Source organism: Gossypium hirsutum, chromosome A12 (assembly GCF_007990345.1).
Source record: "Gossypium hirsutum isolate 1008001.06 chromosome A12, Gossypium_hirsutum_v2.1, whole genome shotgun sequence".
Taxonomy (NCBI): Eukaryota; Viridiplantae; Streptophyta; class Magnoliopsida; order Malvales; family Malvaceae; genus Gossypium; species Gossypium hirsutum.
Window position 1 is genome coordinate 95,413,368 of NC_053435.1, and position 144,179 is coordinate 95,557,546.

Sequence of the window (144,179 nt, forward strand, 5' to 3'; positions counted from 1 at the left end):
AATCGAACCGCATCTTCCCATTGGTACCTCAGCATTCCCGGTGGCACATTGTGCAATTTTTCTTCGAGGCTTATGGGTTTTTAAAATATTCTTTTTTCAAACTGCTTTTATGGTCTCTCTATTTTTTACCCAATGCCTTCTTGATATAGGCATCAGAGACCTCTAAAGCAAACCTCTCCTAAAAAACACAAGTTTAGGAATTAAATATAAATGAAACTTAAACCAAAGTATTATAAATTACATTAACGTTTTGTTACCTTAATATTAGAGAGAGCTTGATTTTTATTGCTATCAGGCATGTTATGCCATGATTCGTAGTTGATGGGCAACATATTGGCATTTCGTGCTATAATGCCCAAATAGCCTGCTAAAAGTCGAGCTTCTTGTCCAACAGGCTGACCATGGCTGTTTCTAGTTACTTTGACACGCTCGACAGAATTTAAGTTATATAAATCTGTTAGGAGCGTACGTCCTCGACCTTTGTGCGTCCCACCATTTTCAGCTGAAAAATAATATATTATTACTATATTGAAATTTAAAAATAAATCAGTAATAAAATTTAATACAATTTGTAAAATAAACTTAACATTACTTTGAAATTCCACAGACTCGTCAAGTGTCTCCGGCACGCTTGAAGATCCAACAACTGTCTGCTGTTTAGTACTTACTTCTTCCGAATTTGTAGTATTCTGTACAATACTAAGATCTCTTAATCTTCTTCTAGGCATTTTTCCTGCAACACATAAAATAATTAAAATTTTAGTAAGAAATAACAACAATAGTAAATATAAAATAGTTAAATTATATAACATAACCAATGTTAAAATTATAACATTACATATAAAAAAAATCATAAAATCTTACTACATCATAAATCGTAAATATCTTCGTCCACATCCTAACGAACCCATTGAAATTGTGTACTAGTACTAGGGATATTTTCATTTAAGTTTTGTTCTGGAAAAGGCAAAGTTTTTGATCTTTCAACGATGTCATCTCTACTTCCATTCCCCATGTCAAACAAGTCTCTAGGGGTGTTTTGGAGTACAACGTACCAACCCTCATCAATTGGATCTTTCAAGTAAAAAACTTGTTTAACTTGAGAAGAAAATACATACAACTCGTCTATCAAATGTTCTCCAGTGTGAATTAATCGAGAGAAATTCACCATTGTAAAACCAAACTGATTATTTTTAATTCTGCGAGCAGTATTAGCATCAGCCCAATCACATTGAAATAAGACAACTTTCCATTTTCCATAGTAATCCAACTCAATAATGTCGGTTAGAAGCCCGTAATACTCCACATTTCCCTCGACAGGATTACTGTCCCTAGCACTAGCGTAACTTGTAATTAAAGAATTAACAACTACTCCACAATTTTGAGTTCTCCTCAATCTCTCGCGATATTTGGTATGAAATCTGAATCCATTCATGGTGAAGCCACTATATCTTTTTACTACTCGATTCGGACCTTGGGAAAGCCATTTAACTTCGTCATTAACGACATTCCCACTCCAAACCTATTGAATCAAAAGTAAATTGAGTAATTGTAAATGTTATGAGAAAACATTATTATTTGTCAATAAAATGTTGAGTTGCATACCGTTTGGCTTAACCATTCATGAAAAGATTCTGCGAATAACCTATTAATCTCGCGATGTTGTAATCTTCGTGAGCGTGAACAAGATCTTAAGACTTGTTTGTACTCACTATGTTAAAAACATGTTTAATTCGTTAAAAAATAAACAAATAAAAAAAAGATGAATATTTATCATATTCTAGAACTTACTTGCGTAATTGTTCAAGTGCATCGTGGTGGAAAAAAACATATCTATGTGCTTGTACCCAAGGTCGGTCATCTAATTCTGCAATTTCAACTTTGCCGATTGGTTCTCCACAACTTTGAAATAATAAGTTTCGGCCAAGCTAGGATCATTGAATCCGACATTTCTACTTGGTCTATTCAATCTTGTTTCAACATCTTCTAAATATCTAGAACAGAATGTCATACACTCCTCTGTCAAGTAGCCTTCAGCAATCGATCCTTCAGGATAACGCTTGTTACGGCAATAAGACTTCAATTTGCTTAGGAACCTAAACACCATATGCAACATGTAACGCCCCAAAAATTGGGCCTAGAAGAGTTGGATTTTGAGTGTGGGATTCGAATAGAAGGAAACCTGAATATTGAGGAGTTTTAAATATTACCAGTGTTTAAAAATATATATATATTGATAAAATATTTATGTTATTACTAATATTTTAATTTTTATGAAAATTATTATCATTATAATTATTAGATACAAATATATTTATAAAATTATTGTTGTTAATTTAGTGTTTAAATTAACATATTATTAGAAATTTTACTGTATCTATTTTTATTGATTTATGGAAATTATAATTATTATTATTAGGAAAAAATATATATTATCGTATTTGAAATTTTCATTATTATGGTTATTATTATTATTATTTTAGTTTTTAAATAAATTTAAAAGTATTTAAAGTGTGGGAAAGATTCGGTCCAAGACTCTAGCAAAAATTATTATTTTTGTTTCTTTAGGGGATCTGGGCAGTAAGGTTTATTAATAAGTTGGGCTAAAATTGGACATAAGGAGGAGCCTGACCTTGTGGTTAGGCTTGTTAAGCAGTAGGAAGGGAGCAGGGGTTCGATTCCCTGCGTGTGCAAATGTGGGTTTTTATTTTAGAAAAACCAAGGGCTGTCGCAGGTAGGCCTTATTAACTGTTCAGGCTAATTCATGTCAGAAGCAAGCATCTGGCCTAGTGGCTAAGCCTCTAGGAGGGCGGAGGAGGAGTTGGGTTCAAGGCGTGGCGTGCGCAACTTGGGGAGTTTTTCGGCTAGTCTCTTGGATTTGAGTAAATTAGCCATTGCTGATTTTTGTTCCCTTTGATTGTTTTTTTTTCTTCAGTATATATTTGAGGTATTTTAGAATATTTCCTTTGGGTTTTGATATTTTCTCTTCTTCCATTCCCTTTCCTTCTTCTTTTCTTTTCTTTTTCTCTCCATTTACTTTCTCCTCTTCTTTTTCTTTTTTCCTCTATAGCTGAATCTTCCTATCATCCTGTACATATCCATCTTTTATCAGTCGTTTCTAAACCTTCATAACCATTTGTCATAAAAAGTCGAAATCCCAAAAGCCTATATTTTCTTCTGTGCCTATTTTTCCTAGCCAAATCTTTTTACTTCTCTTCATCATTCTTGATCGATACTCTAGTCCTCTAAACCCCAAGTTTCTGTCAACAAAGCCATTACAAAATCCTTATCTTTTCTTCATTGTTACAAAAAGCTGAAAACGCATAGCCATAGGGACACAGCCGAATTTTAAGATCACTGAAGGCTCGAATTTTGTTATCATTTGAGGGCTTAGAACTGCATCAGAATCGAGTAGGAATTAAATGGAATCGTTGACTGAAGGAATCGGTGGTAAGTCCTTCCAACCTAATCTTTATTTCGTATTTTAGAAAAAACCGAAACCCCTAAAGGTCAGGGAGGCTGTCGATTTGGGTTTATAGCCTTAAGGGGTTGTGATAACTGTTTTATCTTAATGATAATGTGATCTAGAGGCTGCTGATTAAGGGCTTGGACAAGGGGAACAAGTGGATCTAAATCTAGTCGCTAACTTCGACAAAGGTAAGATTGCTAGTGCCTAAGGTGTTATTGGCCGAATAAGGTAAGGGATTAATATTTAGTTCGTTTCGGTAGTTAGATTAACGTGGTAGTAATATAATTGTAGGCAGTTCGTGCGTGGATCTCGTCAATGAATCGTCATAAAACAGGTGTGTAAACGACACCCACTCATAGACTAGATCGGCAAAAGCCGAAAAGCCGAAAAGTCGGCATTTGTGAACTTGCGAGCGTGCGAGCGCTTGTGAGGTGGTTTGGTTGTTAATTTTGGTAATCGCAAGCAGTATGATTGCAGAGTGCGCAATTTCGTGCACTTCGGTATATTTGGGCTTAATGGGCCGAAAACAGGTTAGTGGGCCAACGGGCCCAATTCGGTAAAAACGCTCGGTAAGTGCTTCTGTTAATGTGTTAATGGTTAGAATATGTATGTAAACCCTAAAATATTTAAATTACTAGAATACACTTAAGTAGGAAAATTATCGTTTTACCCTTAGGTGCAAAATGACCGTCATACCCCTGGGATTAATTTTGACTGAAATGCATGATATTCTGATTATGTTTGTTGTATGCCATGACATGTATATCTGTTGTATAGGGTTGGGCTTTGTTATGGAGGAAGAACCCGTTCTGGTGGCTGTGCCACATATTCCGATATAAGCAGTTTTGCTGCGGATTATAGTTAGTGCCGCAACCGGTGCTAACACTGTAAGTGTAGGGATGGCATGGGTGATTTATTCCCCACAGGAAGTGTAGGGATGGACGGAGGGAAGTGCAGGGTTGGATGGGGTTATCATGCATTAATCATATGAGACTGTTTTATTATGGGCCAACTGTATTAAAATGGGCCTAACTATGTTAATATGAGCAAGACCCAATATATCTCGACTTGTAATAGGGCTACGGCCCAGACTGATACTGATATGGGCTAGGCCCAGTATGCTTTGATATTGTAATAGGGTTTTGGCCCAGATTAATACTGATATGGGCTAAGGCCCAGTTAACTCTGATTTCTGAATAGGGCTTAGGCCCAGTAAAGCTTGAACTGATTTGGGCTCTGGTTTTGATACTTTACACACTGAGTTTTCCAAACTCACCCCTTTTCTCTTCCATCCTTGCAGGGGAGACCTAGTTGGTGGACTTGGAGCTGGGCGGGGTTCAGAGTGGCCACGAAGATTAAGTTTCTGTTTTCTTTAAAATAAGTTTCGCATTTATTATTTTGATTATTTTTTTTATTCTGGTTTAAGTTGTAATAAGGCCGTTCTCTTTATTATTTTTAATATTTTGGGTTATTAAATTGGTTAGCTCTAGGGCGCGTTTTATTAAAGTAACTTATTTTCAAAATATCACGATTACCGAGCAAAGCTTTCGCAACGTAAATGTTTTCAAAGAAAATAAATATTTTAAATGGATTTAAACTTAATTTGTTGTTCGTGGACGAGTAATATGCTTTAAGTGTGGCAATGGATGTGTGCATGTCTAGGATTGGATCCATGAAGAGCTTGGTACTTAAGCAGTCCAATAGACTCACCTCTTCTTTTCTGGCTTCCTACCTGGTGCACAGCTTCCATTCACTTTAATCTATAACGAAAATATTCTTTTCAAAGATTTTTAATTAAAACATGAGTTTTACAATAACGCTCCAATGAGTTTTACATCAAGAAGGGTTTTCAATGAAAACATGGTTTTTAAAAAACACTTCAATGTGACACGCCGAATTCGGCCGTAACATCTGGGCCGGGTTTGGGGTGTTACACAACATTTTGACTTTTCGTTTTTATTCAACTAGCAAGTTAACTAAACGTTCCCACCCAGAAAAACCACCAAAGCTAAACCGCTAAAGATTTTAAAATGGCAAACTAGCATGTGCATTGAGAGCCTATAGCTTTGGACATGGATACTTCAAGGAAAATGAATAGTAGAGATCGGAGTAACATACTAGCATGTGCATTGAGAATAATAAATGTGATGAACACTGTCAGATCATCAGTTCTATATAGCTATATCATGAATGCAGAGTAGATAATGCTTTTGCCCACAGATGGAAGTTTCATTTGCAAAATCAGAATAACCACTGCTTAGTGAAATATACAGCAACGAGGCTTAATAAATTAATAGTATAAGGCCACTTTCTTTAAAGATTAAAATTTTTAGATCCTTGTTCTCTATTAAAAGATATTTGTATGAACAGAAAAGGTAAAATGCAAGAGCAACCTTCATGTCGAGCTTCAATTTTAATGACTTTTACTCTAAAGAACACGAAGAGGTTTTGGGTGTATAAATTTGACCTGCATACTTGATGTAATGAAAGAAGCCCAAAGGAAACATTGGTTAATGAAACCAAATCATAGCTCCCATCAAACTGAAACTGAACTTTAGGTAACAAGTGATGGCCTTATAAATTTATGCAAAGATAAAAAGTTAAACCAGTGAATAAATGGCAAATAAAAAAAAGGAAATAATGTAATGATAAGTTTTGCTGCAGACCTTGTATGCTCGATTAAAAGTCTCTTACCCCATCACCAATGGTGAACAAGCGGATTGCTCTGTAGTTCCTCAGGCTCCGTTTCACCAAAAGGGCATATATATCAACAAATGCAAGAGACAAGCTCCACAAACTTTGCAAGCCAACAACAAGAACATGGTAGCTGATGCATTGGAATCATCAAATATTCATGTTACAAATAAGACTAAAAATCATGAAATTATCATCTCAACTAAAAGAGACAACAGTTTCTATGAAACTATCTTGTAATCTCAGATTGTAAACCAAAAAAATAGCTTAGTTTTGTCACTAACTTAGGCATGGTACTAATCCATCACATTTTCGCTAACCTAACATACACTTTAAAAAAAGCTTAATATACACCCATGAAAGCAAGTAACTAACAGATGGAAACAAAGTCCAGAATTTATATGGCCAAAGAGACGAAAGCTATCTGTGTTTTATAGGGAAACAAACATATAATCGTTTAACCTGCGAAAAGAAAGAATGCTAAACTATAGCATCTTTTTACTAGTATCAAGCATCAAAGTAAAATCCGAAACTTCTTTGAAGAAAGCCTGTGGAAAATACCTAAATGATATACATTCAGCTCTAAATTGCCAATTTCTACCTCAACATCTTATACAATTATGTGCTCATAAAAGTTTGATTTAATCCTAAAAGTAAGGGTATTCTTGATCCACAACTACACTGATCATCAAAGTCTTAACATTAGTTCAAATGTGTTACATACATCAGGTCAAAATATGTCATCAATCCCCATACTTGAATGAAGTTTGAGATTTAGTTCATGTACTTAAAAAGTTTAATGCTCTTAATATTTTTATTTGAAAATCTCAGTCCAACAGCTGACATTATTGGCACTTTTTTTCAAACTTTACCATCAAAGATACAATCATACCAGCTTTAAAAGCAAATCATTATTCATCTACGTCACCACTCTACTATTCTATCTAAATTTAACATTTTGACTTAACAAAAAATTTTCATATCTTTTAAGTTTGATTCACATCTTATCGTCTTCATCTGCCACAAATGTGTCAATTAGATATAACATTAATCACTCAATTTTTAAAAAATAATATCGAAAACAATTAGCATTATTCATGTGAGTTATAAAAGGATTGGACTTTATATTCTAATTATCTTTTAAGTTTCCAACTTTGATAACCTTAATTATCGAAAAAAGAAAAAAGTATTCAGAATTATTAAGCTTGACAATGAAGGTTAAATTATGAAAGCTTAAATTTATATCAACACCCATTTCCATTGTCTTCAACCATGCCCTCTTCAATACGAAAGAAATTAATATATATCAAAGTTAGACGGAGATATAATATATTGCATAAACAAAACTATTTATGTATATATATGTTTTTTCATAAAGTGACCTATACAAATATTGCGTCAGGGAAATAGCAGAAAATATTATACATATCAGACAAAACCAACCAGGTTACAGTTCCATGATTCACATTAGCCAAAAAGGATACGGAAGTTCAGCAGAGGGGTTACGATGGAAAATACTTACCGATTGGTTGCGGTAGATGACGGCGACGCAGCAGAGGGGAGACTCGATGGCTATGCAGCAGATGCACGGGGCGAAGGAGATGGAGGCCGAGATGGGTTACGATGAACGGTACGAAGGCGATGGAGGGGATGGTTTGCGATGTACGGGGAGAAGGCGATGGAGGAGATGGGTTGCAATGCACAGGGAGATTTGGGGGAAAACTTGCCGATTTGGGGAATTTGGGGATTTCTGAATTTAGGGAAATTGGGATTCAGAATCGGGGCAAACAAGAGGAAAATGTGTAAGTTTAATTTGTTTGTAATGAAACGACGTCATTAAAATCGATTTGGGGCAACTTTGTGGCGTTTATATTACAAACGCCACTAAAACTTTTATTGAAACGCAGTCGTAGAAGGCTAACGGCTATTGAACTTTTGAGGTGTTTTATAAAAACACCACTAAAACTTAATTCACCGACGCGAAACGGCATCGCCCTAGGCAAATTGGTATTGAAAATTTGTGGCGTTTCTAAAGCGCCACAAAAAAATTTATACCTTGTTTTGAAACACCGTCATTTAAGCCTAATGGTAATGTGTTTTTGCGGCGTTTTTTGAAAGCGCCACTAAATGTTTAATAGTATAAATTGAAAGTGCATCGTTTTGGTCGAATTAAAACAAATTAGCGGCGTTTTTAGGCTAAGCGCCACTAATTTTTTTTACTCAAACGGTGCCGTTTCTCCAAATTTTAATACATTTTAGTGCATTTCTTTGTTTATCAATTTTTTTAAAAATCTAATATTTTAATATATCAAATGGTTTATATTAAATATTTTTAAATATAAAAGCATTAGTTTATATATATAAATTAATTAAATAAAAAATGATGTTAATTGTATCAATAATTGCGTTAATATTTTACAAGATTTAGATCAAAATATAGTTCATGTACACAATTGCACACTAAACCACTTTTCATGTATCCTTTTGAGATTTAACCCATTTTTATATATATATTCTTTTAAAATAATAATTTATATATATTTATCTTATTTATATTTATCTTCTAAATTAAAATCTAAAATTATAGCCTAAACCCAAAACCCTAAACCTACAATCGTAAATACTAAACCACGAGCACCAAACACCAAACCCTAAATCTCAAACTTGAAACCCCAAAATCATATATACACTGTAACCCCTAAACCAACCATAAATCCTAGACCACCATAAAGCCCAAACTATAAACTCTAAAAACTATTAACCCTAAACCATAATGCTAAACATAGTTTTGGGAATTCGTGTGGCCAATGTAAGTGTAGTACAAAACATATATTTTATATTCTTATATTAAATAATATGGGTATAGTACAAAATGGCATGAATCTCAGTAAAATCCAAATGTTCTTCAGTTCTAATAGTATCCTTTCCTTGAACCCTACATCTAGACTTACACTGCCTAAATAGAATCTTAATACATATTACAAGTTCTAATATATAGGGACAAAAGTAATTAAAATAGAATCTTAATGCTTACCAAAATCCTAAAATAAATTAATTTCTTATCATTAATCATAACCCCTAATCCCTAATAGCCTAACCCCTAAAACCATGAACATTAATATTAAAACCTTAAACCCTAAAACCCTAATAAACCCCAAAATTCAAACTCTAAAACATAAACCCAAACCCCAAAATATATATCATAAACTCTAAAACACTAAATTAAACGTAGACATTAAACCTAAAATTCATAACCCTAAACTTTAAAATAACATAATTTTTTACGGCATTTTTACAAAAAATGCCGCTAATTATGATAAATAGCGGCGTTTACATAAAACGCCACTAATACCTATATATAGCTCAACAAAAGACGACGTCGTTTTCCTCAACAATTTTGCGGCGCTTTGAAATAAACGCCGCTAACTCTTATATATTGCAGCGTTTTTAGTAGAACGCCACTAATGGCTCTATAGATACGTTGTCGTCTCTCTGTTTGCTTTTGCAGCGTTTTTATAAAAGCGCCGCTAATTCTGATATATGGCGGTGTTTTAAGTAAAACGCCACTAATGTTTGATTATTTGCGGCGTTTTTTCATAAGCGCCGCTAAAAGTTATCTTTTGCGGCGTTTTTTTAACAAACGCCACTATATCTCTAACTTTTAGCGGCGTTTTCTTTGAAGCGCCACTAACATATAATTGTAGCGGCGCTTTTTATCCAACCGCCGCTAAAAACACCGCTAAAAGTCTGTTTTCTTGTAGTGGAAGTCGACAAGTTCGGGTACCATTTTTATGTTTAATCCTTTTAGATTCAAATGAAGTTTATTTTTTTAATTGATTTTTATAAATTTTAGATAAAACCATAAAATAATAAAACAATAATATGTGTTACTTTATAAAAAGTTTTTAATTATTTTTTTACTGAATAATATTCGGTTAACTTGTGACACAAACTCAGTCAAATATTTAAATATGGTGTTTGATACATGCACGGATGGGGTGAAGCTTATTAATTTCGTTCACTTAAGCTGTCAATTTTTAAGTTCGGAAAACCAATAGGCTTGCAACAACTCTTTGGATGGGATCCACTCATTTTTAGGTTTAGATGTCTTCATAGTGTTTGGAGATCTGTCTCTTGGATTTGAAACACACTTTGAATCACTCAATTTTGAGTTCGGGATCTCAAGTCATGATCGTTTTAATGAAGACTGCGTGAGCAAAATTTCTGGATAGGATTATGATGAGAATTACGAGTTTTGGGCTTTTAATTCGAGTTTAAATCCAATTAGATTTGAATTTTAAGCTTAATTTTTATTATATATGAGCCAAATATTGTTTTTATTGTTTATTTGTCCCAAAATTTGGATATTGTTTAAGTATTTTAAGTTATTTTGGAGTTTTATGTTTCTTAGTCAAATAATATAGTTTAGATTAAAACTACTTATTGTTTGATTAATTAGAGTTTCAGTATAGTTTTATTTGGATGTACTTAACTAGCCTATATAAAGGCTTATTCATTGCTTATTAGAGACAATTTATTTTCATTAATAAAGTTTTCAACTTTAGAAGTTTGTTTTCTTTGTGCAAGATTTCTTTATTTTGATTTTTAGAAGTAGTTTTCTTCTCAATTTTCTTGAATGAATAGTGGGAATTCATTTTTCAACCTCCACTTTGTCAAGGATTATTTCTTGGAGGTTTGATTAAAGCAATTAATTGAGCTTCTTGGGATTTACATCTCAAATGGTTAAATTAGACATTTATCTTTTTGTCCATCCTATCCATTGGTATGAAATATTTATAAAACTAAAAGAAAAAGATATTTTTATAAGATTGTGTTTGGAAAGCTACCTAGTAAATGGATTTTGGTGTAATTATTTGTACTTACACAAGAGTGACATGTCTAAATAATCATTGTAGTTACCAAATCCTATGACTTTCCAAAGACACATAATTTAAATTTAAGAAAATAATTTTATAAAGTTTATAAAAGTTATTTTTATATAATAAAATATTTTAATTTTAGGAAGTTTATTTAAAAGTTATATTATAAATTCTATATTATTTTTACCTAATTTCCGTGAAATAATAGTAATCAAAACGTTATTATAAAAGGATTGTAAAGTAGGTTTGCTATTATAATCGAAGAATTACAAAGTTGGTTTGTGGCTCAAATTTTAGAAAGCTAAGAAATATTGTTTGGGAGAGATCCCAAAATAGGTTAAAAATTGCATTTGGTTATGGACAAAGTTAGATACAAATAATTTTCCTACACCATATCGTGGAATATGATTTTATACGAGAGAATAGAGCTAGACACAAGTACTAAAGATGGCTTGCAAAATATTTGAATTGAGACATTAAAAAATTTGAAATGTGGTTAAAAAGACGTTTGTTACTCTAAAAAAATGATTTTTCATATAAAAAACCCCACCTCAATATAATCTAAAGAAAAGTTGGATATTGTTGGAGAAGAAACAACTCAACAAATATGAATTATTAGAGCAATTAAATGAAATTGCATATACTACTTACTTTTAGCTATTTTTATTTGTAATTGTACTATTGACTATTTTTTTGGACTAACATATTACGTACAGTAATTTGATTTAATTTTATGAATTTTCTTCTCAAATATTATTAATAAATTTTATTATAATTAATATTTTTAAGATTTTATAATTTTTGTAAATATAATTTACATTATCAAACATAATATATTTACACCGGATCAAGCAAACACATCTAGAAGGTGAATTTGATCGAAATCGCCTTTGATCCCACACAAAAAATTTAAATAAAAGACAAGGTAGTGCATAAAATAATGATGAATAAAAATGGAGATAATAGAATAGAATAATGATATGAAGCCAAGAAGTGGGCGTAGCCATCGGGAGCAATTGATTGAGGAGGGTGTTAGGCCATCTGCCTCGTTTTTCTTTCTTTTTCTAAAACCCTCTTCTACTTTCACATTTATTTATTTTCTTCTCACAAAGTGGCTTTGAATTTTGATGCTACATTCTACACGTTTTCTACGAAAAAAGATTAAAAAAAAAGAAAGAAAGAAAGAAAGAGGAAAGGGAGAGAATTAACATGATTGTTTTGCATTTTTAAGTCAATGGTTCATATTACCTATAATTAAATACATTCAAACCATGAAATATGTAGGAATTGATTTTATTGAAACCAACAAATTGTGCATTTTTAAATCCTCTTTTCAACAATGAATTTGGGTATTAATTACACACCCACCATACTTGTCCTCTACACTTGGAAAAAGTTATTATTATTCATTGCATTTTTATGGAGAATTGTATGTTCGAAGTTTGAAAATAATATTATTGAAAGAGACAATCACAAATTTTAAACATATAAAGAATATGAAAATTTTCTGTAACGAAAAATTATTTTATAGGCTCCTTCCACCATATCATCCATGGTTCCGTGACATATCATATTTTTTTCTACATGTACATTTGGACTAAACTTCCAATGTTTTTTTTTTATTTTTAAAATTAGATGAAACCATGGATGATGTGGTTAAAAAAAGTTTATAAAATAATTTCTCCAAACTTAAATTACATAATAGATATAATGACTCTAAAAAGAAGATGGAAGAAATAGAAAAAAGTAGTTGACAGGAGTATAATGTTATTTGCATCCATAACCTTAAAATTGTATGATAAGAAAATCAAGACTTGTACATTTAAATTTTTTGTGATCTTTTTCTATCCTTTTAAATTTTGCTAAAGAAAACTGATAAAAGTTTGTATCAACCAAAATACACGTTTGGTATAGCATTCAGACCAAACAATTATTTTACAAAATCGGTTATTTTTTTTATTAAGAATAAATTATTATGAAAACAAATGGTTTATTGTTTTCAAATAATAAATTAAAATTGATGGTGTTGAAACACACACTTAATCATAATAAAGGTGAAGGAAATAAAATTTGCCAAAAAAGAGAGAAAGAAGAGGGAGAGGAAAATGGGTAGAAATTGGTTTCAGATTAGGAAATTTCTTGATTCAAAAAATAAACACAATTGATGGGCCCAATTTCAAATCAATACCTTATCTTTGGTGGCTGTTTTTAATTTTTCCACCCATTTCCTTCAAAGTTAAGCATATAATAATGCTGGGGAAAAATGTGATATTCATGTATGCCCCCAACTCTTCCCACTTCAACATGTCTTTTTTAATGTCAATGTTTTAAAGTAATCATGTTGGGAAAAAAACAATTCTGTATGTCCATAAAGATTTGTTCCCCTGTTTATTGGATTGGAATATTTTATAAAGAAAAAAAAATGCTAGTTTGAAAGCTGTATAATGATTTCAACCAATGTCTTTGTCGAATTTTCAAGTATTCAAATTCCATCCTTTTATAAGGATAATGTTTTTAATTTTTAAACAAGCTATTTATTTATTTAACAAAATTGAATTTTTATACAGAAATAAAAGGTTAGAAGCAAGTCGGTCCATGGTTTCATGTGCCTTTTTCTTTTTTGCTTTTGGGAAAGAATAAATCAAAGTTTCTAGATACACTTTTTTTCCTGTTTTGCGTAAATCGCAGCAATTCAATCTTATAATGACCTCCATTTTATTAAAATGTTTGATTTGGAACAAACAAAAACCAGGTTTAAGGTTTGAATGAAACCCTTAAATAGTGTAGTGTGTGATTTCAATGGTGGAGAGAAGTTAGCATTATAAAAATAAAAAAAAAACAATGTCAACCAATCATGAGACACATCTATATAAAATCAAAGATGAGATTTTGGTATATTAAAATTTTTTTCTTTTAACTTTTAAAATATTATTTTAAATATTTATTATACCCTCATTCTGTTAATAATATCTTAAATAAATTTATCCAAATTAAATTATTAACTTTTGAGTGATATTTAAATAAGAATAAATCAAAAGTTAATGATTTGTTTGGTATTGTAAGAAGTGATTAGCATCAAAATTAAAACTAAGAAAAAGGTTTTTCTTTTTCACTTTTGCTTTCTAATTATTTGTTTAAATGTAGCTTTAGATTTCATAAATAAATTTATGATAGCGATAAGTGTTTAATAAAATATATAAAATACATGATAATTTTTTTTAATTCAGCTCATTATAATTGTGTTAATATTAATTCTAGTTCTTAAAATTTAATTTATTTAAAATAAAATTAAAATAATGTTGGAAGAAATCAAATCCGGGTTACTCAAAGATTTAAGTTACAAATAAAGATGACTAAGTTTTCCAATAATCATTCAATTCAAACTTTTGAATATCATCCCCATTCACTTTAAATCACCATTTTAATAACATATAACCCTTAAAACTTTAAATAATTAATACTTCACATCATATTTAATATCTACTTTGTGTGTTTTATGAACATTATTTATTAACGTGACATATAAAAATATGAAGACTGTGTTATCATAACAACATCATTAAAATCATTTGTGTTTTAGTCACTAGTTTTAGTTATAAAAAGGAAAATAATAAAGTCAAGATTGTTTATAAAATCTAAATATTGATTGCTAAATTTATTGTTATGCACTTGAAAAATGATATACTTATTTCCAACAAATTGTTTTTTTTTTCATTGTGTTTCATATTGGTTTAATTTTATGTTGTAATTACTTAACGATATATTTGTATTTTTGTATTTATATTGTACTTTGTTTATGTATTCTAGTTAAAACAATAAACCTTTCAAAAAATAATATGATGATTTGTTTGAATAGGGTATGAATATAATATAAAATTATTGTTTTATCCTTGTGTCAAGTATGCACATAATAAGCCCAAACATTACTCTTTCAATTAGCCTATTCTCTTATCTTTGCTTCGACTTTCGACCTTTGTAGGTGAACTGACTTTCCTTTTGACATTTTACATCAACAAATAATATAAATATATAAAATAGAAATTATTGGCATATTAAAATTTATATATGTATAAATATTTTTGAAAAATATTAGATGAGGTGTTGAATCTAGGTGGGGCACCTAAATATTTATATTTTGGAGTTGATGATTATGCATAACTTTTAGAAAACAAAGTAGGAATAAATATTGAAATAATAAAATAAAAGCATATGAATGTCGCATTTAACCATTTCATTTGAACAAGTAAAACTAGATTTTCATCAGTTGGCCGAGCTATGGCCGACCTCCCACATCCATTTTCTTTCTTTATTTCTATTTATGTCTGCTTCTATTATTTAAATAATAATTTAATTTCTTGTGTTTTCTGTAGTTTATGTTTCTCAAATCCAGAATCTGAAGGCTGGCTTAGATACTTACTTAATTTCTACTTCTTCTTCTTATTTTTTTAATATATATTTTAAAATAAATATGTATAAATTAATGAGATATTTATATGTTACAGATAAATAATTATAAGCTAATTCGTTTTTATCATTGCTGACAAAATCAATGAAATAAAATAATAAAATGGAAGTTGTACAAGATAATGGAAAAACAAACGCTTTTCATAATCTTAAATAAATCCAAATTAAAAGAAAATTTAATCATTTTAATTTTTCATGTAACTTTTTTTTGTTTCTTTTAACCTTTATATTTATTTTATCTGTTAAATCATTTCAAAATGATTAAAAAATTAATCTTAATTTTACACGTGATATGTATATGCCATATAAACAAATAAATAATTCTAAATATTTTATTTTTTTTAATTTTAATTATGTTTAATATTTAAATAAAAATAAACAAATTTATTGATATGACAATTCATGTGTATGTTACGTTAATTTTAAAATAACTTAACAAACTATGCAAAATTATAAATTAAAAGAAAAAAAATAAATAGGTTATTAAAAATTATTTCTTTCATAAAGTTATGTAAAAAGAAACTACAAAATGTTAAAAGTAATTGAATTTTAGAAAATATAAAAGAGATTGTTAAATTTAGAGTATGATACTCACAAATTGGATAAATTTATTAGTAAAGAATTTATATTGAAAAATACGAGGTTTTAACGTTTTAAGTTCACATCTTATTGTAAATGATTTTTTTTTTGTATAAACATACGAAATGATAAACGCATTTTTTTTTCTTGAATTTGAATTAATGTTTATATACTTTATATAAAAATATAAAAAAAGTAAAGTCAAAATATGTTTTTGTCCTCTTTCTATATTTATAAATTATTGTTTCAATGTTTTTAAATTTTAAAATCTAGATTCAATGTTTAATATCATTAAAATATGAAAAAGTATAATAATTAAGAGAGTACATTAACTTGAAACATATTTTAACCATAATAAAAATATCTTTATACAAATATGTTATTTAAAGAAATAATGATTTTTTTTATAAAAATTCTTTAAAAATTTTACTATTACAAATATTATAGTATAAGTATAATGTATAATCAAACTAGTACAAAGCATGACAGATTAAGAATCAGACAAAATCCACATATGATATATGCACATAGTAAAACCAAAAACTCACACATCACAATTACTTATAATGAAACTTAAACTTGAACGCTCAAACAAAAACATTATTTTGAATAACAATGTTAAAACCTCATTTTATTTTTTAAATAAATTGTTTATTGATTAACTTGTTACACCAATTTAATACAACACATGTTAATAGTACAAGATTAATTCAAACCTATACCATAAACGGAAAATATATATATGTATAATAAATATATTTATAAATATTTAATGTGACCCTTAGATCAAAATTGTAAAATTAATGTGTTAAATATTATTACACTTTAGATTCAAATATTATTGTGTGTATTTTTTAAATTTTATATGAAATAAAAAATTATTTTATAATAATATTGATAATTTTTCAAGAGTAGACACTTATCACACTAACTTAATAATCCATAGACTTATTTTTTTAAAATTTTATATAAAAATAAAAAATACAAAGTTGTTATTTAGCAAAAATAAATTCTTGATTTCTTTAAAAAATAATATTTAATTAAAATTTAATTAATGAATTCACATAAAAGTTAATTAATTATTTAAATAATAGTAGTAGAGATAAACACAGAAAATTAGACAATAGTCACTGACAGACACCACATGCGACAGAAAACTAGTGTGCCTGAAAAAAAGTTCTCGGTTCCATCAACCCACCGTTTCCTATCATCTCGGCCGTTGATTTTGTTAGATATAGATATCAAACGTACATGAGGCATAATTCTCATTTAAGTCCATCTAACAATAACCAGCTTGTTGGATCCTTTTTTCCAATGTACAACGGGCCTTTCGTGATATTCAAAGTTTTATATTCTTATCCGGAGGTGAAAGATCTTGGCCGTACGACTTGCTTCAATTGCAGATTACAAGGTGGATCGTACAGTGTAACAATGGTTCTCCACCGTATGATTAATTGTTGAAGTATCACATTAGAAAAAAGATGTGAAACTCAAATATCAAATAATATATTAAACCTAAATTCAAATATATAATATTATATATTTAAAATAAACTTCAACAAGAAAATGATTGAATAAGTAAGACAAATAGTATATAAAAATAAATTGGAGAATAAATAAGATTTTAAAATTAAACGAAAAAACAAAAAATTGTGTTGGTAAAAAAGAAAAAAAGAAATTTATTTACATGGATTTATATTGAAGTAAAAAAGGAAAGTTAAGGAGTGAAATTGAAATGAGAAAATATCTTAGATTTTCCAAAATGAAAGCATAGGAAAATGGCCTCGTCCACACTCTTCCTCCACTTTCCCACCAAAACAACAAAATCCACAGCCAAGTCACGCCAAGCATTCCAAAGCTAACCTAAAAAAAGAAAGGTAAATCCCAAAGGGCCGTGATTGACTAGGATTGTGGGTCCCATCTGACCGGATCTCAAGCATGGAATTCAAATCCATTTAATAAAATCCAAATTGGAAACTGGTCTCAGGTAATTTGTAAACCCCCCCCCAAAAAAAAAATTTTTTAAAAAGCAAAAAGCAAGATCCCGTGATGACCTAAGAATTTGCTTACCCACGCGCTTGCGTCTCCATCATCCCTCACTCTCCCTGCCTTTTTCTCTCTACTTTGGTCTCACTATATAACCTACTGTCCCCCACCCCTCTCTCTCCACCTCAATCTCCCTCCTTCGCGTTTCTTTATTCCTAACTCTCTTTACCACCTAAACCTCCTTCCATTCATTTTTACGTTTTAATGGATGAGTTAAACAGCAAGAAGCGGGCTAGGGACGACTCCAACGAGTCGGGTCTGGACTCGCCCGACGTGAAGAGACTCAGAGATGATTTATTTCTTGATGATTCAGATTCCTTGCCTCTTAATCAAGACCTTGCATCCGTAATGAAGAGTTTTGAAGAGGAGATATCAGCCGTCCCATCGACTTCGACGGAATCTATGCCGGTTGTGGATCTCACTTCGGATTCTGGTGACTCACAACCGGATCTTGGTTACCTTCTCGAGGCTTCCGATGATGAACTTGGTCTGCCTCCCCCTACGGCTTCCACAACTGATGCTGAGGGAAGGTCCGAAGCGACTGATTTGGTGCGAGCTGACTCAAACTCCTCGGGAATCCATGATTTGTGGGGGTTCGAGGAACAAAACCCCAACTACGATTCTTTCGAGTTTGGATTCGTTGATAATTTCAATGATGGCACCGTTGCATATGATGGACTGTTCGAGTATTCCGATGTCTATTACGATTCCTCCGATATTTCTGGTCAGCTATGGCGGCCGGAAACTTTGTCGGCGAAGTAAAAATCCAAACTTAAAATCCAAAAAAAAGAAAAAAAAGAGAGAAGAAAGATAGCAAACCAAGCTAAACACAAAGGCAGTCATAGCCGATCTGTAAATTGTTTTTTTCAGCTCGTGTTGGGGTTTGTGTTAGAAATTTTTTTATTAAAGGAAGTTATAACATACAATGTGAAGTAGAAATTTGAAATGAAAGATGCTTGTGAGCCTAGACCAAAAACAGTATAAATCAATTTATTTTGTTGATATAGTGGGGATAGTGATGAAAAATGATTTTTTTTTTCTTATATTGCACGAATTTGGTCTCATGAGTGCTGTAAAAAACGAGTTGCAGTGGAGATAGACGCAAATCTTACATTTTGGAGCTAGTGAAAGATTAAAAACGGGAGTATAATTATGTGGTAATCAGGGCAAGGGCCTGTGCGTTGGGTGGTGCCGTGCCGGATCTCTCTTCTGAAGGGGTAAATTGTAATATCTGATCTTACTTAAATTTGGATTTGAACAATGTGAGATGCCTTTGCTTCGATTAAGGAACTCAGTAACGTACCAATTTTTTATCTGTATTGCTAGTTTTTTTAATGGACACAGGTACATATTAGGTTTGTCAATTTGTAGAAAAATTAATACAAATATTCTAAAAATCTTTACATTCATTAAATAATTTTTTAATATAAAATACTTATTTATTATCAATATGTTATATAAACATTTTATTTATTATCGATTTATATTTTTTAAGTCTAAAACTGTAAAGTATGTTACGCTGTTTTTTTAACATTTTTAATATATATAATTTTCATGTCATATACTAATTAAAAAAATTATTAACCCAAACCATTGACTTAACTAGGACCGAGTTTCGAATTGAGTTAAAAAATTTTGATTTGACGAATTTTATTTTAATAACCGAACTCAATTTGAATTTTTTCGAATTGAGTCGAATCAAGTCAAAAAATTTCGAATCAAGTCAAATTAACAAATCTTATTATTTATACTCAAATGTGCCGTTTACGATTATTTTATTAGTAGATGAAGTATAAACTTTTGGATTAATTTTGAATAAAAGAAAAAAAAGGAAAGAGGGGCAATTCGGGAAGAAAAATAGGTAAACATTTATCAAAAGATAAAAATGTAAATATTTATTAAAATGACGTAGTTTTGTCTTTTTTTTATTTAGATTTTCAAGTAACTCGAATTAGGGGTGAGCATTCGATCAAATAGAGTGAAACTGTCTGAGTGAAATTAGAAAAATTAATAATGTTAAATTAAAATCTTGTACAATATAACTATTTCCAATTAAAACACATGAATTTGAAACAATATATATTTGAAATTTTTTTAAAGAAAAATAATAAAAAATAAAATATTTTAGTATGATAAACTTGAATCATTAATCCCTTATTTTGATTTTATTATTATTATTTTGTTAAATTTTTATATATTTTTTAGATTTTTTTAAATTTATAATTTTTTAAAAATAAAATTTTTTAAATTTTTAAATTTTTTATAAATTATTTTCAAATTTTGAAAATTACTTTGACTTTTTGTTAAAAGAGACCAATTTGCTTATTTTCAAAATTGACAAGGATCAAAACGGTATTTATATTAATCTGTTATCTGAATTAATCGAGTTATTCTAATTGTAAAAATTTAACTCCACTCGAACTCAAAATTCAAAATTTCTTATTCGAGTTGACTCGAATAATTCGAATAACTCGAATAAATATATTTATAAATATTTAATGTAAGCCTTAGATCAAAATTGTAAAATTAATGTGTTAAATAGTATTGCATTTTAGATTCAAATATTATTGTGTGTATTTTTTAAATTTTATATGAAATAAAAAATTATTTTATAATAATATTGATAATTCAAGAGTAGACACTTATTACACTAACTTAATAATCCATAGACTTATTTTTTAAAATTTTATATAAAATAAAAAATACAATAGTTGTTATTTTGTAAAAATAAAATCTTGATTTCTTTAAAAAATATTATTTAATTAAAATTTAATTAATGAATTCACATAAAAGTTAATTAGTTATTTAAATAATAGTAATAGAGATAAACATAGAAAATTAGACAATAGTCACTGACAGACACCACATGCGACAGAAAATTAGCGCGTGTAAAAAAAATTCTCGGTTCCATCAAACCACCGTTTCCTATCATCTCGGCCGTTGATTTTGTTAGATATAAATATCAACCGTACATGAGAATAATTCTCATTTAAATCCATCTAACAATAACCACTTGTTGGATCCTTTTTTCAACGTACAACAGGCTTTTCGTGATGTTCAAAGCTTTATTTTCTTATCCGGAGGTGAAAGATTTTGGCCGTATGATTTGCTTCAATTGCGGATTACAAGGTGGATCGTACAGTGTCACAATGGTTCTCCACCGTATGATTGATTGTTGAAATATCACGACAATGACATAACAAACAGACCCATCCTTCTTTTTAATTTTTTGGTACCATGTGATTTCTTCTTTTATTTTTAAATCCCCACCACCTGCAAAACAGGGGGCCCACTTTCGAAAAACGTATCTATCTTTTCTAAATACGTATACAGCCATACTTTTTTTATTATTATAAAAAAGAAAAAAAAAGAGGAAGATCCAGAAAGGGACACGTGGATAAAACGTGCAAGGAAGGGCAAGTTGAGAGAAAGGTTTGAAAATTCCAGGAGGGACATAAAAGAAACAAGCAACAGCTGACACGGCGGCCAACTTGAGCGTGAAACCAGCGGCAAAAGCTGACGTTTCTTTGAGGATATCTATATATTCGTTTAACTGCTTCTGGAAACGTGTCGGCTTAGTCTCGCCCAAAAATCAAAGCTGGCTCCACTAATGAAATTTCCAAATGATAATTTATTTATTAGCCGACGGTGGATATTGGAAGGACCACGGAATTCATCTGAGTGTCGCCGAAGTTGGCTATACGTTTTCTCATTTTTGTGGTGTTTATCTATGTGTGTCCAAAAAGAAAAAAAATCTATTTTATTAAAGATAATAAATAGGGAGGGTTTAGGGTCGGGTTGGGAAGTGCCTTGCGGGAAGGGGATAAGAAGTGGATAGGGTAGGGAGTGCAAATTTTGATGGAAGAGGACTCTTAGGTTTCACCAATCTTTCACTGATGGTTGTTTCATGGAAACGTGAAAAGAAGTTGGTTGTGGGGTTTTAATAGATGTGATGTGATCTTCATTCTACTATGGTATCAATCATGATTTACTAACTAAAGATTATGATAACCTATAAAAACTTAATCTACTCATAAATAATATATACATCAAATATTACAAGATTTAACATCTCAACTGATGTATATCTATAATGTTGATACATGGATTTTCACTTACTAAACTCTTATTTTTTTAAATAAATTATTTCACTAAATTCGAATCAAAATATTAAAATATTTTGGTCACGTAAAATTATCATCTACAGTTATAAATAGACTAATCACATAAAATGAAATATATATATTATTTAATGAATTAAAAAAATAAAAATAAATAGATAAGCCTCCGTTAAATGCATGTAAGATTAAAAGTTAATATATGAAAAATAAGAAAAGTTTTGTGTAATTGATTAATGCGTTTAAGTTCCAATATTGAAATTACAATACTTCAGTTCAATTCTTTTAACTTTAAATTGCAAAGTTTATTTAAAATATAAATCAAAGCAAGTTCTTTTTTCTATAAAATAATTTCTAATGTTAGTTGATTTTATGCATTTAATTTTTTAATTAATTTAAATAATATATTTGAAATTATTGTAATTAATTTCTTAACTCATTATTTTAATTGTTAAAGATGATTAAAATATAATAACTTAGTTTACAATTCAAATATAATAAAATGCCATATTAAAATATGGATAAATGATTTTTTTAAGTGAAAAATAGATTGACTATAATAATTTGTAAATAATATATACTTAATATTTATCAAGTGAAAAATGTTAAAAAAAAAACTCTTTTAAATTATTGTAATTGTAAAAACATCAACTTTTTCTTTAATTATGATTATTTTAACTAAACTGTAATACTCGTTAAAAACATTATAATCAAGTAGCATGTAAACAAAATTATATAAAAAGGGATATAGCATTAAAGCAATGAGTTTTGAAATCATATTTGAACAATAATGAGAGTAGAGAGAGATATAATATTATTGTAATTGATGATAAGAAAATTTAATATTATACTAAGTTATTTGTTATAATTTGCAAAGCAACCAATCTTTAATCTCTTTATTTGTTTTGTGTAAGTAAACAACATTTTGAAAAGAAATTCAAATTTCAATGAAAATATTTTTATTTACTTCCCAATTATTATTTTTAAAATTAAGGTCACTTTTAATATAAATTAAACTAACCATTATTTAATTAGTAGAAATATGTCTTTTTAAAATCATAAAATATTTTACTTAATAAATTAAAAATGTATAAAATCATGTGCAGGAGCCTGATATTATTACAAATTGAGGAGGAGACAATAATAATATAGTTAAAACCTTAATCTTTGAGATGCTAACAATGTATTTAACTATTGCTTCGCTACGCATTTGGTTCTCTTATTTGATATCTATTTTCTTTTTATGATTATTCTAGTGTTGTTTTAGGTTTTACTTCGTAGAGACGAAAGTAAAGCCTTAAAGGTCAAAAAAAAAAAAAATTCGTTAATAAGAAAATAAAAAATGTAATTAAGCCATTAGGACAAAAATGTTCTTCCTATTCAGCCCTTAATTAGTTATCCCTCAAAAAACAAATTAAGCCCTTTTATTAACGAAAAATATTAGTTGATTCGTTTGACCGGTAACTTTGACAACATGGCAAACGATGTTGACGTGCCCAAATTTTAAAGATTATGTGCGTTGATGTGGTGCTCTACGTCAACACAAATAAAGAAAAAAATGGTGAAAAATATATAACATCGAAAATGAACCTGGACAACTATTTGTCCATATTTAAATGAATCTGGGTAACCATTGAACCAAATTCATTGAATATGAGTGCAAAATTATAATTTTTTAAAAAGGTATATAAAATTTATTAAAAATTACTAAAAATTAAAATTTAATAATTATTTTATTTATATATACTTTATATTTTCGTTTTTCTTTTTCTTTCTATTATCTTTCTTTTACATCTCTTTATAAGGAAGATTGCATGACACTCTATTCATTTTGAATTATATCAAAAGCTTTTATAGTTCTGAACTCTTTCATGGCACTCTCTATCGTTCTTTTATTAATTTTTTAATATTTTTTTATAAATTATTAATTAAATTTGAATTTTTCATAATTTTATATTTTTATAACATTTTATAATTCTAGGACTTTTAATAATTTTTTTTAAAGTTATAGCTTTGTACTCATATTGAATGAATTTGAACAAATGATTATCTAAGTTCATACTAGATGTATATATATTTATTAATTTTAAAATATTTTTTATAATTTTTTTTTTGTTAATGTTGTATGCCATGTTAGTGCACATAAAATTTTCGTTAACAATCAAATCGGTTAACCAATAGTTTTCGTTAATAGAAGAGCCTAATTGATTTTTTTTTTTTGGAAGGGGAGGGGCACTAAAGACTCAATAGGATGAACTTTTTTCCTAAGGGTTTGAATGCAATTTTTTTTCTGCTAAGGCTTTTTTGCCCCTTAAGTTGAAAGAAAATTAGAAACATGAGAAATTGAAGGAGTAGAAAAAATAGAAAGACGAAAAATATCATTTTTCTTACCATGAATGTGCTTGGCAGGAAAGATGGAAAAATTAAAAGAAAAATGTAATTTTTTTCCGCCCATTGCTTAGTGAAAGGAAAGAAAATTAAATATTTGAAAAAAATGCATACCTTTGAACTAATATACAACTCTCTTTTGTTTTTTTGCCCTCTTTATCATTCTAATTCGAGGGATCAACTTTTATGCATTAGGGTAGAAAATGATCATATTTATTATTTTCACTCCTCACACTTTTCTCCTCTATTGAGCACACTTAAAATCTATTTTTTCTCAACTCATTTATTTAATCATTCAATTTATTTTCCACCTAACCAAACATACCTTTAGTTTATAAATACTATTGACTTTAACGCCCAAAAATTATGGTTAGTTTCACATTACTTTTGATAAGTTTAGTTGAAGATTTAATTTTTGGTATCACTAGCAAAAAATGCTTTTAATAAGATAAAATGTCAATTTTAGACATGATGTTGTACAATAAACAATAAAAATTTAGACGATATTTAAATTTGTTAATATTATGATATTTCAATCAAAAAATAAAATAAAAATTGGCTTCGCCCCTGATTAAGTCAACCCCAAACTCAAATTTAACATTAAAAAGTTAACACTAATACTTTTGAGCACTATAATGTACAACATTTATGAAAGACAATACCAAACTGGATAAAAGAATAACACAAGTATCACATTAGAAAAAAGATGTCAGACTCAAATATCAAATAATATATTAAACCTAAATTCAAATATATAATATTATATATTTAAAATAAACTTCAGCAAGAAAATGATTGAATAATTAAGACAAATAGTATATAAAAATAAATTGGAGAATAAATAAGATTTTAAAATTAAACGAAAAAACCCAATTTGAAGGGTAGAAATGTAAATACAAGAAAATTGAAGGGCCAAAAGAGAAAATAACCCAATTTCTTATGACATGAAATTGGTGTGTAGTACCAAATTGAATAAGTAGAAAATACGAAGGACTAAACCATTATTTTACCAAACATGAAGTGATTCAAGAATAGAATTTTGTAGAAACATGAAGGGTAAAATGGTTATTACCTAAAATAGATATTTATATGGTGTAATAATTAAAGAAGAAAAATATTGAAATATGATTAGTTGAATGTTTTATTATTATTTTATTATAAGATGTTTTATATTAAATTGTAATATTTTATTATGAGATATTTGCATTGAAACATGAAGAAAAGTCTTCATCCTTCGAACGTCACTGATATATATGTACAAGGGGATTTTCATTTCTTTACAATTTGACCCATTACTATGAGATCCCATTTTTTCTCTCAAATTTCTTGAAACTTCCCATTGTTACCCAAAAGGAGAAGTCAAGTATATATACTAGAGAGTTAGAATATCATCTTGAAAGAAAGGAATTGGAAGCGAAAGTGAAGAAAGTTTTGGGAAAATTGAAAAGATTAAAGAGACAATGTGTCACACCCCTAAAGCGGCAAATCCAAAAAAGGTGAGTAAGGTATATATGTAAACTGTTTTGGCACACTATAGTAGTATAATCCGCCACATTGACTTGCCAACGAATTAGAGTATTGGCCTATACTAGCGTTTAAGTACTTGCTCGTTAGCGATATCTAAGATTTAATTATAGAGTATGTTCAAGTGAAGAAAGAATATGCCCTAGATTTTTTGGCTGAACACGAAGAGTCTACCAAGTGAATGAGCAAGCTGTAAGAGACTTAACCATATTTAAGACCATGCTTTATATGAGTCACCGCCAATGTGTAGTACGCTCGATTTGTATAAGCACTATTCAGGTTGGTTTTGGTAACGGGATTAGTTGGAAGTCAATTGGATTGGTTTGACCCACTCCATTACTAGTCAAATAGTAATGTAAATCTTCGTTTGATTTTCTTTTACCTATCTTCGAATTTTGAATAGAAATCAATGGGACTTGAAGTATATAAAGTGAAAGGGATGAGGACATTCTAGATAATTTTTCTTTCTGCTAGATGTTTTGGTCTTTCTTTCTAACCTAAATGTTCTCTTCTTCTTCTTTAAGTTAGAGTTAAGATTTCGTTTTCTCACTGGATGTTTCAACTTTCTAGTAAGTCTTGTAGCTTTGAATGTTACTACTGTTGAGAAGGAAGGATGTTAAAAGATATTAGAATAGTAGGGTGTAAGAGGAATGCTCCGTATGAGGGTCGCATATAGTTGAAACAATAGTAGACTATCTATAATAGGGATTTTAATCAAGTGTACAGTTTTGCTAAAATTATGTAAATAGTAAATTTTAATTAATGTTGCATATAAGCATACAATACTAAAAGTCATAAATTCTCAAATAATTATAAGCACATAAAAGATGAGGAATGGAGTGGTAAAGGAGAAAAAATAGTACAAGAGTGGGATGCTAAAAAATTATTATAAGTGATAGAATTAATAATACATAAGAATAGTTTAAGTGAATTGTTAACACATTAAATGAATAATTGTAATATGACGTATTGATGGATTTATTTATAAAACTTTGATAGTTGTTTTAATCTTGTAAATGTCATCTAGAAACATATAGTATAAAAATTGGAAATAGTTACATGTGAATGATATGTAGAGTGAAATTGGTAGAACTCTGGTATATATATTTGATTGTAAGCGATAAGAAATGATAGAATGGAAATCAATTGGACACAAAATCGAAGTTGCAATGACAGGTTCACCATGTCGCGACGAGTGAATACAGTGAGTGACGTTGCAATGGGAACTCCTAACTTTGCGACGATGGCTCGAGGTTTTGCATACTTTGTAATTTAGTCGTTAATCAATTACAAATTGTTCTAAGAGATTTCAGATGCTTAAATTGAATTTAGATAAGTTTTTAAATTGAGTTATAAATGCTAATTAATCTTAATAGTGAAATTAAAATAACAAATGAATTGAATTTAACAATATTTGCTTTAGCAATGAACGTAACACCTTAGTACCTTGACTCGGCAATCAGGTTGGGTATGATGGTGTTACAATTATAGCCAAACCTCAAGTCTAAAATAAAAGGTAATTAAACTCAATATCTAAATACAATTTGTAAAAGTTAAAATTCAATTCAAAATATAATTTAATAATAAAAAGAAAAACAAAATGAAAAACAAAGACATAAATATGACTGGAACTGTCCTAGTATGGTTTGGCTTTCCATGTTGCCCACTTTAGAGTGTCATTTTCTTCGTTAGACCATCTCGTGTATTGTATTAATTCTCTCAATGTGTTAATATCGTCTAACAATGGTTTGTGCGACCAATGAATTGAACAGGTTTTCCCTACATTGATATGTCCTAATAACCTGTCCTTAATCTTTAAAATGTAGCAGGAGATACCTTTTTTGACGATTATGATCAGGACAATCCTTAACACTAACAAATTCTTTACTAGATTATTATCTTGTTAAATTCTTCCTTCATACGACTTGAGAGATATTCCATTTGGTTCCTTAATATGAAAAACCATGCAAGTACTTCAGTATACCTATAGCACCCTATTGTGATGCGCTTAAGAGTAAGTATTTGTTGTCCCACTCCTCATGCCTTCAATGCTTTTTATTTCTGAATTGCATGAAATACATTCCCTTTAAGCTTTCCTCATTATTTTAATATATTCCACTTTCTTGATGACCGTTATCGAATTTGAGTTTATACATTCAAAGATAACATTGTTTCTATGGCCCAAAAATTTCTATAATGGGATGAGCAACTCCATAATCTCCTTTTTCAAGGCTTGGTCCCACTCTCTAGCCATTTGTATAATCCAAACTTTGACAAAAAATAAATTGGTGTTTAGGATACTAAGTCCAAATCTCGATGCAAACCACATTACTCTAGGCAAATCACACTTCCAGGATATATTTTTTTTGTCCTCCTTTTCTCCTTGGCATAGAGCACACCTCGGGTTAATAACATTAAATTTCCTTTTTTTTTACTTAGTTCCAAAAGGAAGGGCATTATTGAGGGGTTTTTAAAGAAAGATAATCACTTTGAAATGGACTTTTAATATTTATGTAACGCCCTAACAATTGGGTCTAGAAGAGTTGGGTTTTGAATCTGGGATTCGGATAGAAGAAAACTTGAATAATTAAAAAATTTTAAATATTATCGTTTAAGAAAAAATTTTGAATTAAATTACTACTAGAAAATTTTTACTATATTTATTATTACGGATATTTTAAATTTTTATGAAATTTTAATTAGTATTAAGAGATAAAAAATATATATATTATCGTATTTGAAATTTTCATTATTATGGTTATTATTATTATTATTGCTTTTAAATAAATTTAGAAGTATTTAAAGTGTGGGAAAAATTCGATCCAAGACTCTAGCAAAAATTATTATTTTTACTTCTTTAGGGGATCTGGGCATTAAGGTTTATTACTAAGTTGGGCTAAAATTGGACATAAGGAGGAGTCTGACCTAGTGGTTAGGCGTTTTAAGCAGTAGGAAGGGAGCAAGGGTTCGATTCCCTGCATGCGCAAATGTGGGTTTTTATTTTAGAAAAACCAAGGGCTGTCGCAGGTAGGCCTTATTAATTATTCAGGCTAATACATGTCACAAGCAGACATCTGGCCCAGTGGCTAACGACGTTAGGAGGGCGCTAGGGAGGTGCCTGGGTTCAAGGCGTGGCGTGCGCAATTTAGGAGTTTCTTTTAATATGCAGGTCGCAACTAGAATAAGGATTAAGAGAAGTTGTGAGTATAATTTAACACAGAAAGAGCTTATGGCGCAGTGACAGTAGGGTGTGTGAAGTTTCACAAGGGTATGGGTTTGAGTCCAGGCGAAGGTATGTTTAATGTTATATTTTTAAAATGTACGGTACTTCAGCAGGTAACTTTTAAGACAAAATGTGACGATATATGATTGAAAACAAATGCGCGTCCCAGTGGCCAACAACGTGTTGGGCAACCTGGAGGTCCTAGGTTTGAGCACCGTTACGCGCAGGAGGGTGCCTCTTTTTGGTGTACGTGCGTGGGAAGGGTCGTACGGGATTGAAACGCTACCAGCAACAGGAGTCGGCTGAGCGGTGGACTGCTGCTCAGCAGTGGAGAGTTTGAATTAAATTCAAACTTTGAATTTGGCCATGAATTAAGGAGATAAGGAAGGAATTAAAGTTGGAAAAGGATTTTATTTTATTCTAATCTTATCTTATTTCTTTTGCTCATATTCTTTTTTATTTTTTCTCAAAAGTTGAACAATTCTTTCCTTTTCTATTTTCTTTCCTCGAAGCCAAATTATTTTTAAAACAATTTTTTCTTCTCAAATATTGGTTGCCGATTACTCCTTTGGTTGAAACCATATCTCCTTTCCTTTTAATCTTTAAAAAGACCGAACCTCTAATCTTACATCTCTTCCTCTACTGATTGTCTCTTCGAAGGTGAACTTATCGTCACCTCTTTTTTTCTTTTAGATCGCAATGCCATATTCTAGGATAGATCCAAAAGCCGAAAAGCCTTATATTTTAGTGATTCGGGAATTAATATCTAGTTCTATTCTTTACTCGCATTCTAAGATTGGATTCACTGTGGATCTAAGATTGGGGAAGTGTTTGAAACGCTCTTGACAAGTACATCATTGGTGGTAAGTACTCAGAATCTTATTTTCATTCTTTATTTCGGGATTTAAAGAAAAGCCGAAAACCCCTATATGCAAAGGGTGCCTGTCGACTAAACTAAAAGGGTTTAGTGGTGTTATTTGATTTGTTTTGCTCTAGTTTGGATTAAAGGCTACTAATCGAGGGCTTGGATATTTGGAACGACCAGAATTAGATCTAGTCCATTTTTTCGGCAAAGGTAAGAACTTTAGTGCCTAAGGTGTTAGGGCCAAATATGGTAAGGGTTTTGTAACGCCCCTTACCCGAGACCGTTGCCGGAGTCGAGCACAAGGCACTACTAAACTTATTTGAGCACTTAACCAAATTTAGATAATTTATATCATACTTTTCAGACAAGCTGTCCAACTGCGTCATAGTTTCTAAATAATTCATATCTCAAGTTATAAAACTCGAAACCCAAATCCGTAAATTTTCCCCGAATTTATACTCATATATCTACTTACCAATTTTTTTTTTATAATTTTTGGTTGGTCCAATTAGTACAGTTTATTAGTTAAATCCTCCCATGTTTCAGGGTTTGGCTACTTTGACCCCTGTGCACTACGAACCAAATTTCTCTCTGTACAAAATTAAAATAACCATACCGTTTGTTTCTCTTAAAAATAGACCCAATGAGGAATCCATACATATACAGTATGACTCATAATTATTTTTGTGAAATTTTTAATGATTTTCTAAAATCAGAACAGGGGAACTCGAAGTCATTCAGACTCTATCTCACCACAATTTAAATATCTCATAACATAAAATCCAATTGCATGCACCGTTTCCTCTATATGAAACTAGACTCATTAGGCTTTAATCTCATTTTTTTCCAGCCCTTAACTCAATTTCCACAATTTATGGTGAGTTTTCAAAGTCAAACTACTGCTACTTACCAAAAAATGTTTTAGTACAAATATTGTTAACTAGTTCATAACATCTTTACTTCAATTCATTCAAACTCTATACATGCCATATAAAACTTTAAACATAAAACAAAAACTACCAGAATTGATCTGAATAGTGTGCCCTGTTGTGTTGATCCGATCTACCCACTTCACTTCAAGTCAATCTACATAAAAATATTAAACACACACAAGTAAGCTTATTGAAGCTTAGTAAGCTCATAGGCATATAAACACAAATCATATCAAATATCGTACACAATCTTATATCTATTAGTTTAACTATTTCATCCTCCAAATCACAATTTCATTAATAACTCATTCGAATAATTTCCATATGGCTACTCACAATTTAACTCCCTTAGGCCCATTTCTCATTTACTTCATTGTCAATTTAAGGGACAATAAGGGAATTGAGTGCTTCATTATCACATTGCCATAGTAAACTATGGACTTTCACATTGTTACGCATCACACACCGAAGCCATAGCCTTGCCATGGTCTTACACGGTTCACATATCATACCGAAGCCATATCCCAGACATGGTCTTATACGGAATCACATTATCACATTATACCGATGCCATAGCCCAGCTATGGTCTTATACGGAGTCACATTATCACATTGCACCGATGCCATAGCCCAGCTATGGTCTTAAACGGGCACACTTATCACATATTTTTCGTCAATTCATCAGGGTCACAGAATAGAAGCACTCAAAGCTATTGTTCCTACTAATTTGTACTTTTAGTTACACATTATTCATTAGTTAATGCAAATTGATAGTATTCATCAACAATAAAATACTTTAACAATCATAAGATTTTCATATCAAAACATTGAACTTTGCCATATGAACTTACCTGGACTAATTTGCAAAAGTCGTAGAAATTCAGGGACTATTCTTGAATTTTCTCCTTTCCACGATTCAGTTCGTTTTCTTGATATGATGTAAAAATATGAAAAACCAGCTTTCTCCAGACCTTCTATGGCGTTTTGGCTGAGAAAATATGAAGAAATGTCTAGATTTTTCAATTACATCATTATTTAACTATTAACTTTTATGCTATTTCCAATTTTGCCCATTGTTCACATTGTTTTCTTGCTTATTTCATACCCAAACCGTCCAGCCATTAACCTTTGGGTCTAATTGCTCTTTAAATCCATCTTTTTAAATACTTAAGCTATTTACTCACAATTTAACAAATTTTGCACTATTTTCAATTTAGTCCTTTTTAATTAGTTAGCCATCCAAACGTTAAAATTTTCTAACGAAACTTTAATACTAACTCAATGACACTCCATAAATATTTATAAAAATATTTATAGCTCAATTTTCAACTTTGAGGTCTCGATACCTCATTTTTGACCTGTTTGACCTAATAAATTCTTTTAATTCACTAATTTCACCATTTAACAAATTCTTCTAAATTCTTACTTGACTCATAAATATTAAATTACTATCTTGTACAATCTTATTTGTCGAATTTAGTGATCTCAAATCACCATTTCCGACACCACTAAAAATTAGGCCGTTACAACTCTCCCCCCTTTAAAAATTTCGTCCTCGAAATTTGTTACCTAAAAACAGATTTGGATATTGTGATCTCATTGACTCCTCTGTTTCCCAGGTTGCCTCCTCCAATCCATGCCGATGCCATAACACTTTTACTAACGGTACTCGTTTATTCCGTAGTTCTTTAACTTCCCGAGCTAATATTTTCACTGGTTCCTCCGAATAAGTCATATCTGATTGTAGCTCTATCTCAGTATGAGGAATCACATGTGAAGGGTCTGATCTATATCATCTCAACATAGATACATGAAATACATTATGGATCTTCTCAAGTTCTGGAGGCAAGGCCAATCTATAAGCTACCGGACCGATCCTCTCAATGATTTCGTATGGTCCGATAAATCGTGGACTAAGCTTTCCTTTTCTACCAAACCGTAAAACTTTCTTCCACGGAGAAACTTTCAAGAACACACGATCACCCACATTGAACTCTATATCTCTTCTTTTCAAATCTGCATACGACTTTTGACGATCGGAAGCAGCTTTCAAACTTTCCCGAATAATCTGAACTTTCTCTTCAGTTTCCCGAATTAAATCCACTCCGACTAATTTCGATTCACTTAATTCTAACCAATACAACGGGGTTCTGCACTTCCTTCCATACAGAGCTTCAAACGGTGCCATTTTGATACTAGCTTAATAACTGTTATTATAAGCAAATTCAGCTAAAGGTAAGTACCTTTCCCAGCTGCCACTGAACTCGAGTATACAACACAACATATCTTCCAAAATCTGAATCACTCGCTCTGATTGTCCATCTGTCTGAGGGTGAAAAGCTGTACTAAATTTTAACTTAGTACCTAATGCTTCCTGTAGTTTATTCCAAAATCTCGAAGTAAACCTCGGATCTCAATCAGAAATAATTGATGTCGGCACCTCATGTAATCTCACAATTTCTGACACATATAATTCTGCTAACTTATCAAGTAAAAAACCTGTTCTGACTGGAATAAAATGCCCTGATTTAGTGAATCTGTCTACTATCACCCAAATCGAATCTTTTTTCTTCGGAGTCACTGGCAATCCAGATACAAAATCCATCGTCACATGTTCCCACTTCCATTCTGGAATCATTACGGGTTGTAACAAACCTGTAGGCACTTGATGTTCAGCTTTTACCTGTTGACAGATTAAACATTTTGCCACAAATTCACAAATTTCCCGTTTCATACCAGGCCACCAATACATTTTTTTCAAATCACAATACATCTTCGTACTACCCGGATGAATCGAGTACATACTACTATGAGCCTCTGATAAGATATCCTTCTTCAATTCTAGATTATTCGGGACACAAATTCTATTACGATGGTATAACATACCACTATTATCAATAGAGTAATCTAAGTTCAAATTATCCCGAACCATTTGTTGTTTCAACACCAACTTCGGATCTTCATCTTGCAATTCTCGAATTCGTTGAAAGAATACTGGTTTTGTCTTTAATTTAGCTAATATAGAACCATTTTCATTAACAGACAAATGAGCATTTAACGCCCGAAGAGCAAATAATGATGATTTCCGACTAAGTGCATCTGCCACTACATTTGCCTTACCCGGATGATAATCAATGATAAGATCGTAATCTTTCAACAGCTCTAACCATCGCCTCTGTCTCAAATTCAGCTCTTTCTGCGACATTAAATATTTCAAACTTTTATGGTCTGTATACACATAACATTTCTCTCCATATAGGTAGTGTCTCCAAATTTTTAAAGCAAATACTATGGCAGCTAATTCAAGATCATGTGTAGGGTAGTTCCTCTCATGTGGTTTCAACTGTCGAGAAGCATATGCTACAACTTTTCCTGACTGCATCAATACACAACCTAAACCATTCAGAGACGCATCACTATATACTACATATGGCACACCTGATTCAGGCTGAGTTAACACCGGAGCCTCTGTCAACATTTTCTTTAATTGATCAAAACTTTGTTGGCACTCATCAGACCATACAAACTCAACATTCTTCTGTAATAATTTAGTTATCGGTGAAGCAATCAGTGAAAAATCTTTCACAAATCGACGATAGTAACCAGCTAATCCAAGGAAACTTCGCACTTCCGTAACATTCTTTGGAGTTTTCCAATTAATCACCGCTGACACCTTACTCGGATCTACCCGTATACCATCAACTGACACAATGTGACCCAATAATCCCACTTCATGAAGCCAAAATTCACATTTACTAAATTTTGCATATAACTGTTTTTCCCTTAATATCTGTAGTACAATTCTCAAGTGCTGAGCATGCTCGGATTCTGTCTTTGAATAGATCAGTATATCGTCAATAAACACAACCACAAATCTATCCAGGTAAGACTGGAAAATTTGATTCATTAAATCCATAAAAGCAGCAGGAGCATTTGTCAAACCGAATGGCATAACTAAGAACTCATAATGACCATACCGAGTTCTAAAAGCTGTTTTCGGTACATCACATTCCTTTACCTTTAACTGATAATACCCAGATCTGAGATCTATTTTTGAAAACACTGTAGCATCCTTAAGCTAATCGAATAAATCATCAATACGAGGCAAAGGATATTTATTTTTAATTGTTACCTTATTCAGCTGCCTGTAATCTATGCACAGCCTCAATGAACCATCCTTCTTTTTCACAAATAAGACAGGTGCACCCCATGGTGACATACTCGGTCTGATAAACCCTTTGTCTAACAGTTCTTGCAACTGCGCTTTTAACTCTCTTAATTCTGCTGGAGCCATTCTATACGGTGTCACTGATATGGGAGCTGTTCCTGGAAGCACATCTATCACGAACTCAACTTCTCTATCGGGTGGTAAACCTGGTAATACTTCAAGAAATACATCCATGAATTCATTTACAACAGATAGTTGCTCTAACTTTGATTTAGAACTTCGAGTATCAAGAATATAGGCTAAATAAGCCTCATTTCCTTTACGCAACAATTTATGAGCAGACATAAAGGAAATCATTCTAACCATGTCATCCAAATTCCCAGACTCAACCAAAACAATATCTCCTGTTTGACATTTCAAGCTAATTCGTTTTTCTCGACAATTCACTACCACGTCATGTTTCATTAACCAGTCCATGCCCAAGATAATATCAAATTCACGAAAGGGTAGCAGCATCAAATCACCGGGGAAATCACAGCCCTTAACTTTCAATGGACAGCTATGACATATTAAATTAACTACCACACTTTAACTTAATGGATTTGTAACTTGTACATCATAATCAGTAGGCTCAACAAATAAGTTCTTTTCAGATGCTAACATAGTGCAAATATATGAATGAGTAGACCCAGGGTCTATTAAAGCATACACAGGAACATCATAAAGATAGAAAGTACCAGCAATTACATCTGGAGCTGTTGCTTCTTCTCTCGCTCGAATGGCATAAGTACGAGTAGGAGCCCTAACTTCTGATCGGCTAGCAGTATCTTTCATACCCGAACGAGTAGCCCCTGTAGCACTGCTCTGACCAGAGCGTCTTCATTTTTGAGGAAGAATTTTCTGTTTCTCCCTCTGTTCCACTTCTTCTACTTGTAATTGGGGACAATCACGAATAAAGTGATCAGTGGCCCCACATTTATAACAAGCCCCTAACTTACTTCTACATTCACCGGGGTGACTTCTTCCATAATGTTGACACTTAGGCTTTCGGGTATTTTGTACACTACCCACACTAACAGCAGGTCTGTCAGATGCTTTGTAATCAGATTGTTTTGACCTACTTTTTCCTGATCTTTCCGGTACTGAAGTGGCTCGACTGAATTCCTCTTTAGATTTCTTCACTGGTAAAGCCGAAAATGACTTAGATGCACTTCTTTTGAAAGATTCTTTACTTCTTCTATCTCGTTGCATCTTTTTATTATATACTTCTTCAAGCTTCTGAGCACGATCTGATAGAACAACAAATTCTCGTATCTCAATGCCCCCTATCATCATTTTAATCTCATCATTAAGCCCTTCTTCAAATCTGATACACATTTCTTCTTCTGTGGGTATTATATCTCGAGCATATTTGCTCAGATAAACAAATTCTCTTTCATATTCAGCCACTGACTTGTTTCCCTGTCGCAAGTCGAGAAATTCTCTTTTCTTCTTATCCAGATATCTTCTACCGACATATTTCTTCTTAAATTCATTTTGAAAAAATTCCCAAGTGATCTTCTCAGCCGGTACAACAGCTTCTATTGTTTCCCACCAGTTATAAGCTTCTTCTTTCAATAATGACACGGCACATATTAAGTAATCATCTGGTGAGCACGCCATTTGCTTAAAAACCCTCATTATACTTTGTAACCAATATTCAACTTTAACGGGGTCATCATCTGTTCTTCCCCGAAATTCTTCAGCCCCATGTTTTCTGAGCTTTTCAAATGGAGAACGTTTGCCAGATTCAGTTGTCGGAGGAGGTGGAGGAGTAACCGGGGGTACTACAGATGTTGAGATAGGGGGAGGAGGTTGTGTAGTCTGATTTCTTTCTCGCACATTCTCATTATACCACTGATTCATGAATCCATAAATCATATTTTTGAGTTCTTGTTCTCGCATCAATGAAATCGGAGCTTCACTACTTGTTCCTTGTTCAGAGGTTTGTACTCTGCTATTAACTTCTTCTTGCTCAGTTTGTTCTGGTCTATCTGACATCTTTTCAAATCGAAGATAATCTATAATAAAAACAAGGATTAGATCGGATCATACACAGCACACTATCACAGATTTATATGGCATGTAATTCTAGACACTTTTCACATCATACATATTCCGAGAATCGGCTAAACCGAAGCTCTGATACCAATAAATGTAACGCTCCTTACACGAGACCGTTGCCGGAGTCGAGCACAAGGCACTACTAAACTTATTTGAGCACTTAACCAAATTTAGATAATTTATATCATACTTTTCAGACAAGCTGTCCAACTGCGTCATAGTTGCTAAATAATTCATATCTCGAGTTATAAAACTCAAAACCCAAATCCGTAAATTTTTCCCGAATTTATACTCATATATCTACTTACCAATTTTTTTTATAATTTTTGGTTGGTCCAATTAGTACAGTTTATTAGTTAAATCCTCCCATGTTTCAGGGTTTGGCTACTTTGACCCCTGTGCACTACGAACCAAATTTCTCTCTGTACAAAATTCAAATAACCATGTCGTTTGTTTCTCTTAAAAATAGACCCAATGAGGAATCCATACATATACAGTATGACTCATAATTATTTTTGTGCAATTTTTAATGATTTTCTAAAATCAGAACAGGGGAACTCGAAGTCATTCAGACTCTGTCTCACCACAATTTAAATATCTCATAACATAAAATCAAATTGCATGCATCGTTTCCTCTATATGAAACTAGACTCATTAGGCTTTAATCTCATTTTTTTTCCAGCCCTTAACTCAATTTCCACAATTTATGGTGAGTTTTCAAAGTCAAACTACTGCTACTTACCAAAAACTGTTTTAGTACAAATATTGTTAACTAGTTCATAACATCTTTACTTCAATTCATTCAAACTCTATACATGCCATATAAATCTTTAAACATAAAACAAAAACTACCAGAATTGATCTGAATAGTGTGCCCTGTTGTGTTGATCCGATCTACCCACTTCACTTCAAGTCAATCTACATAAAAATATTAAACACACACAAGTAAGCTTATTGAAGCTTAGTAAGCTCATAGGCATATAAACACAAATCATATCAAATATCGTACACAATCTTATATCTATTAGTTTAACTATTTCATCCTCCAAATCAAAATTTCATTAATAACTCATTCGAATAATTTCCATATGGCTACTCACAATTTAACTCCCTTAGGCCCATTTCTCATTTACTTCATTGTCAATTTAAGGAACAATAAGGGAATTGAGTGCTTCATTATCACATTGCCATAGTAAACTATGGACTTTCATATTGTTACGCATCACACACCGAAGCCATAGCCTTGCCATGGTCTTACACGGTTCACATATCATACCAAAGCCATATCCCAGACATAGTCTTATACGGAATCACATTATCACATTGTACCGATGCCATAGCCCAGCTATGGTCTTATACGGAGTCACATTATCACATTGCACCGATGCCATAGCCCAGCTATGGTCTTAAACGGGCACACTTATCACATATTTTTCGTCAATTCATCAGGGTCACAGAATAGAAGCACTCAAATCCATTGTTCCTACTAATTTGTACTTTTAGTTACACATTATTCATTAGTTAATGCAAATTGATAGTATTCATCAACAATAAAATACTTTAACAATCATAAGATTTTCATATCAAAACATTGAACTTTGCCAAATGAACTTACCTGGACTAATTTGCAAAAGTCGTAGAAATTCAAGGACTATTCTTGAATTTTCTCCTTTCCACGATTCAGTTCATTTTCTTGATATGATGTAAAAATATGAAAAACCAGCTTTCTCCAGACCTTCTATGGCGTTTTGGCTAAGAAAATATGAAGAAATGTCTAGATTTTTCAATTACATCATTATTTAACTATTAACTTTTATGCTATTTCCAATTTTGCCCATTGTTTACATTGTTTTCTTGCTTATTTCATACCCAAACCGTCTAGCCATTAACCTTTAGGTCTAATTGCTCTTTAAATCCATCTTTTTAAATACTTAAGCTATTTACTCACAATTTAACAAATTTTGCGCTATTTTCAATTTAGTCCTTTTTAATTAATTAGCCATCCAAACGTTAAAATTTTCTAACGAAACTTTAATACTAACTCAATGACACTCCATAAATATTTATAAAAATATTTATAGCTCAATTTTCAACTTTGAGGTCTCGATACCTCATTTTTTACCCGTTTGACCTAATAAATTCTTTTAATTCACTAATTTCACCATTTCACAAATTCTTCTAAATTCTTACTTGACTCATAAATATTAAATTACTATCTTGTTCAATCTTATTTGTCGAATTTAGTGATCTCAAATCACCATTTCCGACACCACTGAAAATTAGGCCGTTACAGGTTTGATGTGTTAAGTTGTTATGGATTCATAGTTTAACGTGTTAGTAACTGATTGTAGGCAAATCGTGTGTGGAACTCGTCAACGGTTCGTCGAAAAACAGGTGTGTAAATGACACCCACTCATAGACTAGATCGGTAAAAGCCGAAAAACCGAAAAGCCGAAAAGCCGGCATGTGTGAACTTACGAGCGTGCGAGCGCTTGTGAGGTGGTTTGGTTGTTAATTTTGGTAATCACAAGCAGTATGATTGCAGAGTGCGCAATTTCGTGCACTTCGGTATATTTGGGCTTAATGGGCCGAAAAAGGGTTAATGGGCCAACGGGCCCCATTCGGTAAAACGCTCGGTAAGTGCTTCTGTTAATGTGTTAATTGTTAGAATATGTATTTAAACTCTAGAATAGTAAATTTTATTAAACTACCCCTAAGTATGAAAATTACCGTTTTACCCCTAGGTGCAAAATGACCGTTATACCCCTAAGGTTAATTTTGACTGAAATACATGATATTCTGATTATGTTTGTTGTATGCCATGACATGTATATCTATTGCATGGGGTTGGGTTTTGTTATGGAGGAAGAACCCGTTCTGGTGGTTGTGCCACGTATTCTGATATAAGTAGCTTTGCTGCGGATTAAAGTTAGTGCCGCAACCAGTGCTAACACTGTAAGTGTAGGGATGGCGTGGGTGATTTATTCCCCACAGGAAGTGTAGGGATGGACAGAGGCAAGTGCAGGGTTGGATGGGGTTATCATGCATTGATCATATGAGACTGTTTTGTTATGGGCCAATTGTATTGAAATGGGCCCAACTGTGTTAATATGGGCAAAGCCCAATGTATCTCGACTTGTAATAGGGCTACGACCCAGATTGATACTGATATGGGCTAGGCCCAATATACTCTGATACTGTAAGGGGCTATGGCCCAGATTAATATTGATATGGGCTAAGGCCCAGTTAACTTTGATTTTTGAATGGGGCTTGGGCCTAGTAAAGCTTGAACTGATTTGGGCTCTGGTTGGGATACTTTACACACTGAGTTTTCCAAACTCACCCCCCTTTTCCCATCTTTGCCCACTTGGAGCTGGGCGGGATTCAGAGTGGCCACGAAGATTAAATTTCTGGTTTTTAAATAAGTTTTAATTAGCTTCCTTTTAAATTTCGCCTTTATTTTTTATTATTTTTATTCTGGTTTAAGTTGTAATAAGGCCGCTCTTTTTATTATTTTTAATATTTTAGGTTATTAAATTGGTTAGCTCTAGGGCGCGTTTTATAAAAGTTACTTATTTTCAAAATATCACGATTACCGAGCAAAGCTTCCGCAACGTAAATGTTTTCAAAGGAAATAAATATTTTAAATGGACTTAAACTTAATTTGTTGTTCGTGGACAAGTAATATGCTTTAAGTGTGGCAATGGATGTGTGCATGTCTAGGATTGGATCCATGAAGCGCTTGGTACTTAAGCAGTCCAATAGACTCACCTCCCATTTTCTGGCTTCCTACCTGATGCACAGCTTCCATTCACTTTAATTTATAACGAAAATATTATTTTCAAAGATTTTTAATTAAAACATGAGCTTTACAATAACACTCCAATGAGTTTTACATCAAGAAGGGTTTTCAATAAAAACACGGTTTTCAAAAAACACTTCAATGTGACACGCCGAATTCAGCCGTAACGTCTGGGCCGGGTTTGATGTGTTACAATTTATATAAAGTTCCATGTTTTCTTTGAAATGTTGAGACCATGTATCCTCGATTTCTCAAAGTGCATGTTATTCATAATCAATGAATAAGTTGACCTTACCATGAAATTCCCATGCCATGTGTGTGACCATTTAGGTTTCATCGGATCTTGAAACAAAGAATTACCATTGTTCAAGTCTTGATCACTTAATTCACTTATTCTATCTTTGATAATATAAAGAACATGCAGCTCAAAATTTTTTTGTAAACCTCATATGTACTCTATTTGCCAAGTGATATTATTTTCAATCTCTTTCTTATCTATCAAAATGCTCTTTTAGGTCCATGAATTCCTTTTCTTTGACGGGCATTGGGAAATACTATCTTCGTTGTAATACTTTTTTATAAAGGTTTCTTTTAGAAGCCAACTTCTTTCATTGACTAATCTTCACGCCTGTTTAGCTAATAGTTTTTCATTCATTGTTCATCTTTCCGATGCCAAATCCTCTTGAGGGTTTGCTCAAACATATTTGATCCCAACTAACAAGATGCATTTTTATTTCAGTCTTATTCTCTCCCCCTTCCAAAACTTTCTCTTCAGTTGATCCATCTTATCAGACACACATTATGACACTTGGGAACAAGGAAATTATTAAATGGTTAAGGTTGCCAACACTGATTTAATTAGTGTAAGCCGACCTCTTTGTCCTAAAAATTTTGCCTTCCAAAAGGAAAGTTTGGATTCGAATTTATTTAATATGGGTTGGAAAAACTTAACTCTCTTGTTTTAGGTGACCAAGTTCCATCCCTAGATATTTACAATTTTTGCCATTGATCCTTATCTGCAAAGTTCTTCTAAACATTCTTTTGAATTTAGGTGATAATATTTATGTAACACCCCTAACCCGTATCCGCTGCCAGAACAGGGTTTCAGAGCATTACTACCATTTACAGATCATTAAAAAAAATTTAAATACTTACTGATTCAATGCATCATATAAATAAATATATTACCATTCAATCAACAGTTTTGACACTTGTATAAGCATCAAACAGCAGCATTGTTAGTATACTTGCACATATCTGATATAAATTCAACATTGATATATCTATTTTCTCGACATATCGCACTTGAGTTTAATAATAGTCTCAACTTACATAATTTCCTTGTATCAACATATCAAAGATAATCATATATGTACATGTCATGAAACATATCATGCTCTTACCGTTTCTTCATAAGCATATATCATTCATTTCATTATATCAATATTTCATGCTCTATCATTTCCATATATTTTATGTATATTTATTCCGGTAATAGTTTATATCAAACTTAACATAAATTATATTCCATGTACTTATACTTATTTCGTTTATCTATCTTTATAATTATTTCATATAACCATTCGTCATCTGATACATATTACCTGAATATCAATTGTTCAACAGATGTCATAGCGTCTCCCATCCACGGTCTTATTTATCTTTGACATGATGCCATAATGTCTTTCAACTATGGTCTTACTCATTTTTTTGTCATGTTGCCATGGTATCTTTCAACCATGGTCTTATTCATTTCATGTCACGCTGCCATGGTATCTTTCAACCATGGTCTTATTTATTTCCCGTCATGTTGCCATGGTATCTTTCAACCATGGTCTTACACATTTCATATCAGGCTGCCATGGTATATTTCAACCATGGTCTTACACGTTTCATATCAGGCCGCCATGGTATCTTTCAACCATGGTCTTATCTTTCAACCATGGTCTTACACATTTCATATCAGGTTGCCATGGTATCTTTCAACCATGGTCTTACACATTTCATATCAGAGAGCACACTCCCGCGAACCTCATCCTTACAGTGGGATTACCAGTCCAGGCTAAATCCCCTGCAACGACAATTACTCTAATGAGCTTGGATCTGAATTACCAGTCCAGGCTAAATTCAGACCCTAATTCGGATTACCCGTCCGGGCTAAATCCATTTACACGTATTCTTCGGGAGGGCTATATCAGGATAGGATCACCCGTCCGGGCTAGATCCTTTTTATCGTCAATTCCTTTTCAGAGATCCATCGAATTTTCCTTTCATTCAACCGGGATTTCTTCCTCTTTTATCAAATATGTCAATGTTTCATAAAATTTCATATAATGAGCATTCAAATCATATTCATATCAAAAACATGCATTTCAAGCATTTAAGAATATAATTCAAGTTACATGAACTTACCTCATTGCTTGTTTGTGTTTATAATTTCAGTAATCCGATATCTTTTCTTTTCCACGATCAAGTCTCATATTTGAGTCGTCCGGATCTTTATAAATAAATTTGATCATCATTTTCATTCATTTCATATTCTAATGCATTTAATTAATGCTCTAGGTAAAATTATCATTTTGCCCTTAACTTTTAATTAATGACGATTTCGCCCTTAGGGTCACGAAAATAAAATTCTTGCAATTTAATCCTTATTTCCAGCTATTATTCTCATATATATATTGATAACAGTCCATGAATTCTATAAAATATCAGAATTTTCTATAATTTCAACACTTTTCAATTTAATCCCTAAAACATGTTTTCCCCCGATCTTGAACTAAATTAATAATTTCATTCAATTTTGTAATTTAAATAATAAAATAATCCATTTCATACAATTTGGTCATTTCTGAAATTTTTACAAAATTACCCATAAAGTTTTATTTTTATTCAATTTAGTCCCTGAGCCTAAAATATGCAAATTAGCCATGCTAGATGAATATTCATACATATTTTTCCTCCTCCTCCTCTCTATTCCACATCCTTAATGTAGATAACACACTTGTAAGTAACATTATCCATAATTTTTATTATTTACTTTTATGAATATTCAAGCTGTCCATCTATGTCATAGTCACTAAATTATTTATATCTGGAGCTCTAGAACTCTAAATTAAGATCCGATAATTTTCCCTGAAACTAGACTCATATATCTTATTACCATAAAATTTTCAGAATTTTTGGTTTATTCAATAAGTACAGTTTATTCTTTAAAGTTACCCCTATTCTGCTGTCTGACAGTTGTGACCCTTCTTCACTAAAAATAAATTATCTCTTTATACAGAATTCAAATGATGTTCTTGTTTGTTTCTATTAAAAATAGACTCATTCCAAATTCTATACATATAAATTTAAGTCCCTAATTATTTTTATTCAATTTTTTTATAATTTTTCAAAGTCAGAACAGGGGAACCCGAATTCATTCTGACCTTGTCTCACAAAATTCATTATATCTCAAAATTTACAAATCTATTGCTTACACCGTTTCTTCTATGAGAAACTAGACTCAATGATATTTAATTTAATATTTTTTTCATCTTCTAATTCGATTTATACAATTTATGGTGATTTTTCAAAGTTAGTCTACTGCTGCTGTCCAATACTGTTTTAGTACAAGATATTAATTACCATGTTATAAAATCCTTATTTTCTTTTTCTACACCATTTCTCATCACTTTCTCTTATTTTCTCTTCACTAACATATCAAGAACATAAGATCTTATGTAAGAAAACTCTACTATAACATCATTTCCATGTTTTATCAATAATAACAAACTTAAAAACATATTGAAATCTTGATATACTTACCTTGTTCTATTGATACTAATCTTTAACTTGATTTTCTCTCTCCTCCAGCTTCTATTTCTTGAATCCAACTTGATATTCTAACTCCCCATGGCCTCCTTAACATTTCTCTCTCTTAGTAGCAATGGAAATTCTTTTGATTTCTAGGTGGAAATGGTGAATTTTTGGTGGAAGGACCAAATTGTAAAGAAAAGAAAATTTCTTTCTTTTCCTTCTCTTCTAAAGTTGGCTGCATGCATGGAAAGATGATGAAAATTCTTCATCTTTCCTTCCTTTTATACTAAATAATTAATAATAAAATATCTCATTAAAATAATATATATCTAATTAAATAATCATAAAATATCATCAACATCATCATTACTTTCTAGATTTCTCTCTCTTCCAATTGACCATTTTGCCCTTTATTATCTTTTAAAATTCCATCCTTGAGTCATCATTTAATTTTGGTAAAATTACAATTTAGTCCCTCATAGTTCTTCACCTATTCAATTTGGTCCTAATTCATCCATTTTCCTTAGTTTCTAGATCATTCCACTCTTAAAATATTTACACTATTGGTCCTTTAACTTTTTCATATTTACACTTTAACCCCTTAAATTTTGAGTATTTACTCTTGTGCAACAAAACTTTTCTCACTTTTACAATTTAGTCCTTTCTTGAATTAATATATCATAATATACTTCTTAATATTGACATAACTCAAAATTTCCCTTTATGTCACTTTATTTCCTTATTTTACTATATCAAGGATAATACCTTACTGTAAAAATTTTCAAGGTATTACAATTTACTGATTCTAAACTCTAACTTATTGTAATTAATATGTAGTCCTAATAAGCCAAAAAGCTGATCCAAAATCTTTTGAATAGTGTGGCATGAGTCTTTGTCAATATTGTAATGGGCTAAATTTACCCGACCCATAAAGAACAAAAAACAAGAATAAAATAAAACCCAAAACAAAGATAAACAGTCCATTTACAAGAAAATCTAATTCAGGCACAAGCCCAACATTACAACGCCCAATTGGCTCAAAAATTAAACACTATCAGCTAAACTAAGAAACCTTAGTGTTCTGGATACGCCGCTACTTACGCCAGGTCAGCACCTCGTCCCGAGGCTTCTCGTTCCGAGGATCTGACATCCCTCTGCCGTCGTTTCACCAAAACAGTAAGAAGGTCACCTGCTCCCTCCGTTGACCTCCCCAGCGCCTGCAAACAAACGAAAAGAGGAAAGCAAAGACAAAGCACAATAGCATGCACAGCAACAAAGAAATGACACGGAAACAGTAGCAAACAGAAAACAAATAGTAGTAATATATTTTGTAATTGGCTATAAAAAGCCCCAACATTACCAATGTTTTACACAGAGAAAAAAATACAAAAAAATCAATAAAAAACAAAAGATTTCTAAAGGTGATAAATTTTTATTTTTGCTCTTAAGTTTTTGCTGTTATATTTTCTTTTATTTATTTATTTTTCTTCTTTTTTTACTTTTCTTCTTTCCAAAAAAATATATAAAAATAATAAAAAGAAAGGATTCTCACCTCCGTCGGTCTCCTTGGCGCCGGAAAGTCCCTCTCGAGCAACGTCTGCCACTGGCCCACGACGGCGGTGCGACAGACACTAGGGAAGCCCCATCGTCGGACATGAGAGTGAAGGGAGGGAGTTGAGAGGATTTCATCTTTTTTTACAAAGAATGCTGAAATATAAAAAAAAATCAAAATTTGGCTTAAATAAGCTGAGTAAAACGATGGCGTTTTACTCCCCTCCCCACACGTATCAAAACGGCGTCTTTTGGGGAAGGAACCCGCAACCTGATCCGTGCCTGCAGAGGATCGGCGCGTTTTTTACCTAACAGTCTATTTGCGCATTGGATCCCTCCGCTTCTGTAGCGTGCTTCAATGGGGTCCCATATTACCTTTTTTTATTTTGATTTTTGCCCTCAGGATTTTTACCTTTGTCTTAGTTTGGTCCTCGGACCATTTGAAGAGACTGGCCTTTAAAATGCTGCACATAGAGGGTTAGGAATATTGTCCCAATAAATCCCTCATTCTTTGAGCGCATTGAATTTTGGTCCTTGGTGGCCCTTTTCTTTTCGTTATTTATGATTTATACCCCATAGTTTTATTTTGATTTCAATTCAATCATTACCTGTTCCATTATATATTGTTTTAAATTATTTTACATATTATTTGTTTTAAGTTTTTATATACATCATCTATTTTAAATTTTCATATATTATATATTTTGAACTTACATACATTATGTAGTTTAACCTACTGTATATATTATCTATTTTAAACTTTTTATATTAGTTATTTTAAACTATTTGCACATTTTCATTTAAAATATTTTTATGTTATTTATTTCTAACTATTTTTAATTCCTTCTATGACATTTAGTATACGATTTCACATGTAAATTGTTTTAAATCCTTTTATTATTGTAAATCTTTGGATTATTATATATTTTAAGGTTAATTGTTTTAAATCCTTTTATTATTGTAAATCTTTGGATTATTATATATTTTAAGGTTTCATATATTATTTGTTTTGTATATATTTATATATATATATATTTCATTTTAAATTTATTTTTTATATACCTTAAGCTTCATATGGTATTTTAAATTATTTTACAAACTATTTATTTTAAGTTGTCCTATACATTATTTTATTGTTTTATATATTGAAGATTTTAGATTGCTTTGTACTATTCATTTTAAATTGTGTTTTATAATATTTATTTTAAACTCATTTTTTATATATTATTCATTTAAAATTGTCTCATCATTCATTTTTAATTCTTCGTATTATTTATTTCATTTTTCTTTAATTATTGATATTGGTATTCAAATAATATACATCGTGTGAATATTGCCATTACATGTTCTTGAAATTATTATTTACTTCTCCATATTGTCAACATTCATCAACATTGTATCTATTTATGCTTCATTGTTCCATGCACTATGTTATATTCTTGTTTTATCTAGTTCAAATCATACCGTATATCACACCATAACGTAATTGCTTTACTAAAAAAAAAACGAACATTCATCATCAAGTGCTATACTTATTATCATTCAAAAATAAAAATTTCAAGATAAGACTGTTTTTTGCGTTTTGGGGATTCAAAAAATCGTACCCTAACTTACGGGGTTTCGATTTTCTTGTTAAACCTAAAAAGCCAAATATCCTTTTAGATTTCAAAATACACAAATTTTCAATAAAGATTAAAGGCAAACTTGTTCCTGAAGATTTAAACGTCGCGTCCTAACTTACGGGATGTGACACCTTATTATCTCGGAACGAGTAAGCCTTTGGTGCTCGTTTCAATGTAATTCAAGTGTTTTAGAATCAACATTCAGAAAGACGGATCATATCTTAAAATTTATTTTAAAATATTTTCAACTTTCGACATTAAGACGTTAATTAATCGATTAGGTACCAATTTTGGGCGTGACGAGGGTGCTAATCCTTTCTCGCACGTAACCGACTCCCGAACTCGTTTTCTCAATTTTCATAGACCAAAATCATTTATTTTAATAAATCGAAATACTTTATTAAAACGACTAAATTTTTAGGTGATCCGATCTCACCTAAATAAAAAAGATTGGTGGCGACTCAATTTTCGTTTATAATTAAGTCGACCCGTTTTTTTTTAAATGGTTTCGACAAATATTAAAGAACAAGAAACTATTATCTACAAAAATTAAATAAGTTATAAGAATGATTCTTTTTTAAACTTTGAGACACTGTAATTTTGTTCCCTTTTCATCCTTGTTGATCATTAAGGACGATATATTTTTGCAAAGGAAAAAATATAAGAAAAAAAATGATCACATTGTTTGAATCCTCTAATAGGATTGGTTTTATTTTTTGGAGCACCATTTAGGAAAATTTGAAAGAGACACTTCATATACATTACATAATGAGATTAATCAACTGCTCATCAAAACCACTTATTTTTAGGAATGGATAAAGTTCCAACTCAATCAGTCAAAAGCCTTATTCATATCCAGCTTCAAGGCTCTTAAAGAACATTTTCCTTAGGAGCTCTTATCAATAAGGCTAATGAGTTCCACAACCGAGATCACATTGTTCCCCATTTGTCTTCCTCCAATGAAAGCATTATAAAAAGGGGAGATGATTTCATTAAATTTAATCTTTGGATGAGTTTTTTGGAGATTAAATTATATACCACATTACTTAGACTAATTGGATGATATTGATTAGCCATAATGTAGGTTTGTTCAGGTCTTTTAGCAATCTCCCTATGTTGAGAAAGTTAAGACAAGCATCGGTTACCAAAGGTCCCACAACTTCCCAATTTTCCTTAAAGAAAATAGTTGAGGGTAGCCATCTTATCCTAAAGCCTTGAGAGGTCTTATCTCGAATATTGCTTTTTGAACTTCGTCCTTCGAAAAGGGTGTATGCAACAAATAGATTAGATTTTTTTTTAGGATCTCTAACCCATTTAAGAAGTGTTCAATATCCTGCACAAAGGTAAGATCTTACTCCAAAAAATGCCTTTAAGATAATCTTCAAAGCATTTTTCAATATTAACTTAAATATTTCAAATTTTGTCTTTTTTATCTTTAATTCTATAGAGAGTGCGAAAATAAAATAAAATAAAGAACACACAAATTTTACGTGAAAACCCTTTTGGAAAAAAACCACAGGTAGATGAGAAGAAAATTCACTATGTCGAATTCGAATTCATTACAAGAGGAATAGACTATGTCTATTTATAGGCTTGTAAAGCCATATTCTAGTAAGACTAAAACACCTTATTCTAATCAATATCAAATAGATGGAATTTAATAAGGTTTAAAAAACCTTATTTTAAAATAAAAAAAGTGTAATTCTATATGGATTCTTCTTTTATTTATTTTACTACTGTATTTTATTTAAATAAGGATTCAGGTCACTTAATTCTAACAATCTCCACCTTGACACGAATTCTTAATGAACAAGTTCTTCATCGCAAACTCTCAACGAACAAGTTCTCCACCTCTTCCATAAAACCCTTTAAGGGTTTAACTTCAACAACGAACACCAACCAAGTCTAAGCAATGCTCAAACTTTGTTATAGGAAGTGACTTAGTCATCATATCTGCAGGATTTTCATGAGTACTAATTTTGCTTACAACAATATCACCACGAGTAATAATATCACGAACAAAATGATACCGAACATCAATGTGTTTTGTTCTCTCATGAAACATTTGATGTTTTGTAAGAAAGATGGCACTCTGACTGTCACAAAATACTGTGTTGATTTGAAGGTCTTCATTGAGTTCATTAAAGAGTCCATTTAACCAAATAACTTCTTTACAAGCCTCAGTAATCGCCATGTACTCAACTTAAGTGGTAGACAAAACGACTGTAGATTGTAAAGTTGCTTTCCAACTGATTGCACAACCTCCGATTGTAAAGACATAACCTATGAGAGATCTTCTTCTATCAAGGTCTCCAGCAAAATCAGCATCAACATACCCAATGACTCCATCTCTAGTTCTTCCAAACTGTAAGCAAACATTAGTAGTACCTCGTAAGTATCTTAAAATCCACTGAACTACTTTCTAATGTTCTTTACCGGGATTCGTCATATATCTGCTAACTGCACTAACTGCATATGATAAATCTGGACGTGAACAAACCATAGCATACATGAAAGATCCCACTGCACTAGAGTATAGAACATGTGACATGTTCTCAATCTCATCATATGATTGGGAGACAAAGCTGGTGAAAGTCTGAAATGGGCTGCTAAAGGAGTACTAACAGACTTAGCACTCTGCATATTGAACTTACAAAAAACTTTCTCAATGTACCCCTTCTGACTTAGGTACAATTTACTTACTTTTCTATCTCTGAGAATCTCCATACCAAGTATCTTCTTTGCTGGTCCTAAATCTTTCATCCCAAATCTTCACTTAGTTGGGTTTTGACCTTTCTTATCTCTCCTTTATCTTTTGCTGCTATCAACATGTCATCAACATAAAGAAGTAGATACACAAAAGAACCATCATTGTTTTTCTTAAAGTAAACACAACTGTCAAAACTACTTCTTTTGAAATTATGAGAAGTCATAAAGGAATCAAACCTCTTGTACCACTGTCTTGGTGACTGTTTCAAACCGTAAAGGGACTTTTTCAGCAAGCAAACATAGTCCTCTTTTTCTGAGACTGTAAAACCCTCTGGTTGTTGCATGTAAATATCCTCCTCAAGTTCTCCATGTAAAAATGCAGTTTTTACATCTAACATATCAACCTCCAAGTCATGCATGGCCACAATACCAAGTAAAGCTTGAATCGAACTATGCTTAACAACTGGGGAGAACACATCTGTGAAGTCCACTCCTGGAATTTGACTGTAACCCTTTGCAACAATCCTTGTTTTATATCTGGGTTCTTCAGCTCCTGGAGTCCCTTCTTTCTTTTTAAACACCCATTTACAACGAACAGCCTTTTTACCTTTAGGAAGTTTTACAAGATCCCATGTTCTGTTTTTGTGGAGTGATTCCATCTTCTCTTGCATAGCAAACATCCACTTTTCTGAGTCTTCACAACTAATCGCCTCAGAATAATTAGATGGTTCTTGATTTGCATCTATATCTTCAGCCACATTTAAAACATAAGCGACTAGATCAACGTCAGCATACTTCTTTGGAGGTTTAATTCCTCTTCTAGTTCTTTTTTTGGCAATAGACTATTGTAGTGAAGAAGCAACTCTATTCTCAATTTTTGTATTGGCTTGAGTAGTCGACTTTGTATTAATCTGATGCTCCACCTGCTTTTGATTTTCTTTATTGGAAGAGTCTTTAAGAGATAAGTTAGGTAGCATAGCAGTTTCATCAAAAATAACATCTCTTCTAATCACAGCTTTTCTATTTTCAGGACACCATAACTTATACCCTTTTACACCAGCTTTATAACCAAGAAAAACACATTTAATGGATCTCGGTTCCAATTTTCCATTATTAACATGAGCATAGGCAGGACATCCAAAGATCTTTAAATCAGAATAATTAGCAGGATTACCAGACCATACCTCTTGTGGAGTCTTTTTCTCAATGGCAACGGATAGAGATCGGTTGATCAAAAAACATGTAGTAGAGGTTGCTTCTGCCAAAAACGACTTCGATAAGTTGGCATTTGACAACATACATCGAACCTTCTCTATGATCGTTTTGTTCATTCGTTCTGCAACATCGTTTTACTGTAGAGTATGACGAACTGTCAAGTGTTTCACGATCCTTTCTGACTTGCACAATCTATTAAACTCATCAGAAAAGAACTCTAAGCAATTGTTTGTGTGGAGGTATTTTATTTGTTTTCGCGTCTATTTTTCAATCATAATTTTCCAAGACTTAAATGCGGAAAACACATCGCTTTTCTACTTCAGGAAGAACGCCTAAACTTTTCTGAAAAAATCATCAATAAAGGTTAGTATATAATTAGCTCCACCTCTCGAAGGCACTCTGGATGGCCCCCACAGATCAGAATGAATATACTCTAACGTTCCCTTCGTGTTATGGATTCCTCTGGTGAGTCGAACTCTCTTTTGCTTCCCAAAAACACAGTGCTCACAGAAATTTAGTTTGCAAATTCCTTACCCATTAAGAAGTCCTCTTTTGCTCAATTCTACCATGCCATTCTCACTCATATGCCCTAGGCGCATATGCCAAAGTTTTGTAATATCATCATCTGACAAAGAAGAGGAAACGACAGCTGCATCACCAAAAACAGTAGAACCCTGCAAAACATATCACATGGCAGTCTTTCTTTGCCCTTTCATCACAACAAAGGAACCTTTGAAAATCTTTAAAACCCCACTTTCAGCTGTGTATCTATACCCTTTTGAATCAAGAGTACTCAACGAAATTAAATTTCTCTTCAATTCTGGAACATGGCTCACGTCTCTAAGTGTTCTGAAAACTCCATCAAACATTTTAATTTTAATTGTTCCAACACCTGCAATTTTACACGAAGTATTATTTCCCATCAAAACAACACCTTCAGACACTGTTTCGTAAGTTGTAAACCAATCCCGATTGGGACTCATGTGGAAGGTGCAGCGTGAATCAAATATCCATTCCTCCCTCACTTTAGAATTGTTGACGGAAGTGACTAGAAGTTCACCATCGCTGTAGTCTTCTACAACATCAACTTCACCGAAATTTTCTGGTTGTTTTCCCTTTTGATTCGCAGCCTCCCTCTTAATCTTGTTCTGTAGCTTATAGCACTCAGATTTAATGTGCCCTTTCTTCTTGCAGAAGTTACAAGTTTTACCTCTGTTTGAAGACTTTAATCTACCCTTAGATTTACTGCTAGGATTCCGTTCCTATGTCCTTCCACAATTATCATCAGCATTCCGATCTTGTCTGCCACGAGCAATGAGACCCTCTCCTTGAGAGTCGGGTTTAAGCACAAGATGTTTCATCTTATCATACGAGGTCAAAGAATCATAAACCTCATCAACTGTGAGAGACTCACGGCTATATAAAATCGTGTCTCTAAAGGTTGAATAAGACGGGGGCAACTAACAAAGTAGAATCAACCCTAGATCTTCCTCATCATACTGAACCTCCATCGCCTCTAAGTTTGAGAGAATTTCTTTAAACACTGTTAAGTGTTTGCGTACGGACGCACCTTCCCCCAAACGACGAGCATAAAGACGATGCTTCATATGCAACTTGCTTGTTAGAGTCTTGGACATACATATTTGTTCTAGCCTCTTCCATAATACAGCGGCGGTCTTCTCTTTCATCACATCCTGCAAAATTTCTTTGGACAAATGCACATGTAATTGTGTTAACGCCTTTCGATCATTACGCTTCTTCTTTTCATCTGTTAAAGTCGAAGGCATCTTATCTATCCCTAGCAGGGCATCCTCCAGATCCATCTGCGCAATAACTGCTTGCATCTTAATCTGCCACAACGCAAATCTAGTGTTGCGATCCAACAGCGAAATTTCATACTTCAAAGACGCCATTACCGTGATCGAGATGAACAACTCGGAAGCTCGGATACCAATTTGTGAAAATAAAATAAAATAAAGAACATACAAATTTTACGTGGAAACCCTTTCGGAAAAAACCACGGGCAGAGGAGAAAAAAATTCACTATGTCGAATTTGAATTCATTACAAGAGGAATAGACTATGCCTATTTATAGGCTTGTAAAGTCATATTCTAGTAAGACTAAAACACCTTATTCTAATCAATATCAAATAGATGGAATTTAATAAGGTTTAAAAAACCTTATTCTAAAATAAAAGAAGTGTAATTCTATATGGATTCTTTTTTTATTTATTTTACCATTGTATTTTATTTAAATAAGGATTCGGGTCACTTAATTCTAATAGAGAGAAATTTCAACTCTCCTTTTATTCGCCATTGATGAAAGTACCTCATATTTTTTTCACCTCAGATAATCCAATTTATTCTCGATTTCTGTTGCGACGTGATATTCTATCTTCTAAAACTTTTTATATATTCTCTCTTAAAAACCTTACTTTATCCATGGACGAGGTATCTAAAATGTTATTTTGTGCCTCCTCGAGATCCTCCATGAGAGTTTACTTCTTCTGTTGAAAGTTGCTAAAGGACTCCTTATTCCAAACCTTCAAATTTTCCCTTGTAATTTTCAGTTTGGAAATTAACCTATACAATAGGAATCCATCCACACTCTACTCCCAAGCTTCCTTTATTATTGACTTACTAGTTATAGATATGTATTATAATGTATTGAATTACACATGATTGTTGATATGATAATGTGCATTAATATATTATATAATACTATATTGTCATACTATAATTTGTTATATATGTATTGTTAATAATTAATAAAATGTAGTCATTATATCAACTGTTAAATAAATATAAATGAAGATTGTATTTTCGATCAATATTATAAGCATACCAAATTAATTTGAAACTTATCTTCATAACAAGTATAATTATATTGATAAATTTATTGGCTAAATTGTTAAAATATTAATTATAGGGAGAGTTATATAGACATTATGTAATAGTAAATCATCTATTAATGTTAGCGATTAAAACTGGCTTAACTAACCAATCTAGCCAAATCGATCAAATCTGTCAATAAATTTGATCTTGATTTTGGAGCAATTAATAGTTATTATATGTATTAATAATTTTAAAATATATTATTACATTATGTTATACTACATCACATATTATAATAGTAATACATAATATATTAATTATAATATATTATTTTTATTATTATCTTGATTGAAATATATTATAAGTCCCTATACTCTTCAAACATTTGAAAGTTAGCCCTCCTAATATATTATATATGCTATATTATATGATATAATAATTTATATATACATTAATTATTAAACATTATTATAGTATATATATGTATTAATAGCTTTAGTAATAGATATATACTATATGATTATATTATGTAATAATATATCATTTATTATAGTTAGTGATTAAACCGACTTAAACAATCAAATTGAGCCAATTCAATCAAATTAGTTTGTAAATTCATTTTTTTGGACTCATATCTGATGATTTCAATTTAAGGTCAAGTTAGGTAGGTGTCGTTTTGGTTTTAGTTTTGAGATTCAAAACCGTTTATATCAAATTAGCTGTTACACCTATTAAATATAATATACATTTAAACTTAAAACCAAATCTAAGCTCAATTTAAACTTTATTCAAAACTCAACCTAAACAAAAGTAAACCTAATCCAAATTAAAAATTAATATAAAAATAATATTACAGGTTGAAATTTGGATGTTGCTCAAATTTAGAATTTGGGAATTGACAAGGGTGACTTAGTTTTATGCTATTGTATTAAAACTCATATTTATACATTTGTATGACTTTATGTATTTCAGAATATCTCTTTTTATTAATATATTCATTGTGTATATTTATTTTTTCCTTTAATCTTTAAACAACTTTTAAATTTTCTAATTTATATTGTTATAGATAATTTTTTTAAAAACATGGTTTAAAATTAAATTATTTGTAATGTTATTAGTATTGCATAATAAATCATATTTAATCATTTGTGATAAATATAACTCTAGTTTTCGTATTATTTATTAATATATTATTCCATTATATATTTTATATAATCATTAAATTTAATTTTTATGCATTTTAATAATTGTTAATTCATATATAATTATAGTATTCAAAATATTTTATATTCAATTAATGTTTTAAGAATTTTACTTCACTTTATAATATAATATAAAAATTTATTATTAATTACTTTTTCTATTAATAAAATTTTAATATAAATATGTAATGCTTATTAATAAATTTCATTTATTTATGTTTTGTTTTTATTAAAATAAATATGTAATTGTTATGAATAGGGTAAATTATACAATTAGTTACTAAATTATAGATAAATTTTCATTTTGATAAATTAATTTAAAAAAGTTACAATTTGGTCATTAAACTATTCAAAAAAATTTATTTAAGTCATTAATTTATTAAAATTATTATTATATGGCTCTCTCTGTTATTCACCAATCAAAAAGCTCCTTTTTCCCTTTTATTCTACAATTTATTTTTTTAATAAAATAACTTTGACTATGGTGTAATCTTTAACAATTTTATTTTATAATTTAACATAATAAATACGAAAGGGGGGAGGGGGGAATAAACCACAGTAGCATTCGTATATTTGAATGTAATTCGCATTAATCAATGGAACCATACATTCTCTGCTTGCCGAATGAAAGATGGTTTTCAATACGAAGGAAGCAATTGCGTAGCTTTGCCTTGCAGCCTACGCAAGCCGTTGAAATAAGATTTAAGAATACAGCAAATGCCTCCTTTTAAAGGGTTTTTAGAATTTAGTCCTTTTGATTTAAAAAATAAAATCCAAATGATAATACTATTAATTAACTTCCTCTAAATGACTGGTTTAAAAATCCAAGTCTAATTGATAACCTTTATTAAAATTTAACTGAAATCATTTCATCTTGTTACCAATTGGAATTAAATTAGACTAGATTTCAGAAGATTAAAGATAAAGGGATGGAGAGCAACATTTTAACATTTTTTTCATAAGCCCATTTGGCGGACACCTAAAGCCCAAAGGCCCTTTTCTACTGAGAGGACAACACTTGAGATGTGAATGCCTCGCGAGATGATCTAACAATGAATATAACTCAGCCTGCATTGTGGAACAAAAATTACTACATCTACTGCGTGTTCATGTTTCAATCAATTCAATGAGATACTTCACACTTAATTGATTCTTATCAGTAAATCAAATAACTTTAATAAAGAAAAATATGTATCTTTCAAGCATGCATATGCTAACTTTGTGAAGTAAAAAAGTAGTGGTAAGAACCTGGTCATCTGCATGATGTGCCAGTGCAACACTTATCTGGTTTGGCATAAAAACTTCTTAAAATATTTCTGGTTGAGTTTTACAAGTTATATGATCTACCTGTTTCTGTTTCTTTCTTATGAGTTATGATAAAATTTTACTACCAATCAATCCATTTGTCATTGATGAACAAAAAGTTTGGACCAACAGAGACAAGTCTAATGGAAAAAACGCAGCAACTTGAATGGGAATGAAGACGTCTAGGTACAGAGTGGAAACATGGAAACGATTCGGATAGAAATGCTGCCGAGCTGAGTAGCCGATTAGTTGTTGATGATGACCAAGAAAAGGTGGGATTAAAGTAAGTAATGCGACTCCAATTTCACGCCATTGTTTGGGATTTTTTGAATGATTCCAACGTTCAAACTGCACTAATGAATACTTAAATCCAATCTACTGTTAAGGCTTTAGAGCTGTAGAAAAATGGCCTGATGGATTTCAATATTAACATGGAAGCTGGAATCTATATTTCCTAATTAATGTATATGGCCGCCATTCTGTCTTAGGAATGATTTTGTTTAGTTTAAGTATGTGAAGGTTTCTCTACCTTTCGAAATTTAGTTAAATTGATTCTTTGTATTTTTTATTTAAAACATTTTTTGTTCATTCATTTTAAAACTATGCAACTTTTCTAAAAAAAATCAAAACTTATTTATTTTCTTATTTTAAACATAAAACATAAAAATTTTTTGGGTTAAATATAAATTTAATATCTAAACTTGTCCAATTTTCCAGATTGATACTCCCAAATTAGTACCCGAATTTTGTTTTCCATCAATTAAATCAGTACTTAAACCAAAGGTAGCTAAATTTAAGACACATGGCAAAATAAGATTGTAGCACGTAAGATAAATGAAACCATGACGATGTCATAATCTAAATTAAATAAATAAATAAACTTTTTTTTTCTTTTGACTTCTCTCCAATTTTTTGTCGTTTCTTTTTTATTCTTTTTCCTTCTTTTTCTAAGTAGCACCGGAGTTGAGCTTTCCATTCACTCATTTGAAATTAAAATTTTCGATCAATAATCCACAGACAATGAAGAAATCAAATACAATTGAGCATCCAAACACAATAATAATAGCAGGAAAAAATTAAAATCAACTTTCCATTTTGTGAACCGTCGAAAGTAATGTCCCAAGATTCAATTTTTAGTTTTATCATTTGATTCTTCCTGGCAACAAGACAAAACAAAATATATTCCATATCAATTTTGATTTGAGAAGGAACTATAACTAAAAAAAAAAAAACGAATAAAGTTATGCAAACCTATTAATTTGATCAAGAAATTAAAGAGCCATCATATTCTTTCCCTCCCTCAACTGAAACTAAGCCTCCAATAATCAATCATCTCAATACCACCATAGTGACACCCTCCATCACTTCACCACTCGGGCACCACCATCATTACCCCATTCATCATCACCTCTTCTCAACATCTCAAATCCAGCAAAACCAAATAATTAAAAGTAGTAACTAGAACCAAATGACCCAAAAAAACAATAAATAAATAAAAAGAGAAGCAAAAATAGAAAGAAACGTCAAAGGACTTATCTGTTCAAGATCGGGTTTGGAACTCCAGATCTTCGTTCGGCGATTCCAACGATGGTAAGGCGAATCATGACATGATGTACCACATATCAAAGAATCTGACGGTGTAAAAGGGAGATCGAAGATAGAAAGAGATCAAAGCTTTGACCTTTGTTTCATCAAACTTGGGTCGGATTCTTGGAAAACTAATCGACGATTTGAAGAGAAGTGGCGGAAAGGAGTGTTTTGATGGTGCTTGATTGGAGCTAAGATGGCGGCAACTAGGGTTCATTAAAGGAAGAAGAAAAAATAAAAGTAAGGAGGCCAACCGCCGACGGTGATAGAGGCAACAACTTCGGTTGAGAGAAGATGATGAAGAAGAAGAAACAAAATTGGGGATTAAGATTTGGGATTTTTTTGGATATTGGTTTTTGGCTATTGGAAAATAAAAATTGATTTTTAGTTGAAAACGGCAGAAGAGAGCGGAAACGGGAGAGAAAAGTCAAAAAGAAAAAAAATTATTTCTTTTAGATTATGATATCAACATGATGTAATTTATATTACATGTCATAATCTTACATTAGACTCAAATATTAATTTAATTGATGGAAAAAAAATTTAAGTACCAATCTGAAAAAAATAGATAAATTTGAGTACTAAAATTAGATTTAACCCAATTTTTAAAAAAATGAAAAGAAAATTTAACACTCTTAAAAATTAAAAAAATTAAAGTATTTTTAAAATATAAAAAAATCAAATTTATCTTAATCGGATCAAACCAATTGAATTAATAATCAACTAAGGTATCGATCTAGTGAGAGGTAAAAAACTGGTTGATCCACAAGCTGGTTTGGGTTGGTTGAATTTGGCTAAAAAACTTGTTAAATTGGTAGTTGAAAATATTTTTATATTTTTAACATTTTTTTTCTCTTAACCAGTCAGATAGATCATTTTGGGAATCAATTGGTCAAATTAGTTTGAAATTTGTTCAATTGTCGGTTCAACCAATTTATATCAATTCATGGCTGAACTGATTTTTTACCTCTCGGTTTGATACCCTAGTTGGTTCATTGTTTAATTGGTTGGTTCAATCTAATTTAGACTACATTGAATTTTGGGAAAAATTTATATTTTAAAATCATTTATATTTTTTATTTTTCTGAAATTTAAAGAGTTTTTAATTATTTTTATTTTTATTTAAAATTTTAAAAAAGATTAAAAAAATTTATATTAAAAAAAATTAAAATTTTATGTGATCTTAAAGGGGTCAAAATTATAAATGTTGGAGGTTGAAAAGTTAATTTAGTAGCTTCAAGATTTTTGAATAAAAAATATTTTAAAATTAAAATATAAATAGTAAATGTTAAATTTGGAAAGAGTAGATGATGTTTAGAATCTGAATTTGGGGTTTGGAATTGGATGACGTTGATACATTTGGTCCAAACCAGAAGAGTTGAAAAATATGTTGGAATTTTCCTATATTTATTACTAACTTCATTTCCGTAGGCAAATCGTGTTTCTAGTGTGATCTTTTGACTTCCCCAGAACACCTGTGTTTATTTCACAGCATCAGCACGCAACACGATTCTTGTTTCCATGCCGAAACTTCAAAGCCTTGGACGGTTTTCAAACGAACACGGCTTTTTAATTAAAAGATAAATAAAAGATGCATGACCCCATTCGCAGCAGATGAATGATTTTGGCAATTCTCTAGGGAAGACATTAAAAATGGCGACCAAAACTCCATTGTTTACAATAGCGCAGGCGTTTGAAGAGTTATCGCAGTGTGGAACCAAGGATGAAGGGCTTCCGTTGGATAAATTCTGCGATGCTTGTTCTTTGGTTTCTGTTCTTTTTAACTCCCTCGGTCTCGCCTTCAAATTCGCGGAGATGGAGTATGTCGCCAAGGTTTATTTGATTTCCCCCCTCTCTATTTGGAACCTATCACTGAAACTTTAATTTATTAATTGATGATGGATGGATGGTTTAAATCAGGTAGGTAATCTTGTGGAAGCATCAAAGAGGTTTGCCACTCTAGAAAATATAGTTGATGCAGATGTAGGTAATGGGACAGTGAAAAAACAGAAAAGCCCTTCACGAGATCTGCGTCGTGTTAGACAGGGTCTTGACCTCGTACGAGCTTTATTTGAACAATTTTTGTCATCCAAGTACGTTATATGCGCTTCCATCTTTTAACTCTTTATTTTTCTCTCGAGAGAATCCTGGTATTATCCTTGAATGTGAGCATCTCTAAGTGCTTGTTGCTTGAATTTACCTTTTCTTTTTGTTGTTGTTGTTGTAGGGATTACTCATTGAGAAACGCAGCTTCAACGGCTTATGCTCAAGTATGTGCACCGTATCACACATGGGCGGTAAGGACTGCTGTTTCTGCCGGAATGCATACACTTCCATCAAGGGAACAACTTTTGCTGAAACTCAACGAAACAGATCATTCAGCAAAGAAGAAAATGAGAAGGTACATCAAAGCTTCACGCCCACTGATTGATTACATCGATAAGCTTTATATTTCTAGAAAGATCAGCTTGGACTGGTGAATTAGTTATCAATTTGGGGGTCTTTCTTTCGACCTGCAAAAATCTAAATCATGAACAACCTTGTTTGTTCCCACATGGAAGCATCTTCAAAGTCTAATGACACAATCCTGGGTTTCAATTCATACAAGGAAAGAAGTTCAGGTTATTTGTTTGTTTATAATAAAACCAACTGATTCCATGGAAAACAATATTGTTCTATCTTCAAGAAAGGAATCTTTGGTTTATTTTTACATTAAAAAAAGCTGAGAGCTGACAGAAAACAAGAGAATTTGCCTTACTACACTTAAAAGTTTTTCTTTATGGATATTGTAAAGTCAGTCCTAAACACACTCTGATTTACTTTGACAAAAATCCAGCAGCAAATCCATGCCTTTATATTTTTTTTTATTGTACAAGATAAGTCCCAATTTTTTTATGCTTGCCGGCAAGAAAATCACTAGCTTACCCAAATTTAAAAAGATTTGAGTTCAGCTAAGTTCAATATGTTATTTTTTATATATTATATAATTTATCATACATAAAATTTAAATTTATAATAATATATAATATTTTAATATAAATATTAAAAAATTTCTAAAGATGATATATTAAATTTTAATAAATAATATATAATTATTAAATATTAAATCTATATATTTATATTTATATATAAAAGTAGTGCCCCATGTTGTTGTCCATTTGCAGTGTTTTTGTCTTTTTACATTTAAAAAAATTAATTTTTAATTTTAATATCTTTATTATGCCTAATTTTTATACTTTAATTTCTAATATAATTTGGTCTCTGAATTTTTATGATATTATTAATTAGTTCAAATAGTTAATATTGTTAACTTTTCGATTAAAATATTATATTATACATAATTTGAATGTCTTAATTTTTTAGAGACTGACACATTACTTTCCATTTCTTTTAAGTTTTTGTTGCTTATTTTATTTTATTTTATAATATAACAGTTTAATTTTAATTTTGGCTCTTAGATTATTCTGAAATTCATGATTTAATCTATATGTATTATTATTTTTTATATAAGTTGATCCCTCTATTTTATAATGTCATTAATTAGTCTAAATAGTTACTATTATTAGCTATTTCATTCAAAATATTGATCTCAATTTTTTTTAAGGACACTATTCCAACATAAAAGAAAATATTTTATCATGACAAATTCGAATGGATATTTTTAAGAAAAAATTCCTAATCAATATTTCCAACATTGAAAAAAATTCTTAATCAATATTTCCAACGTTATTTTTGTTACTACATGATAGCAATTTTTATTTTTTCTTAATTTCAAAATATGACACCAAAGAATTTCATAGAAGAGTTTTAATTATGGTAACAATTGGACATAAATTTTTTAATTAAAAAATTAAATGGCCTAAATTCTTGAAAATAAATTAGGGGATTGCATTTCAAATGTACGAAGTATAAAGGAACTTAATCATTAGGTTTTTACTTTTTAATTTGACACAAACAAACAATTAACCCAACATGAAGCATGATCCAAGAACCTTACTAGTTAAAAATAATATGGGCAAAGCCTAAAATAGGGTTCAATTAGTCATTTATAAATATAAACAGATTTAGATAAATTTTTAAATCTATATTTTAGGTCAAGTCAGGCTTGAATAAGTACAAAATGTTTAATATCATGTTTAAGCCTAAACCTAGCCCGACCCAAATTATGAACATTTCTATTCACATTTATGTATTGTGAGATTTAAACATGAATGTTAAGATCCCAGACTAAATTACCAATAAGTTGGAAGCATTTTCTGTCACATCAGCACTAAAAGTGATTGCACCAATATTTTTTTTATTTTCTAGTGCCACCTATTAATATGAAAATAAAACTTACAAAACAAGTTTTTATATAGTCTCCAAGTCACATTTTCTTAAGCAATATGAGATATGAGTATATATAGACTCATAATCCATTTGCACATTATTCCTAAACAATGTGAGATTGCTTAATCTTTCAAGTAACAACATAAGATTAAAGATTACACTTAATTTATCTCTATTTAGAACTCTAAACTAAATAGAAATAAATTTAATCTATATTAAATCTATTAAATCTGTTGATCTCTATAAAAAAAATTCTACATAATTTAGATGTAAAATATACAAAAATATAAAATAAACTAGAAAATAAAACACTTCTAGGTACATTTCCACCTAGAAGCGTTTTTTCTGAATTTCACCTAAAAATAAAAGTATTTTCATAAAATCGACTTATTCCCATAATTTTTCCAAAAAACGACCTAATCTGATACATTTGAAAAAGATTCAGCATTTATTAGTAATTTAGGCAAGATCCCAAGGTCAATTTTTAGCAAACAATGCTAAAGTTTTATTAACGTTTTAGTTAAAATTACAAAAATTGATATTAAAATAAAATACATATAATTATTATAAACTAAAAGAAATTTAGCAATAAATATAAAGAAATAAAAGAATTGAAAAGAACAAAGAATAATAGAGAATAAAACTCTGGTTGTATTCTCATTCACTTGAATCACATTCATAAAGCTTACAAAATCAAATGTAAATAACGGAACATTCATTTCATAAGAAAGAAACTACAAGCAAATAAAGCTTAAAGCTTGTACAAAACAAAAGCCTAAAAATGCAAATTCCTTGTACAATATAAGAACTCGAAAACTCGAAAGTTAGTGGATCTAAACTTGGTTTAGACATCCTTCGTTTCGGAACACATATATTATGTTTTCATCAATAGGTGCAAGAGAACGCTCTCCCATTAACTTCAACCACTCATCCAAGACACTTAAGGCTCCTTTGGATTGAGACAGTGAGGCAGTGAGGCACGTTTGAAAGGAAAAGATGGTGCCAAACTCACTGCATTTGTGTTTGGTTGAGGGTGTCAGTGCAGTGAGGTTGCTTTTCAACCACACTGATCAGCTGATTTTCAGCTGGAGCAAATAGCAGCAGTTAGAGGCTTACTGAGCAGTTGACATTATAACAGACAAAAATAGCCTTACTTTTATTTATTATTTTACCATTTTATCCTTAAAAATTAAGTTAATTTCATTCCCAAAACGCAAAAAACCCTACTCTTCAATTGACAGTAACAAAACTCCATCGTAATAGCAGAGCAGACTCTCAAAGAAGCTATATTTTCTACTCATCCTATCAATCTTGTTCTCAACTTTGATCTGGTAAGTGAAAACCCTTCTTTTTCTACTCTATATATGTGTTTGAATTGTATGAAAGTAGTTTCTGTTTTTCCTTTAAACACAAATCCATATGTTCTTTCTCCATTACTTTTTACCTCTACTTGCCGTTGAAGAGATTGAACATAATTGATGATTTCATTCAGCATACCAGCTTTGTCTGTGATTTTGTTACATCCTGGTACTAAATCTTGCAGATACTTCATTCTTTCACTGATTTTCTCCCTTCTAACCTATATAAATCAACATAATTAAAACATTATTATCTAATGAAAGAAACCTGATAAAATAAAATAAAACAAATCAGTAATAATACCATCCATATTCATGTCTCCAGCAATGCTGTATTCATGTCTCAAACCCTCAAAAACTAAAACTATCAAAAACAAAACAAAGCACAACTAAACAAACGAAACAACAAAAGCTTGTAGTAATATGAACAAGTTTAGCAGGTTTGCTATATGACTTCATGCCTAACACAAGTTACACATAACTATAAATATCACAGAACACAATTAGACCCACCTTAAGCAGCAAAAGCTTAAACTAACTACACGCTTTAGTTTCCTATTGTAGAAGAAGAAACTGAATGACCATCTGAAAATATAACTCCACAACAGTTACTGAACAATTATGGCCCACTGACTACTCACTAAAGTATTAATATAATACACACTTACATTGATCATTTTTCCAGAAAGGGATCTGCATCAGAGTAAGGATTATAACTATAAATTTCGCACTCCGAGAGTTTCACAACCTGCATAACCGGGTATTTAAAATTACCAGCTGCTGAGACTTGCATTTAGTCATTTCGAACTTACACTCACCTAATCTAGAGCCTTATAAATTATTTTGAGGAGTGAACTGCCCCCATATGCCTCGATCCATTCCTGTCAATGATGTAAAGCAGGAAACTTAAATGCCAGGCACAGTGACTTATTTAAGGATAAAACATACCACAATTGAATGAAAACTAGTTATCGCTCTTCTCACATACTACAAACCACCATCAACAGCATCAACATCTTCCCCCAAATCCATCTCTTTCACCCCAAATGACATGAACACAACACACCATTGGCCCAAAGCTTCATGAGTCTGATTAACTCCCAAAAAAAAACTGATGAACATGCAAATTTTAGACTAAAATCATTAAGTTATATTCATAACCAGAAAACTTGCACTAAACAATAATATAAGAAGACTTGATTATTGAATCACTTACAAATGTAGATGTCATACCAGCACAAGCTCCAGCAGCAAGTCTTTCGAGAACAGGTAGCTCGCCATCTTTTCCCGTGAAAAGTTTCTAGAATTCAATAGGAACTAGAAATCAAACGACTAACTTCATCAATGGACACGCAATAAGCATCAATACAATTCTAAGATTACATTATGCATATTCTTTTATTACCTAATAAGTTTCATAAGCAAAGAGCTGGACTGCACTGTAAGGTACAACTCTTATCACCTGAACCATTTAGTACTAAATCAATGTTAACAACAGCTCAGTAAACCATCACAATTACATTATCAAAATCCAATCCCAAAATAAAGAGTGGAAGTAAAAACTACAAAGAACCTGAGGAAGATTGCCCTTCCAGTACCCTTTAATTCCATCATCCTTCCCAATCGATACAAGCGCCTGCAATTTACTCTCAAATAGTCACCAACATTTAAATACAATCCAATAAAACTACCTTAATCAGCGGAATTTCAACAAACATATAATTACCAATTCCAGTAAAGATAGAACATGCAGAAATATAACCAAAGATACCTGAGAAATAGAAAAATGAACCCAAAAAATTTGCTGCAAACTCAGTAGCGTGAAGGTAGAACATAGAACCATTGAACTTGATATAATTTCAATATAACAATCCACCAATCTATCAACATATGAGGAATTTAATATAACCAATGCCTCATACTTTTTTAGCAAAGCTAGGAAAGATTCGTGCCTACATATCTTTTTATAAAAAAAACTCCATTAATTAATCCACAAAAATTTACATAAAAAATGAATATGATTAAATCTAACAAATTAAATATGATGCAAATAAGGGTCATTTCAACTTACATTAATGAAATGGAATATCTAAACGAAACTCAACATGAAAAACCAAAAACATAAAAGAAGAGAAAAACCTTCTTAAGAGAATGTGCATTTTACCCAGCCCATCTTCTCCTGCATCAAATGTATTCTTCCTATAATGTGGCTCATTTGGATCTCCGTAAGGAACTACCATTTGAACGAAACTTAATCTATGGGTTATAGGCCTCCGACCACAACTACCATCAACATAAGCAACAGAATATATTACGAGACCCTCCCTAGGAGTGAAACCAATTCGGAAATTCCACTGAAACCAGAATTGCAAATAAAATATATTAGTACATCTTGAATTGATAAAAAGTTATAAATATATTTTCACTACCAAGCACCTTTTGCCATTCAACAAAATTCCCACTGACACGAAAATTGGGACCTTCTGGTTGAATGATTTGTAGTGGTTTCACATCACTTCGATCAACACCTCCTCGTGTTTCACCAGCAGTGTAATTTCTTAAAGGATCAGCTGGTGGAAGAGGAACAAGTTTACGGTCTTCAAATTCAATCACCACCATATTTTGCATGTCAACAAGGACATGTATTCCCTCAACTGGACGAGCATAACCACCATATTTTGCATGTCAACAAGGACATGTATTCCCTCAACTGGATGAGCATAACCTATATTAAAATCACATTGAATTTCAAATAATCAGAAAAAAAGTATCAGAAAAAAAAGAATTAAACAAAGAAAGAAGCGAACTGACCTACATAATCTCCAAGGAAGTCATAATCGGTTAGTTTCAATCTTTGAAGCCTAATGGATTTATTTTGCCTACGCCAATATTACAAAGAACGAAAGAGCTTTTCTTTCTTTTTTTCTCCCCTCGGTGGCTCCGCCGAGTCAAATTCCTGTGAATTACACGTTTATCTGTTTTATTATTATTCTTTTTCGGCATAATAACCTTTTTAGTCCTCCAACTTTAGAAGAAAATTTATTTGAGTATTTTAATTTATAGTTTTTGTCAAATCATTCTAAAATAGATAAAAAAAAATTAGCATTTGTTAATTTTATTTGACAGAAACATGAAGAAATTGTATTGTAGATAGATTTTTAAGCAATAAACGTGAACCAATGGTTCTTGCAGATTTTTTCTTTAATTTTATTAGTTTGGCCTAGAGACTTAAGTCTGATATCCATATAAATATGTCTTGTGTCCAAGAGAATCAGAAATGGAGTAAATATGAGACTTGAAAATTATATTTTAGTTGCATTCATTTTCACTTTTTCCATGAAGTTGAAGCTTCAATTAAGGTGCCAGTTTTTTTTGGGTGTGGCTAGATAAAGATTAGCATTGGGAGACGTCTAAAATAACTTATAGACTATATATGTTCTCTATGCTTCTTGGTGAATGCTAGCACATTGACTGAATTATATCAATGACAATAGATGGTAAAGACACGAAATTTTGTGGACGGAGATAGTAGCTTAGCAACAAAAGTTGTTTGGGATGATGAGCTGACGTTGATATTTTGTGAACTTTGCGTGAATGAAGTCAATGCTGGTAATAGACCGACAAATCATCTAAACTCAAAAGGATGGGAAAATGTCATTGCTCTTTTTCAAGCAAAAACACAAAAAAATTATGGAAAACCTCAATTGAAAAATAAGTGGGATACATTAAAAAAGGAATGGAGGTTATGGAGGGAGTTGCTTAAAGAATCTACAGGTATTGGATGGTGTCCATCTAAAAAGACGATCTATGCTACGGAAGAATGGTGGACTGCAAAAATACAGGTTAGTGTTAACTTTATCATTATTTTAATGCATAAAGTTTATTGAAATTAATAATTTACAATTATAAAAATCTTAGTATAACATTTAAATTTAACATGTTATGTAGGAAAATCCTGATTTTAAAGGATTTAAGAAGAAATGAATTGAACCACGATTGAATGAGTTAATGTGGCAAATGTTTGGTGGCATTGTAGCCACTGGAGAGAATGCATGGGCACCTTCGTCTGGTGTTCTTCCAAGTGGGGTTCCTATGGGAGATGATGCACCTAATGAGGGATTTGGTGATTCAGATGAACATAGTAACGAGAATGAAGGTATTCCTCCTGATGAGGTACCATCAAACCCTTTTCATGAAATCCCTGATCGAAGAAAGCAAACACTTGGGGTTGCACACGGTAAAGGAAAAAAATCAAGTTCAAGTAGAAAATCATCAAGAAATACATTAACTACCCAGATTGAGAAATTGTGTGAGAGCATGTCTAGTCCAAAGAAGTCAGTGAATGAAATTATTTTTCCACACTCTCAATATACTATTTCAAATGCAATGGACGCTTTGCGTGCTTTGGGTGATGAAATTCCAAAAAAAGATGAACTGTACTATTTTGCCACCAAAATGTTCTAAATATCGATGAAACGAGAAGTTTTTTTGAACTTAGATCCAGATGATAGGGTTTGGTGGCTTCGACGCGAGTATGCTGAACAAAATCCAATTGCATCATTTTCGTCCTTGGTAGCAACATCCTCATTTCCCTTCCAACCATACCATCAACCACCTCCACCATAAGCTCCTTAGAATTATTATTGTAATATAACTATACTACTTTTTTATATGTAAAACTAACGTATGATACTTTTTATGTTTGGTATTTTTATGCTATGCTTTTAATCAAGTTTCTGTATTGTATAGAATGTCACGAAATATTAATTTACTTTCATTTGATTACTTCTTCAGGTTATGGATGAATTTAACAATATGTATAATAGTTTTTATATGAATTATGATACCTCTGAATTAAGTGAAGAAGCTCAACGAAGAATAGCCACAATTGTTACCCAAGTTGAGCACAACAATTATCATAATGAGGAAGAATATGTGTTAAGCAGTGTATTGGTACACCATGAAACTTATTTCACTATGCAACCGCGTATGGATTCAAATTATACTGGTCAAATATGGGTGGACGAAGTATTAAATGGGCACGATGATCGTTGCATGATTAGTTTTAGGATGCCAACAAATATATTTCACAGATTATTGCATGATTTGCAAACAAATTATGGCTTAAAGAATGGGAAAGTATCGGCGATGGAGAAGTTAGCATTATCATTGTACATTCTTGGAAATAGAGAATCAAATTCAAATGCAACAGAGCGATTTCAACGATCTGGGGAAACTATTAGTCGAATTGTTACTGATATGTTGCATATATTTGCTCGAATGGGAATAGACACGATTAAACCCATTGAAGATCAATTCGAGGAAGTACCGAACCGTATTCGACATGATACAATATATTGGTCTCACTTTAAGGTAAAATTTACACAATCTTTATATTTTTAAAACATAAATTATTTCTACCTTTTATCTCATTACTTGTATTTATTTTAAAGGATTGTATTGGGGCCATAGATGGAACACACATAAAAGCATGCATTTCGCCTTCTTCTCAATACCTTATATCGGACGGAAATGTGAACCAACTCAAAATATTATGGCAGCTTGTGACTTCAACATGTGCTTTATTTTTGCATTTCCTGGTTGGGAAGGAACAACACATGATATTAGAATTTTTTGCAAGCACTTAGAAAGCAAGAGTTGAAGTTTCCACACCCTCCACTAGGTCGAACTTTAATTTTTTAATTACTTTTTACATAAAAATATTAAAATTTTTAATTTATTTTTAAACTTGATATTATGTTTTACTTTTTTTGCAGGAAAATATTATCTTGTGGATTCTGGATATCCACAAATGGCAGGTTTTCTAGGTCCATATAGGGGGGAACGATATCATTTATCTGATTTTCGTCGAGGTAATCATCAAGTATCTGGAAAAAAAGAAATCTTTAATCATGCCCATTCTTCGTTACGCTCTGTGATTGAACGAACATTTGGAGTGTGGAAAAAAATGGCCAATATTAAGAGATATTCCAAGTTATTCATTCGACAAGTAAGTTTTAATAGTTATTGCAACAATGGTTTTGCATAATTACATTCGAAGACATGCTTGGTCAAATGATGAGGATTTTCGAGAATTTGAGAATATACCGGACATGCCAGTCTCTTCAAGCCAGTTTGACAGAGGTGAATCGAGTTCTTCTAACAGAGAAAGTGACCTTGAAATCACAATGTTAAGGGAAACCATTGCAACTAGTTTAATGAATCAATATTTGTAAACACATTTTGTATCATAACCTAATTTCTAGTAATAATGAAACTTGTTATGTCTTATGTTACTATATTTTTTATATTAAAAATCATCCGTTTAAATTCTTCAAAATTTGATCCAAGTATAATGTTATTATTTGTGAAAATAATATTTATCATTGTTATAAAAAATATTTAATTATAACTATAAAAAAATAAAAAATAATTATCATTTTATGTAATAAATAATTTAAATTAATTATATAATTCATTAAAATATTGGAAGATACATTTTAATATTTTATTAAATGAATTTGCATATTTTAATAATTTTAAAAAAATAAAATAATTTAAATAACTTCTATTATATATCAATTCTAATCTAATGTCCTTAATAGTCATTTTTTATTTTCACCTCACCGCTACAGCTGCGTTTGAATCCAAACACACACTCCACCGTTGTTTCTAATCTCACCGCTACTGTATCTAATCTCACCGCTACAGTAACTAATCTCACCGCCACCGTTGTTTTTAACCTCACTGGAGGTAAACACACCGCCCATCCAAACTAAGCCTAAGGGTTAGTTTGGATGGGCGGTGTGTTTACTTCCGGTGAGGTTAAAAACAGCGGTGGCGGTGAGATTAGTTATTGTAGCGGTGAGATTAGATACAGTAGCGGTGAGATTAGAAACAACGGTGGAGTGTGTGTTTGGATTCAAACGCAGCTGTAGCGGTGAGGTGAAAATAAAAAATGACTATTAAGGACATTAGATTAGAATTGATATATAATAGAAGTTTTAAATTATTTTACTTATATAAAATTATTAAAATATGTGAATTTATAAATTCATTTAATAAAATATTAAAATGTATCTTCCAATATTTTATTATAAATATTTTAATGAATTATATAATCAATTTAAATTATTTATTAGATAAAATGATAATAATTTTTAATTTTTTATAGTTAAATATTCTTTTATAACAATGATAAATATTATTTTCGCAAATAGTAACATTATACTTGGATCAAATTTTGAAGTATCTAAACGAATAATTTTTAATAAAAAATATATATAGTAACATAAGACATAACAAGTTTCATTATTACTAGAAATTAGGTTATGATACAAAATTGTTTTTACAAATATTGATACAACATTGCAATTTCAAGGTCACTTTCACTGTTAGAAGAACTCGATTCATCTCTATCAAAATGGCCTGAAGAGATTGGCATGTCGGGTATATTCTCAAATTGTCGAAAATCCTCATCATTTGACCAAGCATGTCTTCGAATGTAATTATGCAAAACCATTGTTGTAATAACTATTAAAACTTGCTTGTTGAATGAATAGCTTGGAATATCTCTTAATGTTGGCCATTTTTTTTCCACACTCCAAATATTCGTTCAATCACAGAGCGTAACGAAGAATGGGCATGATTAAAATTTTCTTTTTTTCCAAATGCTCGATGATTACCTCGATGAAAGTCAGGTAAATGATATCGTTCCCCCCTATATGGACCTAGAAAACCTACCATTTGTGGATCTCTTGAATCCACAAGATAATATTTTCCTACAAAAAAGTAAAACATAATATCAAGTTTAAAAAAATTAAAAATTTTAATATTGTTTTTATGTAAAGATTAATTAAAAAAAATTAAAGTTCAACCTGGTGGAGGGTGTGGAAACTTTAACTCTTGTTTTCTAAGTGCTTGCAAAAAATTCTACTGTCATGTGCTGTTCCTTCCCAACCAGGAAATGCAAAAATAAAGTACATGTTGAAGTCACAAACTGCCATAATATTTGAGTTGGTTCACCTTTCCGTCCGATATAAGGTATTTGACAAGAAGGCGAAATGCATGCTTTTATGTGTGTTCCATCTATGGCCCCAATACAATCCTTTAAAATAAATACAAGTAATGAGATAAAAGTTAGAAATAATTTATATTTTAAAAAATATAAAGATTGTGTAAATTTTACCTTAAAGTGAGGCCAATATCTTGTATCATGTCGAATATGGTTCGGTATTTCCTCAAATTGACCTTCAATGGGTTTAATCATGTCCATTCCCATTCGAGCAAATATATGTAACATATCAGTAAAAATTAGACTAACAGTTTCCCCAGATCGTTGAAATCGCTCTGCTGCATTTGAATTTGATTCTCTATTTCCAAGAATATACAACGATAATGCTAACTTCTCCATCGTAGATACATTCCCATGCTTTAAGCCATAATTGGTTTGCAAATCATGCAACAAGCTGTGAAATATATTTTTTGGCATCCTAAAACTATTCATGCAACGACCATCATGCCCATTTAATATTTCGTCCACCCACATTTGACCTGTATAATTTGAATCCATACACGGTTGCTTAGTGAAATAAGTTTCATAGTGTAGCAATACACTGCTTAACACTTGTTCTTCCTCTTCATGATAATTGTTGTGCTCAACTTGTGTAAAAATTGTGGCTATTCTTCGTTGAGCTTCTTCACTTAATTCAGGGGTATCATAATTCATATAAAAACTATTATACATATTGTTAAATTCATCCATAACCTGAAAAAGTAATCAAATGAAAATAAATTAATAACTTGTGACATTCTATACAACATAAAAAATTGAATAAAAGCATAGCTAAAAATACCAAACATAAAAATATCATACATTAGGTTTACATATAAAAAAGTAGATCATACATTAGTTTTGCATATAAAAAGTAGATCATACATTAGGTTCACATATAAAAAAGTATATCATACATTAGTTTTGCATATGAAAAAGTAGATCATATATTAGTTTTATATATAAAAAAGTAGCATAGTTATATTACAATAATAATTCTAAGGAGCTTATGGTGGAGGTGATGGATGGTATGGTTGGAAGGGAAATGAGGATGTTGCTACCAAGGATGAAAATGATGCAATTGGATTTTGTTCAGCATACTCATGTCGAAGCCACCAAACCCTAACATCTGGATCTAAGTTCAAAAACACTTCTCGTTTCACCGGTATTTGGAACATTTTGATGGCAAAATAGTACAATTCATCTTTTTTTGGAATTTCATCTCCCAAATCACGTAAAGCATCCATTGCATTTGAAATAGTATATTCAGAGTGAGGAAAAACAATTTCATTCACTGACTTCCTTGGACTAGCCATACTCTCACACAGTTTCTCAATATGAGTAGCCAATGAATCTCTTGATGATTTTCTACTTGAACTTGATTTTTTTCCTTTACCGTGTACAACCCCAAGTGTTTCTTTTCTTCGATTAGGAGTTTCACAAGGAGGGTTTGATGGTACCTCATTAGGAGGAATACTTTCATTCTCATTACCATTTTCATCTGAATCACCAAATCCCTCATTAGGTGTATCATCTCTCATAGGAACCCCACTTGGAAGAACACCAGACGAAGGTGCCCATGCATTCTCTCGAGTGGCTACAATGCCACCAAACATTTGCCACATTAAATCATTCAATCATGGTTCAATTCCTTTCTTCTTAAATCCTTTAAAATCAGGATTTTTCTACATAACATGTTAAATGTTATACTCAGATATTTATATTTGTAAATTATTAATTCACTAAACTTTATGCATTAAAATAATGATAAAGTTAACACTAACCTGTATTTTTTAGCCCACCATTCTTCGGTAGCATCGACCGTCTTTTTAGATGGATACCATCCAATACCTGTAGATTCCTTAAGCAACTCCCTCCATAACCTCCATTCCTTTTTTAATGTATCCCACTTGTTTTTCAATTGAGGTTTTCCATAATTTTTTTGAGTTTTTGCTTGAAAAAGAGCAACGACATTTTCCCATCCTTTTGAGTTTAGATGAGTTGTCGGTCTATTACCAGCATTGACTTCATTCACGCAAAGTTCACAAAATATCAATGTCAGCTCATCATCCCAAACAGCTTTTGTTGCTAAGGTACTATCTCCCTCCACAAATTTTCGTTTCTTTACCATCTATTATCATTATTTTGATTTTAAATGTCAACCGACATAAAACCATAAATATATGATTAGATATAATAATATAGTTTCATAAAAAATTAACAATAACACATCAGAAAAAGATGAAAGCCATAAGATGAACAGTAAAGAAAAAATTCTCAAAGATCCATGGTAAACAATAACGAGGATATAGAAAGGATAATTGATTATGACTATCTTTTCAAAAGTGTAAGCAAACTTGAGCAGTTTGGTTTTTCTTAGCAACACTAGTCATCAAATTTTTACATTAATCTAAAAAAAAGCATGCATTTAATCACTCAAGGTTATGGCATCAATCTCATAGTATAACTAATTATTTATGATTATTTGCTTTTAAAATTTTAATAATAAGCTATTATTTATTAAAAATATAAGAAATAGGTACGATTTTGAAACAATTTAAAATAATTAAAAAGAAATTTAATTTAATGATCAAAATAAATTTAAAATTTCAATAATTAAAAATATTTATTATTTAATTTATTTAAAGTTTTAAAATTACATTAATTTTAAATAGATCTGCAAACTGAGAACAGGAAACACAATGAGAAAAAGAAAAAAGAAAGGGTTGGAGGGGAAAAAAATGGAGGTGACTTTTTTTTAAATAGACTTCCGGATAGACTTTTTTTTGAATAGACTCTTAAACATTAAATATTCAATACACGATTAATATCATTGAATTAAACAAATTGATAATTTGATATGGATTTATACTAATTTACCTTTATTTTAAAGAATAATTTTTAAATTTATATATTTATCGTAATACAAAATCATAATTTTAAAAATTAAATATTTATATTAGTTTGTTATTATTTTCTAAATATTAGTATTGTTGAAATGCTATAAAATGTAATTGAATCATTAAAAAATTGCCTTAGTTGCATATAAATTATTTTAGTAAATTATTAGTTTTTTAGTAAAAAAGATATTAGTTTTAATTTCATTTATTTAAATTAATATGCGCAAAACTTAAAATTTAAATTATTTAGCATTCTGAAAAATCAACTTATTATTAAATAATTGATTTAAAATTGAAAGTATATTAGTTAAATATTTAAGAGGTTAAAAATAATGTAAGAATTTAGTAAAAAATTGAAAGTATCTCTCGGACTCATCTATTAGAAAGATTGGTAAAAAATTGAAAGTATCTCTCGGACTCATCTATTATTTTAGTAAATTGAAAGTATGCATTCAATATTGCTAATTAACTTTAGAGGCAGTAATTCACCAAAGATGCATTCCTACAACAATTCTGGCGATAACAGAGTAGCTAAAAATTATATCAATGCCATATAGGTGATCAATTACTTACAATTCCAAACACAACACCGTCGAAGGCAGTATGATACTCAAAATTTGGAGTTGGAAACTCAGGAGTGGGATAAGCAAAAGTAAGAGGAAGCTCAGGGCAGCCCAAAATGATGTACCTACAACAGAAAAGTGAGCATAAACAATATAGAAAAAATGTATTATGTTTCAAGATTAAAAAATTTAACTAGAACTAGAAGCATAATTATGTCTCAAGCATTAAGATTATCAATCATATTTAAATTTATTTACGTTTGACCTTGAAAATATTGCCCTCCAAGTTAGACTTCTATGGTTGTTGGTCGGTAGTTTCTGTTCGATATGTTCTACAGTTTTCTCTTCACTTCAAAACAAAATTATTGTTTAGTTAAGTAAAAAAGGCTGCTGGTAGGTACAACTCAAAGACCAAACTGCTGCAGTAAGTCTCTTTCAATATATTTACTAATTTTTCTCTTCATTGAATCACTAGTTTTCTATTAAACAATTATTTGCAGATGATATTTGAATTTACTGCGAAGCACATGCTTAGTTACGAACTAGAAAAATCGTCAGATACTATAGCCCTAAACTTATCCAACTTCTTGGAGGGACTGATGGCATTTCCTATATGCGTCCCCGGTACAGCTTTCTACAGATGTAAAAAGGTAAGCCATTCAAGAAAACTAGAATTCCCAAAACGGAATTAAAATTTTTATATATAAACATTGCAGAGGCAGCAAAAAGTAATACAAGTAATAAGTAAATTAGTGGAAGAGAGAATGAATTCGGGAGAAGGTGGACGAATTAGCAAAACAGATTTTCTCGACCAAATTGTGGAAGACATGAGGACAGAATCATTCTTGACAAAGGAATTTGCCAATCATGTTCTCTTTGGAATCCTCCTAGCTAGCTTTGAGATTGTTTCTTCCACTATTGCCTTAGCCATCAAATATTTATCCGACCATCCTTCTTTACTACAACAACTTACGGTACCAAGATATATAATTATTTAATATTTTCTTTCTTTTTTCTTATATATATAGTTGTATAATTCATTATCTGTAAATTTATATATATTTTTTAACTCTTGACAAGGAGGAGCATGAGCAGATTCTTAATAAGAAAAGAAGAGATTGTAATCCTGGACTTGAAGATGGACTTGAATGGGAGGATTACAAATCTATGTATTTTACTCATAACGTTAGTCATATATATCACCTCTCTCCCTTTATATACAGCTAAGGAGACTAGTGTAAATGGTTCGACCGTTAAATCTATTGATATAATTATATATATATCATACATATAAAATTTTTAATCGATACAATATTTTTATTATATCGATCTAAAATATATATTCAACAGTTGAAATTTCTTTCATAAAATAAATAGTTTAAATTTGCTTAGCCCACTTCAAAATAAAGAAGTGATTGATAATTTCAGTGAAGCTAATATATTAGGGAGAGGTGGATTTGGGATTGTTTATAAAGGTGTATTGCATGATGGGACACAAATTGCAGTCAAAAGGATGGAATGTGTTGGTGAAGGTACTAAAGGAATGGCTGAGTTCCAAGCTGAAATTGCAGTGCTTTCAAAGGTTAGGCATTTGGTTGCTCTTTTAGGTTATTGTATCAATGGTAATAAGAGGCTTTTGGTTTATGAGTACATGCCTCGTGGTACCCTTTGTATCCGGGTTAAGCATCAGGATCTTATACATATTATTCAGGGCTACATCTGTAGTGCAAGAGTTGTCATAAAATCTACATCAGACATCTCAATGATCAAAATAGCAAATATGGTTTCAATAATAAGAATCTACTTTTTAGACAGAAACAATAAGATATCATGCGTCTTATTTGCATCTCATATGGGTAAATTTTGAGCATAACAAAGCTCAAGAAAACTAAAATATTAAACTTAAAATGACTGGTAATAGTAGTAAAAATCTGGCCTATATTCTTATGAGCTAAAATGAGCTACAAACAAAATGTAGAATAAAGGAACGTCTAACTTCTAATTCAAGGTCTAATATGGGAGGGAGATCGTATTAAACTGACATCCAATACTATAAAGGCTCTTGTTATAGGCCAATTTTGGCCCAGTCCATTTACAAATAAACCACAATAAATAGTTTTTTTACAATGGCCCGGCAAGCCCAAAACCAAATTACCCGTACCCAATTCCCAAACCCTAAACTAGCCCATCTACAACCAAAACCTTGGCCCCATTTTCGGCTTCCACTTGTTCTGACACCAGCCATCAGCCCCATACCCTGGCGCTCCAGCTCTCCATGCCACCATGTCGGCCACCATGCATGCCACCGTGCCTCTGAGGGTCATCTGACACCTGCAAAGTGAAGCAAGCACCAAGACAGAGCAGGCGACAAGGAGCAATGGCAAGAAACTTAAAAAATGTTGTATAGAAATGGCTATAAAGGCCAGATCCGAATGTAATATAGGGGCTTCTTTTTTTTTTATTCGGCAGTAAGAAAAAACACAAAAACAAGAAATAAAACACTCCATTTTCAGAGTCAATATAGTGATTTCAATCAGTGTTTAAAGATAGAAGTAGCATTCAGACAAACAAAAAACACCAAGATCAACAAATCAGAAGCTAAAATCAGAACCGACCTAAGGTGATTGTTTTTTTCTTTTATTTTAATTTCGTTTTTTGGTCGATTTCATACACATATATATATCAAAAAATATAATAAAATAATAGAATAAATAACAAAAAAATAAAAAAAAATTTACCTTTTCGGTGGCCGGCGCCGGCGCCGGCGAGCCTCCGGTGGCCGTCCGGTGACCGGCCCCTAGCCGGATTCCCCTCTCTTCTCTCTCCCTTCTCTCTTCCCTCTCTCTTCTTTTTTTTTCTTTCCCTCTCCCAAAATGATTTTTTTGATTATTTTAGGCCTTATATAGCCCTCCAAAACGACGTCGTTTTGGGGGCTACACTTAAGCCCCAAAACGACGTCGTTTTGGCCATGCCCGACCCATCCGACCCGACCCGCTAGAGGATCCGCGTGTTTTCGTTTAAATGGGATATTTATGCGCGCAGTCCTTCCGCTTTTCTGATGCTTCGCAATTAAGTTTTTTATGGTTTTCAATTCGGCCCCATGATTTTTTGAGGTTATCAAATTAGTCCTGTTAATGCGCTGCATTTAGAGGGAGTGGAAATATTGCTGTTTCGATCCACCCAACGTTTCACGCGCGTACAATTAAGTCCCTTTTCTTTGTTTTCATTTCAAATTGGCCCCACAACTTTGTTTTTAATTCAATTTTAGTCCTTTTTTTCGTTTATTTTTATATCTTTATTAAATATCCTTGTTATTTTATATTATTAGTATTATTAGTATTACTATTATTATTATGTATTAGTATATATTTTTATTATGTACGTGTATACATATATATATTTTCATATTTAATATTTTTATTTCACTTTATTTTAATATTTTATTAATGTTATGTTTGTTTCTTTATATTCCAATGTTATCATTATTATTATTATTATTATTAGTTTATGCTTTGTTATATATTTATATATTTATAATACGTATATATACTTGATATATTTGTATATACCTAGGTAATATTATTACTAGTTTTTTAATATACGCATATATTACCTAAATATTTTAGTATTATGTATATTCTTCATGTATTATATATATGTGTTCTTAATAATATACTTTATTTGTGTCATGTTTTTTATGTTGTATTATTATATTTTAATATTATATTATATAATTATATATACATATATCTTTTATATATATTATCATGTATATATTTTAGTATTATCAGTTATATATCTTTATACTATATGATTTCTAATACTATTATTTATATATATGTGTATAAGTATGTGTATAGTGTACAAAATAGTTTTCTTATTATTATTATCACTTCTAAGGTACGCATGTATTGTATATGTTCTATATATGTTATATATATTTTTAATATTACTAGTTATATATAGTTCTTATACCTTTCCAAGTACATATTTCTATACCATCTTATGTATATATTTTTAAATACTATATTGTATATATATATTTTCTTAGTACCACATTACGTATATATCATGTATATATTTATTTTTACCCATATTGTATTTGTTATTAATTTTAATACATTTATTTTATCATACGTATATATATACCTTCCTTATTTGTATCATTTGTGTATGTCGTATTATTGATTTTGTATTTATTATTTTCCCTATTGCTACTTATTGTATTATTATTTGGTGTACATACATCTTTTACTATTATTAGTATAAATGTATTTTCCTTGTCCATAGTATTCCTAATATTATTGTATATGTTCAATTATACTATGTGTACTTGTATCTAGTACGTATATATATTTAGTAATATTGCACATATATGTCTATTAGGCATTATATTTTCATACATCATGTATATATGTCATATATTATATTTTTGCATATTTATATGTTACCTTATATTATTATTACTAAATGTACTTTATATTTGTTCATGTTTGGTTTTATTTCTCTTTTAAATATTATTATTACTGTTTTGCTACTACTCTAGTATTATATTAACATTTTCATTGATAATGTCATTGTTTGCATCTTTGATTTATTTTAAATTCTTATTTCATGAATATCTTTTATATTTTAATTACTAATCGAGGCAATATATCGATTTAACATTAAGTCGTAAATTTCATCGCTATGTTGGATGAAATTCGGCTCGTGTTAAAATGGTATATCCTTCTCAAAAATCAAAAATTGAAAGTTCCCGTCTTTTAAATCGGATCACGATTGGAATTTAAATTGAACTAGCCTTCTTGAAAATTAAGACAACACATGTTTAAAAGATACCAATTTTGGGTGTGCGAGGGTGCTAATACCTTCCTCGCGCGTAACTGACTCCCGAGCCCTACTTTGTCTCTGATTTTAACGTAGACCTAAACTCGGCCTTCTTTTGTTTTAAAAATAAATTTATTAGGTGTCCGATCACACCTATAAAAAGGGTCGGTGGCGACTCCCCTCTTTATTTCCGTTTTTCAGTTTATGTTTCAAAAAAATCAAACTTTAATTTTCAAGTTTTCAATAAATTGCCACAATTAGCGACCAAGATAAAAAAATTTTACGTCGCTACAGCTGGCGACTCCACTGGGGACTTCTATTTTTTAGAGTCGAGTTGAATTAAACGCGTGTTGTCAAAATTTTCAAAGTTCCGTGTTCAAATTAATCTATAATCATGATCCTTAAGTTTTGTTTTCAAAAAATCATACATACATATCTCCTAATTTGTTTTATCTTTCGTTTTTCAGTTTTAAGTTTTACAGTTTTGGTGTTGTAGTTTTAAAATAAATGAAAGGTTTGCAAGTTTCTCCCCACGCGCCGTGCACTTGCATTTTGCATAACATAAGCTCTCTACCCGGGCTCCGTCCTTGTTAAGTGAAAGTAAACGCTACGCCTTCGTGAGTTAACTCGTTCCTCCACACAGGCTAGTGAATACTTTCGGGTTACATATGACTTATGCTTTCGTGAGTTAACTCGTCCCTCCGCATAGGCATAAGTAAATGTAATCCCTCGAATTGATCTCGTAAGCCTATGATGGGCCATGACCGAGACTCTGTACTAATCTTAGTAAATGACAGTACAGACGATTCGAGTACCCATCTAGAACCAAAACCGCATATAGTGAACCATATGAGCCATCCAACTAGAGTCGTGCCAAACCTCCATCCGTTTACTAGTCACCGAAATAAGTACACGGGAAAAACACATCTTACCTTCTGTTTCTTTTACATTTACGCTTTCTATGCAAGGGAACCAAGTCCATTGGACCAAGTAGCTTAATTTATTAGATTGTCTACAGTTTTTCTCTGTTCATATGTGTTGTGCTAACCGAGTTTGTTTGTTTTTATTCTTATTTTACATCATGCATTATAGGCATCATATTAGAAAGGTGTTGACTAGAGATCGGTTGCCAAAAAACGGGTTTCTAATGGAAGAGTCAATTATACAAACAACCGAGAAGAATGCCGCGGTTCGAGACTGGTCTCTAAAGACTCAGAAAGAAAGAGGGGATAGTCTAGTGGGGGGATGTATTGCCAATCTGCCCGAGCACATAACTGTAAATGTTCGCCAAAATAACCTTGAAGATTTGGTTCGGGTATGGAATCAGTGGAACTCGGATACTAGGGGTATCTTCACTGAGAGATATGGAGACATAGCCAACTTGATTGCTGTCAGCGTAGACGAACGATTGATCTAAGCCATGGTCAGATTTTAGGATTCGGCTTACGCATGTTTTATCTTCAACCAAGAAGATATGACTCCTACTATAGAGGAGTATGCTGCTTTGCTCCGTGTCGATAATGTACAATCCTATAAGATATATGTGAAAGAGCCTAAGCCAATGACCTTCAAGAAAAAGTTAGTGAGATTGACAGACATGACTGACGCGTGGGCCGAAAAATAGATAAAGAAGAAGAATGAAACCATTTGTATTCCATGGTCTGCCCTACGAGACTTGGTTCTGAACCATCCCGACATGTTGAAAAGGGTAAATTTGTTCGCTCTGGCCATTTACGGTTTGATCATCTTCCCAAGGTCCTTGGACACATAGAAGTTACGGTGGTAGATTTCTTCGAAAGATTAAAACAAGGAATCAACCCCGTCCCAACTATCCTGGCCGAAACTTTCAGATCACTAAGTAGCTGTAGGAAGAAAGGGGAAGGTCGTTTTATCGGATGCACGCAGTTACTTAATGTTTGGATTCTGAGCCACTTCTAGAAAGTAGAGCGCACACCGTTCCATATGTTTTCTAAAACATTCTTCCCGTTAGAAGCTTATCTCAAGAAAGAATGGCCGAAGGAAGTCACTGAACAACACTGGGTCTCAGTCTTTCAGAATCTTCGCGCCGATGACGTAACTTGGAGAGCCCCGTGGATACGCCCGTCAGTTCTGCTATACAAGGTCGGAGATCAAGATTGGGTGCCACTACTCGGATTATGGGGAGGAGTCGGATATGCCCCACTATTAGTCCAAATACAATTTTCTTTGCGGCAATTTATACCCGCCACTGGAGGATTGGCACAATCCGAGTTCACTTTCGCGGGTGAAGGATATATGAAAAGGGTCCGAGACAATGCAAAATCTTGGAAGAAAATTCATCTAATGGAATTAGCCTTATATGCTGATACCCTAACTCAAGATTATGACGTATCGAGGAAGCAACGGATAAATAGTCAGCAAACCTCGTCAACAAACTACACCGTCCAGAATCCTTTCTCAGAGGAAATGTCGTCTGAGCTAGAAATAGCAAGACAAGAATTTGAACGAGAAAAGGCCAAGATGTCTCGGGACCTTAGTGCCCTTCAAGAAGAAAACTACCAATTAAAGATCAACATTCAGATTGAAAGATCCAGAACTGAGAAAGTGCAAAAAGAAGTTGAAGTTGTGAGAAATGACTTAAGAGACCTCAATCTGGAAAATAAAAAGTTAAGAGGCACAATAAAAAATAGTGGGCTAGGCAAGTCGTCAGCAGAATGGAAAGAGGAGATAAGCAACATTAAAGGAGGGATGGAATTTTGGAAAGGAAAAGAAAAGAAAGAGGAAGAAAAGGCTGCGCGGGCTATGATAGAATTGAAGAAGAAGAACGCCGAATATGAAGTAGTGTCTGCCGAGGTGATGACTAGTCGATCTAAACATCAAGAACTAAAAGAAAGGATATGAGAGTTAGAAGATATGTTGCAAGATCGTCAACAACAGTTAGATACTCTCTTGAAGACTTTGGAAGAAAAAGATTGTTAGTATGATAGAGACGTTCGTGCTTGCAAAGAGGGCCTCCAGGAAAAAGAAAGGCAACTTAGCTATTTGATCAATGAAGTTCGTGGGGTAGCCATGCACGTGGTACAATTATCGGAAAAAGCTGAAAATCTCAGTTGCCAATTCCCACCAAGCCAGCGATCGAGTATATCAGAATTCTTAGAACGAATAAAGAAATATGGTGATATAGCTAGAAAGTTTGTGTAATAGCTGAATCAAAAATGGCAAAATATTTTGTAATGAACTCTTTTGATGAATGAAATGCCTAAATAGGGGCTATCTTGAAATCAACACCAATTCCTTACATGTCATTCATGACTAACATTCATTTGGCATTCAAGCATTCTTGTATTTATTCATTCATTCATGGCATATCCCGTACTCATTTTCTGAGGTTAAAACGTACAATTCGCAGTTGCAATACTTCAAATCTGGAACCACGCCACTCGTATAGAACGCGTCGGCAAACTAGAACAATGGAGGCTGCATTCAATGAAAGGATTGAAAGAATGGAAAGAATCCAAAAGGAATTACAAGAGCAGTTGGCTAGGTCACAGCAAGAGACGAAAGACTTAATGGTGAGATCACGAGAAGAATCGCTCGAATAGAAGGATCAAATGGCCAAGATGATGGAGATGATGTCAGCTTTAGTTAAAGGAAAGGGACCCATGCAGAGCCCTGACATCGAGGAATCTCGGTCAAGAGTTAATCACAATCAAGACCCGCTCTATCCCCCGGATTCACTCCACCACACGCCCGCGTAGTACAAAGAGGGTACACCCAAGGAGAACCCACAGACCCAGAGCAACGGCCGGTGCCACATACTTATTTAGGGCAGGAAATATTCATATCAAATTCTGGGGCTAATCCTGCCAATCCAATTGTTCCAGATTTGGACGATCCAGCGGAAATAGCCAGGTTGAGAACAGACGATCATGAGGCTCAAGAGAAGTATAGGAGCTTAGAGGAAAGACTCAAAGCAATAGAGGGTACTGAAGCCTTCTCTGCACTAAGTGCCAAAGAGCTCAGTTTGGTGCCCGATCTAGTTCTACCTCCGAAGTTCAATGTGCCTGATTTCGAAAAATACGATGGCACGAGATGTCCAAAGGCGTATCTTGTCATGTTTTGTCAAAAAATGACTGGTTATGTGAATGAAGACTGGCTACTCATACATTGTTTTCAGGATAGTCTAGTAGGATCGGCTCTTCGGTGGTACAACCAGCTTAGTAGGGAAAGGATCCGATCTTGGAAGGACTTGGCATCAGCATTCTGTGAGCAATACAAGCATGTATCAGATATGGTGCCATACCGTGTAACACCCCGAACCCGAAACCGACATCGGAGTCGGACACGAGGTGTTAACTGGCTTTAACCCCTTACAAAATTTATTTTCCAGACACTGCCCAATCTGTGTACTAGTCGTTTTAAAAAAATCATATCTTGAGTTTCGTAACTCAAAAATCAATTTTGTAATTTTTCCCAGAAACTAGACTCATGTGCCCATCTATGTATTTTTTTCTAGAATTTTTGGTTGGGCCAATTAGTACAGTTTATTAGTCAAAGTCCCCCAAGTTGCAGGGGTCGACTACACTGACCTTTGCCCATTACGACTTGGATATCTCCCTGCACGGGGCTTCAATACTGGTGCCGTTTGTTTCTATGAAAACTAGACTCAGAGAGGAATCTGTACATATATGGTACGACCCCTAATTATCTCTGGTTAATTTATAATGAATTTCCAAAGTCGGAGCAGGGAATCCAGAAACCGTTCTGGCCCTGTCCCACAAAAATCTGATTATCTCTTAATATACTGCCCATATGATCATTTCGTTACTTCCTCATGAAAGCAGACTCATCGAGCTTCGATTACATAATTTATTCATCAATTAATTCCACTCCTACTATTTTTAGTGATTTTTCAATCTCATGACACTGCTGCTGCCAGCATCTGTTACGAAAGTAACTAGGTCCATTTCATGCCTACCCTTGATCCAACTCAATCGAACATTCGTGCCATTTTCGCATGGCTTAAAGTTTACATGCCATAATTCAAACACAACGTACTAGCTTATACATGCCAAAATGATCTTCTAAGCACACTAAGAAGAAAGTACCAAAACTTGCTATCCGGTGTGATGACTTCGATGACGGCCCGACCCCGCAAAAAATCGATGAGTCCAAGCAACCTATAATGGGTGACAAGGAAACACCGGGTGAGTTTATAACTCAGTAAGTCATAAGCAATGCTCTACTATACATCAATAACATTATCACAAGAGGAACAAAATGGAATGAGACAATTTACTCCATCCATACCGAACCATGCCATAGTTCCTCCAACCTATCGATTCAATTTCATATCAATTCATGCATTCACAACTCATATACTCATCAATAGGACATTGAAGCATTTTCATAAATCAATTTATTTTCGTTACAATCAAATAACAAAACGGCCTTTCACCCATCCTACGATAAATTTCTTTTATGTACGTGACTTCAAGTATAGTTGTCACATAGGTTCAACTTACCGAGCTCAACACCAAGTACAAGCATAGCACATACTAGTCATGTACTCAAGACACTTACCCGATCCGCTGTCCGCGATCGACTCAATAGTGTCGCACCCATAGTGTCCATAATGATTCACGAATGTATATCGAGTCCGCACACTCAGTGCTATATAATCAACTCGCACACTTAGTGCTACATAATCAAATCGCACACTTAGTGCTACATAGTTAGACTCGCACACTTAGTGCCGCATGGTCAATTCGCACACTTAGTGCATCATATTCATTTCGCACACTTAGTGCAACATAGTCGAATCGCACACTTAGTGCTGTACAATTTAATCCCGCGCACTTAGCGCCAATCTCATGGTCATAAATGGTTATCCCGCACGTTTAGTGCCGAGATCAACAACTCAGTACATCTTACCTCTTTTCATTCATTCAACAATTTCATCATCACATACGTACATGCATATATATATATATGTATATTTATTCATTCCAATCAGCATCAATACATACACATTATGACCATTTAAAATAACACCCACTACATGCTTAATGACTTACTTTATGTTGGGTAAAATAATTCCGAGTCGGCTACTCGATGACCTTCGATTTCCCCTTGTTGGACGCCTCTCCTTTAGGTTCTTGAGCTTAAATAATACAAATAAGAGTATTCAATATTTAACCCAATAACATGTATTTATTTATCATATTCGACAATCATACATCATGAAAATTTTCAAACCAAGACGTCATTATATGACTACATATACACATATCCATATACTTAAGCTCAATAATTATAATGTAATATCATGTACCCACCTTAAGTATATTGCCGAATATACTTAATCATACATGCACCTAACCAAAACAATTTCCTAAAATCTTCATATCATTTATACACTAGGCCGATTGCTCTCACCAAGTTCACCTATTTTCTTCAACAATTCCTTCATTGTTCAAGCACATATTCGGCTAAGAAATGGCAATTTTTAGCAACCTTCGATTTAGTACCTAACTTTTACCACATATCAAATAACTTACTTCCTTACTCATGTGACCACGTATATTCGGTCATGCATGCACACATAAAATCAATTTGAAGACTCTATCAATCCAACATACAATCGGCATCTTCATCCACCATTCTACCAAGCATGTAATATTCAAACACAACCAAACTCACATTCGGCCCTAGCTCATAACAAGGTAGCCGATTCTTCTTTTTTTTTTTTATATAGTTCAACCACTCCTCTATCATCATTCACCTAACTTTAACATGAAACAACAAAACTCACCATTTCTCATCCAAATAACATGAACAACAACCATTCCTTGAACACTTTCTCATGACCGATTGCTCATGTTATCAACAAGATTCAAGGTTTGAACATGGGCTATTTAAAACATGCATGCATCTCTAAGACAACATTAAACATACCTTGGTCTAAAGGACCACCTTGGCCGAATCTTGTTTCCCCTTCTTCCTCTAGTTAGAACAATTGCAAAAGAAAGAAAATATGAACACTCCTTCTTCCCTCATTGTTAAGCATTCAAACTCCCTCATTTTTCATGCCACAACATCAAACACTCTCCCTAGGCAAGCAATGGCCGAATCCCCCCCCAAGTTCTTTTCTCCCCTTCTTTTTCTTGGTTTTTCGGCTAGGTGATGGCAAGTATGACACCCTTTTTTTTGTTCCCTTTTCTATTATTAATCCCATCATTTGTTCACCAAAGAAACATTTTAAATTAGAATGAGTGGAGCATTATCACTCCTTGGCCGGCCACCCATCATCTTTTGGGCAATTTGACATGCAAAACCACTCTTTTTGGTACATGCACTAATAGACCATTTGAATTAGACTATCATATGTTTACAATGTCTCAAATTGATCCCAATTAATAATTTCTCATGCAATTGGTAAAATTAGGGAGTGAAACTTCCACATACTCATGTTCACACATAATAAGCATAGAATATAGCAAGTAATTATTTTTACGACTCGGTCTTGTGGTCCCGAAACCACTTCCCGACTAGGGTAAATTTTGGGCTGTCACAACTCTCCCCCCTTAAGAAATTTTCGTCCCCGAAAAGCTTACCGGTAAATAGGTTTGGGTATCGTTCTTTCATCGAACTCTCGGTTTCCCAAGTAGCTTCCTCGATCCCGTGTTCGAGCCATAACACCTTTACTAACGGAACCCTTTTGTTCCGCAACTCCTTCACTTCACGAGCTAGGATACACATCGGCTCTTCTTCATAACTCATATCGGCTCGAATTTCAACCTCCGACGGACTAATTAGGTGCGAAGGATCAGACCTATAGCGTCGAAGCATCGAAACATGAAAGACATCGTGTATCCTTTCAAGTTCAGGGGGCAAAATCAATCTATATGCAACCGGCCCCACTCGTTCAGAGATTTCGTATGGCCCAATGAATCTCGGGCTCAACTTGCCTTTACGGCCAAACCTAAGTACCTTTTTCCAAGGCGAAACTTTAAGGAACACTTTATCTCCCACCTGATATTCAATGTCCTTCCGTTTAAGATCCGCATACGATTTCTGACGATCTGTAGCTACCTTCAGACTTTTACGGATTACCTTTACCTTCTGTTCGGCATCTCTAATCAAATCAACTCCGAAAATTTTACTTTCACCGAGCTCGGTCCAAAACAATGGCGTACGGCATTTACGACCGTACAGAGCCTCGTAAGGTGCCATCTTAATACTTGATTGGAAACTATTGTTGTAAGCGAATTCGATCAAGGGTAAATACCGTTCCCATGTACCACTAAACTCGAGGATGCAACATCTCAACATATCCTCAAGTATCTGAAGGATTGACCATCGGTTTGTGGATGAAAAGCGGTGCTAAAATGCAGCTTGGTACCCAAAGCTTCTTGCAATTTCTTCCAAAATCGCGAGGTGAATCTCGGATCTCTATCCGACACGATAGAAATAGGTACTCCATGTAATCTCACAATCTGAGTAACATACAGTTCGGCTAGTTTATCCAATGAAAAATCCGTACGTACGGGGATAAAGTGAGCCGACTTAGTCAGCCTATCAACGACAACCCAAATCGCATCCTTCTTACTTGCGGACAATGGCAGTCCGGACACAAAGTCCATTGTGACTCGGTCCCATTTCCACTCGGGTATCATGATCGGCTGAAGTAATCCTGAAGGCACTTGATGTTCCGCTTTCACTTGTTGACATATTAAACATCTCGAAACAAAGTCAGAGATGTCTCGCTTCATACCATGCCACCAAAACCGACGTTTCAAGTCGTTGTACATTTTCGTGCTCCCCGGGTGAATTGACATTCGGCTACAATGGGCTTCGTTCAGTATCATCGGAATGAGTTCCGAATTCCTTGGAACGCACAAACGACTTCTAAACCTCAAACAACCATCATCATCAATCTGAAACTCCGATTCCTTGTTCGGAACACACTCAACTCGCTTTACAACCAATTCATCATAAACTTTCTGAGCTTCACGAATTTGATGAGTCAATAATGGTTTGGCTTTTAATTCAGCTGCTAACACATTGTCAGGTAGAACAGACAAGTGTACATTCATCGCTCGCAAAGCAAACAGTGATTTCCGGCTTAAGGCGTCCGCAACCACATTAGCCTTTCCCGGGTGGTAATCAATGACAAGCTCGTAATCCTTCAACAACTCAAGCCAACTTCTTTGTCGCAGATTCAAGTCTCGTTGAGTCATCAAATATTTGAGACTTTTGTGATCCGAAACACATGGCACTTCTCGCCAAACAAATAATGTCGCCATATTTTTAGTGCAAACACAATGGCGGCTAGTTCGAGATCATGGGTCGGATAATTTCTCTCGTGTGGCTTCAATTGTCTTGACGCATAGGCCACAACTCGACCTTCTTGCATCAATACGCAACCCAACCCAAGTAGGGATGCGTCACTATAAACGACAAACTCCTTACCCGATTCGGGTTGCACCAAAATTGGAGCTTCAGTTAGATGAGTTTTCAGTTGATCGAAGCTTTTCTGACATTTCTCCGTCCATTCGAACTTAACATCCTTCTGAAGTAGCTTCGTCATTGGTGTGGCTATCATCGAGAAACCTCTGACAAATCGTCGGTAATAACCGGCGAGCCCTAGAAAGCTCCGGACTTCGGTAACATTTCTCGGAGGCTTCCAGTTAAGTATGGCTGAAATTTTGCTCGGGTCAACTCGAATACCCGATGCGGATACCACATGACCCAAGAAGCTAACCTCTCTTAACCAGAACTCACACTTACTGAACTTAGCATATAACTGCTTATCCCGCAAAATTTGCAATACTTGCCTCAGATGCTCAGCATGTTCGGTCTCATCTCTTGAATAGACCAAGATGTCATCAATAAACACAACTACGAACCGATCCAAATACGGCCTGAAGATCCGATTCATCAAATCCATAAACACCGCAGGGGCATTAGTGAGCCCAAACGGCATCACTAAGAACTCGTAGTGACCGTACCTCGTTCTGAAAGCAGTTTTGGGTACGTCCGAATCTCGAATCCGCAACTGATAATAACCCGATCTCAAATCTATCTTTGAAAACACCGATGCTCCCTTTAATTGATCGAACAGATCATCAATACGCGGTAACGGATACTTATTCTTTATCGTCACTTTATTCAGTTGACGATAATCAATGCACAACATCATGGTTCCGTCCTTCTTTTTCACGAACAATACTGGTGCACCCCAAGGTGAGAAACTCGGTCGGGCGAAACCTCTATCCGTCAATTCTTGCAACTGAGCTTTCAACTCTTTCAACTCGGTTAGTGCCATGCGATATGGAGCGATCGAAATAGGCGTAGTTCCAGGTACAAGCTCAATACCAAACTCTACCTCCCGAACAGGTGGCAAACCCGGTAACTCTTCAGGAAAAACATCCGGGTATTCACAGACCACCGGCACCGATCCGGGTTTCTTTTCTAACTCCTTGTCATCAAGTACATACGCGAGGTATGCTTCGCACCCTTTCCTTACATATTTCTGGGCCAACATTGCTGATATTACAGCTGGCAACCCCCTTAAGTCCGCAGACTCAACTCGGAATATTTCGTTATTTGCGCACCTCAAGTCGATAGTCTTGCTTTTGCAATTTACAACCGCATCATGCGCGGTTAACCAATCCAAACCAAGAATAACATCAAACTCGTCGAACGGCAAAAGCATCAAATCAGCCGGAAAACAGGATTCTCGGATTATTAGAGGGCATCTCTTACACACTTTATCAACAAGTACGCATTGGCCCAAAGGGTTTGATACTCGAATTACGAGCTCAGTAGACTCAACAGGTAGAGTCTTACTGGTTGCTAAGGTTTCGCATACATATGAATGAGTAGAACCAGGGTCAATCAATGCAATCACATTAGTATCAAAGAGAGTGAAGGTACCAGTGATGACGTCGGGGGAGGATGCCTCCTCTCGTGCGCGAATGGCATATGCTCTAGCAGGAGCACGGTTCTCGGCGCGATCGGCCGTATCAGAAGCCCCCCTCTGACTACCACCCCTGCCTCCAAAAGTTCTCGGTGGTCTACCTCTAGATGTCACTCCACTAGGTCTTGCACCTTGAATCTTATTCTTCTCATCCAGCTCCGTGCAATCTCTAATGAGATGGTCCTTCGAACCGCACCCGTAACAGGCCCTGCTAGTAGACTTGCCCCAACATTCACCTAGGTGTCGTCTTCCACATTGGGGACATTCAGGTTTCTCGTGACGATTATTGCCCACACTAGCTACCGAAGTAGCTCGGGAGCCCATCGATGGTCTTGCCCTGATGGAAATTCCCGCAGTCGCCCTCGACTTATTAATGTCCTCCCTGAACTTCTTCACAGCTGAGAACGGAGCTTTACCTGTCGATCTTTTACGATAATCTCTAGCTTCAAATTCAGCCTTCCTCTTCTCCTTTCCAAGTTCCTCCGCCTTGCAGGCTCGTTCGACTAGTGTTACAAATTCCTTTATTTCCAAAATACCCATTAGTAGCTTTAAATCTTCATTCAATCCTTCCTCAAATCTTTTGCACATAGCAACCTCATCAGCTACACACTCCCGGGCATACCTACTAAGTCTTACGAATTCATGTTCGTATTCAGATACAGTCATACGGCCTTGCTTGAGTTCCAAGAACTCCTTACGCTTCTGATCAATGAACCGCTGGCTAATAAATTTCTTCCGGAATTCCGTTTGAAAGAAGTCCCAAGTTACTCGCTCGTTCGGGACTATGGAAATCAAGGTCCTCCACCAATAGTAGGCTGAGTCTCGCAACAAAGATACAGCACATTTTAGACATTCATCGGGTGTGCATGACAATTCATCGAACACCCGAATGGTGTTATCAAGCCAGAACTCGGCCCTTTCGGCATCATCAGTTACTATGGCCTTGAACTCCTCGGCCCCACGCTTCCTAATCAAGTCTACCGGTGGCTTACTCAGCCTCACAGGATCAGCGACTGATGGCATTACAGGCTCTTGGGGTGGATTATTCAAATTTGGGAATTGTTGGATAGCCGGGTTGGCTCGGGCATACTGCGCGACCCACTCATTCATCATGGTAAAGAAGGCTTGTTTAGCCCCCTCACCTTGATTATTCGCAGATGACTGAGGTTCAACAGGCGGCGTCCCTTGTGCAGGAGCAGCCGCTACGCTCTCAACGTCATCCGTTAGGGTTCTTTCTTCACCGGGATCCATTTACTAATCAAGACAAAAACATTTCAACCGTCAGAAGTCATCACCCTTTTAAACATTAACATTATGGCATGTATAGCTAGACTCATACGTGCTATGGTAGTCCTAGAACCGACTAAACCATAGCTCTGATACCAATAAAATGTAACACCCCGAACCCGAAACCGACATCGGAGTCGGACACGAGGTGTTAACTGGCTTTAACCCCTTACAAAATTTATTTTCCAGACACTGCCCAATCTGTGTACTAGTCGTTTTAAAAAAATCATATCTTGAGTTTCATAACTCAAAAATCAATTTTGTAATTTTTCCCAGAAACTAGACTCATGTGCCCATCTATGTATTTTTTTCTAGAATTTTTGGTTGGGCCAATTAGTACAGTTTATTAGTCAAAGTCCCCCAAGTTGCAGGGGTCGACTACACTGACCTTTGCCCATTACGACTTGGATATCTCCCTGCACGGGGCTTCAATACTGGTGCCGTTTGTTTCTATGAAAACTAGACTCAGAGAGGAATCTGTACATATATGGTACGACCCCTAATTATCTCTGGTTAATTTATAATGAATTTCCAAAGTCGGAGCAGGGAATCCAGAAACCGTTCTGGCCCTGTCCCACAAAAATCTGATTATCTCTTAATATACTGCCCATATGATCATTTCGTTACTTCCTCATGAAAGCAGACTCATCGAGCTTCGATTACATAATTTATTCATCAATTAATTCCACTCCTACTATTTTTAGTGATTTTTCAATCTCATGACACTGCTGCTGCCAGCATCTGTTACGAAAGTAACTAGGTCCATTTCATGCCTACCCTTGATCCAACTCAATCGAACATTCGTGCCATTTTCGCATGGCTTAAAGTTTACATGCCATAATTCAAACACAACGTACTAGCTTATACATGCCAAAATGATCTTCTAAGCACACTAAGAAGAAAGTACCAAAACTTGCTATCCGGTGTGATGACTTCGATGACGGCCCGACCCCGCAAAAAATCGATGAGTCCAAGCAACCTATAATGGGTGACAAGGAAACACCGGGTGAGTTTATAACTCAGTAAGTCATAAGCAATGCTCTACTATACATCAATAACATTATCACAAGAGGAACAAAATGGAATGAGACAATTTACTCCATCCATACCGAACCATGCCATAGTTCCTCCAACCTATCGATTCAATTTCATATCAATTCATGCATTCACAACTCATATACTCATCAATAGGACATTGAAGCATTTTCATAAATCAATTTATTTTCGTTACAATCAAACAACAAAACGGCCTTTCACCCATCCTACGATAAATTTCTTTTATGTACGTGACTTCAAGTATAGTTGTCACATAGGTTCAACTTACCGAGCTCAACACCAAGTACAAGCATAGCACATACTAGTCATGTACTCAAGACACTTACCCGATCCGCTGTCCGCGATCGACTCAATAGTGTCGCACCCATAGTGTCCATAATGATTCACGAATGTATATCGAGTCCGCACACTCAGTGCTATATAATCAACTCGCACACTTAGTGCTACATAATCAAATCGCACACTTAGTGCTACATAGTTAGACTCGCACACTTAGTGCCGCATGGTCAATTCGCACACTTAGTGCATCATATTCATTTCGCACACTTAGTGCAACATAGTCGAATCGCACACTTAGTGCTGTACAATTTAATCCCGCGCACTTAGCGCCAATCTCATGGTCATAAATGGTTATCCCGCACGTTTAGTGCCGAGATCAACAACTCAGTACATCTTACCTCTTTTCATTCATTCAACAATTTCATCATCACATACGTACATGCATATATATATATATGTATATTTATTCATTCCAATCAGCATCAATACATACACATTATGACCATTTAAAATAACACCCACTACATGCTTAATGACTTACTTTATGTTGGGTAAAATAATTCCGAGTCGGCTACTCGATGACCTTCGATTTCCCCTTGTTGGACGCCTCTCCTTTAGGTTCTTGAGCTTAAATAATACAAATAAGAGTATTCAATATTTAACCCAATAACATGTATTTATTTATCATATTCGACAATCATACATCATGAAAATTTTCAAACCAAGACGTCATTATATGACTACATATACACATATCCATATACTTAAGCTCAATAATTATAATGTAATATCATGTACCCACCTTAAGTATATTGCCGAATATACTTAATCATACATGCACCTAACCAAAACAATTTCCTAAAATCTTCATATCATTTATACACTAGGCCGATTGCTCTCACCAAGTTCACCTATTTTCTTCAACAATTCCTTCATTGTTCAAGCACATATTCGGCTAAGAAATGGCAATTTTTAGCAACCTTCGATTTAGTACCTAACTTTTACCACATATCAAATAACTTACTTCCTTACTCATGTGACCACGTATATTCGGTCATGCATGCACACATAAAATCAATTTGAAGACTCTATCAATCCAACATACAATCGGCATCTTCATCCACCATTCTACCAAGCATGTAATATTCAAACACAACCAAACTCACATTCGACCCTAGCTCATAACAAGGTAGCCGATTCTTCTTTTTTTTTTATATAGTTCAACCACTCCTCTATCATCATTCACCTAACTTTAACATGAAACAACAAAACTCACCATTTCTCATCCAAATAACATGAACAACAACCATTCCTTGAACACTTTCTCATGACCGATTGCTCATGTTATCAACAAGATTCAAGGTTTGAACATGGGCTATTTAAAACATGCATGCATCTCTAAGACAACATTAAACATACCTTGGTCTAAAGGACCACCTTGGCCGAATCTTGTTTCCCCTTCTTCCTCTAGTTAGAACAATTGCAAAAGAAAGAAAATATGAACACTCCTTCTTCCCTCCTTGTTAAGCATTCAAACTCCCTCATTTTTCATGCCACAACATCAAACACTCTCCCTAGGCAAGCAATGGCTGAATCCCCCCCAAGTTCTTTTCTCCCCTTCTTTTTCTTGGTTTTTCGGCTAGGTGATGGCAAGTATGACACCCTTTTTTTTTGTTCCCTTTTCTATTATTAATCCCATCATTTGTTCACCAAAGAAATATTTTAAATTAGAATGAGTGGAGCATTATCACTCCTTGGCCGGCCACCCATCATCTTTTGGGCAATTTGACATGCAAAACCACTCTTTTTGGTACATGCACTAATAGACCATTTGAATTAGACTATCATATGTTTACAATGTCTCAAATTGATCCCAATTAATAATTTCTCATGCAATTGGTAAATTAGGGAGTGAAACTTCCACATACTCATGTTCACACATAATAAGCATAGAATATAGCAAGTAATTATTTTTACGACTCGGTCTTGTGGTCCCGAAACCACTTCCCGACTAGGGTAAATTTTGGGCTGTCACATACCGGATGACTTTGCAAATGATGGAGAAAAAGCCATCAGGAACTTTTAGACAGTATGCGCAGAGATGGAGGGATGTCTCAGCCCAAGTGGAACCCCCATTAACAAAAACGGAGATAACCGTTCTTTTCATCAACACTTTGAAAGCACCGTTTTATGACAAACTAGTGGGAAGTGCCATGAAAGACTTTGCGGATATTGTAATATCCGGTGAGCTTATAGAGAATGCCGTCAAGAGTGGTAGAATGGAAGGTCAAGAAAGTTCAAGAAGGGTAGCGCCCGTGAAGAAGAAAGAACTAGAAACCCACATGGTGGGAATGAGAGGCTGTTATACCCCTAATCCGTATCCAAACCAACCCCAACCTCGAAATTATCCACCTCCGAATTTCTATTACCCTCCTCAAACCCCTTACTACCAAACACCGCCTCCTTACTCTTCTTACCCTATGTACGCCACAAGTAACCCGAGACCAACCGCCACATTCCCACAAAACACTCTACCCGTTCAAAGCCAACCCAGAAATGAACCAAGACCAACAAGGCCCAATCCCGAGAAACAGTAATTCACCCCTGTTCCTGTGTCGTATGGGGAGCTGTATCCAAAACTCCTAGAGAAGCAGTTAATATTCCCCATTACATGGCACCCCTTAAACCTCCATACCCGAAATGGTACGACCCAAATGCTAGTTGTGCATACCATGCCGGGAACCAGGGGCACTCTACGGAAAACTGCCTGGCCTTTAAAAGGAGAGTTCAAGGGCTCATCGATGGGGGTATACTGCGATTTGATGGCACTGGTGGTACATCCGGGAACCCATTCCCTAACCACGCCGAAGGGAATGTGAGTGCAGTGGGAGAGGAGGACAAACGACAAAGTAGAAGATAGGTTTCTGAAATAAGAACACATCTGCAAAAAATCTGGGAGGTGCTAGTTGAAAAGGGTTCGCTTTGTCATTTTAACAGAGTATTCGAGGGAAGGAATACAAAAGATCAAAGTTTGTGTGAATTCCATGGTATTGAGGGGCACGACATTCAATCTTGCGAAGAGTTCAGGAGATTACTGCAAAATATGATGGACAATAAGGAGATTGGGATTTTTTATGAAGGCGAAGAGGCCGATAGAGGAGAAATATGTGCCTCTGGCCATCAATCGTTAGGTTTCCCGTATAGCGCCGACCGACCATTAATAATTTATTATGACGCGAAGAAGGAACCAGTGAAACCAAAAGTGATAATCGAGGTACCATCTCCTTTCCCCTACAAGGACAATAAAGCAGTACCATGAAAATATGACTTAATATCGTCACACCTGAAGATGAAAAACCCAAATCCATGACTGGAGGCGTTGGGGAAGTAGGTCATTTCACTCGTAGTGGAAGATGTTATTCGAAAGAGGTCGAATCAGTAAAGAAGAACAGTGACTTGAAACAGAAAGGAAAAGCACCGATGCATGTGACCGAAGATGAGTATGAAACTGTGCCTGAACAATAAGCTAAAAAGCTTGTGGACGAGGAAGAAGCACAGGAATTCTTAAAATTTATCAAGCACAGTGAGTACAACGTGGTAGAACAATTGAATAAGTAGCCAGCGTGAATCTCGGTATTATCTCTGCTGTTGAATTCTGAACCACACCGGAACGCTCTGCTGAAAGTGTTAAATCAAGCTTATGTGGCAAACAATGTATCTGTTGAAAAACTGGATAGATGGATGAACAACTTGAATGCGGATAATTTTATTTCCTTTAGTGACGATGAAATATCGCCCAATGGTAGAGGCTCAGTGAAAGTATTGCATATCACAACCCGTTGTAAGGGCTATATAATACCGAACGTGCTCATCGATAATGGATCGGCACTCAATGTCATGCCTTTGGCCACACTTTCCAGGATTCCGATGGATTTGTCCTATCTAAGGCCCTGCTATTCTACAGTAAGGGCATTCGATGGAACAAGAAGAGAAGTTATGGGAAAAATCGAGATCCCTCTAGAAGTGGGTCCCTACATATACAATGTTGAGTTTCAAGTCATGGACATTACACCATCATACAATTGTCTCTTGGGAAGACCTTGGATCCATTCTGCTGGAGCAGTACCATCATCCCTCCATCAAAAGGTGAAATTTATCATGGATGGTTGTTTGGTCACTGTCGAGGGAGAAGAAGACATTGTCGCATCTATCTCTGCTGATGCACCCTACCTCGAAGTAAGCAAAGACGCAGTAGAATGTTCCTTCCGATCCCTTGAATTCGTCAATGCCACGTTCGTCGCTGAGGGAAATAGAATTCCCGCACCAAAATTATCGAGAAATACCAAGATGGGTGTCAAATTGACTGTAGGAAAGGGAGCCCGAGCAAGGAAAGGTTTGGAAAGGTACCTGCAAGGAATGGTCAGGGCTCTAAAGCCAATACACCACAAGGCCCGATACGGTTTAGGGTTCCAGCCGGACATGCGTCAAAGAAGAAAGCAGTGGAAGAAAGATCAAGAAAGAAGGATCGCAAGAACACTAGGCCAAGAACCAGATTGGGAGCCCATGGAATTCCCTCCTTTGTCAAGAATATTTACGTCTGCGGGAATGATATACCCAGGGCAGTATAGTGCACAAAGCACAATGTTAATGATCGAAGAGGGTTTTTAGAATATCAGTATAAATGTCATTAAAAAAGGAGCTGACGCGAGTAAAGAGGTCTCAAAGATACGCCCTTGTCCCCCGGGTTTCATGTTGAACAATTGGACTGCCGAGGATCTTCTTGTAGTCTATAAGTCTTCAGAGTAATGCTCAAACGTTAACATTCTGTTATGTCCTTAGATATAATAGAATTCTTTTGTAAGAGCTTGCATTCGCTCTTTATCATTTAAATGAATATCAATGAAGATGCATTTTATCACGATCTTTCGCATTATCACTAATTTCATAATCATCTTCTCATTTCAGAGCCTACCTGTACATTTGCCTCATACCATGCCATAACATTTCGTTTGTTGGTTCCAATACTTGGATGCCCCTCTATAGTTTCCTTTTCCATTCAACTTTCAGGTGCTCGGATATCAACAGCATGAACAAACCCGTTATGAGTCCCGAAATCGATTTTGAGAAGGCTGTTTGTTTAGGAGAATTTGAAGTCGAAGAAAATGCTGAAGACTATGTCTTGTCTCCTGACTTGCTAAGAATGGTGGAACAAGAGGATAAACAGATTTTGCCTCATCAAGAATTTGTTGAAACAATAAATTTGGGATCTGAAGAAAAGAAGCAAGAAGTGAAAATTGGGACTTCTATTCCAAAGGACACCAAGCATAATTCGATTGCTTTGCTCCGCGAGTGCAAAGATGTATTTGCATGGTCATATCAAGACATGCCAGGATTGGATGAAGATGTAGTGGTCCATAAGCTCCCATTAAAGCCAGAATGCAAACCCGTTCGACAAAAGTTAAGACGGATGAGACCCGAAATGTTGTTGAAGATAAAAGAGGAAGTCAAGAAGCAATTTGATGTTGGCTTCCTACAAGCCTCTGAATATCCAGAATGGGTGGCTAATATAGTCCCGGTGCCAAAGAAAGACGGAAAAGTACGAATGTGCGTGGATTATCGTGACCTGAATCAAGCAAGTCCTAAAGACAATTTTCCCTTACCACACATTGATACGTTGGTGGATAACACAGTAGAGCATTCATTGTTTTCTTTCATGGACGGATTCTCGGGGTATAATCAGATCAAGATGGCCCCTGAAGATATGGAGAAAACTACCTTCGTAACAATGTGGGGAATATTCTGCTACAAGGTGATGCCATTTGGGTTAAAGAATGCTGGGGCAACATATTAAAGGGCTATAGTGACGTTATTCCATGACATGGTGCATAAAGAAATAGAAGTCTACGTCGACGATATGATTGCTAAATCTCGAAGGGAAGAAGAACATGTAGTAAACCTAAAGAAATTGTTCGACAGACTGAGAAAGTTCCAGCTAAAGTTCAATCCGGCCAAATGTACGTTTGGGGCTACCTCGGGAAAATTGCTGGGCTTCATTGTCAGCGAAAGAGGTATCGAGGTTGATCTAGATAAAATAAAAGCTATTCAAGAGTTACCACCTCTGCGCATGCAAAAGGAAGTCAAAGGATTTTTAGGGAGGTTGAACTACATTGCCCGATTCATCGCTCAACTTACCAACCAATGCGACCCAATCTTTCGGCTTCTTCGAAAACATAACCCGGGAGAATGGAATGAGGAATGCCATGTGGCTTTTGATAAGATAAAACAATATTTGTCTAGTCCTCCAGTGCTAGTACCGCCAATGCCGGGAAAACCATTGATATTGTATTTGACTGTGTTCAAAAATTCAATGGGTTGCGTACTGGGGCAACATACGAGTCAGGAAAGAAAGAAAAAGCGATCTACTACCTCAGCAAAAAGTTTACTGAATACGAGGCAAAGAATTCGTCCATAGAAAAAATACTGCTGCGCTCTGGTTTGGGCAGCTCGGAGACTCAGGCAATATATGCTGTATTATACGACATGGCTAATTTCAAAGTTGGACCCAATAAAGTACATGATGGAATCACCCGTACTCTGAGGAAGAATGGCACGATGGTAGATCTTACTATCATAATATGACATCGTCTATGTGAGCCAAAAGTCGATAAAAGGGAGTGCAATAGCCGACTTTTTAGCAACTCGAACAACGAAGGAATACGAGCCATTGAAATTTGATTTTCCAGATGAAGACTTAATGTGCATTACAGAAAAAGAATGTGAGTCATCAAAAGAAAAGTCATGGAGGATGAGCTTTGATGGTGCATCGAATGCATTGGGGCATGGGATTGGAGCAGTCTTAGTATCACCAGAAGGGAACCATTATCCGTTCACTGCCAGGCTGAATTTCTTCTGTACCAATAACATAGCGGAATATGAAGCTTGTATCATGGGACTTCGTGCAGCAATTGAACGAAACATCCAAACTTTAGAGGTATACGGAGACTCAGCATTAGTGATCTATCAGATCCGTGGAGTTTGGGAAGTGAGGGATTCAAAATTAGTCAAATACAGTGATTTCGTGGCAGGGATGATTAAAGAATTCAAAGAGATAACTTTTAATTACTTTCCACGAGAAGAAAACCAGTTAGCTGATGCCCTGGCCACTTTGGCTTCAATATTTAAAGCAAACAGAGAAACAGAAATAATGCCTCTTCAAATGAGCATATATGAAGTCCCTGCACATTGTTTCAGCATTGAGAAAGAGCCAGATGGGCAGCCATGGTTCCATGATATCTTAGAATACATCAAGAATCAAAGGTATCCCGAGCAAGCAAATGTGAACGACAGAAGAACAATCAGAAGAATGGCAGCGGAATTTATTCTTGATGGGGACATCCTATACAAAAGAGGAAAAGATCAGGTGCTCTTGAGATGCGTGGATACAGTTGAAGCCATAAAAATACTTGAAGATGTCCATGAAGGAATTTGTGGAACACACGCTAATGGTTTCACTATGGCCAGGAAGATTATGGGACTCGGTTATTACTGGCTGACGATGGAAAGTGACTGCATTAGTTTCGCACGGAAATGTCACAAATGTCAAATTTATGGTGATAAAATTCATGTAGCTCATTCGCCCCTTCATGTCATGACTTCTCCGTGGCTGTTTTCTATGTGAGGCATGGACGTTATAAGGCCTATCTATCCAAAAGCTTCTAACGGACACCGATTCATTTTTGTGGTTATTGATTACTTCACAAAATGGATAGAAGCCGCTTCGTTTGCCAACGTGACAAAGACCGCAGTTTGTAGGTTTTTGAAAAGGGAAATCATTTGTCGTTATGGTTTGCCTGAAAGAATCATTTCAGATAATGCCATGAACTTGAACAACAAGATGATGAAAGAAGTACGGGCATCTACAGGAGCAACTCCTTTCTCTCTGGTCTATGGAATAGAAGCTGTGCTACCTATCGAAGTTGAGATCCCCTCTCTACGAGTCTTAGCAGAGTCGAAATTAGAGGAAGCAGAATGGGTTCGAGCTCGATATGACCAGTTAAACCTCATCGAAGAAAAACGTCTAAAGGCAATTTGTCATGGACAGATGTACCAGAAAAGAATGATCACGGCTCATGATAAGAAGGTACGGCCAAGAGAATTCCACGAAGGAGAACTCGTGCTAAGAAAGATTCTCCCAATACAAAAAGACTTCCGAGGAAAATGGGCGCCAAATTGGGAAGGTCCATACGTCATAAAGAAGACATTCTCGGGCGGAGCTTTGATTCTCACCGAGATGGATGGGAAGGAGTTACCGAATCCAGTAAACTCAGATGCTATAAAGAAATATTATGCTTGAAAAAGGAAACAAGATGAAAACCCGAAAAGGGCATCTTAAAAAAAAAAGATCAAGGCGAAAACCCGAAAAGGGCGTCTTGATTAAACACAAAAGATTGGCATGAAAACCCGAAAGGGCATTCTAATGAAGCAAACCCGGGCTTAAAGAACAAGGTGTTTTGAACAGTGGGTCAAATAATAAGACTACCGTATTCGAAGCATTTCTGAAAGCTCGAAATTTTCTACGCAAGAAGCCATGCTCGAAAAGATTCTTGATTGAGGACGTGGAAGAGTTCATGCATTGATTATCTAGAGCTCTTGTATTTGTTGAACGCAATCCTTTTCTTTTATAACATTTTTTTACTATCATTGGTTAACTTTCTTTGTTTGCTACATTTTAAATGAATAAATGTGATGTATCTTTTTGTCCCTACCTGACCATGTTTTTGTTTTGTGCATCTCATTATGTGGTTCATTTACATGATAAATAGTGAAATGACATAATCTAAACAAAAGAAATGTTAAGCATTACCCGGGTAAGAATTTGATAAGTACAAGAGCCTCAATGCAAGGACAAAGCTCAACCAGGGGCCAAAGAGTGATATCTGGGAAATACAGATTATTCATGAAGCTTGAGGACGGGTACATAGCCTGAAGAGAAAGTCAAGAATCAAGGCAATGAACACAGATCATCAAAAATCGTGACGAAAAGGGGATATATGACGAACATGCCTAAAGCTCATATCATAATCATGTAGGCATAAATGCATTTAAGACAAACATGTGCATAACATGATAACATCATGCATGACATTTACAGGTACGCCAGTAGAGCAAGAGGATGTGATGATAGCTGAAAAGACACATGAGTTCCTCCAGATGACATGTTTTGGTAATCTAATGTTTTTATTTCTGTTCCAAAGATCAACTCATAGGGCGAAAGGTGAGTTGAGCCTCAGGACATGCTAAGGTATTTTCAAATTCTTTTTTCAAAAAAATCAACTCATATTACGAGAGGTGAGTTGAGCCTCGGGGCACGGTGAGGTATTTTCAATCGTTGTTTGTCAAAAAATCAACTCATACTGCCAGAGGTGAGTTGAGCCTCAGGGCACGCTGAGGTATTTTCGATTTCCGCTTTCCAATTTCTGCTCTTCAAAAAAAAATCAACTCATATTGCGAGAGGTGAGTTGAGCCTCAGGACACGTTGAGGTAATTTCCATTTCTGTTTGTCAAAAATCAACTCATATCGCGAGAGGTGAGTTGAGCCTCGGCTCACAAGCTGAGGTCTTTTCAATTTCTGTTTTTCAATTTCTGTTCGTCAAAAAAATCAACTCATATTGCGAGAGGTGAGTTGAGCCTCAAGGCATGCTGAGGTATTTTCGATTTCTGCTTTCCAATTTCTGCTCTTCAAAAAAAAATCAACTCATATTGCGAGAGGTGAGTTGAGCCTTAAGACACGCTGAGGTCTTTTCAATTTCTGTTTGTCAAAAATCAACTCATATCGCAAGAGGTGAGTTGAGCCTCGGCTCACATGCTGAGGTCTTTTCAATTTCTGTTCGTCAAATCAACTCATATTGCAAGAGGTGAGTTGAGCCTCGAGGCACGCTGAGGTATTCTCAATTAATGTTTTTTTCAATTTATACTTTTCAAGAATCAACTCATATTACGAGAGGTGAGTTGAACCTCAGGTCACATGCCGAGGTATTTTCAAATTTGTTTGGCAAATTCTGTTTTCAAAAATCAACTCATATTGTGAGAAGTGAGTTGAGCCTTTGCTCACGTGCTGAGCTACTTTTCAATTTCTATTTTTAATGTCTAGTTTTTAAAAGTCAATTCATATTGCGAGAAATGAGTTGAGCTCAGGACCACATGTCGAGTAAAGAATGAAGATTGGAGCTGATTGAAGACACCGAATTTTGTCTCCCTGGAGTTATAGTGGAGCTGATCGAGGATATCAGATATTGCCTTTCTAAAGTTGCAGAAGAGAAGACCACAAACCTTATCTGACTGAAGTAATAGAAGAGCAGATTGAAGCCATAGATCTCATCTTTCTGAAGCTACAATGAGGCAAATCGAAGCTAGGAACCTCATACCCCTGAAGATGCGGGCAGATTGAAGCTACAAGTCATGTCAAAAGATGCAGTGGATTGGAAGGAGACTACTTGAACAAAAAGAACATCAAAGAAGTCAAGACTCAGCAAGACCAGGCAAAATTGGCCTCTCTTTATGTCTTTGCTCTATTCCCGTTATACGATAATGAGCAAAATTGACCTCTCTTTATGTCTTTGCTCTATTCTCGTTATACGATAATGAGCAAAGAGGGGCAGCTGTTATAGGCCAATTTTGGCCCAGTCTATTTACAAATAAACCACAATAAATAGTTTTTTTACAATGGCCCGGCAAGCCCAAAACCAAATTACCCGTACCCAATTCCCAAACCCTAAACTAGCCCATCTACAACCAAAACCCTGGCCCCATTTTCGGCTTCCACTTGTTCTGACACCAGCCATCAGCCCCATACCCTGGCGCCCCAGCTCTCCATGCCACCATGTCGGCCACCACGTACGCCACCGTGCCTCTGAGGGTCATCTGACACCTGCAAAGTGAAGCAAGCACCAAGACAGAGCAGGCGACAAGGAGCAATGGCAAGTAACTTAAAAAATGTTGTATAGAAATGGCTATAAAGGCCAGATCCGAATGTAATATGGGGGCTTCTTCTTTTTTTTTTATTCGGCAGTAAGAAAAAACACAAAAACAAGAAAACACTCCATTTTCAGAGTCAATATAGTGATTTCAATCAGTGTTTAAAGATAGAAGTAGCATTCAGACAAACAAAAAACACCAATATCAACAAATCAGAAGCTAAAATCAGAACCAACCTAAGGTGATTGTTTTTTTTCTTTTATTTTAATTTCGTTTTTTGGTCGATTTCATACACATATATATATATATATAAAAATATAATAAAATAACAGAATAAATAACAAAAAAATAAATTTTTTTTACCTTTTTCGGTGGCGTCGGCGAGCCTCCGGTGGCCATCCGGTGACCAGCCCCTGGCCGGATTCCCCTCTCTTCTCTCTTCCCTCTCTCTTTTTTTTTCTTTCCCTCTCCCCAAATGATTTTTTTGGTTATTTTAGGCCTTATATAGCCCTCCAAAACGACGTCGTTTTGGGGGCTACACTTAAGCCCCAAAACGACGTCGTTTTGGCCATGCCCGACCCATCCGACCCGACCCTCTAGAGGATCCGCGTGTTTTCGTTTGAATGGGATATTTATGCACGCAGTCCTTCCGCTTTTCTGATGCTTCACAATTAAGTTTTTTATGGTTTTCAATTCGGCCCCATGATTTTTTGAGGTTATCAAATTAGTCCTGTTAATGCGTTGCGTTTAGAGGGAGTGGAAATATTGCTGTTTCGATCCTCCCAACGTTTCACGCGCGTACAATTAAGTCCCTTTTCTTTGTTTTCATTTCAAATTGGCCCCACAACTTTGTTTTTAATTCAATTTTAGTCCTTTTTTTCGTTTATTTTTATATCTTTATTAAATATCCTTGTTATTTTTATATTATTAGTATTATTAGTATTACTATTATTATTATTATTATGTATTAGTATATATTTTTATTATGTACGTGTATACATATATATATTTTCATATTTAATATTTTTATTTCACTTTATTTTAATATTTTATTAATGTTATGTTTGTTTCTTTTATATTCCAATGTTATCATTATTATTATTATTATTATTATTAGTTTATGCTTTGTTATATATTTATATATTTATAATACGTATATATACTTGATATATTTGTATATACCTAGGTAATATTATTACTAGTTTTTTTAATATACGCATATATTACCTAAATATTTTAGTATTATGTATATTCTTCATGTATTATATATGTGTGTTCTTAATACTATACTTTATTTGTGTCATGTTTTTTTATGTTGTATTATTATATTTTAATATTATATTATATATACATATATACATATATCTTTTATATATATTATCATGTATATATTTTAGTATTATCAGTTATATATCTTTATACTATATGATTTCTAATACTATTATTTATATATATATGTGTATAAGTATGTGTATAGTGTACAAAATAGTTTTCTTATTATTATTATCACTTCTAAGGTACGCATGTATTGTATATGTTCTATATATGTTATATATATTTTTAATATTACTAGTTATATATAGTTCTTATACCTTTCCAAGTACATATTTCTATACCATCTTATGTATATATTTTTAAATACTATATTGTATATATATATTTTCTTAGTACCACATTACGTATATATCATGTATATATTTATTTTTACCCATATTGTATTTGTTATTAATTTTAATACATTTATTTTATCATACGTATATATATACCTTCCTTATTTGTATCATTTGTGTATGTCGTATTATTGATTTTGTATTTATTATTTTCCCTATTGCTACTTATTGTATTATTATTTGGTGTACATACATCTTTTACTATTATTAGTATAAATGTATTTTCCTTGTCCATAGTATTCCTAATATTATTGTATATGTTCAATTATACTATGTGTACTTGTATCTAGTACGTATATATATTTAGTAATATTGCACATATATGTCTATTAGGCATTATATTTTCATACATCATGTATATATGTCATATATTATATTTTTGCATATTTATATGTTACCTTATATTATTATTACTAAATGTACTTTATATTTGTTCATGTTTGGTTTTATTTCTCTTTTAAATATTATTATTACTGTTTTGCTACTGCTCTAGTATTATATTAACATTTTTCATTGATAATGTCATTGTTTGCATCTTTGATTTATTTTAAATTCTTATTTCATGAATATCTTTTATGTTTTAATTACTAATCGAGGCAATATATTGATTTAACATTAAGTCGTAAATTTCATCGCTATGTTGGATGAAATTTGTCGGCTCGTGTTAAAATGGTATATCCTTCTCAAAAATCAAAATTTGAAAGTTCTCGTCTTTTAAATCGGATCACGATTGGAATTTAAATTGAACTAGCCTTCTTGAAAATTAAGACAACACATGTTTAAAAGATACCAATTTTGGGTGTGCGAGGGTGCTAATACCTTCCTCGCGCGTAACTGACTCCCGAGCCCTACTTTGTCTCTGATTTTAACGTAGACCTAAACTCGGCCTTCTTTTGTTTTAAAAATAAATTTATTAGGTGTCCGATCACACCTATAAAAAGGGTCGGTGGCGACTCCCCTCTTTATTTCCGTTTTTCAGTTTATGTTTCAAAAAAATCAAACTTTAATTTTCAAGTTTTCAATAAATTGCCACAATTAGCGACCAAGCTAAAATTTTTTACGTCGCTACATGGGAGGGAGATCGTATTAAACTGACATCCAATACTATAAAGGCTCTTACTAGACATTGGGAATTTGAAAGGCATCTGACTATGCAATCTCTGGATACTATAACAATGTTATCAATTTGAGCAAAGAGTCTAGAACACTCTTACTATGCATTGGGAATTTGGGACATTGGAAGTACTAAAGGTGACATAAGGAAACCATCTAACTATGCAATCTCTCGATACTTTAACCATGTTAACAATTTTAGAAAAAGAGACCACAAAGCTCTTACTTGGAAATTTGCAACATATGAAAGCACTAATATAAAAATCTCTCAAAAACTAAAGTTTTGAAATTCCCCACTCTTACAGAGCCAATTATAAGACTAATGCACCATTAAGGTTTAGCAGTACCGGAAGCACCTTTACCAGTTTTCTCACCCCTAACTTGAATTCATTAAAAGACTGTAACGAAGGCACATATTGTTTAGTAAACATTTTACCACATTGGGTCATTTGTTTGATAAAATGCATGGACATATCTCATCCTTCAAGCATGGTTCATAAGATTTAAAAATAGAATTTGAGGAGCCCCAACATCATAACATCTTATTTTGGATAACATAAGCCCAATCATCAATTCTGCTCTATTCAGTTCTAAGTTCATGGCTACAACACAAATGTTAAACCATATTTCCCTAAATTTAATGCCGCATTTCCTAAAAATGCTAAAAACATGTTACACAGAGAGAAGGAAGATAAAGAATGAAGTTTTATGATTTCCTCTGCCTGTTTTACTTCTAAAGGGGGCAAATCAACAGCTACAGAAACAACCATTTAAGAGTGTGTCCATCTAATTTACAAAAACCCAATCCGTAGCTCCAAAGGTTGAACCGCAAACAAGGAAGTTTTTGTTCATAAAAAAGGCCAAAGTCACAGAAATCGGTCTAGCGAAGTTCATTTACATACATTTGGGTGCCTACCAAACATTTGGGTGCCTATCAAAGGTTGAACCGTAAACATTTGGGTGCCTACCATTTACATATAGAGGATCCATTTACAAACTGTGAATATGGTCGCAAGAAGAACCAGAGATTATGGTAGCAAGAAGAAACAGAGAATATGGGAATGAAAAGAAATTACTTACAAGAAGAAACAGAGAGACTTTGCGCTTCACAGGCTTGTCGGTCGTCGGAGGAGTTGAAGAGCTTCACAGAGAATTTGGTTGTTTTCTTCACAAATCTGAAAACAAATAAGGTTCGGGAAGGAATTGGGCCAAAAATTCAAGGATAAAATGGTAAAAAAATAAATAAAAGTATGCCTATTTTCCCAGTTGCCTTTAATTGCTGCTGAAAGCTTCAGTCCCGTTTCAGCACCAGCAGTGAGATTGAAATGAAATTTCACTGCACTGGACTGGTGAACCAAGCAGCAGTTCAGTGAGGTTGGGTAACCCAACTGAAACTCACTGGTAAAAAAAGCGGTACTAAAGGCAGCCTTAGTGATGTCATACAGTGCGAGGGCCCCTACTAAAATGATTAACAATAAGTTGAATTTTTTTTGACATTTCCACAACGTTGATCGGATAAAACCCATCAATAAGCTACACACTACTATCCGTCACTATTGAAAATCACTAACTGTTACCCAAATATTCTCCACTAGCTTACTTAACCATAGATCTAGTCAAAGAATAGAGGCAATGGCCCTGTAAAGCAAAAATATGGCATCCAACAACACTAGTACTTCCTATTAAAGGAAGTGCCCCTTTCATGATCGAAGGGTAAGGTTAAACCCACAACCAAGGTTAAACCCACAACTGACTGCCATATGATCGGTACGTCGTTATTTTGCCTAAAATAGCCAAAGAGCTAAACTCCAACATGATGTTGATGAGACCTCCAAGAGAATTCACTCACATCTTCAACTAGGATAGGCCAAGCGACATAATCCATTAGTCTATTGGTGACCAAATATGGTCAATATCTGGTGAAAGAAAAGAAGAAATGAGCAAAAAAAAAGTAAAAAAGAAAACCAATAGAGAGAACTCTAAACTGTCCGAACAGGAGAAAGACATGATGGGAGAAGGTGGGTAGATGATGTAAGCATCGATTAACCACACTGTCAGAGATAAAGGATACCTTAGCTAGGGTTAGGGGTGAGCATTCGATCAAATCGAGTAAAAAAAATTCAAGTTAATCAAGTTGATAAGTCCTATTTTTTCATCCAAACTCGATTTGAATTTCTTTTGAATTGATTCGAGTGAGATGAATTCGAGTCAAATCGAGTTAAATTAAAAAAATTAAACATCTAAAATTAAAATCTTGTTATAATATAACTAATCCATGTTAGAGCATATAAATTTGAAACCATATATATTTGATGACTCTTTAAAAGCAAAATAGAAGAAAAAAATACTTTAGTATGATAAAATTAAATTAAAAATTAAGTTCCTTAAAATTATTATGATAGAAATAAGCTTAATTTTTTAAAACTCATATGAAATTTTTAGAATTAAAAAAATTATGAAAATTTTGAACTTTTATAAGTTTTTTTGATTTTTTTGAAATTATTTTAATTATTTTATTATTTTTTTAGAGTGGCCAATTTTCCCATTTTTCGAATTTGACTAAAACCAAAATGGTATTTACACTAACTTGTTATTCAAATTGTAAAATTCAACTTAACTCAAACTCACAAAATCGAATTACTTATTCAAGTTGACTTGAAAAAACCCGAATAACTCGATTTAATTAACTCAAAATTTATTTTTTTTTGAATTTAGTCAAATCAAGTTTTTCTCACCCCCTAATTAGGGTTAGAAAAAACTTTTGAGCAACTTAGCGAGAGATAAATGAATACATAGTAATAAGGAGAGAAGAAAATTAATTAGATAAAAGAAATAATTTATCTCTCATTATGAATATCCATAATAATTTATTATTTGTAAAACTCCTTCTTAGATATCCATAATTACATTATGTGCCTTGTTAAAAACTTACTAGGAAAAACCTAGTGAATGAATAGAATACACATTATTAACACTATTGACTATTGAAAACCTTTACCAAAAAAGCTCAATAGGGCAAAATTATGGTTAAAGGAAAAATAGTGCAACATGTTTTTTTACTCTCACTCATGATAACATCACTTAATATTTCTAAGTCAACACGTTCTAATATTGACTATGGAAATGGGAACGAGTGACTATGGATTTCGTTAGTCGGTTGCCCTTGACACACACTAAGAAGAATTCTGTTTGGGTTATCGTGAACCGATTGACTAAATCCGCCCATTTTATTCCGGTTCAGACAGACTACTCTTTGCAAAAGTTAGCGAAACTCTATATTTCTAAGATTGTAATACTGCATGGGGTTCCTATTTTGATAATTTCTGATAGAGATTATCGCTTCACTTTACGATTTTGAAAGAAACAACATGAGGCACTGAGTTCGAGATTGGACTTCAGTATTGAGTTTCATTCTTAGACCGATGGTCAATTTGAAAGAGTGATTCAGATACAGGAGGATATGCTTCAGAGTTGTGTGATTGACTTCCGAGGTAGTTGGGAGGATTTTTTACCGCTAGCTGAGTTCCCTTATAATAATAGTTTTTAGACTAGCATCCAGATGGCACCTTACAAGTAAGTGTCGTACTCTGCTATGTTGGCCTGAGTTGCGTGAACGACGGATTTTGGGTTCTGAGTTGGTTTTGGAGATCGAAGATAAGGTTAGACTGATTCGGGATCGTCTGAAGGTGACTTCTGATAAACAGAAATCCTATGAAGATCTGAAAATGAGAGATATTGAGTACTCTGTGGGTAACTTTGTTTTTTTTAAGGTTTTTCTGTGGAATAAAGTTCTGAGATTTGGTCGTAAGGGCAAGTTGAACCCTAGGTTCATTAGGCTGTATCGAATTCTGAAGCGTATGAGACTGGTCGCTTATCAGTTGGAGTTACCTCTAGAGTTAGACCGCATCCATGATGTGTTTCACGTCTCGATGTTGAAGCGGTATCTGTTTGATCTATCTCACGTTGTCTCTGTTAAGGAGATCCAGGTTAGAACGAACTTAACTTATAAGGAGGAGCCGGTTCAGATTTTGGATCGTGATATTCTGAGGAGGAAGCCCATACCATTAGTGAAAATTCTGTGGCAGAATCATAGTACTCAAGAAGCCACGTGGGAACCTAAGGACTTGATGCGTCAGTAATATCCTCATCTGTTCGGACCAGGTAAATTTTGATATCGAAATTTATTTTAGGGGGTAGAGTTGTAACTCCCTGAATAATTTATTTCTATTTCTATAAATTCTGACACAAGTATGTATCTATTTCAGTGGTTAAATGTCTTGGGTGTGTGTGTGAGAGGTCTTGGGTTCAATTCCCACTTTTGACAAAACTTTGTTATTTTAGATCCAAGCCTTACTGTTGTTGAGTGGGCTTATATAAAACTATCTGTTAATCTATATCAGAATGAGCCTGGTTCGAGTGGTAAGGGAGCTAAAGTGTTGGAGGTCCTATGTTTGAATCCCTGCGCGAGTGTGGATGATATTTTTGTTTGGGTGTCTGATAGAGTTTCGGTAGAGCTAAAATTCTGAGGTGGTTGTGAGTTAGTGGATGTAGTGAGATTGTGATCAAAGTGGTTTTTGTTTTTATTTTTTTATTTTATTAAATCTTTTTCAAAATTCCTCTCTCTCTTCACAGGAAAAACTAATATCAATGTTTGTTTTTCCTTTCTTTGTTCTTTTTGTTCTTCTTTTCTTTTGCTATTTCTTTCTAATCTGTTTCGATCTGTCATCAAATCTCTGTATCTTGCTTTTCCATTTTCTTTCGGTTGTTCGGTAAATGGGATTCTAGTTTGGCTGTAGTTTTCGATTTTCAAATTGTCGGTTGGAGTTTTATTTTCTATTTTGGTTGCAGTGAATTGTGAAGAACGAGGCTCTCCTCTTGCGGAATCATTGTCGAAATCGTTCGGGGTGTTAGGGTAAGTGAAGAACGCTTGAATTGAATTGTTGTTGATTTCGTAGTTTCGGTTTAATCGTAAATTAAGACTAATTTTGTGAGTTTGGTTTGTCGATTTTAGGTTTTGATGGTCTCATCAAAATCAAAACAGGTGTGTTCCCAAAACGCAAAAAATCGAGCTTCGGCAAAAGTGGAAAAACCATATTATCATCGCTACACAGACATGTGCTTGGCCATGTGGTTGGTCGTGTGCAAGACACAACCATGTGTATGATGAATGTGTAGCCATGCGCAAGACAGGGTCGTGTGGTGGTGTAGGTGTAACCGTATGGGCCACACAGGCTAGGCCAAGTAAGGCGTGTGGGCCATACAGGAGTGTGAGTTTTGGGCCAGGCCATGTGGGCCACATGGGTGAGGCCAATCTGGGCGTGTGAGCTCCATGCCCTTTTCTCTAAGGTTGCACGGGTCATTCCGATCGACTGTGGGCCTATTGTAGGGTCGGTAAGGGCTAACCAAACCCTAAATTATGTGACCTGATATTTTGATAGTTTAGTTTGAGTAAGACACTGTTATGTATGCTTGATTATTCTGCTATATATATCTAATATCTGTATGTGAACATGTTAAGCATGATATTTCTGTATTTGTAATCTGTAATTATGTTTGGGGTAGGGATTGTACACGTGGAGGAAGTGTTCTACATGACGACTTACGCCTATATTCTAGCAGCTTGGCTGTATATTATCTAATACGTGTCGTAATGACACAATATGGTGTGTAGGGATGAGTGAGTGTTTTTAACCCACATGGTGTGATGGGATGATCAGAATTGATGTGTAGAGGATGGGGATAGGATTCTGTATATCTGTTCTGCATATCTGATTCTATTATCTGTATCTGTAAAGAATTTAGGTCCGAATCTGAATCTGATTGTATATGTGATTTCTGTACGATTAGTATGTCTATATCTGTTGGGTTACACAATGAGTTCATAAAAACTCGCTTCTGTCTTTCTATTTTGTTCAGGTAATCCACAGATGTAGGCGAATCAATGCAGCGAAGTCTTGTGGTGACCAATAGACTATGATGAGACTTTAAATAAAGGTTTTTAATTTACTTTAAGGATTATTTCTGGAGTTTTGTAATAATTGAACTCTCAAGAATATTTGGTTAAATTTTGAGATTTGGATTTTCGTTTTAACACATTATTTGCGACGGTTATCTGAAAACATGGTTTTTACTAAAACGAAGGTTTTTCAAAAATACGAATAAGATTTTCAAATGTAACGTTTTCTATGACTTCCGCTGTAAACTACGCTTTGGCAAATAAATAAATTAAATAACGCTTTCGATAATAGATATAAACGAATATGAGTTGTAAAACTTGAATGATTTGTCGAAACGACTCAGTTTTCAAAACCGTTCTTTGTGACACTTCAGATTCAGCCATAACGTCCAGGCCGGATTTGGGGTGTTACACGATCTAATCCCGACTTGTTTCTAACGTGTATTTTGGGCTTCGATGACTCGTATAAGGGACAATATGTTTAATTTCGATTGATTTCTGACATGAATGTATATGATATGAAATGTTTGTTTATTTGTTCTGTAAACTCTAGTAATGCTCAGTAACCCTGTTTCTGTGATAGATACGAGTTAGGGGTGTTACAAAATATGTATTAATTTAATAAAATTCTCCTTCTAATTCTCAAATTATAAAATGTCATTACATAGAATATTGGTTAACTACACCATAGACCAACTTAAAATAGCTTTGTTTCTATTTCGGTCACTTTAATTTTTTATTAATTTATTCACTCTAATTAGGATAATTGTTTGAATTGAATACTACCATTAAAATTTATGTTAATTCATTAACGGATTGATGATATGACATTTTTTTGACTTTTGAATAAAATTAGGGAGCTCTCTATAATTAGTCTAAAACACTTTTTTTTGTTTATTTGCAACATGAAATTTCAATAATAGCATTTTTAACGTTGAATCCTCTTTAAGAAGAGAAAATCCAATGATGGTGATGACGAACCATAACCACGATCCCACCCTTTTTGATGAATCCACCCGCAAATATAATACCACAACGGCTACCCTTAGATTATATCATAAACATTGTTCATCATAGCATAAAAAAAAATCAAAAGCTAATTATTTTACAATCTTTTATTAAATTCGTTTTTTATCAGCCAAATTTCATAAAACCATTCATTTTTTTTCATTTACTCTTTTTAATTCATCCAGCTTTGTATAGACAAGAATTCTTCTTTGAAATCGAAAGATTTTCAAGATGGTAATTAATAGATCCAAGTTTTGCTTATTAGATTTAAATGTTAATAATGTGAGAATTGAAGTTTTTATATTGTAAATAAAGTAAAAAAATATTGTAAACTAAATTTAGTTAAAAATAAATAAAAAATTGAAATAATCAAAATAAAAAAGTGATATAGGTTGTAATATAAGAAGTCCAAATTATTAAGGCCGAGGGGTACTAGTCAACGTGCACTTCACTAACATGTAAAGATAATGAATTTCTGATTTGTAGTTGAAGGTAAAGCGTTGAAAATGTAAGGGGTATTATTTGAAATAAATTACATGTAAAGCTTTATTTAACGTTAATGAAATGATTCATTAAAATCTAAAAAATTAGAGATGATATTGCCAACTAATTTAGTCTATTCTATTCAAGAAATAGGCTTTGGTTTCTCAAATTGTTCCCAAAATAAAGCATGATAAATTGAACTAAAATGCTAGAGAAATTTGACTTTTAAGACTTATCAAAGCAGAGCTTTGATTTTTAATTTTATTTTAAAAGAAAATAGAGAATACATTAAATCTGACAACTGGCAATGAAGGCTGAGGGAGTCTGAGTCCACCTTTAATAGAGCGGTAATTACGGGCTCCACTTCTCTTCTTTCCTCAACTTGTGTTTTGTCCTCTTCTTCAAAAAGCCCTCCACTTCTACACATATCAATTGGCCCGTAATTCCAATATCCCTTCAAGGGTATTTTAGGAATCCAGAACTTTCTTCTTCATTTCCTCCGTGTCATCCTCATCTACCCCATCCTCACCGTCCATTCCCAATCTCCAAAATAAAACCCTCCCTCGTATAAATTTTCAAATTCCCTCTCTCGCCCACCATTTTCTCTCTCGAGATTTTTGAATCCCCGTTTCTAAAATTCCAATCTTTCCCTTCTTCTTCTCGGAATTTGACATGGACGGTGTGACGGTGGCGTCGACGCCTTCGCCGTCGTACTCTACGACGGCCTATGTGAGCTGGGACGAGGTGAATGTTTCAAGCGATAAAGGAAGGAGAGTGGTTCACTATTATTTGAAGAGAAGGGACGGCGTTTCAGATCTGGCTGTGATTGGTAAAGAAAAGAGCTTGAGGCACATGTCTTATCATTTCGCTATTAAGAACCGTTCTCTTTTCTTCTCTTCGACTTCTTTTTACAAGCTCAAGTCTCGCCGGGAGGTCGTCAATTGGCTTAATTCTGTCGTTTCCGGTAATTACTGCTTATAATATTATGTTTCTCTTCCTCTTATTCGTTTATTGAATCTTGAGGTTTTTGAGATTTAGGGCTTTGTTAGGGATTGCGCTGGGCTCAATATTATTAGGGTTTTTGTTAGATCTGAGCGTTTCTGGTGAATATTGATGAGATTTGATTCTATTAGGGCTTTTTTTCTCTCTGTTTATGTCTCCCTCAAGCAAGCAGTTTTTCACTACTCGATTTTGATCTCCTTTCTTCTTTACTTTTTCTATTTTTAAAATTTTATCTAATATACAATTTTGCAATACAGGTTGATTATACTAAGCATTTTTTTGCCCTTTGCCATAGCAATAATTATATATGTTTTTTCAAAATTGGCTGGATTTTTTTGCCTGATGCAATGGATTGGTTTGGGTTTTCTCTCTCTCTCTCTCTCTCCCAAACAACCAGTTTTTCGTTACTATTTTTATCTCCTTTACTTTTCTATTTTTTGAAGTTTATATGATTTGTAATTTTGCAATACAGGCCAAACTTTTTTTTTTTGCCTTTTTCAGAGTAATATTTATATATATTTTTCAAATTTGGCTTGATTGGTTTTGCCTGATGCAATGGATTTGCCGGATTGGGTTTTTAGTTGGGTTTCTTTCGTCTATATATATATTGTAAATATTCTCTTTTGAAATTATCCCTTTACCTTGATTTATTGTCTTTATTTTTAAACCTAACCCGTTCTTTCTTCTGGCTCTAAAGTAACCTGGGCTTTCTTCTCCGCTCCCTTTTTTGGATGAGGTTTTTATTTCTGTGATTGGCATGGTTCCGTTTGGTTCCACTCACCATTGTAAATATTAACTGTCTATAATCTGGGCTGCAGGATTGATTATTCACTTTTTAAGAGCCGATTGAGAGCGTCACGATTCTTACGCCCTCAAATATCTAGGTCAACATCTTTCATGACCAAACATTTTTGCTTTCAATGAACAAGTTTCATACCACAGAAATCATCTATTAATTCTTTTGAATGTGAAAAGAATCAATATAAGTTCTTGTTATTGTTTGCATCTGATTTTGATTTTCCCTTTCTCAAGTATAGTTGTTTTCATTATGTCTGTGGTATTGTTTTAGTCTTTGAGGCATCTTAACGGAATAGAGTATTTATGTATTTGTCTTACTAATTGCTGTTTAAAATGCACAGATTCTTCTTCACGTGAGTCTCACTGTTCAGTTGATGGCATTTGGAATGGAAAGGACGTGAAAAGTATGGATTTTGGAGCCGTCAAGGTATGAATTGTATTTTGAGTATTTCAATTGCTTTCTCGTCTGTCAATTCTTCACGTAATGATATTTGAAAATTTTCATTCTACAGGATCTTCAGTCACAAAAGCTGGTCCAAAAAGAATTTTTATGGTTAGGTTCTTCGTGGACGTGCAAGAGAAAAAAGAAACACTATGAGTCTTTCCGCAGGAATGGTGTAATAATTTCGGTAAGTATAATGGTCTATATCAACCCTTTCTTCCATTTGTGCTTTGTCATTTAAGGTTTACTGCATTTTACAGCTTGATTATATAGCTCATTCTTTTGTCCTTTTGTATCATATTCCCTTAAAATCTTATCAGGTTCACGACTTCGTTTATGTCTTAGCTGAGGAGAATAAACGACTTGTTGCCTATTTGGAAGATTTGTATGAGGTCTCTAGGGGCAACAAGATGGTTGTGGTACGATGGTTTCACAAAATTGATGAGGTTGATATTGACCTTCATCACAATTATAATTGCAGAGAAATTTTCTTTTCTCATTGTCTTCAAGATCTCAGTATTGAATGCATAGATGGATTGGCTACTGTCCTTAGTCCTTTGCATTTCAAGAAATTTTTGAATGAGGCAACACACACTCGGCTGGAGCCATTTGTATGCTGCAAGCAATTTGAAAATGATGTTAAGCCTTTTGATGTGACTCAAGTTAAGGGTTACTGGAAACAAGATATACTTAGATATATGTATGGTCTTTCTCCTTCAAATGATTGTGTGACTCGTCAGCAACGTGCTGACGACCTGAAAACTGTTTGGGATGTTGATGACGATGTTGGGATTAGGCCTAGAAAGAGATATTGTCGATCAAAAGATGATTATATGCACATGCATTTCAGTGGCAGTAGAGAGTCAATGGATACATCATTTGCAGATGTGCAAGACTTTCACAAAAGCAAAAATGGAAATGCATCATTCAATTTCAGTGGTGGGAATTTTGCGTTCCTGTCCACTGGTGAGGCTAAGCGATATTCTTCTCACCATTTAACGGTAGGTTCCGAGGTTGAAGTGCTAACTCAAGATAGTGGTATGAGAGGGTGTTGGTTTAGAGCTCGTATAATTAAGAAGCACAGAAATAAGATGAAGTTGCAATACCAAGACATCCAGGATGCAGCTAATGAAGCTAACAAATTAGAGGTATATATACTTCATGGGTTCATGGATCTCATATTGTTTAACTTTTATGTTTGTAGTTGTTTAATGCTTATGCATGGTTTTATCTTCTAGGAATGGATTTTAGCAACCAAGGTTGCCACTTCTGATGAAGTGGGTATTCGTGTTTCTGGCCGGACAACTATTCGACCGTCTTCACAATTCACCAAAGGTAGTACTTCATGTATTGGTGTTGGGTCTGTTGTTGATGTCTGGTGGCATGATGGTTGGTGGGAAGGCCTTGTTGTTCAGGAGTTGGAAGATAAATTTCGTGTTCATTTCCCAGGTTTGTAAATGGCTTTAAATCTTAATGTACGATTTTTTTATGCTCATGAATGGTGGAATATATATTGTTGTTTTTTCTTCCAGATCTGACATAATTGCCTTTGCAGGAGAAAAGCGGGAATCAGTCTTTGGTATCGGTGATATAAGACAATCTCAGGAATGGATAGGAAATCGGTGGATAAATATGAAGGAAAGGCATGATCTTGTGAGTACCATCATCCAGGCCGGAAAGCAAGAGGCAAGCAAATCCTATAATTTCAATACCGACAAAAACACCATTTGTGTGAGTGGACAGTGTGGTAAAGAAGCCACTGAGTGTAAAGGTTCTGCTGTTGAACCAGGAAATGAGAGGGCACAAGATGCGAGTGTTGTTCCAGATCTTTCAAAGGATGGTCGGCTTTCTCAGTTGAAGTGGAAGTCATCTAGGAAGAGAAAACGTGTGACTTCAAACTGTGTACGGAAACTGAATTGCAGTCGAAACCTCATCAAAAGCACTGCACAGTCAGTTGCTTGTGAACGATTTTTGATCCCTGCATCCTTAAAAGTCGATAATGAGAACTGCAAGAACATAGGTGATCCGTTATTCAGTTCTTCAGTAGTGCCGCCGCTAACAAGCTTGGTAATGACTAGGTGATTAGAGTTGTTGCTTTCTGTTTTGTTTGGAAGTGTTCATTTCGGAAGTCTGGCATTGCGGCATCCATCTCCCTCTTTTATTTCTTGTATGTAACTTTCAGCCTATGGGGCTCTTAACTTATAGAGTCTTGCAAATTTCAGGCTACAGTTTTGGATGCATTATAATAACCTGGTAGATCTCTAACTTACTAAACCTCGTTTGTCTAGGATGTTTCCATTAGGATATCTGCTTGTTTTGTATTCTATTTATTGTATTTGGAAATAAAAATTTTCAAATTTTCAACTGTGAGCTCTTCATAGCACAATGCAGGGATGCTCGGTAGAATTTGCAACCTAAAACTCCAGTTATAACAACTGAGTGTTCGGTTTGGTCATTATTCGTTAGAGGAAGTTTAATACATGTTACGCCATGTCACATTCATCACTTTCTACTTTGGTCCAATCAAAATAGTTAAAAGTTTACCCTTTTTCTAAACAGGTTTATTGTGCATCAAATATAAAATAGCAAATTCTTGTGTTAATCGTGGTTAAACAAAGATCGATAAACTTGTAATCGAGACATTGGAAACCGCTGCGTGAACTTGGAAGCACGAATCATTCATTTTTTTCTTTTAGGTAATGAAATTTATCTAACAAGACAAGTGCGAGTCTTTTTCTTTAAATTTGCTGGCATCGTCCTAAAATTTTGAGAGTTCCTTGTCTTATTCTACAGCATATCTCCTTCATGGTTTCTTTTCAGAGGACCATACCCAATATAACTATGACATGATGGACTAAATGAACTAAAAGTTGGACATGGATTTGAGATTGGTCCCGTAAGCAACTTCTTTTAAAAGTAATTATTATTGATGACAAATTTTCACCCCCAAGAAAAAAAAAACCCTCAAAAGTAGGATGTGGGGGCGCCCTCTGTGACTTGAGCATCTTTCAACTAGGCATGAAAAGGACCCTTTTCTCATTTCCTTGTTTAACAGCTTAAGATGCTCTTTCTTCATCCTCAAAAAATGGGCTTGTTCTCTAAGTAGCTCAGTTGCAACAGGAGGCAGTTGGTGCGGTGATTTGAACTCGAGATTGACCCCTGGAACCTCCTCCTTATGTATGAAGTCCTTTAACAGATAAAAGAAGCTATGGTTCTCCCTAGTCAGGTGCCTAAGAAAGAAGCCAGAAGAATTGAATTCAACAACCCAAGGAGCTTTTTACTTCCTGGAAGTAGCCTTGCCTCTGTTGAATCCTTATCCATGCCTCTCGTTAGTACTCCTACTCTCTCTTTTGTATGTTGAATGAACTGATCTTTAACAGTTTTTGGTTGTAAGTATTTTTCTATTTGCTGAGAGCAGGTCCACGAAGTTGTTTACTCAGCAGATATTAGATGTGCAGAGTGTCAAATGAGAATAGCAGACATAATCTCAAGAATGAATGGTACGTTTTCTTCATTACCTTAAAACTGTGGCCAGGATTCATACATGCTTCATACAATGAAATTTTCAGGGAACATTGGGGGTGATAAGGGGATGGCCAGTGGCCGGTTAGCGGTGAGGGTTTTTTGGGAAGTACTGCATGAATGCATAGTTTCAGTGTCTCTAATCTGGTGTGCACTGTTTCAGATCAATGCCCGCAATTATTATAATAATTGCTTGCTCGATCCTAGCAGAACTTTCTTTGACAAATTTTCTGACAGTGACAGTTGCATGAGATCTAGCTAGAAACCAGGATTTATGGTCTTAATCCAGATTCCTGCATTAACCCAAATCTTAATTATATTGTTTCTTAGCAGATACAGATTCTGTTTTGGTAAATGTGTTGGAGAACAAGGTAACACTCACCTCTAGATACCCTGGAAGTACTAAGTTGGGTTCAAGGCAAGTTCCTGTTATTTATAGGAATCCTATCAGCACAATGGCCATGATCAAGAAGCTCTTTCGCTTGTCCCGTAGTTGAATACTGATGGACAACCATCCAACATGCTACAGAATTCTCGTATGGAGATTTGCTTGTTCTTATACTTTTTGTTGTAAAAAGGTTACTGTTCTCATTTTTTGGTCGTAATATCTCAAATGTATATGGAAACATAGTGCACTGTTGGATGTGTTTTAAGTTATCAACCGAATTCTTCACCTTTGTTATACTATGTTACTTGATCCAAACTATTCATTTTCTATAAAGCATCTGTATTTTGCGATATTCAGATAAGGGTATGAAGAGAATACCTGTAACTCTCTTATTATTTTTCTTGTCTTTGAGGCAAACTCAAATCAAAGGCAACTACTGATGCTTAAATCTAATGATAATGCAAACAGAAACCTTAGTAAAAAAGAAAAGGATACTTCATAATCCTGTACAGGGCAACACAATATTTACATGAAAGAAAAGGATTCTTCACTTTATTACTTGATATTTAAGTCATGGTTAGTTAACCTAATATCATCATTTTGCTGGTCTTCGAAGAATCAGATTCCAAAATCAAACAAATGGAGTTCCGATGAGAGAACCAAAAGTAGAAATATTCTCCCTAGAATCCCTCTAATTTCTACATTTCCTTTATACCCAAACTATTAACACCAATCAAAAATCAAATCCAATCATTGATCTCAATTTTCTTTTGGTCACTTACCATCTTCATGTCAGGAAGGGCAAGTTTAAAGGCGGCATCTTCAATATTACCTATTTCTTCTCATTTCCCTGCTTATTTTAACAATTAGCTCAGACTAATTATCACTTACATTCATATATTTGGAAAGAGTTAACACTAATGATTCTTTTTCCTGTTTTATTTGCATGTTAGCAGCTCTGTTGCATGGTGCTGAGACTTAACATAGACTGCTATGGCTGTTTCAGGAAACTAAGAAGAACCCTTCTTAATATGAAAGGTAAGTTGTCCAACCCATTAACAATCTTTAAATCTGTGGGTCATTTTTGTATCAGTTAAAAGTTTTATGCAATGATAAATTTGACAAAAAGTTCCCTGGTTTCCACATTGAAGAAATAGAGACGCACTTGATAGAGAAGCAGCAATGCAAGGTAAGCGTATGTGGGAGGTTAAGACCCTCAGATGTGGCGATAAAGATAAGAAAGAAGATGAATCGAAGAGTAGAGATACTGGAAATTAATGAGGTTGAGGATGAACAAACAGAGCAAAATCAAATCACTGGCCAATGATTGGTGTTTATGTTTCAGCTTATGGAACCAGCCCTTAATCCATTATCATACTAGCTTCGAAAAGCTTTGAGTTGACTGGAACAAAGAGAAATTGTATACATTGTCATGAAATTCTGGGTAATTGTCGTCAAGAAGAACAATGGAGAATTTCAGACTTGCAAGTAGAAATGAAAGATGAAATGTAAATGATTATGGACATAGAAATTTATAGCATGTCTCAAATTCCATAATTTTATTGGTTTGGCAAACCAAATCAACTTTTCCCCTAATTTAGGAAGCAAGAATATTCAGTGAATTATGCGTTTGATTATTAAACAATTTTTAATAAACTTTCCCCCCCCCTTTTTTGATTAAAAAAGGGGGGGGGGGCTCAGTCCAAAACTGAGAAATCTACAAAAACTCTAAATTATGGCATGGCCTCCTAAAAGCATGTTGGTGCAAACATCTCCAAAGGCCAGCTGGTGGGTGGTCATAGAGACTCCTCATCAGATTCAGAGGTGCATTTCAACAAATGATCTGCGGTTGTGTTTGACTTCGGAGCTTGATGTCCCAATCACTCCTCAAAAGATCGACAATACTCCGAGCAGAAGACGAACCTGCATTAATCATCTGGACAACATTTAAATTATCACATAATCACACTCCACAACAACCTTTTCATAACCCATATTCCAGGCCAGATCGATACCATCCCAGACTCGCCAAAGCTCGGCTTGGTTGACAGAGCAAACTCCCAATCAATTGCCCATATCCCAGACTCCCCATATCGATCTAGCTATCGACTCCCCCGTCGCAGTTGGCTTTAACCCAATCAACTGGGGGAACTTGCCACTCATCCAAACGGGACGCATTCTTCTGCTGCGACAAGTTCGAGAGCTATGCAGTGTTAAATTAAATTGCACAAGCCCTGCTTTGTGCAACAATACTAGAAGAATGAAATTGCCGAAGTCCTTCTTTGTGCACCAATACTAGAAGAATGAAGGCTCTCCCTGCAAAACATGAACTTACACCTAGCTTCAGTTTCCCATTCATAGTTCATTAAATTCAAAATAGCAGCATTTGAAATATTTGAGAGCATCCATCTTTCCAACGGGCACTCAAACAAACTAACAATTGCATCACTCGGCAAAATGCTCAACCAAGCAGCTCGCGCAGATCCACAGTCCCTCAGCTTGTGGAGTCTCGTTTCATCAGTCCTCGAAAATTTCACATTTATCCACAGCCGCTAAGCCTCGATGATATCTTTCAGCATTTGTGAGCACTTGCCATTTAACGACTAACCAAGGAACTGTTTCACTCTACGAGGGCTGTGCATTTTCCGTAGGATTCCAGGCCACCTTGGACATCATAGAGTAGGTGCCCGAGACTGAGAACCGCCCCTTCGGACACCACCGCCACGATATCTTGTCTTTGGCACAAGCCGGATTAGGTGGGGGGAACAGCGGTCTCTCTAAGTAAATTGACAGTATCCAGGTTATTAGAGAAAGCATTCCAATTCCAAGACTCGTTAGGATCAATCACGTTTTCAACCGGAGCATCAAGGTCATCAATATGGCCAACATAGTGGTTACTCAATTTACCCGACTCCGGATCCAGCAGTCACTTCAAAATTCGCTGTTCACCCATCACTGAGACTCCAACAGAGGTTCTCTTTAAGAATTGTCCGAGTTAATTTCTGGCTAATCCTTAGAAAGTTTTTGCCCGAGTTAATTTCACCAATGCCGTGGCATTTATTCCGGCCCGTTTAATTACAGATAACATGATGGTGGCTTTTGAGATTGTGCTTCACATGAAGAACAAAGGCCGAGGTGAAATTGGGGAGGTTGCATTGAAACTCAACATCAGTAAGGCTTACGACAGTGTGAATTGGGAGTTTCTGAGGTTCATGCTGAAAAAGTTCAGATTTGATTGGCGATGGATTGACTGGATAATGTTGTGTGTAACTACTGACGGAATTCTGTTTCTTTTAATGGTGATGAACTTGGGCCAGTTTTACCACATCGAGGTTTGAGTCAGAGTGATTCGTTGTCTCTATATTTGTTCATTTTATGTGCTGAGGGTCTAAGTTTTCTGTTTAGCCAGGTGGAGGTATCCTGGTTGTTTCACACTTACTCTTTGCAGACTATAATTTTTTCTTCCTCCTAGCTTGAGAGAATGAATGTCGGGTGGTGCGTGACATCCTTGCTACTTATGAGGCAGCCTCGGGGCAGTGTTAATTTTCAGAAGTATGGGGTCCTGTTCGGTTCGAACATTATCATGGCTGATCGTTCGATGGTGCATTTGGTTTTAAGGGTCATGGCTTTGCCTGATCACGGGCGGCTTTCTCTCATTGGGCGGAACAAGAAACAAATTTTTGGCTTTATTCTTGATAGGCTTTGCAAGCTCTTGGAAGAACAAGCTTCTTTCTCCGCCAAGTAAAGAGGTGATGCTCAAGTCGATTGCACCAGCGGTTTCGGTATATACAGTATGAGTGTCTTTTTGTTACTCTTTCGTATTTGTGTTGATTTGCAATGGCTGATGAATTCGTATTTGTGGTGCTCAAATTCGGGTAACTCGGCTTGCCTTCACTGGGCCTCTTCGGAGAGGCTTTGTATGGCCTAAAAGGATGACAGCATGGGCTTTCGTAATCTAACATTCTTTCAATCTTGCAATGCCAGGCAAGCAGGGGTGTAGGATTCTCTCTAACCCGAACTCTCTCCTTAGTCGTCTCTTCAAGGTTAGATACTTTTCGAGGGGTGAGTTTTTTCCTTCGTTGGAGGGTATCAATCCCTCTTTCGTTTGGAGGAGCACTTGGATACGAATGTTATTGGTTTCGACCGGGAGGTGGGGCTTTAGGCTTGGGTATGCGAGGGGAGCTTGTTAACTTGGTGATGCCTATTCTCTTAATTTTGGCTTGTTATTGCTCGCTTTGATTAATGCTATTACCTTTTCTAAAAAAAAAAAGTTTTCTCCAAATTAGTGACCCCATAGATGTTAATATAAAATGTAAATGTATGGTTCTGATACTGTGTTTTGCTTTTTAAAATTCTTAAGTATAGAAAGTAATTGCAAATAATTGGATGGGTTGGAATATTATCAGTTTCCCAATTGGTTGCCCGCCTAAAGCTCAAGTTTAAAATCAATGTAATCGGTTTCACATCGGTTATTATATCGTTTAAGTAACAAATAGAATGATCATTTTTTTTTGTATTAGTGTAAATTTTGATTTGTACCAATTGCACCGACTCATTTCGACCATATCTGGAGACACCGACCGGTAAATAAAAAATGTTAAAAACTAGATAAAATAATTATTTTAACTAAGATAAAAGGAGCAACCTTAAAATTTTAAGTAAAAAAATTAATAAAAATTAAAAGTAGATAATTTATATAACAAAAAACTAAAGAGAAAAAAAGAGAATTTCTAAATGCTTCACGAAATACAACATTTTATGTATAATTTTATTAAACTTTTATTTTATATATTTTGTATGGGATGATTCTATTGTAGATTTTTTTTAAAAATAATGTTGCAGATAATTTTATTGTTTAATGAATGAGATGTTTTCTTTTTCTTTGTTTACTTTAAATTTGTTAAATGATGAAATTTTATTTTGTGAAGTTTATTAATGAATATTCTATAGAATAAATTAAAATTTTTATATTTGAAATGAGTTAATCTAATTCATTTGATATATATTAAATAAATAAATATTTTTTAAAAAATTGATAAATTCAAAATAATATACAAAAATAAATTAATATTGATATATGGCAAATCCAATAATAATAAAAAGAAGTGTGTGGTATTGACTACTTTAGTAAAAACATCGCCTAATTTAGACAAAAGAAAGCCCAATATGGAGCTTTTACTATTGACGGAATCTTCTCTCTCTTTTTAATGGATTTTGGAATTGACAAACATAATATATTTTTTTTGTTAATTTAATTTTTTTATCTATTAAATTTAGTTCTTAATCTTTTAGAAAAAGTTAAATAATTTTTTATTAAAAATATTAATTAAAAATTATTTTTTTAATAATATTCGCGTAATAATTTATGAAACAATTTATGTACTTCAAATTTCACATTGTATAGTAATTTAAAATTTATGAAAGTACTTAAAAAATAAAATAACAAAATTATCAAATTAATCATAAAAAGTAATATGGAACACATATTAATGATAATATTTAAAAGTTTAATGTTTTAGTTAATATTTTTATAAAAAAAATAATTTATAAAAGAGTAAAAGATAGAGCGTCGAAATGGATGGCCACTCAGTAATTAAATGATTCATAATAATAACAATAATAATGTTGAAATCATTACTGTAGCACGCAATGATTGGAACATTCCTGTCCTACCCCCACATGTTAAAAAGAAAGGTGGATAAGGAAGGGGAGAGAGCCACACATGTTGTAGGATAATCCTCCCTCACATGTGAAACATGATAAGGATGTAACATCAACCCTCAATTTCTCAATTCAAGATGGCCACACCACTCAAATAATTGACTCCTCGTTTATTTGATTGTCAAATATATAATCAAGGGATATTACCAGTAATACACGCACTGCACTTTTTGATTCTTGGCTGATACTGCACGTGGTAAGTCTCCACTGCACTTTTTGAACTAGATAAAAGCAAACATGGTCTACTGTATCCGTACATGTAGTATGTAAGAGGGACCTCACTCATACCGTACCCTCATTTTTGAGAAATTTTAACATCTGTTGAGCAAAGAAAATATTTAACCAAATGAGAGAGAAAGATAGATCCAAATCTTCATTTAATCAAGGATTTTCCAACAATCCTTTCATATTTTAAAAGAATTAAGGAATTTTTTTTTAGTTTTTTTTCCTAATGTGTTGTATAAACTACAAGTCAAAGTTAGAAAGAATGAGATATAATTAATAAAATAATTATAAAATTTTAAATATTTATGGAGCAAAAATTTATTTAACTTAGAATTATCAATCACATTATACTCAATATTATTGTTCGACGTCATTGTATGCTAATAGGCCATATGCTTGCTTGGATTAATTTTCATGAGTGCTCTAAAGATTTTGCCACAAATACTATAAAAACGGTCTTACTTCACACTCGTATAGGTTAATTCATCAAGTGTACATTGCAAATTAATATACCACTTATAAATGAAATGAATTTGATGTGAAGTTTACTCAATCTTATTTTCTTTACAATTTTAACACTATTTACACCATAATAAAGATATATTTATAGTGTTCAATGAATCAACTAATGACTTGTTATTGCTCATATAAACCTAATTCATGGAATCATCAATCACATAGGTTGAGTTACCACCATTATTTAGATCTCAATTTGGAAGTAATTCCATTCCCCTAGATATTTTATTTATTAGTTTTGTCCCTAAAGGTTTAGTCAAAGAACTAACCAAATTTGTTTATGACTACATCATCTATGAATAGTGACTCTATCTTTTTGCAGTTGCTTTATCACACACTCTTAGATGAATATATCTACTTTTTTTTTACCATCGACAGTTTTATTCCTTGTAATAGCTATTGGCAATTGACTATCACAATGCAAAAACACAAAAGGTTTTGTGCCCAACAGAATACTTCTTGAGAAGTTTTTCAAACACTTAGTCTCATTCCCAACAAACTCTAAAGCAATCAATTCTAACTCCATGGAAGATTTAAATATAAGATTTTGTTTGGTTGTTTTCCAAGTAACTGCACCACTGTCAAGGGTGGACACATAACTACTAATGAATTTTGTTTCATATAAATTTAAATGCAGTTAACACTATTAACCCAAATATTTGTGTACAACAGAGCACAAAGTATTCTGAAGATTGAACTCAAATGACTGAAAGGGAAATGTAATCATCAAGTTAATTACTAATGTTGGGATCGACCCGATTAAGCAACAAGTAAAAAAAAAATAGCGAAATAAATTAAGAAATTGAACACACAAATTTAACGTGGAAAAATCCTTCCAAAGAAGATAAAAACCAAGAGTAAAAATAATTTTACTATAATGGCGAAAGAACGAAGAGTACAAAAGATGAAAATAAAAACTAAACCCCTAAAACCCGAAAATAAAAAACCCTCAAAACATAAACACAAAATTCTCTAAATGTGTTATGAGGTCTAATATCTAATGGATGTATTTTCTAATGTTGTAAAAGAGCCTATTTATAAGCAAAATTTATAGGTCAAATAATAATAAAATAATCTAAACTAATCAATATTTGATTGAAACAAATAAACAGAGTTTAACTAGAAGATTATTTCTCAAATTTGACTGAAATAGGAGTCACACTGAATAACTAATAAAGTAACTATTAATCTAATTAATTTAAAAATTATTAGTGTAACAAAATAGAAATTGTATTAAAATTAATTTTGAATTAACAAATAAAGACACTAATTTAACCTTCTTCATTCTTGCTATAGACAATACAAATGGTTGAAAGGATGGTCAATTGATTCATTAATAACTAACTAAGCTAATAAACGCATCTCGATTATCTTGTTTGTCATTCCTAACTAGGAATCTTCTCTCAGTCTCATCTTAAACTAGCAATTACCACCCAAGATCTGTTGAGAATTAATTCAAAGTAGTGGGTTGTTAACCAAGTATATTGGTAGAATATTTGTTAGTTTAGAATTTATTTTCAGATTTTATTTTCAGTTTAAGTTGTTAGCTATTTTTGGGTTAAGGTAGTTTTTTTGTAAGCCTATAAATATAGGCATTTATACCTTGTTTTTAATCAGTTCAGTGTTCATCAATAATAGAACAACTTTGATGCATATTGTAATTGTCTCTTTCACGTTTCCTTCTTCAACAAATTTGGCATTGGAGCAAGGTTCGATCTTTTAGGCAATTGAGTGAAAGTTAGGTTTGGGTCTATTGGGTATTTGAGAGAAACATCTTTTTTGGGTCTTTGGGAAACACGAGAGAAGAGAGTGTGTGTTCTTGGAATGGCATCAGCTAGTTTTTCTTCCTCTCAACCACTTATACCCATTTTCAATGATGAGAAATATGAGTGGTGGAGCATCAAGATGAAGACATTGCTTAGATCACAAGAGCTATGGGACTTGGTCGAGTACTGGTTTGCTGACATAGTTGAACCTGATGAAGAAGAAGAAAAGAGATTGAAAGAAACCAAGAAAAATGATGCCAAGGCATTGTTCATTATCCAACAAGCGATTCATGACTCTATTTTCTCACTAATTGCTGCTGCAACCACGTCAAATGAAGCATAGTCAATTTTGCAGAAAGAGTATCAAGGTGATTCAAAGGTTATATTGGTGAAATTGCAATCACTACGACGTGATTTTGAAACCTTAATGATGAAGAATAGTGAATCAATTGCTGATTTTTTATCACGAACAAGGACAATAGTCGGCTAATTGCGCTCTTATGTAAACAAATTTCAGACGAGATAATTGTAACGAAAGTTTTGCGAAGCTTGACGATAATATTTGATCATGTTATGGCTGCTATAGAAGAATCCAAAGATCTATCAGTTCTCTCCCTTGATGAACTAATGGGGTCTCTTCAATCTCATGAGACAAGAATCAACAAATCAGCAGAAAAGAGTGAAGAGCAGGCATTTCAAGTGAAAGAGACATTCACAAATCAAGGCGACAATGAACGTTCAACAAACAATGATCGAGGAAGAGGAGGATTTCGTGGTGGTCGTGGCTGTGGTTATGGTAGAGGCAGAGACAGTAGAAGGAATGATGGACAGAGGCAATATAATGAGCAAGGTAATATAAAATATGGCATAAAATGTTATCATTGGAATAGATACGTAACACCCCTTACCCGTATTCAACACCGGAACAACGTACGAGGCTTTACCAGACTCAAACATAAGCAAGCATATAAAACCGAGATATAAATCTCCATCCAATTTAAAACTTTTCACATTCATTTGGGTTTTCTTATCGTCTTTATTGTGTAAATTATCAGACATGGCTCATCTTTAAAGTATGTTTTTTAGTCTGTGATGACTATGTTTATTATGATTATATTCCTGGATTCAATAATAGGAATGGAGTGATGTCTGGATTTCTCTGATTTTCGTGGAAGGAATTATCTTTAGCAAAGGTATAAATAATGAGAGCACAAGTTCAAAATTATATGATAGATCTCTTCCCTCAGGTAAGCCTGACTAAAGTTAATGAGTTAAATCGGATATTCTGTTTCCTTGAGTTAATATGGTTGCAAGACCTTCGATTAACATGTTAAGAGAAATTTGAAAGATTATGTGTATGAGTTGCTTTATCAGTATGAAGAAAAGATTATTTTGATATGATATTATTCGATAGTTGAAATCAACTCAGTTGTTTTGTCAAAGTGAACAAGTCAATGGAAATATGAATTGAGTTGTGTGTATTTAAAGTATCTTAGAGTATGGTAATAATTTTTGTGTATTCACGAGTTTGTAAACGGATAGTCTAAATGAAGAAATGGTATTCTAGAAAGTATGATACATAGATATGCCTATTGGATTGTCCTAATCGAGTAATATTATTATGATTAAAGCTGTTCTGCTTGATAAAGTTATAGCATGTAAAAATTTGAATGGTCAGTTGCATATTGCCAAAGTTGAAACAATTGAAGGTATTATTAACTGAAGCTTTAATTTCGAGTTTAGTTTGAATTAAGTAATGAATTTATGAATTTCAGTGATGCACTATCGAACAAATTGGTATGTGTTTTATTACTTGAATGTAAAGTGATGGCTCCGTTTTTCAGACGATTAATGTCACATTAAAAAGAATGGTTCGACTAGTGATTTAGAGACAGTCACTATTATGTCGGTATTGAGAATTTGATGACATTGTTTGTTCTACGAAGATTGTCACATGTTCCCTGATCTAAAAGTTTAATGTATCTAATGGAACAGAAAGATCTGAGTTTAAGACAGTAGAAATGATTTGAGATATTGAAAGATTTCGAGTAGTTATTAATTAATCATGGAAAAAGCAGTTATAGTTACAGATACCTGGATAGAAAATCTTTGTTTATTTTTGTGAGTACGGGTTACTTGATTGATCTTATTTGATGATGGTCTAATTATAACTACATTAAATGCTAAAGTGAGGTTTTTTTTGTGAGACTGAGAAGCTCAGAAAATATGATAGCGTGGAGTAATCTAAATGAGTTCAGAATGAGATTACTCCTGATGTCGGATTTCAAGTCGGACCTGATTCCTGTTATTATTATTGTCCTGAGAAAGAAAGTTGTGAACAGATGAACCTTGAGCTTATGTAGAAGTCTTTATATGAGACTCAGTAGCAACACGTTTGTTTATACCAAAAGTAATAAGATGTGCAGTTATGTAAAGTGGATGCGTTAGTGATTGCGTACGTTACATGATATTTTAGATCCGTATTCAGATGCCGATTTGCTAACAGATAAAAGTCGATAACCAAGTATACTCAGGACTACTGCAGTCAGTGATGGTACGGGAGTGATTAAGAAGTAAAATTACTATAGACTTCGTATCAAGATTATTTTATCTCTAAAAAAGAAGATGTTATCTAGATTGTGGTTGATATGATTTGTGATTTTGAGAAATTTGTGAAAGTAATTCATAAGAGTTGAAAATAACTTCTTCTGGTAAGATTTTCGGGGACGAAAATCCCTAAAGGGGGGAGAGTTGTAACAGCCCAATTTTGGGCCTAGTCGAAACAGTGGTTCCGAGACCACAAATCTGATGTAAGAAAATTTATTTTTATTATATTTTTATGGTCTACAATTTCACGAAATAATTTTTTGAAAATTTATTTTGAAAATTTTGACGTTTGGGCACTCAATTTAGTCAAAAGGACTAAATTGTAAAAAGTACAAAAGTTGAGTTCTACATGCTAGAGGTGTCCAATTGTTATGAAATTTTAAATTGGAGGTCCTTATATGGTAGTTAGACCATTGGTTAACTTTTTGGACAAAAATGGACATGGAATAGGTGAAATAAAATATTTTTAAGTTAGGGGCATTTTGGTCATTTAGTAATTAAAATGAATTAAAAACAAAATTAAAAGCCAATTTTTGTCCATATTCAAGCTATGGCTGAAAATTACATGGAGAAACCATGGCTAGGGTTTTTCAAGCTTCCAAGCTTGATTGTAAGTTCGTTCTAGTCCCATTTTTAATGATTTTTACGTTTTTGCAATCCCCGTAACAAGATCTATCTATTTCTACCATTTATTTGAGCTAGGGTTGATGTTTAAAAACTTAAAAATGTACTACATGTGTGTATTTTTATGTTTAAGGGAGGAATATTAATGTTTGTTGTATGTTAAATGACTTTTGCTAAGTAGTTTTCGGTGAAAACGCTTAGAAGGACTAATTTGTAAAAGTCATAAAATTTGTCATTAAAGTGTGATTTAGTGGAAATTGTGGGCTGCTATAGTTATGAAAATGATTCGGCTAGGCTTAAAGAACAAAAAAATTGAATGAAAATCATTTTACGAGCCTAGGGGAAAAAGTGTAAATATGTGAAACTTTAAGGGTAAAAACGTAATTTTACCATAATATGATTTCTGGATAAAATTGAATAATGTGACTAATAAATAAGCTAAATGTGCTATTATAGATCAAGAGGGACGAGGGATAGACCTTGACCGAGGAAAAGATAAGGTTGTGGATTAAATCGTAAATTACCATATTTTGCATCGAGGTAAGTTGTGTGTTAGTAATTCAACAATTCCATTATTATGCGTTTAATAATTGACATTCTATGATATATGTATGTATGCCCTAAAGAAATTGGCTTGCGACGATTTAATGAAAGTTTGGTGATAGCTTTATATCTCGGAAGTCCGGGGTGACCCTGAGGAATGCTTAGGATTCGAAAATCATGACACCATGGTTAATGAGATCCCGTGTAAGACCATGTCTGGGACATGACATCGGCATCCGAGATTAGAGCTAGTGTAAGACCATGTTTGGGACATGGCATTGGCGTTGATATGTGTGCCAGTGTAAATACCATATCTGGGATATGACATCGGTATCGATATGTGATTTCATGTAAAACCGTATCTAGGATATGGCGTTGATATGAGATTTCATGTAAGACCATGTTTGGGACATGGCATCGATATATGGTCCCGTATAAGACCATGTCTGTGACATGGCATCGACACCGTTATGAGACTTCGTGTAAGACCATATCTGGGATATGGCATTGGCATCAGTATGAGATCCCATGTAAGCCCATATCTGGGATATGGCATTAGCATCGATATGAGGTCCCGTATAAGGCCATGTCTGGGACATGGCATCGGCACCGTTTGTAATATCCTAATTTTGGGCCTAGTCGGAATAGTGGTTTCGAGACCACAAATCTGAGATAGAAAGAATTTTTTGAGAACGGGTAAACACATAGAACATCTTAAAAGAGACTGCTAAATCTGTCCAGTCATAAGTATCACACTCAGATAGTTCACATTTCAAATATCATTTCCCTAACTAGTTCTGCCGTCACAAATTTCATATTAAACCATTCACTAAAGAAGGCCAGTTCTGAATAAATTTCGATTTACTCTTTTCTCGACCTTGCACCTGAGTAATTCAATTTACCAAAGAGAATTCCTTCTCTAATTGGGACATGCATAACTCCAATAATCTTTACATCAATTCGATACTTTACTGTCTCGGACTTTACTTATCAGCTCATTTTCAATCTCTGATCATACTTATAATTATTCTATCACTGAACTCTTTGGGTTCTCAACTGGAAACTTATTCATTACAAATCTCATGAAATTCCATTATAAGTACCACTCCGGTAAGGGGGAGGGGTTGTAGGACCTCTGACTCGACTTTCTTATACATACACATATGACACAACTTCCATCATCATAGCAACATTATCAAAATCATGTCATTCATTCAGGCAATGCAACATTCATGTTGGCTTACACAAATTTTCCTGTTGTCCCATTTAGACAATATACTTATGCATACATTCTATGTTTTCTAGATAGCTTTACTTATCCATTCATTTAATTAAATTAATTCATGCTCTTGACATCATATAAGGCCAAACAAACATAGATATTTGCATCACAATCACAACTTTCATTTCGTGCATCATCATGTACATATCATTACAATCATATAATTCAATCCAATAATTTAACATAGATAAGTTCATTTCATTATAATCCTTTATCTCATAAAAATTATATATCATTAACATTCATCAACATTCAACGTCCAATCAAGACCAGGACATTTTCATTCGTATCATGATATTATGACCTTTATTCATACCTCTATTACTTTCTATTTATTCCGTTCATCTTATCAAGTAAGCCACATACACTACATCATATGAGCATTAAGCAAATATGGATATTTATCACAATATGAACTTTCATCTCACATATTATCACATATGTATCATAAACTTTTATTCATACTTTTCTGAACCGAGACTTATCATAATCATAACTTTACTCAAATACCTTCACATAATATTGAACATGGTCAGCGCAGCTCGGTTGGAGAGTACCCTGTCTAAATAAGACGGTACTTATACGCGTCGGAAGACATCACACTATCACAGATCAGTGGCGTGGCATGTATAACTAAACTTTTACACATACTAAGTTAGTCCGAGAACCGACTAAACCTGCTCTGATACCAATAAATGTAACGTCCCCTTACCCGAGACCGTCGCCGGAGTCAAGCACGAGGCATTACTAAACTTATTTGAGCACTTAAACAAATTCGGACAAGCTGTCCAACTGCGTCATAGTTGCTTAAAAATTCATATCTCGAGTTCCGAAACTCGAAATCAAATTCTGTAAATTTTTCCTTAAACTAGACTCATATATCTATCTACTAATTTTTTTCTACAATTTTTGGTCAGGCCAATTAGTACAGTTTATTAGTTAAATTCTCCCCTGTTTTAGGGTTCGACTGCTCTGACCTCTGTGTATTACGAATCAGATATCTCCCTGTACAAAGTTTCAATGACTATTCCGTTTGTTTCTAATAAAACTAGACTCAATAAGGAATCTGTACATATAAAGCATAACTTCTAATTATATTTTTACAATTTATGGTGAATTCCCAAAGTCAGAATAGGGCATCCAGAAATCGCTCTGGCCCTGTTTCACAAAAATTTAAACTTCTCATAAAATATAACTCATATACCTGTTTTGTTCCATCCATATGAAAATAGAATAATAAATTCAATTCCATATTTTATTCATCATCTAATTGTATCTCTACTATTTTTAATGATTTTTCAAACTCACATCACTGCTGCTGTCTGAATCTATTTTATGGTAAATTTTGCCTATTTCATGGTTTCCATGGATTAGCTAGCAATTTAGCATACATAACACCAAATATGATCATGATTAGCCATTCCAATGGCTAATCATTACCAAGAATTTCCATACCACTCAATATCCATATCATAAGACCATATACACAAAATGATTATAATGCTATACATGCCATACTCAAAATATACAAGCCATTATGCCAAGATGGTATACGGATAGTGTGAGTGGGCCTCCGACTGTTCCCGATTTCCGAGCTGGCTTGTCAAAACTACAAGGAACGAAAAGGAGGGAGTAAGCATAAATGCTTAGTAAGTCCATATGAAATTAATAAGCAATTACCAACATGCTTTTAAGATAAAACACACAATTGTACAATTATACATACTCAGCTTAAACTGTTTTATCGAGATACATTTACTAAATAATTTATTTCTGGAGCTACGGAACTTCAAATTAAGTTCCGTTAATTTTCCTTGAAACTAGATTCATATACCTTTCTGCCATAAAATTTCCAGAATTTTTGGTTTAGCCATTTAGTACAGTTTATTCATTAAAGTTTCCCCTGTTTCGCTGTCCAATAGTTCTGATCTCTCTTCACTAAAAATTATTTATCTCATAATTCGGGACTTGGATGATGTTCTTGTCTATCCATCTTGAAAATGGACTCGATAAGGATTTTAAATATATAAATTAAAACTCATAATTATTTTTGTACAATTTCTAATGATTTTCTAAAATCAGAACAGGGGATCTCGAAGTCATTCAGACTCTGTCTCACAACAATTTAAATATCTCATAACATAAAATCCAATTGCATGTACCGTTTCCTCTATATGAAACTAGACTCATCAGGATTTAATCTCATATTTTACTCAGCCCGTAAATCAATTTCCACAATTTATGGTGAATTTCAAAAGTTACACTACTGCAGTAACCCAAAACTGCCAAGGCCATATTTATTCATTCACCGCTATTATTCACTAAATCCATACAATATCATTTCATCCATCATGGTAAGAACACATAATTATGCTTCATAAGCATAGATCCATAATCTCAATGTCATCAAGTATCAAGAACTTATTCCAAATCGTGTCATTTTCATAGTATTCACCAATTCTTAATCTTTTCGGGCCATTTTACATTTTCGTTCATAATCAAATTAGGGAACGATTACGGAATTGAGTACCTCATTATCACAATGCCATAGTAAAACTATGGTCTTGCACATAGTCACATATCACATACCGAGGCCATAGCCCAGCCATGGTCTTACACGGATCACGTATCACACTGATGCCATATCCCAGATATGGTCTTATACAGTAGCACATATCACATTTCTCCGAAGCCATAGCCCAGCTATGGTCTTATACGGAAATCACATTTCACATGTTGCCATGGTCCAACCATGGTCTTTTCCGTCAATTCTTCTTAGCCACTGAATGAAAGTACTCAAGTCCGTTGTTCCATTTAATTTGTACTTTTATTCAAATATCATTTTACAATTATCACAGTTTAATGACATTTTATATGCAATAATATACTATATCATTCATGAAATTTTCATTTCAAAACATTAAATTACACATTGCATTATTAAAAATCATATGAACTTACCTCGATATAAAATATTAGCAATCGAGCCTATTCCTCGTAAACTTTATTTTTCCCTCGATCACGACTTGAATCTCGTTTCTCTTGATCTATAATATAAATTATTTATACTCATTAGCATTTATTTGATTTCTATTTCACTTCACAATTTATGCTGTTCAAATTTTGAAATTGCACTTTTACCCCAAAATTTACAGTTTTTACAATTTAGTCCCTACTCAATTCACCCATAAATTGAACTAATTTTTCTCAATTAACTCTTTATTTTATCATTATAAACTATTTCACAACCTTTGATATTCTGAATTTCAACACCAACATCTAATTCACAATTTTTTTCACAATTAGGTCCTAAATACCATTTTCTATCAAAATGACTTAATAAAACAACCTTAATATGAAATTAGAACTTCAATTTCATAATAATTCATCATAAAATGCCCTTACTCAGCCAGGGAAACTTCCAATTTCATCCACCAAATCAAAAACTAATGAATTAGATGATTGGACCTAATTGTAAAAGTCACAAAAACATAAAAATTACTAAGAAAAAGTAAAAATTGAACTTACATGGTGCAAAAATATGAAAAACAGCATAGTAGACCTGCTACGGCGTTTCTGGCTGAGAAAGATGAAGAAATGTCTAGATTTTTCAATTACATCATTATTTAATTACTAACTTTTATGCTATTTCCAATTTTGCCCCTTGTTCACATTGTTTTCTTGCTTATTTCATACCCAAACCGTCCAGCCATTAACCTTTGGGTCTAATTGCTCTTTAAATCCATCTTTTTAAATACTTAAGCTATTTAATCACATCTCACAAATTTTGCACTTAGTTCAATTTAGTCCTTTTCACCTAATTAATTACCGAAACCTTAAAATTTCTTGACGAAACTTTAATACTAACTTATTTACACTCCATAAATATTTCTAAAAATATTTATGGCTCGATTTATGAATTTGAGGTCTCAATACCTCGTTTTTATTCCGTTTTATCTACAACTTCCTATACTACATAATTTCATTTAATATCCAAATGACCAAAATGCCCTTACTTCTAAACTTTCCAAAAATTCCATCCATGTCCAATTTTTGTCCATAGACTTACAAATTGGTCAAATTGGTTTGTAAGGACCTCTAATTAATAATCTAATTCAATTTTATGCAAAATGCTTCTAGAACACAAGTTTTGCAATTTATTCAATTTAGTCCCTAATTTCAAATTAAGCACTTTATGCATAGAATTTCTTCATGAAATTTTCACACAATCATGCAATCATATCATATCATAGACCTCAAAACAATTATAAAAAAAATTCTTTCTATCTCAGATTTGTGGTCTGGAAACCACTATTCCGACTAGGCCCAAAATTAGGATATTACACCGTTGTAAGACTTCGTGTAAGACCATATCTGGGGTGTTGGCATCGATGTGAGATCCCATGTAAGACCATGTCTGGGACATGGAATTGGCATCTTTTCATGTGTATGAGGTTTTCGAGCATCCTTTAGTATTCCAAGTGGTTCAACGGGTAATTCAAAGATTATATCAAAGTTGTGATAATGTATGATTACGTTACGAAGTGGTATAGGTATGTACGCAAAACTCATGAGAAATGATTTCGGTTTATGATGCACCTCTGGTAAGGATGCAAATAAGTAAGTCATGCTTATGAGATTGAAATTGTGATGACCTTATGATTATGGGTCTAGGCTTGTGATGTATAAAAAAAAGTATTTTTACCATGATGGTGGAAATGATTTGTAAAGGTGTTATAAACTTAGTATCATCACTTTACACTAAAACAGTTTTGGACAGCAGCAGTAATTCGGCTTTAAAAATCCACTAAAACTTGTGGAAATTGAGGTGGAGGTTGAATAAAATATGAAATTAAATCTTATTGAGTCTAGTCTTACATAGAAGAAACGATATAAGCAAAAGAATTTCATATTATGAGATATTTGAATTTTTGTGAGACAGGGTCAGAGTGATTTCGGGATCCTCTATCTTAAATTTGGAAAATCATTAAAAATTGTATGAAAAAAATTATCAGTTAGAACTTGTATGAATAAAATTATTAATGAGTCTATTTTCAAGAGAAATAGGTGGAAACATCATCCAAATCCCGTACTAAGAGATAATTAATTTTTAGTAAAGAAAGGTCGAAGCTGTCAAACAGCAAAACAGGGGTAACTTTGAAAAATAAACTGTACTTATTGGTTAACCCATAAATTCTAAAAACTTTATGGTAGAAAGATATATGAGTTTAGTTTCAAATTCTTTTAACGGATTTTAATTTAGAATTCTGTAGCTCAAGATATTAATAATTTAGTGACTATGATGCGAGTAAACAACTTGACATGAACATAAGTAAAAAGTGCAATTATGATTGTTTTACCTTGAGATCATGATGTGAGAATTGGTAGAAGCATGTTATTAAATTGCCTATTATTTTCATAAGGACTTACTAAGCTATATAGCTTACCCCTTCCTTTTCATTTCTTTAGTGTTGCCAGGTTAGCTCGGGGTTGGAGATCGTCAGAGGCAGCATCACACTATCAAATTATCAATTTTGGGGTATCGATAAACCTTACGTGTTTTCAAGTGAGTGGCATGTATAGAGACTTAGTCCTTTGTGTTATGTGTTTAATGGTTTGGCCAAATGTATTGGCTTACAATGATTCAAGTGTATATAACCATGATATGTGGCTTATATGGGTTATGGGTTTGTGAACCTATTTATCCATGTGCAATGTGCTAACACCTTGAAATGTGATCATGTACTTATATGTACCGAGATCTTGTGTGATGTGGTTATACTTGTTTGCTATAATTAAGTTGAAGTTAATTAGTATGATGATAACCATGGTATAAAAGTATAAGTGGTATTATAATAGACAAGGCCAAATGAGTATGAGAAACACAAGCATGATGACATGCAAATGTTATGTGATCGTGTGATTCGTAACAAGTAATAAATATTTATAATGAAGATCAAACTTAGACTAATTATTATCACGACGAAAAGGCAAGCACACCTATCGAAAAATAGTATAGTAATGGCAACACCGGGATATCGTGCCCAATGGAACCAAAAGTACTAGTAATGGCTATCTTTTTATTATCTAGCTTAAAAATAATGGGGTTTTGTTTTAATTAACTAATTAAACTAAGAACGCACAGAGAGAAGAATTGGGGAATTGCTTTTGGGAAAATCGATTGAATGAAGACAATACCTAAGGAAAAATCCACCTAGACTTTACTTGTTATTCTGGCTCCGAATCGGACGATTTATTCATTCAACTTGTTCCGTAGAGATTTCTAAGTTATGTTATTATCCCTATTCAAGACTAATAACGTCTAATCCCTAGATTGAATAACCGAGGCTTTTCTCTAATTAACATTCTAAGGTTGTATTAACTCGATTTATGAATCCCCTTATTAGGTTTCACCCTAATTCAGCAAAATCTTGTCACCCTATTTCTAGGCGTGCAATCAACTCCGCTTAATTATAAAAAAAGTACTCTTAGACAGGGTCTATTCCTCCTTTGAATAAGAGCATGTCTTGAATCAGTATCCTGGGATATCAAAACAAGAATTAGGAACACATAATTAAGAACAAGTTAAATATTTATCATACGATTCAGAAAATAATAACAAGATTCGTCTTAGGTTTCATTCCCCTTAGGTATTTAGGGGATTTAGTTCATAACTAAATAAGAAAACATCTCAGAAGAATAAAGAATACAAAACATAAAGAAAACCCAAAACTCCTGAAGGGAAATTGAGAAGAGATCTTCAGTCTTGATGATGAATCCGGCTTCTAAGATCAATCGGCTTCCTTGGGGGAATTCTTTACCTCCCTTTTCCGTCCCCTATTTTCCTCCTCCTCTAGTGTGTATTATAGCTTTGGAATGCCTAGAAACCCTCAAAAGTGGCCTTTTCCGAATTGGACCTAACTTGGGCTCGGCAGGGATACGCCCGTGTGACACGACCGTGTGACATGATTGCTAGGCCGTGTTCGATCCGTTAAATTGCACACGGCCGTGTGGGTCAATGGCCAGGCCGTGTAAATCGTGAAAGCCTTGGTTGACACCGACGAAAGACGCGGGCATGTGAGCTGCCCGTGTGGCAAGGCTTAGGCAGTGTCTGTAACGCCCCTTACCCGAGACCGTTGCCGGAGTCGAGCACAAGGCACTACTAAACTTATTTGAGCGCTTAACCAAATTCAGATAATTTATATCATATTTTTCAGACAAGCTATCCAACTGCGTCATAGTTTCTAAATAATTCATATCTTGAGTTATAAAGCTCGAAATCCAAATCCGTAAATTTTCCCCGAATTTATAATCATATATCTACTTACCAATTTTTTTCTAGAATTTTTGGTCAAGCCAATTAGTACAGTTTATTAGTTAAAATCTCCCCTGTTTCAGGGTTTGACTACTCTGACCTCTGTGTATTACGAATCAGATATCTCTCTGTACAAAGCTTCAATGACTATGTCATTTATCTCTAATAAAACTAGACTCAATAAGAAATCTGTACATATAAAGTATGACCTCTAATTATCTTCGTAAAATTTATGGTGAATTTCCAAATTCAGAACAGGGGATCCAGAAATAGCTCTGGCCTTGTTTCACAAAAATTTAAACATCTCATAAAATATAGCTCATATACCTATTTTGCTTCTTCCATATGAAAATAGACTCATCAAGATTCGATTCTATAACTTATTCATTATTTAATTCCATTTATACTATTTTTAGTGATTTTTCAAAGTCAAACTACTGCTACTTACCAAAAACTGTTTTAGTACAAATATTGTTAACTAGTTTATAACATCTTTACTTCAATTCATTCAAACTCTATACATGCCATATAAATCTTTAAACATAAAACAAAAACTACCAGAATTGATCTGAATAGTGTGCCTGTTGTGTTGATCCGATCTACCAACTTCTCTTTAATTCAATCTACAAAAGAAATCATCAAACACACACAAGTAAGCTTATTGAAGCTTAGTAAGCTCATAGGCATAAAAACACAAATCATATCAAATATTGTACACAATCATATATCTATTAGTTTAACTATTTCATCCTCCAAATCACAATTTCATTAATAACTCATTGGAATAATTTCCATATGGCAACTCACAATTTAACTCTCTTAGGCCCATTTCTCATTTACTTCATTGTCAAATTAGGGAACAATAAGGGAATTGAGTGCTTCATTATCACATTGCCATAGTAAACTATGGACTTTCACATTTTTACGCATCACACACCGAAGCCATAGCCTTGCCATGGTCTTACACGGTTCACATATCATACCGAAGCCATATCCCAGACATGGTCTTATACGGAATCACATTATCACATTATACCGATGCCATAGCCCAGCTATGGTCTTATACGGAGTCACATTATCACATTGCACCGATGCCATAGCCCAGCTATGGTCTTAAACGGGCGCACTTATCACATATTTTTCGTCAATTCATCAGGGTCACAGAATAGAAGCACTCAAATCCATTGTTCCTACTAATTTGTACTTTTAGTTACACATTATTTATTAGTTAATGCAAATTGATAGTATTCATCAACAATAAAATACTTTAACAATCATAAGATTTTCATATCAAAACATTGAACTTTGCCATATGAACTTACCTGGACTAATTTGTAGAAGATATTGAAATTTAGGGACTATTCCGCAACTTTTTCTTTTCCTCATTCTTCTTTGGATTCTTGATCTATAATATAAAATATTTCTACTCATTAGCATTTATTTGATTTCTATTTCACTTCACAATTTATGCTGTTCAAATTTCGAAATTGCACTTTTACCCCAAAATTTACAGTTTTCACAATTTAG

The 144,179-nt window shown here is 33.5% G+C and overlaps 8 protein-coding genes and 3 long non-coding RNA genes across 18 annotated transcripts; 7 read left to right on the forward strand and 4 right to left on the reverse strand.

Moving 5' to 3' along the window:
* The first annotated feature begins 17,772 nt into the window (after positions 1 to 17,772).
* Positions 17,773 to 19,418, forward strand: LOC107920393 (uncharacterized). Its single transcript, XM_016850097.2, has one exon. The coding sequence runs from the start codon at positions 18,337 to 18,339 to the stop codon at positions 18,892 to 18,894; it is 558 nt and encodes a 185-aa protein (XP_016705586.1). The 5' UTR covers positions 17,773 to 18,336; the 3' UTR covers positions 18,895 to 19,418.
* A 16,811-nt stretch (positions 19,419 to 36,229) lies between these two features.
* LOC121211450 (uncharacterized) lies at positions 36,230 to 37,390 on the reverse strand. The gene is made up of 2 exons (XM_041084216.1): positions 36,804 to 37,390; positions 36,230 to 36,716 (listed from the first exon to the last, which is right to left on the reverse strand). Exons 1-2 carry the CDS (start codon positions 37,388 to 37,390, stop codon positions 36,230 to 36,232), a joined length of 1,074 nt encoding a protein of 357 aa, XP_040940150.1.
* An 8,622-nt stretch (positions 37,391 to 46,012) lies between these two features.
* On the reverse strand, positions 46,013 to 47,215 carry LOC107918957 (uncharacterized). The gene is made up of 2 exons (XR_001690316.2): positions 46,609 to 47,215; positions 46,013 to 46,273 (listed from the first exon to the last, which is right to left on the reverse strand). It is a non-coding gene; the product is annotated as an uncharacterized lncRNA (long non-coding RNA).
* Positions 47,216 to 58,458: 11,243 nt separating this feature from the next.
* On the reverse strand, positions 58,459 to 59,646 carry LOC107918649 (uncharacterized). The gene is made up of 2 exons (XR_001690186.2): positions 58,747 to 59,646; positions 58,459 to 58,651 (listed from the first exon to the last, which is right to left on the reverse strand). It is a non-coding gene; the product is annotated as an uncharacterized lncRNA (long non-coding RNA).
* A 938-nt stretch (positions 59,647 to 60,584) lies between these two features.
* LOC107918971 (ACD11 homolog protein) lies at positions 60,585 to 61,925 on the forward strand. Its single transcript, XM_016848527.2, has 3 exons — positions 60,585 to 60,915; positions 61,003 to 61,175; positions 61,310 to 61,925. The coding sequence occupies exons 1-3, from the start codon at positions 60,697 to 60,699 to the stop codon at positions 61,560 to 61,562; spliced, it is 645 nt and encodes a 214-aa protein (XP_016704016.1). The 5' UTR covers positions 60,585 to 60,696; the 3' UTR covers positions 61,563 to 61,925.
* Positions 61,926 to 64,548: 2,623 nt separating this feature from the next.
* On the reverse strand, positions 64,549 to 67,747 carry LOC107920821 (uncharacterized). Of its 7 annotated transcripts, XR_005906378.1 has the most exons (9): positions 67,236 to 67,459; positions 66,909 to 67,123; positions 66,343 to 66,405; positions 66,175 to 66,231; positions 65,986 to 66,069; positions 65,754 to 65,880; positions 65,588 to 65,650; positions 65,438 to 65,517; positions 64,549 to 64,990 (listed from the first exon to the last, which is right to left on the reverse strand). It is a non-coding gene; the product is annotated as an uncharacterized lncRNA (long non-coding RNA). The 7 variants fall into 7 exon arrangements; XR_005906379.1 differs by having other exon boundaries at positions 65,588 to 65,880; positions 67,206 to 67,489; XR_005906381.1 differs by having other exon boundaries at positions 65,588 to 65,880; positions 67,250 to 67,459.
* Positions 67,748 to 68,590: 843 nt separating this feature from the next.
* Positions 68,591 to 69,432, forward strand: LOC121211007 (uncharacterized). The gene is made up of 2 exons (XM_041083158.1): positions 68,591 to 68,611; positions 68,718 to 69,432. Exon 2 carries the CDS (start codon positions 68,778 to 68,780, stop codon positions 69,231 to 69,233), a length of 456 nt encoding a protein of 151 aa, XP_040939092.1. The 5' UTR covers positions 68,591 to 68,611; positions 68,718 to 68,777; the 3' UTR covers positions 69,234 to 69,432.
* A 137-nt stretch (positions 69,433 to 69,569) lies between these two features.
* On the forward strand, positions 69,570 to 70,452 carry LOC121211008 (uncharacterized). Its single transcript, XM_041083159.1, has 2 exons — positions 69,570 to 70,142; positions 70,223 to 70,452. Exons 1-2 carry the CDS (start codon positions 69,585 to 69,587, stop codon positions 70,415 to 70,417), a joined length of 753 nt encoding a protein of 250 aa, XP_040939093.1. The 5' UTR covers positions 69,570 to 69,584; the 3' UTR covers positions 70,418 to 70,452.
* Positions 70,453 to 116,418: 45,966 nt separating this feature from the next.
* LOC107920038 (uncharacterized) lies at positions 116,419 to 120,507 on the forward strand. Its single transcript, XM_016849533.2, has 6 exons — positions 116,419 to 116,865; positions 118,043 to 118,128; positions 118,214 to 118,330; positions 118,464 to 119,291; positions 119,382 to 119,592; positions 119,699 to 120,507. The coding sequence occupies exons 1-6, from the start codon at positions 116,574 to 116,576 to the stop codon at positions 120,223 to 120,225; spliced, it is 2,061 nt and encodes a 686-aa protein (XP_016705022.1). The 5' UTR covers positions 116,419 to 116,573; the 3' UTR covers positions 120,226 to 120,507.
* A 147-nt stretch (positions 120,508 to 120,654) lies between these two features.
* LOC107920040 (uncharacterized) lies at positions 120,655 to 122,349 on the forward strand. Of its 2 annotated transcripts, none has more exons than XM_016849535.2 (3): positions 120,655 to 121,471; positions 121,562 to 121,643; positions 121,996 to 122,349. In XM_016849535.2, the coding sequence occupies exons 1-3, from the start codon at positions 121,352 to 121,354 to the stop codon at positions 122,160 to 122,162; spliced, it is 369 nt and encodes a 122-aa protein (XP_016705024.1). In that variant the 5' UTR covers positions 120,655 to 121,351; the 3' UTR covers positions 122,163 to 122,349. The 2 variants fall into 2 exon arrangements, with proteins under 2 accessions (XP_016705024.1, XP_016705025.1); XM_016849536.2 differs by having other exon boundaries at positions 121,051 to 121,471; positions 121,999 to 122,349.
* Positions 122,350 to 122,842: 493 nt separating this feature from the next.
* LOC107919351 (heavy metal-associated isoprenylated plant protein 26) lies at positions 122,843 to 123,584 on the forward strand. The gene is made up of 3 exons (XM_016848826.2): positions 122,843 to 122,854; positions 123,007 to 123,091; positions 123,205 to 123,584. The coding sequence occupies exons 1-3, from the start codon at positions 122,843 to 122,845 to the stop codon at positions 123,378 to 123,380; spliced, it is 273 nt and encodes a 90-aa protein (XP_016704315.1). The 3' UTR covers positions 123,381 to 123,584.
* The last annotated feature ends 20,595 nt before the right edge of the window (positions 123,585 to 144,179 follow it).

What these genes read in the sequence shown, in the direction of transcription:
- LOC107920393 (XM_016850097.2), top strand. Translation starts at nt 18,337, where the DNA reads ATGGATGAGTTAAACAGCAAGAAGCGGGCTAGGGACGACTCCAACGAG.
- LOC121211450 (XM_041084216.1), bottom strand. Translation starts at nt 37,390, where the DNA reads ATGTCAGATAGACCAGAACAAACTGAGCAAGAAGAAGTTAATAGCAGA. An exon ending in GACTTGCGACAGGGAAACAA is followed by an intron (nt 36,717 to 36,803) that starts GTCAGTGGCTGA and finishes AATGTGTATCAG; the next exon opens with ATTTGAAGAAGGGCTTAATG.
- LOC107918971 (XM_016848527.2), top strand. Translation starts at nt 60,697, where the DNA reads ATGAATGATTTTGGCAATTCTCTAGGGAAGACATTAAAAATGGCGACC. An exon ending in AGATGGAGTATGTCGCCAAG is followed by an intron (nt 60,916 to 61,002) that starts GTTTATTTGATT and finishes GGTTTAAATCAG; the next exon opens with GTAGGTAATCTTGTGGAAGC. An exon ending in GAACAATTTTTGTCATCCAA is followed by an intron (nt 61,176 to 61,309) that starts GTACGTTATATG and finishes TTGTTGTTGTAG; the next exon opens with GGATTACTCATTGAGAAACG.
- LOC121211007 (XM_041083158.1), top strand. Translation starts at nt 68,778, where the DNA reads ATGTGGCAAATGTTTGGTGGCATTGTAGCCACTGGAGAGAATGCATGG.
- LOC121211008 (XM_041083159.1), top strand. Translation starts at nt 69,585, where the DNA reads ATGTATAATAGTTTTTATATGAATTATGATACCTCTGAATTAAGTGAA. An exon ending in TATATTGGTCTCACTTTAAG is followed by an intron (nt 70,143 to 70,222) that starts GTAAAATTTACA and finishes TTTATTTTAAAG; the next exon opens with GATTGTATTGGGGCCATAGA.
- LOC107920038 (XM_016849533.2), top strand. Translation starts at nt 116,574, where the DNA reads ATGGACGGTGTGACGGTGGCGTCGACGCCTTCGCCGTCGTACTCTACG. An exon ending in GCTTAATTCTGTCGTTTCCG is followed by an intron (nt 116,866 to 118,042) that starts GTAATTACTGCT and finishes TAAAATGCACAG; the next exon opens with ATTCTTCTTCACGTGAGTCT. An exon ending in ATGAAGCTAACAAATTAGAG is followed by an intron (nt 119,292 to 119,381) that starts GTATATATACTT and finishes TTTATCTTCTAG; the next exon opens with GAATGGATTTTAGCAACCAA.
- LOC107920040 (XM_016849535.2), top strand. Translation starts at nt 121,352, where the DNA reads ATGGTTCTCCCTAGTCAGGTGCCTAAGAAAGAAGCCAGAAGAATTGAA. An exon ending in AATCCTTATCCATGCCTCTC is followed by an intron (nt 121,472 to 121,561) that starts GTTAGTACTCCT and finishes TGCTGAGAGCAG; the next exon opens with GTCCACGAAGTTGTTTACTC. An exon ending in CATAATCTCAAGAATGAATG is followed by an intron (nt 121,644 to 121,995) that starts GTACGTTTTCTT and finishes ATTGTTTCTTAG; the next exon opens with CAGATACAGATTCTGTTTTG.
- LOC107919351 (XM_016848826.2), top strand. An exon ending in AACCCTTCTTAATATGAAAG is followed by an intron (nt 123,092 to 123,204) that starts GTAAGTTGTCCA and finishes TCCACATTGAAG; the next exon opens with AAATAGAGACGCACTTGATA.